This window comes from Schistocerca serialis, chromosome 7 (genome assembly GCF_023864345.2).
Source record: "Schistocerca serialis cubense isolate TAMUIC-IGC-003099 chromosome 7, iqSchSeri2.2, whole genome shotgun sequence".
NCBI lineage: Eukaryota > Metazoa > Arthropoda > Insecta > Orthoptera > Acrididae > Schistocerca > Schistocerca serialis.
Genome location: NC_064644.1, coordinates 374,736,874 through 374,881,052, shown reverse-complemented (window position 1 = coordinate 374,881,052; position 144,179 = coordinate 374,736,874).

Sequence of the window (144,179 nt, the reverse complement as noted above, 5' to 3'; positions counted from 1 at the left end):
TATCACAGAGACCTTGATTAACAGACTCTGTATTAAACCACGTTTTATAGTGGAATTATTTGTCAGTGATATATTGTGTTTTTGATTCTGTAATATGTGAAATATTCAGCCCCTATGTAGAATGAAACTGAATGGCCAATCCTATTACTGATTTAAATTTTGTCTCCGTCATTCCGGGGGCAACGTAGCAAATCATTATGAGTGATTGTCAAAGACTTAACTGTACTGCAGAAAATTTACGTCTTGTGGATATTCTACTATCTATGAGAATTTCCCTTGCTCTAACGTTCTCAAATATGTGAAACTATGTCTGACTCACTTTCGTACTTCTTCCTCTTCGAACTTCTACACAGAAATGTCCTGCATATTTTGTTACCGTAATTTTATAACGAAATACATTTACGGAAAAAACTGCAGCACCAAGAAGGAGTTCTGCGACTTAAACGAAAGCTGATAGGCGTGTTTCTACATCTGAAAGATGACGTCTATTCAAATTTAGCGCCAGCTCCTAGCAGCGCCACTATAAGGATGAAAATTAGGTTTGATTTAAATATATAATGTAACGGTCGTGAGTGTTACCTATCCTTGGGACTGGACGTGGTGAGCTGATGTTAGTCTAGAATGCTTTTAGGGCGACAAAGACGCCATTATCAACACCTCATTAAGTTTGAACGAGGTCTAGTAATAGGGCTACGAGAAGCTGGACGTTGCCCCAGCGAAAATGCAGACAGACTTGGCAGGAATGCACCCACTAGCCACTGTATATGATTACTGGCAGCGGTGATCACGAGAACGTACGGTCGCAAGAAGACCGAGCTTTGGACGGTCACGGTGCACTATCGAGAGAGAGAAAAAAAATGGTGGTGACTATCGAGAGAGAGAAAAAAAATGGTTCAAATGGCTCTGAGCACTATGGGACTTAACATCTGGGGTCATCAGTCCCCTAGAACTCAGAACTACTTAAACCTAACTAACCTAAGGACATCACACACATCCATGCCTGAGGCAGGATTCGAACCTGCGACCGTAGCGGTCGCGCGGTTCCAGACTGAAGCGCCTAGATAGAAGATCATCGCGTTCGGCTTATGGCTCTGTTGCATTGTACTTCCATCTGCAGCAGCAATTTGAGCGGTAGTTGGCACCACAGTGACACAGCTAACTGTTACAAATCGGTTACTTCAAGAACATCTCAGAGCCAGATATCCTGTAGCGTGCATTCCACTACTCCAGATCGACACCGTTTGCGACTTCAGTGGTGTCAAGCGAGAGCTCATTGGAAGGCAGCGTGGAGGTCCATTGTGTTTTCTGTTGAAAGCTGGTTCTGCCTCGGTGCCTGTGATGGCCGTGTGTTAGTTGGGACAGCTGAGGCCCTGCAATCAACCTGTCTGCATGCGAGACTCGCTGGACCTACACCTGGAGTCATGCTTTGGGGTGCAATTTCGTATGACAGTAGGAGCACTCTCGTGGTTATCCCATACACACCGACAAAAAAATTTGCACGTCAATTTGGTAATTCAATCTGTTGTGCTGTCTTTCATGAACAGCATCTCAGGGGTGCTTTTTAAAATGATAACGCTCGCCCAAATACCGATGTTGGAACCCAACATGCTCTACACAGTGTCGACATGTTGCCTTGACCTGTAGATCACCAGATCTGTCTCCAATTGAGAACATATCGGACACCATCGGATGACAGTTGCAGCGTCATCCATAACCAGCATTAACTGTCCGTATAATGACCGACCAAGTGCAACAGGCATGGAACTTCATCCCACAAACTGACATCAAGCACCTGCACAACATAATGCATGCACGATTGCACGCTTGCATTCAACTTTCTGACTGTTACGCCGGTTATTAATCTACCAGTATCCCACATTTCCCATGCGTTATCTCGCGCTTGCATTAACCGGTGATCTTGCAACGTTAATGACTTAAATTTGTTACCTACATAAATGTATTCCCGAAATTTCATTACTCTACTTTAATTTTTTTTTGGTGTTGCGTTTCTTTCCGTCAGTGTAATACTGAGAGTCTTAAAATACGTTCTGTATTTTTTTTGAGTTGCCACTAAATTTTTAGTTATTGAACGATCAGCTTCGAAGCCTAAAGGTTCCACCAAATAATTATAGAAACATGAGCGTTAACATAAATGCTATTCATTTTATTCTAATAATATGAGCATCCGATGCGGACGTTCACCTGAATAAATAATTGATTGCATTCTTTCTCGTGTTTTACACAATATTTGTTAGTAGCTAAGATGTTTAACAAATGAATTATAATGTTTGTAAAACAAAAAATTAATTGATGATTTCAAAATACGCTTGTAATTAAGGAGAGAGTAACGGCTGTAGAGAAATAACTATTACGTCAGTTAGGGCATTTACCGCTGGACAAAGAATGTGATTCGATCCTGCCTTTTCATTAATCTCTCTTTGCGAGACTTTGTAAAGACTTTATGTAAGCAAACATAAAGTAAACTTCAGACTAAACCTCATACAAACTGTTCAAAAATGCTACTTTTGGAATTGACGTTTATATATCTGCTGTACGCCGTCACGATAGGATGTGTTAGCTCTGTTTCCGAAAGCACTTAAAAGTCAACTTTTGCAGCTCTTAAATGGACATCTTTATGTGTCTTGTGATCGTGCTTAGCTGTCTATACAAAGTAAACAGCAGCTTATATGGACTAAGAGCTGCTGTATGGAGCCAAATATATAACTGACTACAGCTGTAATAAATTACGTAGAATTTACAACAGATGCAATATAACTACTATTAGATGCATCGTGCAATCAGTGGACGCGTTCTCAGGAAGCCATTACGTATAATTATGTTTACATTTTGCTAAGCCAAATTCTCCCTAGTGTAGTGCTTGTATTTGAATAATTACACTATGAGATCAAAAGAATCCGGACACCCCAAAAACACACTTTTTCATATTAGGTACATTGTGCTGCCACCTACTGTCAGGTACTCCATATCAGCGACCTCAGTAGTCATTAGCCATCGTGAGAGAACAGAATGGGACGCTCCGCGGAAGTCACGGACTTCGAACGAGGCCAGGTGATTGGGTGTCACTTATGTTATACGTCTGTACGCGAGATTTCCACACTCCTAAACATGCCAAACGACGCCACGCTTGGTGTAAGGAACGTAAACATTGGACGATTGAACAATGGTTCAAATGGCTCTGAGCACTATGCGACTTAACTTCTGAGGTCATCAGTCGCCTAGAACTTAGAACTAATTAAACCTAAGTAACCTAAGGACATCACACACATCCAAGCCCGAGGCAGGATTCGAACCTGTGACCGTAGCGGTCGCTCGGTTCCAGACGATTGAACAATGGGAAAACATTGTGTGGAGTGACGAATGACGGTACACAATGTGGCGATGGCAGGGTGTGGGTATGGCGGTGAACGTCATCTGCCAGCGTGTGTAGTGCCAACAGTAAAATTCAGAGGCGGTGGTGTTATGCTGTGAGCGTGTTTTTCATAGAGGGGGTTGCACCCCTCGTTGTTTTGCGTGGCACTATCACAGCACAGGCTTACATTGATGTTTTAAGCACCTTCTTGCTTCCCACTGTTGAAGAGCAATTCGGGGATTACGATTGCATCTTTCAACACGATCGAGCACCTGTTCATAATGCACGGCCTGTGGCGGAGTGGTTACACTACAATAACATCCCTGTAATGGACTGGCCTGCACAGATTCCTGATTTGAATTCTGTAGAACACCTTTGGGATGTTTTGGAACACCGACTTCGTGACAGGCCTCACTGACTGACATCGGTACCTATCCTCAGTGCAGCGCTCCATGAAAAATGGGCTGCCATTCCCCAAGAAACCTTCCAACACCTGATTGAACGTTTGCCTGCGAGAGTGGAAGGTGTCATCAAGGCTAAGGGTGGGCCAACAACATATTGAATTCCGGCATTACCGATGGAGGGCGCGATGTGTCCGGATACTTTTGATCACGTAGTGCATTTGTTTGGTCATTGCGACTGGTCGTACTTATGTTACTTGTTTCATTACATAATCAGTGAGTGAACCCCAATGCTATGTTCCATCTGCTTAAAGTATTTCGTATTCAGAAATTACAAGAGACAGCTGGTACAAGTTAGAATTAATATGATATAAAATACACTAATAGAACGGATTCGCCTAAATAATAAACAAGTTTCCTGTAGCAAACGTACCAACTGGCTGTGAAAGATGCAACAAAGCTGACTTTAAAAGATAAAATGCCAAATTCATTATTAATAAGTAGAGGCACTACAGTGATCAAAATCTATTGAAAACTACAATCCGTACCTCTATCATTGAGTCCAACCTAAAGAAGTTTTTTTCTATTCCTTTCTTGGGGCCCATCTCCTATCAGATTCAGTGCCTTTCTTCGTATAAACACAACTGTAATGTCGCCTTTTCAACCAATAATCGCTTGAAAAAAAATTTTATTTATAATTTAAAATCGACCTGTTCCCCTTTGAAAAATTCTAGTGTCTATAAGATTAGTTGCGACACCTGGTCTTCTTACTACATAGGACAAACAGAACAGGCCTTTACAGTCAGATACAAAGAACACCATTATAAAAAAGAATGTTAATAGCTCCCAAAATTCGTCTTTTGCGGACGACCTTCTGATTACAGGTCACGAGCCTAAAGCTGTACACTATGTCAACATTTTGCACACTGAGAAGAAAGGGCACAGATTAGATGTTCCTCGAAGAAATAGAAATTTTTTAACATCTTTCTCTAAATGATGGCCTCATTCATAATGAGCAGCTACAATTACGTAATAAAAGCTTCTTCAACGGTATAATGCCGTAACTTGATATTTTATTTCGTGTGACCCTCGTGCAGTTACCGAAATATTTTTTCCTATCAAAGTCGATTCATAATTTTTTTGTTCTTAAAATGGTTTACATTAACTAAATTTCATGTTATACCGTTTTACTGCTCATTGAGTTATTCAGCCCCTTTTGTAATTCTGTAATGGCGTATTCAGCCTTTAAACTGTACTTCTAAGCTCGTATGTAGACAAATTGTTATCATGTCTGTTGCTATCAGATAAAATATTGCCTCCTACTTCATGTATTAAATAATGTTCATCACCATACTCGTCTGTCTCTATTTTGAACGTTAAGTAGCCTGTTTCTATTTCTGGCTACTAGATGGCACTTTTGGTGTAATGTTCACCTGCCCGCAATTGCTAAGGCGGGCGCCTCCGTCTGATGCTACCGCAACTTGACGTGTGTGAGCAGCCCATAGTGGGCTTTCTTCTATTCTTTCTGTTTTAAAATTTTGTGACTAAAGCTTTATCGCTTGATATTTATTTTATACGTGACATGTAAGTACCATGCTTTTCCTTTTTGTACTGCTAGTCAGTACTTACACTTAAATTTTAAAAAAATCCTAAAACTTCGTACTTATGTTATAGGCCAATTTAAATGTTTTATTTCTGATAAAGGCACTTTAAGTAGTGGCCGAAACCTAGGCCAAAAAGACTTAATTTTTGCTACCGAGGCCTGTTATTGCTTTAAGTTTTCTTTGTATCAGTCGCTGAAAACACAGTCATGTTCAAAACTTTGAAAACATTACGTTCATTGAGTGTGACCGAAATTCAAGTTTCATGCAACACAAACACATTTTTAAAATCACATTCAGTTAAATATTGTTTTTTCAAATAATTACTTTAAAGTGAGCTACTGCAAACTTTCATTTATAAGAAATAAATATTCCTAACACTTACAAGCTAAAAAGCCCGTTCACCACAGTGCACATGTGCCGTCTGTGCAGTTCAGTTAATCATATAATTAACTGCTGGGTATTAGTTATGTAAATGTTGCTCAGTCTTGTATGTTTTACATGTCAACATAATCTGTGGGTGTGAATGAAGATAGCTTCAATTACTTAAGCTAATGAGCACCATTTGTCGTGTCTGTGTCCAGCCATTAGTCGTCTCAAAGTTTGGAAGCTATTATGAGTACAATTAGCATCTCTCCTCTAATCACATAAAAATTTTAATTAATGAGTTCAAGTGATGTAGCTTACTTGCAATATTTTTTCATGACGTGCGTCGTGTAATAGCAATAACTGAGAATTTAGAAGTTAGATTACTGTCTGAGTCCCACGCCTCAAAGTCAAATAAATGTTATTCCTAATTAGAAAATGACTAACTAACTGAATCGAGACGGTAGTATAGCAATTGCTACATAATTTTGTTTGACGTCTCCTCTTGGTGGCTAATTTTTTTGTCCTATGTGTTCGTAATTCGTTTAATGGAACTGGTTGAATGTACATCTGAGTGAGAACTGACTCTTTGATCTGAAAATTGCATTTTCGTCAGCGATTTGCGATTTGTCCAAGGCGTCCATCTCATGAGCCAGCGACGCAGGAAGACCCACCTCCATAGGCCTAAGTAAAGTTGTATATATACAGGGTTGCCCAGAAAGTAATGACCCGCATTTTTTCCTTAACAATTCTTTATTTAATGTAATGAAAATTAAACACATGAAAGAATGATGTTCTATCGACACATCCTATTTTTCACATAATCTCCACCCCGTTCTGTGGCCTTCCTTCAGCCCGAAACAAGGGTGTATATGCCCTGTCGGTACCAATCCTTGCCCTGATGGCACATCCAATGCTTCACAGTGTGAATCACTTTCTCATCGTCCTCGACATATTTTCCTCGAATGGCATCCTTTAATGGCCCAAACAAGTGGAAGTCCGAGGGGGCTAGGTCAGGGCGGTAGGGTGCGTGGGGTAACACTGTCCAACCATGTTTTGCGATGTGTGCAGCAGTCCTCAGATTTGTGTGGGGCCGAGCGATATCGTGTCGTGCAGCAAAACATCTCCTGGGTTGCTGTGGCGCCGAAGTTGCCGGAATCGCGTCTTGAGTTTCGTTAATGTGTTGACAAAAATGGTTCAAATGGCTCTGAGCACTATGGGACTCAACTGCTGTGGTCATCACTCCCCTAGAACTTAGACCTACTTAAACCTAACTAAACGAAGGACATCACACACATCCATGCCCGAGGCAGGATTTGAACCTGCGACCGCAGCGGTCGTGCGGTTCCAGACTGTAGCGCGTGGAACCGCTCGGCCGCTCCGGCCGGCAATGTGTTTACACATACTTCGGAATTAATGGTACCGCCTCTTGGAATAACATCAATGAGAACCACACCTTCACAGTTCCAGAACACGGTGATCACGACCTAATGGGCGGAAGCAGTTGCTTTGAATTTTTTCTTATGTGGGGAGTGGGACTGGCGTCATTCCATCGACTGTCGTTTTGTTTCGGGCTCAAAATGATGAACCCAGGTTTCATGATCTGTAGTAATCCGGGACAAGAAGGATTCCCCCTCAGCTTCAAAACATTACAACAAAACAAGACAAATGTTTTTTCAGTGCGATTCGTGATCCACCGTTAGACACCCCGGGACCCATCTTGCACACACGTTTGAGTATCCAAGACTTCGGATAATTGTATCCACGCTTCCTTTGCTGATTGACAGATGTAGCGCCAACTGCCGAGTCGTAATGCGTCTGTCCTCGCGAATGACGACATCAGCTCGCTGCAACACGTCAGGTTTGACAGCCGTGGATGTTCTCCCCGACAGCTGCAAATCGTGCATCTCCGCCGAATCGCCAAGCTCAAAGTGCACGATTTCTAGCTTTATATATAGCAGAAACATTAGAAACATTTTAGTTCCCTTCCACGGTGAAACTCTGAATCACCGCGTTCAGCAACAATTTAAAAACTTCAATCATCGTATCTCCGTCCCCCTCTTCCCAAGTGTTGTAACATAATTGGCAGGCTGACGTTTCCCGTGAAACAAAGTCTAAATTCCTGTGAAAGAACTTGGCGTAGCTATTCTTGGAACCATAACGGCGTTAGTAAACAGAGTCGCGACAAGACTCCTACAGAACTCGCCAAGGCAAATCTCCTGGCCCCACGCCGAGTCACGGACTGCGAACTCGTTTGCATCCAGCGAAATTTCGCGGAAGCCCACACTACCATCATAGCTTATGGGTCGGATTTTTTTCTGATCTGCATTTATCTCGTAGAAATCAGTCTATTATATAACGTTCCCAGGAGTTAGGTAGCCCATTAATCAACATGTCAGATTATTAGCCTTCTCAAAGTTCTGTTTGCTGCAAAACTTCATAGTCAAATTTGTTTGTTCAATCGACAACGTACAGCCACTACAGATGTGTACCCGTCAATCAGTAATTTCAATTAAATCCACTGATACTCGGCTTTCGACGTGCCTCACATTCTGCACATAACATAAAATCCCATGTGTTGAGGCTGTTCACTTATAAATATTATTCCTTAAATGAGCGCGGAACGTTGTCAATTAAGGGTAACACAAATAATATATTATCAACAGCACTCTCACGACTACCTCCTCGTTGTTACCTACATCACTCTTCTTGTAAGCTCGCTACCCAGTTTGCTATTACGATTTGTTAACATTTAAGCATCAGACAGATTGATGAGTAGAGGGTTCTTATCTGTAGATCGCATTTTTGTTCTTAAGAATGACAATGTGCCTCAAAAAAATACAATACAATTGGGTTTCTTGTTTGAAATTGTATATTATTAATTAGATGAAAACTTGAAATGAGAACAGCTGTAAAGTTGAATTTCACTGTCATGTGTGTTTATTTTCCGAACAGCTATTTATTTGTTCGAAATCATACACATCGTATCTCGAGATCATAATTAAATATTTCTTTCTATGTACCCCAATAGTCGACAGGTGAGAATATTAGTCTTCTCAAATTTCGGTTTGCTGCAAAACTTTATAGCCAATCTTGTTTGTTCAATGACTAACGCTGATTCATTACAGTTGTGCACCAATTCATGAGTAATTTCAGTTAAATCCATTGGAACTCGGGCTATTTTTCATAATTAGCACTAGCACGAATTTGAAACTCTTCAAGACGTTATAAATTTTCACGAAAGATTAAATTACCATGAAAATACTCGCGACCTATCCCACTTCTCTCACATACATTGACCGTGCTCTACGAGAACACTTGACGGACTCCCTGCTCCAATACAGCCACGAGATAGAAGTAAAAACGCACATTGTCATTCCGTGGTGACAATTCGCATGCTCGCGATACCCATGCGACAGTTCAGTGATAACCACCGAGGTTCTCCAGAGGTGACTACCTAATGACAGTGCTACATTTCTAGGATGTTGGTACAAAGCAGAGCAGTGACAATGACAAACAAAGCAAAAATTGCGCTATATCTATAACAATAGTTGCTGATGTTAATATTTCATCAGAAAGGAACCCAAGGAATTTGCCGGAGTGAGAAAGAAGTGGCAGACGAAATATTAGCGTTCCTACAAGATGAGTCAGTGGAATATGTGGTGTCGTATACGCTCGACTGTGCGGACAATGACATGAGGAGCACATTGATGACGATAGAAGCTTAACACATGAAAGTGATACTGAAATAGTTGTCAAGCCATGCAGTTCATCATCCTCATTGGAGAGGGAGCCACAAATCTCGTCTCCAGTGAAACGCAGTGAAGGATAATCGTTGTCCAAGGAGCCGGTACTAAGCACATTTACGTACGTGGAAGATCAACCGCGGCATAGTAAGAGAATAATTATGAACAGATTTCAAATAAGTCCGCAGGAATACAACCGCGTACTGCATAAGAAAAGCTACGGATATTCAAGATATTCAAGGGAGGACAAACCACATTTGGCCGTTTCAAGGATGCTTGATACAGTTTAGAGAATATGCATGACTAGAGTTACTACGTCATCGAACTGCGCGCACGCGCACCACAGATTACAGTGATTTCAAGGGAGGCGGTGGATGGTTGCATAACTTTAAACAGTGCCACAGAATTGGAAGACATAAGATAGAAAAATTTTAATTGACTATCCACAGCAAACCGCGGAATTGCCCGAAGATTTGTGGATGAGATAAACAAACGAATTTGTTTTCAACTCCGACCAATTGGGATTTGAAGACGAAAAGCATATGAAAGGAAAACTGGAAATTGGAGGTACCAAGAAAGTTGTATCAAGATCAGCTAGCATCAATGCCTTACGCATTCGTATACAATTATGCCGAGTGTTAATCTGGATGGTAAATTGGCTGGGAAGTTATTTATTGTACTGTGAGAGGTTGGAGGGCGCATGATGTTGCAAGGGCAGCAGAGAATATTTACGTCACAGAAAGCAAGATCGGGAAAATCGACCTAAGAGAAGTACAGTGTTATGAGCACTGCTTCTGTTATTTAGCTGGTGAAAATAACTTGCTTTTGCTTGATTTCTGGTATGCGTATAAAAGTCGACTCCTTTGGAGAAAACTATCTCTTCTGAAGAGTGTGTGACATTGCATTTCATACCACCTGGAGCCACTGGACAAATACGGCCTCTTGATGTTTGTTTTTCCATCCCTATAAAACATATTATCACAAAATCTGCAACTATATCTTACAGGATATCCAGTTTCACGATAAACTCCACGACGGACTATTTCGCATTCGGTTGCATGCCATCGCAGTCAATCAGTTCTCATCACTCCTTTACACCACTTGTAACACCCCCTCGACTACGAATGGGTGGGGTACTTTATACTGACTTCCCGTTTCGTGACCGTTGCTTTTCTTGACCGTGCACCCTGTCCACACCACGTACCTAATAATCCCGCGGCGGTCGTATTGTCCTGCTCCACACTGCTGTTGGCTTGCCTGAAATTATCCATCGAAATATGCAAGCGAATAAGGGGAGCCACTCAACGTTAAAACGCAACACTGTTCGACCTCTGGTATGAACAACTATTTTCTGAGACAATTAAAGGAAAATCGCAGGTTGCACTGTTTACATTCTAATTCAGAAGTGTTATCCCAATTAATGGATGATTAACAGTCCACAAATATCATTTAGACGAGCGTACGCGTAACAGACACGACACGGGTGATTGTTGATGATGCGGAAGCCGAATGATCGAACGAAAGTTCTTACGCTCGTCACACATGCAGATACCTGGTAATAGTCCTCCTTGTCACTGGTAGTGATATAACACTGTTCGTAAAGTTAATTTTTCAGTTCTCAGTTCTCACTTGCACGAGCGTGCGCGTAACCGTCGCGGCGTGGCTGATTGTTGATAATGAGGAAACGCGATGATCGGACGCATGTCCTCACGCTCGCTACAAGACACTGGCACTTGACTGCACTCTTTTGTGGTAACTATTTTTACTATTTCACATTGGTTAATTCTGGGAGACCGAACACGGCGCGGATGTGTCGATGCTGTGCGACAAGCAGCGAGAGGAAACATAAATACGTTATCGACATCACTGCTCATTTTTTCATTACTTCTTGACGCACTTTCCTCTGAATCACTTCCATATTTCATCACTTTACTGTAACAGCACTTGTAGCAACACTTCAACCTGAATACTAAGAAAAAAGCCTCTCACATGCAGAACTACACACTACACAACATAACAGTACTGTGTCCCGCGCTCGACTCACTATAGACGCGGCTGCCCGCAAAGATACTCCACAACTACGCCAGCGATATGACAATACGCTTACATTCCCGCACAAAAAAGTTTTCGAATTGTCGAAGAGAATATCGAAAAATCTAGATAATTCCCTCCTGAAGGGTGTTAAGAAAATGATGTAAGGGGTGGGGGGTATATTGCCCCATCCCACGGGTATATACCGTTGCCACTTTATGGACCAGACATGAGTTACACATAATCATGGAAACACTATGGGACTTACCTTCTGAGGTCACCAGTCCCCCAGACATAGAACTACTTAAACTAACTAACCTAAGAACATCACACACATCCATGCCCGAGGCAGGATTTGAACCTGCGACCGTAGCGGTCGCGCGGTCCCAGACTGTACCGCCTAGAACCGCTCGGCCACCCCGGCCGGCAACAGGTTAATGGTGCTTTCAGTGTTGCCCTAGCGATGTCTATTCAACTTCGCCTTACAAGGGGAGGCCGCCAATTGTGAAATTCAGATTCGATTCATACTGCGCATAATAAAAGCTCATGGCCAGAGGTGTAATGTGGCAAAGCACCAAGATGCACAACTCAGCCGTTATCGAGAAAATCGACAGTTAAAAGAAACCGTTCCGGTGAAATACTCTCTACGATTATTGGTTTTCTACAGCGTCGTGGCGCAGCGGTAAGCGCTCGGGTTCATAATCCGAAGGTCGCTGGATCGAATCTCGTGCCATGCAATTTTTTTATTATTAGTTTTTTTGTAATTCAAATATATATATATATATATATATATATATATATATATATATATATATATATATATATATAAACTATTAATGAATTGCTTATGCATGTTGGTGAAGGCGGATCGCTCTCCAATTGTACCGCCTCCATTTCTCCGTTTTTTTTTTTTAAACGGGGTGTACCAAAGCTCTCCCGTCCGCACTGATTTTCGACGATGTTATAAGTTGTGCTAGGGACCGCATCTACCTTCTTTCGAAGTTAGCAGGCAACTACGCTGTTATGTGGCGGCTCGTTTCGGCCCATTCAACATCTGTCCTTCAAGTGTAACGAGGGAGTAACGGAGTTTATATTTCATACCTGCCACAGCGAATTTGTGTTCGTGGGGTCTCTATTCTAATTCGAACGTTTGTCTGACGCTATACGTATTCGTTTCGGAATATCGTTTCTACGTCTTCTGTTAACTATACGTGGTTAACATTATGAAGACAATTAATAACATTTGTGAAATACAACTTTGTGAAAAACATAATGATGTTCGAAGTCGCCAATTTTTCCACGACAAACGACTTTCAACAACTTATTATATGCATAATTGTTGGAACTGATTGCCGGGAATTATATATATATATATATATATATATATATATATATATATATATATATATTTGAATTACAAAAAACAAAAACTAAAAAAAAAGTTGCATGGTGCGAGATTCGATCCGGCGAATTTTTAAGTGTGAGGTCATCCACATGAGCAGGGGAGAATGGGGAAGCACGGATCACTTAAGTAAATTCAATGCTATGTAGCACGTTTCAATCTGAAAACTTAAAATTTTGCATCAAACGACAGACAGATATATCCTCCTGCCTGCGGTTAAGTCTTAAAAGTCGCACAAGTACTATTCTTTAGCGTACAATCAGCGGAAAAAAAAAACAAAAAAAAACACATTTGCTTGGTACTCCCCCATTCGTGGCGTAATATTGATCGTATATTTGTCCCATATATTTTATATGGGAAATACTGAAATATAATTATTATATACATATATTTTATCCATAGTGTTAAAAATTCTTAAAAAATTAATACAAATTGTAATGATTTTAAGCAAAATACTGAAATAATTGCCTAACCTGCTCACAATATATGTAGATACTAATCGATACTAACATGTTACAAACCAAGAATGTAATGGTTATAATGGTTTAAATACAAATATTAATGAAAATGATAATTAAATGGACACCCTAGCTGCAAACAGGCGTTGATGTACTTCATTAGGGACATGTTAAAAACGTGTGCCCGACCGGTACTCGAACTCGTGATCTCCTGCTTACATGGCAGACGCTCTATCCATCTTTTCTTTTTTTTTTAATTAAGATTTTTTTTTTAGCAGGAACAGGGTAAATTAACAAAAGATCTTTATTGGTACAAACTTAAATACAACAGAAATGCCATCCTTCCGGCGAAAATAACACAAGACATTATACTCGTGCCAGGCGAGCAATTTTTTTGTTTTTATGAACAAGGTGTAGGAAAAAAAGAATAATGATCCTGATGTAAGCAAGAGGTGTGAAGCAATATACAGTGGAGTGAGGGAAAAACCACTGTGTTCTGGTATAGTGCATAAACGAAAGGAGGCGCGTGTCCATGCGTCTACTCCACTGTGGGTTACAATGTATAAAGTAGCGCGAGGAGTCTCAGATGTCAGCAGGGGGGGCGGGAGTGTTGTCAGCGTGGGGCACCATCCAACTGAGCGGGGGTGACGTAAAGATCGCATGTAGGTAATTGGCGAAGAAGGCGAAGAAGGCGCGATAGGGCGGTCGGTATTCGACTTGACTGTGGGCGGTTTGTAAGTACTGCCAGAAATCAAGGCGTGATTTGTCGCCATCATTATACATGTAGGTGATTGTCCATCCCTTGACCCATACAATCGCATGATTTTTGGCGGCGTGGAAATAAGTATTCTCGGGATGGATAAAAGTCCATGGGTCAATCGAGTCCGGCGGAACACGGAGGTAACAGGCAACGAACTGTCGGGCCAGTTTCCAGACGTCACTGGTGGCAGCACAAGTCAGTTGATGGACATCGTCATCCACGAGGTGGCAAATGGAACAAAGTGGAGAGTCCAGTAGTCCGATGGCGTGAAGGCGATGATTTGTGACGAATTTTTCATTTGCGACTTGGTACCATGTTGCCCGGACGTGGGAGGGAAGAAAAGGCTGGTGGATATGACGCCAAACCGAGGGCCACCGCTTGGACGGATGTCTCACTTCTATATTGTTGCTGGATATGGAACGAAGCAGTGGGGTGTAAAAATCTTTAGGTTGAGGAGAACGCGTGGTCGGTACGTGTGTGTGACCGTAACTGAAGTCGACGATGAAATCAGAAATGTGCGCCAGATGGTGCTTGATGTGTCCTACTGGTACTGGTGGTGTTATGGTTGCGGGTACAACATTTTCCAGCAAGCTGCGCGTAAGGGAGGTGCCCCCGTGCCACTGCTTGGACATGTACAAGGACGCCGCTCGCGTGGGAAGGGTGAGCGTGTCGTAGCGGACCTTAAAGAGCGTACCGGCCGTAAGGAAGTATCCGAAGGCAGCCTGGAGGCTGCGTCCAATTGTTGATGGCAGCGGAAGGACCTGTGCGATGTGGACCATCCTGGACGCCACATGTTGATTGAGGTATTGGACACGTTGTAAAGAATCGAGTCGTCGGAGAAGATTTTGTCTCACCGTCGTGCGGATAGTTTGCAGTCCACGCCGAAAATTGATGGCAGCGGAGCGGCGCACGGTGGAGGTAAAAATAATACCAAGGTATCGTAGTTTTTGTACACACGGGAGAGGTGCTAAGTCGGCGTGTGAGAGGCCGCGTCCAATGGACATCGCCGCGGATTTAGCCACATACATGGTACTGCCCGCTGCAGTGCCGTACGTTGATATCAAATCAAGTACCGTGTGTGTTTCACTCCGTGAGCGGATCAAGAAGAGGAGGTCGTCCGCATACGCACGACATTTAAAATTGTGTTGTCGCAAGGTGAGACCAGAAAGGTGGCTAGTCAGACTCCCGATGAGTGGCTCCAGCCTCATGGCATAGAGTAGGGTCGAAAGTGGGCAGCCTTGCCGTACGGAACGCCGGATAGCCACTGGTCCCGCCACACGGCCATTAACCTGAATCAGCGATTCAGCTGTGCCGTACAGGCGCCGGATAACGTCGATAAAGGCTGGTGGAAAACCCATACGGTTCATCACTGAGAAGAGAAAAAGATGCCGCACTTTGTCGAATGCGCTGTCAAAATCAATGGCAACCACTGCGGCGCGGAGTTTGCACGCCGCTGCCAGTGCAATTAAATCGCGACATTCTCCTGTGGCCGTTTGTATATTAACTGAGCCGCCCGGAGTTGTCTGTTCCGGGGATAGAATGCTAGGCAGGACCTTGCGGCATCGCGTTGCCAGTAGGCGTGTAAAAATTTTATAGTCTGCGTTTAGCAAGGTCAGGGGACGGTAATGTGCTGTCGTCACGCCTGGTGTCGGTTTGTGGATGGGTATAATAAGTCCCGTGACGAAGGACGGCGGTACGGCGTTCCCCATCGTCAGCAGTTCGTGGAACATCATTTTCCACCGTGACGCCATTAGTGTGAGGAAAGCGCGATCAAATTCTATCGGCAATCCGTCGACACCAGGTGACTTATTCAGAGCGCCTTTTTTGATGGCATCGTGGACTTCGTCACGCGTAATTGGCTCCATCATCTCGTCCGCTTCGTCGTTGGTGGGGGTGCGAGTTACGTGTGGTAACACAGACTCCTCAGCGTGGTTGTCGGTGGTATCCTCCTGCTACATTGTGCGGTAGTGGTCGACAAATGCACTGACGATTTCGGCCTGGCAAGTGACGTGCTGGCCGTGACAGGTGTTGATCTCGGTGATGAGTTGTTGTCGTCGATGTTTCCTGTCGGAGGCGATATGATGCATGGTGGAATGTTCTTGTTCCGCCGAATCTTGACATCGGGTTCGCACCATAGCCCCCTGCAGTCTACGGCGTGTCAACGTTACAATTTGCGCCTTAATCCTGCTGCGTTCCCTCTGGGTGTCGGGGGTGGGCGGTTGGGCGTCCAGGTCGCGGAGAACGGCGTAGAAATAGTCGGTAGTGTGCCGGCGCCACGCAGCTACTTCCTTTCCATACTGAATCAAAGTACGTCGAATGGCAGGTTTGGCACATTCCAGCCACCAGGTCAAGGTCGTGCAGTATGTAGGTAAGCGGCGTTCACAGGTGGCCCATGTCGCGGTAACACGTTGAAGACATTCGGGATCATTAAGATGGGTGGTGTTTAGCTTCCACGGTGCACGACTACGCCAGACTACTTGCTTGGGGAAGAGAATGTTGCAGATGTAGGCGCAGTGGTCCGAAAAGGCAGGGGCCAAAGTTCTGCACCTTGGACTGCAGGTGTGAGTTCCCGAGAGACGTAAATTCTATCAAGGCGGCTCGCGGAGTGACTCGTCTGGTAAGTATGTCCAGGTGCGTCGCCGTGCTGAACTTCCCAAGTGTCGCGGAGCAACAGATCTCGGACGACAAGACGCAGTTCTTGACAGGTGTTGTAGTAGGGCACTTGATCTTTAGGGTGCAAGACACAATTAAAATCACCCCCAAGCAAGTAATGGTCGCAGCGGCCAAGAAACAAAGGAGCGATTTCTTCTGAATAGAAGAGGGCCCTGTCGCGTCTGCGGGTGGAGCCTGACGGAGCGTAAATGTTGACGATACGCGTCCCCATGACGGTGACGGCCATGCCTCTGGCAGATGGAAGGTACGTGAGATCGGTCACTGGAATGCCTTCTCTGGCGTACATAGCTACGCCGCGTCCCAGGTGGTCACCAGGAGAAGGATAAGTATTATATCCCGCGACGTCTGGAAGTGTGGCCAAGTGTACTTCCTGTAGTAGTGCGATATCGACGTCTGACGCCCATATCATCTCTCACAGCAGTTGAAGTTTCACCGGTGAGCTAATGCTGTTAGTGTTGATCGTTGCTATTCGGTAGGTTTGGAGCCGTACCCCGCCGTGGAGGGGTGCTCCACCGGCGGAGAACGATGAGGGGCGAGGCAACGGCGAGTCGTGCCGTACGCCACCTGACGGCGTTATCAGCGGCGTAACGATGCTTCCATCTGGGGTAACTCTGTCCCCAAAGTATGGTCCGGGTCCTCATCGACGTCCTCACTCCATACCATGGAAGGCGCTGTCGTGGTGATGGTCGCATGTTCCACGTCGGTCGTAGGGGCGGAGGACGTCTCGGCGGCAGTCGCAGCGGTGGAGTCCATTGGTTCAGGAGCACCTGTGCGAGCCAGTAGAGTAAGCATCGACACAGCCACAGTCGGCGTTATGTTGTCGTCATTCGTGTCGTCGTGTAGGTTCTCCGAGGCCTCGTCGGGTCGGACGGCCTCTGCAGCATCAGGGGGAGGTGATCCGTCCGAGACCGTATGGCGCCGCCTCTTGCGCCTCTTAGGTGAACGTTGTTTGCAGGTTCGTCCCTCCGTGTCGGAAGACGGAAGAGAGTCGCGTCGCTCCGAGAGGAAGGCCGTCGCGGGAACGTCAATTGACGGGGCGTCCATATGGTCGTGCGGGTGGGGGTCGGAAGTCGTCGCTGTTGGTAGTGGCGCCGGAGTAGCGTCAGGCTTCGAGCGCGACGTGCCGGCCCCGGTGGTATCCGTAGCAGCTGGAAGGGTCACCGGTACGTGGGCCGACGGGCGGCGGCCGGTGGGAGGAGAAGAGAGCGCCGATGCGTAGGGGACCGGTAAAACCGTCGTCGGAGCCGGAGGTGTCACGGTAGCGGCTGGCAGTTGGGTGATTCGTCGCTGAAGACACTCAGATCTGAGGTGGCCTTCTTTGCCGCACCCGGAACAGGTCTTGGGTTGGCCATCGTATATGACAACCGCGCGGCACCCGCTAATTTGCAGGTAAGATGGCACGTGGCGATGGAGATCGATGGTGAGCCGGCCGAAGTGGCCGTGCGGTTCTAGGCGCTGCAGTCTGGAACCGCGAGACCGCTACGGTCGCAGGTTCGAATCCTGCCTCGGGCATGGATGTGTGTGATGTCCTTAGGTTAGTTAGGTTTAACTAGTTCTAAGTTCTAGGGGACTAATGACCTCAGAAGTTGAGTCCCATAGTGCTCAGAGCCATTTGAACCATTTGAACCATCGATGGTGATCTGCCGTACACCGTTAAGAACGGGGTACGTTTGGAATTGCGCCCAGCGTTCGGCAGTGTGGCCATGTACAGTGCCATATGGGCGGAAAACCGCGATAACGTCTTCCGCCGGGGGCTCGAACGGGAGTTCGAAAACTCGTATGGTGCGCATTCCTAAGCCGGCATGGTCGACGGTGACCGCTCCGACATTGCCGTCGGCGTGGCAAAAGCGTAAGCCATGGTTGGTGTCACGAAGTATTCGTTCACATACCGCGCCATTCACGACTTTGACGTACACCGTACTGCTTAATATGGACAAATGGATGCCCAAGATATCGGAAGCTGGGATCTTAGCAACGTCGCGTAGGAAGCATTCCACTTCCAAGGCCTTTGGTCGTGCGTAGTCGTTGCAGAAGGTGAATCGTAAAGTGGATTTTCTAAAACGGTTGGCCATGGTTCTAGTGCACGTAAGCGACACGTAAGTGACGGCCGCGGAAATGTAAACAACAGCGAGCGCGTGCGCTTCGCAGGCGGAAACAGCAACACGTCCACACTGCACGGCGGCGAAAGCCGGACTGCCTTCGGATTACAAACCCGAGCGCTTACCGCTGCGCCACGACGCTGTGAAGAGTCATCAATCGTAGAGAGTAATTAATCGTAGAGAGTATTTCACCGCAACGGTTTCTTTTAACTGTCGATTTTCTCGTCAACGGCTGAGAAGTGCATCTTGCTGCTTTGCCACATTACACGTCTGGGCATGAGCTTTTATTATGCGCAGTATGAATCGAATCTGAATTTCACAATTGGCGGCCTTCCCTTGTTAGTCTGTTACTACCACAGTAGGCATTACGATGTTCTGTGTGACATAATAAACACATACGCTATTAAGAAGAAAAATATATGGATGTCCACTAAGTTAAATTTAGTTGCTAAGTGAATGGTACAAAACTTAATAGCAATCATTAAGCAGGAGTAGTAAGAAACTTCTAAAAAAATACTTTTGGATCGCACAACCTATATACACTTGACTCTAGTAATCACTAGAACCATATCACTGTGTGGGCCAGAAGAAATATAATATATATAATCTAGGTTTAACAGAAGAAAGTGAAAAGAAAGAGAAAAAATTCGATATAGCAGTAACACATCCTATTTAAACCTCACTCAATTAGAGTGTCGTCATAAAGCCTCATAATAATCAGAAATTAATGTCTGTAACTAAGGACAATAGCAGCTGACGTGTGTACAGTTCCCACATGTCACATAGAAAAAAACAGTCATTAATCTTGCTCACTATGGTATGGTTTAATGTTTTCCACATGGTGTTGGCCCTTGAGGCATGAGGTATGCTGTTGATTACACCCTCAAAATATGTTACAAACTCTTTCCACTTGTTATGTTTCCAGTTTCGCACCTGGTCATCCGATGCATCGTGCCTTGAATTCTGATATCCGTAGCCGTCACCGTCGCCTCTGTGACCACCATGACCACAGAAACCACCATAATGTCTCCTGTCATTATTATTACTCCTATGTAGTCCATTATGTCTCTTATTATCTTTTGAATGGTCATCTGTATTGGGTTCGTTGCTCCCTAAAACTCTTCTATCATCTACTCCTCCTCCCGTACCTCGTGACTCATACAACGGGTTTAATCGTTCTGAGACTAATTTCATTGCCTCTACATCATCTTTAGGGATAGCTAGCAACTTATCCTGAACTCCAGTTGGTAGCTTATGGTCAGGGACACTATTGCTTCTGTCGCCACTGGTTCACCTAAATACAAGCTCCTCTCATAATAATCTCGAAAAAATTTCTCTAAGTTCTGGTCACGCCCTCTCTCAAACCTTCTACCTCTATATAGACTGTTACATACTTCATTTTGCTTCCAAAGAAATGGTTCAAATGACTCTGAGCACTATGGGACTTAACTTCTGTGGTCATCAGTCCCCTAGAACTTAGAACTACTTAAACCGAACTAACCTAAGGACATCACACACATCCATGCCCGAGGCAGGATTCGAACCTGCGACCAGAGCGGTCACGCGGTTCCAGACTGAAGCGCCTTTAACCGCATGGCCACCGCGGCCGGCGCGACTACGGAGCCAGAAGACAACGCAAAGTAAGTTGCGCATCACAACGTTACCTCGCACAACTGAAGCAACGAGAGTAATTAACTGGCAGTGCAGATTTCATTCTATAATTACGTAATTACAAACAGTGACAGTTAAAATTTTTTGTATCATTAAATTACTGTCACGAAACAATATTTACCTTGTCGATCGTACAGTAAAGTAAATTTCACTGTCAGCCACTGCTTACTTAGTAGTCTAAATTTTGTTTCGTGACAGTAATTTAATGATACAAAAAATTTTAACTGTCACTGTTTGTAATTACGTAATTATAGAATGAAATCTGCACTGCCAGTTAATTACTCTCGTTGCTTCAGTTGTGCGAGGTAACGTTGTGATGCGCAACTTACTTTGCGTTGTCTTCTGGCTCCGTAGTCGCGCCGGCCGCGGTGGCCATGCGGTTCTAGGCGCTTCAGTCCGGAACCGCGTGAATGCTACGGTCGCAGGTTCGAATCCTGCCTCGGGCATGGATGTGTGTGGTGTCCTTAGGTTAGTTAGGTTTAATTAGTTCTACGTTCTAGGGGACTTATGACCTCAGATGTTGAGTCCCATAGTGCTCAGAGCCATTTTTTTTCCGTAGTCGCTGCTGTTGCGTAGCGTCGACTCAGTTGAGCCGTCCGGCTGTCAGCACTGCTCCCTCTCTTCCAAGTGTGGTAATATTAGCTGCGTCGCTCCTAGGCGCCGCTCACGTCGTACACGGTGATGGCTGCCAAAAAGTTTTCACTTTTGCCCACAGGTGACACTAGCGTCGCCTACCGTAATGGCTGCGAAATAACTCTTCCTTTTCGCTTATAGGTGCCGCTAGCGTCGTCAAAGCGCACCACCATGGATGAAACTTTGCGGTCACTGTGGCGAGCCACCCTTCATTCGGCGTTCATGGTGAAGGTTAATGGTTTGCTCTGAACATTTCTTGAATGCCGACGATAACCATTTATTGAAGTGTGATACGTAGACTCCATAGAAGGTTGATCTCTGCACCTCTAGGACACACAGTTTCTGTCGCCTCCTCGATGGATATGGTGAGTCAAAAGCAGCTAATATCTTTCCTTTCACAATTAGTAACACAACACTTTCAAATGAGCCATACTAAAGACGGAACGTGTGACATCGCAATTAAGGGGTTCCTTGTCAGACATAAAGTCCCAAAACTGTTGACGGCGATACCTTGATGATCGATTGTTGGCTTCCCAATGCCCAAAACTTGGATGCATGCTGAACTCCGAGGTAACTGATTGAGTGGGGCTGTAACCATAAGTAGTTCCACAACCAGAACTACTGTCTTTATGCCATGTGGATTCTTAAATACTGCCTGAGTGGAAGGTTACATGACCCACTCTGTTTTTGGACCCATAACCAGTGTAGGAAAACAGTGCAGCGACACTGATGCCAGCCTGAGGCGACGGTTGCGCCGCCTGTCCGGACGGAGCCTTGCAAAGGCCAGAAAACAAACATGTTGTTATTTTAATTTTGACATCTGCTGAGGAGGCAGCGCAGCAGAACCGGTTGTATTGTGGGACAGAGTACATCATAGGATAAAGCAGACAGTGCAGTCAAAAAGAACAAAGCAAATACGAGGGAGTGCTCAAAGTAATACCTCTGAATTTTTTACGTGAAAACACTTGAAGCTTTTTAAATAAAACAAACGCGATTAACTTCGATTTTCATCTGTCTCCGAAACTTAAAGAACACCTTCGAAGACTTTGCTTTGATTGCGATGAAGCAGTGCAAGCAGAGACGAGTCTGTGGCCCCTCTCAACGAAGTCAAACATTCTACAGTGACGTTATCAACAAATTTCTTTGGGACAAATGTGTCGTCGCCAGAGTGACAACGTTGAGAAAACAACATGTAGACATGAACAATAAAGAAGTAGGACGTTCGTAACGTTTATTTTATTTAAAAGCTTTAAGAGCATTCACAAGCCATTATATATTAAACGAAACAGAATTTTTTCAGTTATGTGACTGTTAAGAAACAGTTAACGGTTTCATTGTCGAAACGCATCACACTGGAGGCAGTTTGTTTATTTTCTAATAGTATTGTTCACTCATCGACGATGACGATGCAATAATTCTTTCTCTTTCTCTTTTCCGCGCTCAAGTGATCGAGATTTTATATTCGTTTGGGACAGAGACGATTGCACAGGTAGTAACAACTGTGTTACACCCAGTCCATGCGCGTTACGCGGGTAGCTGGCTTCGTAGCAGACGACCCCCCAAGGGCTGCTATGCTCCACACGGCCATGAGAGGGCAACCCCAGCGCTGTCAGAGGTCGCAGGTCCTACGAACTTCTTTCTTACTCTAGCCGTGTGACAGGAAACGGGACTGAGTTTCTCCTGGCAAGCCAGCGCTATGACGTCACCACTGTCCGTGACAGTCTCTACAGGCTGGAACCTCTGACATGGCCTTGTGATGGACGACATGGATCCCATAACTGTGACCATCCATCGGACTCCAAAATAATTTCTCTTGCTATTTACTGAAATCGTGTTGGACTTAAGACTTTGCCTCACTTGTGGCTCGTCGTCTCGGATCCTTGAACAAGTCTACATTTCATACTGGCCATAGTAGTGCGATATTCTTCCTTGACCTCTTTGCACGAGAAGTTGCAACCATCCAACATACTGTAACAGTCTTGGTCGCAATAACATTATTTGTGTTCTTTAGTTATGCAAGAAGTCTTTTTAGTTTCACAAGTGATTCTCATAATCTTACGTAAAGGTAGTTAGGCTCTTTTGTGAAGATAACACAATTTAGCAGAGTTTAATGAACGTTTTAAGCATATTCTACCTCAGTATGCTTTCCTTGTGCTGCCTTAAGCGATTATGTTTCTCGGTTTGAGATGTTTGTTCTTAAAATTCGTTTTCACGTTCGTGTTATGACCCAGATGGATTTAAAATTTTTGAGAACATTGTTCCAGGAAACAGCGACATATTACAGTAGTATTAAAATTATTTAGTAAACATAGTCCTGCTCGTGTATGTTACTGTTTATTTGTGGGTGATCGGTTTCGAAGTACTACAAAGATGATCATCTGATCTACGTTCCTTGGTGGTAATAGGAATCCCTGACTCGTAGAGGCCCGTCCGTGCTGGTGTTGAGAGCAGACGAGCCTCCTCTACATCAGGGATTCTTGTTTGATGCAAATCCCACACCGCACAGTAGTAATTCAGAAGGGCACTTACAAGCCTAGTGTAGGCAGTCACTTTAGTAGACTTGTTGCATTTTCTCATTGCTCTGCCGAAAAATCATAGATTCACTTCAAACGACACCAGCTACGTGATCATTCCCACTTATTCGTACCTATAATCCCTAAGCATTTAATTGAATTTACGGTCTTTAGATTTGTGTGATTTGTCACGTAGCCGAAATTTTGCGAATTTCTTTTGGTGACTTTATACTTTTCATGATTTAGACAGCTGTCACTTTTCACATCATACAGATATCTTATCCAGATCGTTTTGCTATTTGTTTCGTTCATTTGATAACTTTAAAGATAGTAAATGAGGGAATCATCTCCAAACAGTCTAAGAGCGCTGCTCGGATTGCCTCCTACTTTGTTTATGTATATCAGGAACAGCAGAGGCTGTGGGGAACGCCAGATATTACTTCCGGTTTACTCGACGGTTTTCTGTCAATTACTACGGACTACTACTGACAGAAAATCACGAATGCAGTCTCACAACTGAAGTTTGGGCTGGTGGCCATCATGTTCCTTGTCGTAATGTTATCTTGCCTCCGCCGCTGGCCCTTTGGGGGCTCTCATCTCCTCTCGGGATCGCCCGCTTTCTCCTGCCATTTCTGAGTCTGTTGCAATTCCACTTCTTTCTGAGGGATGGCTCAGAGCGACTCAGTCCATCGGGCTGCAGTTCTTATCGGTCTAGTTTGTATCCCACAGATTCTTCTGTGACCAGTGCTTCAGAGCCTCCTGGATTATCTGGCTTTCCAAGAATTGGCCGTGGCTGTTTCTGGGCCACCTGTAACATCTCGTGGGCTCCTGGGTTGTTCCATTGCGGGAGGACCACGTCATTGTGAACTCAGAAGTCTCTTGTCACTGTACCTGGCGCTTGTCTTGGGCCAACTACTGCCGAATAGTTGTGCCGCAGCCTCCTCCTTTTGTCTTGGCATAGGACCTGGCAATCCCCTACTTTTTCCCATCTCGACCTCCTACCGGCTGAATCCTGTAATTCCGTCCTTCCCCTCCTGCCTGGCCCAGCCGTTTCCTGCATCCTGTACACATTCTCAGATTCATGCCACTGTGTTTCATTCCTGTCCACACCGTTTGGTTCATGTATGTAAGCCTTTTTCACACGCACTCGATATGACTAATGTTACTGTGTCTATTTATGGCGATAAATTTCCCCCTATTCGTTCTCTACTGCCTTAGTTTCATCTCCTGTAGCTGTCTTTGCCATCTGAGCACATTTCTTGTCCCTCCCAGGAGCCCCCACACCCGTCACTGCCCTCTAGACATACAGAACGCATATCCCCAGCATGGCCACAGCCCCCTTTCCCCTCCCTTGCTCCCCCTTTCACTACATCTTCCACGTTCATTTCTGCCTTTTGGGCCCAACGGTCCTATGCTCCCATCCTCGAGGTGCAGTATTCTGTCTTTCCGAATGCTTCCTTGCGCTGATCCTCACACGTCCTTATTCGAATGCCTTCACGCTATGTCCAGCCAACTTAGTTCTGTTGGGTTCTTAATATCTGCGGTCTCCTTCCAGAGCGGGTCCTGTCAGATATTGGTGCCTGGCTGCCAGGTGCAGCAGGTTCACCCACGTCAATCTCATGGTGTGCTCCAATATCCTGTCGAAGGATAAGGCTGCAGAATGCTGTTGCCTTTCGTTACAGCCTACCTGGGATACAGCTCCAGCCAGCGACCAATTCCATGGAGGGCCTCTCCACAGCTGGGTCAGCCCACCCTAAATGCCAGTGGGCATCCTACAGCACGCGACATCAAACGGAGCCAGCGTCTATCCCCCTTTGTGGGGGGAGGGGGGGCAGATATGCTGTTTCGTGGGCTTACATCTACTCTGCCAACAACACACATTATATCCAAGTTAAAAGGGCAGCCAGCTCCCTAGCAGCTGGCCCCAACGACTGAAACACTACACACGGCCATCATATGGCAAACTAAGCAACATCGGAGATCGCTGACCACATAAACTTCCTGGCGCTTAGACCAGCGTTCGAGCCCTGGAAGGCCAGTTTAGTTGAGCTTTATGATCCAAGCGCAGATTGCACTCGCGTTTCATGTATCAGGATCTCACTCAGACACAGTGCTACGCCGTCTCCAGTGTCCGTGTTAGCCCCACAATCCGTAACTTACGATGACCAGCCATCGGGCTCCATACTACTTTCTCTTGCTAACTAATGAAATCACACTGGACTTATGCCATACATTCTGAACACTTATTGCGCCTCGTCTCTCTGGTCTTTAAACAAGTGTGTGTTTTGTACTGACTGTGCTAGTCATACTCTAAGTCTTTGTGCTGGAATTTCCAACGATCCAAGATACTATGACATTCTTGGTCTTAATAATGTTATTTGTGTTCTTTAATTATACAAGAAATCTTTTTCGTTTCATAAGTCTTTCACCTCCCCCCATGAACCATGGACCCTGCCGTTCGTGGGGATGCTTACGTGCTTCAGCGACACAGATAGCCGTACCGTAGGTGCAACCACAACAGAGGGGTATCTGTTGAGAGGCCAGACACACGTGTGGTTCCTGAAGAGGGGCAGCAGCGTTTTCAGTGGTCGTAGGGGCAGCAGTCTGGATGACTGACTGATGGCGTTGTAACACTAACCAAAATGGCCTTGCTGTGAGGTACTGCGAACAGCTGAAAGCAACGGGAAACTACAGCCGTAACTTTCCTCTAGGGCATGCAGCTTTACTGTATGGTTAAATGATGATGGCGTCCTCTTGGGTAAAATATTCTGAAGGTAAAATAGTCCTCCATTCGGATCTCCGGTTGGGGACTACTCATGAGGATGTTGTTATCGCCGGCCGGGTGGCCGAGCGGTTCTAGGCGCTACAGTCTGGAACCGCGCGACCGCTACATTCACAGGTTCGAATCCTGCCTCGGGCATGGATGTGTGTGATGTCCTTAAGTTAGTTAGGTTTAAGTAGTTCTAAGTTCTAGGGGACTGATGACCTTAGAAGTTAAGTCCCACAGTGCTCAGGGCCATTTGAACCATTTTCAAGTTGTTCTCAGGAGAAAGAAAACTGGCGTTCTACGGGTCGGAGAGTTCAATGTTAGCTCCCTTAATCGGGCAGGTAGGTTAAAAAATTTAAAAAGGGAAATGGTTAGGTTAAAGTCAGATATAGTGGGAATTAGTGGACTTTGGTAGCAGGAGGAACAAGACTTCTGGTCAGGTGAATAGAGGGTTATAAATACAAAATCAAAAAGGAGTAACGCAGGAGTAAGTTTAATAATGAATAGGAAAATAGGAATGCGGGTAAGCTACTACAAACAGCTTAGTGAACGCATTACTGTGGCCAAGATAGATACGAAGCCCACACCTACCACGTAAGTTCAAGTTTATATGTCAACTAGCTCTGCAGATGACGGAGAGATTGATGAAATGTATGATGAGATAAAAGAAATTATTCAGATAGTGAAGGGAGATGAAAATTTAATAGTCATGGGTGACTGGAACTCGATAGTAGGAAAAGGAAGAGAAGGAAACGTAGTAGGTGAATATGGAATGGGCGTAAGGAATGAAAGAGGAAGCTACCTTGTAGAATTTTGCACATAACATAACTTAATCAACACTTGCTTCAAGAATCATGAAAGAAGGTTGTATACATGGAAGAAGCCTGGAGATACTGGAAGGTTTCAGATGGATTATATAATTGTAAGACAGAGATTTAGGAACCAGGTTTTAAATTGTAAGACATTTCCACGGGGAAATGTGGTCTCTGACCACAATCTATTGGTTATGAACTGTAGATTAAAACTGAAGAAACTGCAAAAAGGTGGGAAGTTAGGGAGATGGGGCCTGGATAAACTGACTAAACAAGAGGTTGTACAGAGTTTCAGGGAGAACATAAGGGAACGATTGACACGAATGGGGGAAAGAAATACAGTAGAAGAAGAACGGGTAGCTTTGAGGGATGAAGTAGTGAAGGCAGCAGAGGATCAAGTAGGTAAAAAGACGAGGACTAGTAGAAATCCTTGGGTAACAGAAGAAATATTGAATTTAATTGATGAAAGGAGAAAATATAAAAATTCAGTAAATGAAGCTGCCAAAAGTTAATACAAACGTCTGAGAAATGAGATCGACAGGAAGTGCAAAATGGTTAACCAGGGATGGCTAGAGGACAAATGTAAGGATGTAGAGGCATATCCCACAAGGGGTAAGATAGATACTGCCTACAGGAAAAATAAAGAGACCTTTGGAGAAAAGAGAACCACTTGTATGAATATCAAGAGATCAGATGGAAACCCAGTTCTAAGCAAAGAAGGGAAAGCAGAAAGGTGGAAGGAGTATATAGAGGGTCTATACAAGGGCGATGTACTTGAGGACAATATTATGGAAATGGAAGAGGTGTAGATGAAGATGAAATGGGAGATATGATAATGCGTGAAGAGTTTGATAGATCACTGAAAGACCTAAGTCGAAACAAGGCCCCGGGAGTAGACAACATACTATTACAACTATTGATAGTCTTGGGAGAGCCAGCCCTGACAAAACTCTACCACCTGGTGAGCAAGATGTATGAGACAGGCGAAATACCCTCACACTTCAAGAAGAATATAATAATTCCAAATACAAAGGAAACATGTGTTGACAAATGTGAAAATTATCGTACTATCAGTTTAATAAGCCACAGCTGCAAAATAATAACACGCATTCTGTACAGAGGAATGGAAAAACTGGTAGAAGCCGACCTCGGGGAAGATCAGTTTGGATTCTGTAGAAATATTGGAAAACATGAGGCAATACTGACCCTACGACTTATCTTAGAAGATAGATTTAGGAAAGGTAAACCTACGTTTCTAGCATTTGTAGACTTAGAAAAAGCTTTTGACAGTGTTGAGTGAAATACTCTTTCAAATTCTGGAGATGGCAGGGGTAAAATACAGGGAGCGAAAGGCTATTTACAATTTGTACAGAAACTAGATGGCAGTTATAAGAGTAGAGGGACATGAAAGGGAAGCAGTGGTTGGGAAGGGAGTGAGACAGGGTTGTAGCCTATCCCCGATGTTATTCAGTCTGTATATTGAGCAAGCAGTAAAGGAAACAAAAGAAAAATTCGGAGTAGGAATTAAAATCCATGTAGAATAAATAAAAACGTTGAGGTTCGCCGATGACATCGTCAGAGACAGCAAAGGACCTGGGAGAGCAGCTGAACGGAATGGACAGCGTGTTGAAAGGAGGATGTAAGATTAACATCATCGAAAGCGAAACTAGGATGATGGAATGTAGTCGAATTAAATCGGGTGATGCTGAGGAAATTAGATTAGGAAATGAGACGCTTAAAGTAGTTAATGAGTTTTGTTATTTGGGGAGCAAAATAACTGATGGAGGTCGAAGTAGAGAGGATATAAAATATAGACTGTCAATGGCAAGGAAAGAGTTTCTGAAGAAGAAAAATTTGTTAACATCGAGTATAGATTTAAGTGTCAGGTAGTCGTTTCTGACAGTATTTGTATGGAGTGTAGACATGTATGGAAGTGAATTGTGGACAAGAAGAGAATAGAAGCTTTCGAAATGTACAGCACAGGATAGAGTAGCATGGAGAGCTGCATCAGACCAGTCTCTGGACTGAAGACCACAACAACAACAAGTATTTCACTACCAGCTGCATCAGACCAGTCTCTGGACTGAAGACCACAACAACAACAAGTATTTCACCACCAGCTTATGTTAAGACAGTTACTGACGTTGAGCCTTATGGTTTTTTTTTCTTTCTTTTTCAAGATAACACAGTTATCTTGTTGAATTCAGTTTGTTATTTAATTATTCCAACCAGTCAAAGTGTTTTTGTGTTCGATAAATAATCAAGACGTAAAGTTACTGAAGTGTTTATGTTTAACGAGTCTTCCTGTCAGGGCTGATTGAGTTTGATAAAAGTTTTGAGCATATTCTGCTTGGGTGTGTTTTCCTTGTGCCATCTTTTGCTGATACTTTAATAATATCTGTCTAATAATGTAATTCCGATTAATCGTGTATTGCGTCTGTACCTTGTACTAGGTTGGTAAATTAGCCAAGCCTCGGAGGGCCATCAAAGCGACGTGCATCCTGTTAGCTGGAGGCTGAGCACTCGTAGGGACAGACTTTGTTGAACTTTAACAGCCTTGCCGCAGGCACACGGCAACTTCCCTGCCCCAAGGTCCAGGCACAGCAGTGGTCTGCCGTTCGTCTGACCATTCTGTGCCGGAGGCCGCGCTGGCGAAACATTGTGACTTTTTCACTAACACTCGACCGGCACCTGAAGGCGGGCCGTGAAAAATAACAGAAACTGTAGGAGGGCTGGGCGCTTCTTTCCACTTTGTCCTGGCGCTGCTTTACACTGTGTCCTATTAAACTTAATTGTCCTCCGGTAGTACTTGCTGGGCACAGGCTAGACGCTGTTCATAAACGAAGAGAGTGACGGGAGGCAATACGGCTCCTTGGGAATCACAACTTCGGGAATATTTGGCCCACTTCTGAAAAAAGACAACGCGACTTTCTGTTGCAGGGCACGGAGGTTGTTCGTCCGACTGCTAAGCATAAAGAGTTGGACACGCAATGTTTGTAGAGTGCTCGAAAAAATAGACAGAGTTCGAGATCTGGTACAGTTTTCCAAGAAAGTACAGCTTTGTTTTGCTCGCATTGGTCTGAATCGCAACAAATATAGCAGTTTCGTTTATAAGCGATGTCTCTGTCTTCCTTTCGCATTTTTATTACAATTAAGTAGGGTTAAAATAAACCTACCTGGAACTTCAGTAAACAGATGAACATCATAACTCTGTTTATTTGGCAAGGACTACACCCACGACTCGTTTGTCAGGACCATTGACTTCCATATCGTTTCCGTAGCGCACAGTTTGTGTCACATCTGTGTCGGAGGGGGGAAGGGGCAACCCACAAATACGGGGTACATTAGATACAGATCAGAGGCATTATTTTAATTTAGCCATAACGTAGTGATACCCCGGATAGTATCCAGTGTTTTTGGCAACGCTCGCAAGCATTACTGTTTCTTACGTTTGTGGTTATAACAATAGTAATAAATTTAAAATCCTGAAGGAACTAAATGATGACCTTCACGAGATTTCGCCAAATGAAAAGAAGATCAACCTGAAATCTACATAAGTCTACATAGACGTTAGGATGGTAGACCGTAGATTAATAGATTAAGACGAGATTTTCATAAACGCTATATAAAAAATCTTTTCTGGTCATCTCCTTTACCGTATTATACCTGAATATTTTCAGTCTGTCTGCTATGTCATAGACAAACTTAACAATGTCTTTCTGTGATGACAGTTTCAGATGCGAGATCAAAAACTTTTCAGGTGTTTTTCCACATCTGTGTGAAAATTTTCCTCTAAAGTTACTTTGAAGTGAGCAAGTTGCGGCTTCGTGTCCAATTATGGTCCAGTTATTATACTAAGAATCCTCCTAAAAATTCGCTTCTGGTATGTTTCACTATTCTGCTGAAGGCCAAATACCTAGAATGGTTAATTTCTTGCTATCTTCACGTCATTCCCCATAACACTCTCCTCCTGACTCTTAAATCCAGGATTCAAATGGCATTTTCGTAGCATTACATCATAGGCGTCCGCAAGGAGAGCCAAGCCCCCCCACCCCCCCCCCCCCCACCACCACCACCACCACCACGAGATTTGGAGTATAGACTTTTTATTCATTACAGAATACGCCTATAACAAATATGGAGTGGATAACCACCAATTCTCTTGGAATAATAACTTTTTGTGCCTCGTATGACTAAATTTTCCTGGTATGACACGTCTTGAAACTGAACAAGTCATTCACATCAAAAATGGCAAGTTTAGTTTCTTGCCCCCCAACTCCCCCTATCTCGCTCTCTCTCCGGAAAAATTTTGTGCGGGACTTCCGAATTACACTGCGAACTTCATTAACGGACAACTCTTCGTCCGGTATATCAGATACATTGAGGATCTGATACATTGTACATTGGTGTGTCTGAATCGGGTGTATAATCCAAACAAAGACTACCCCTTATCTACAGAGAAAGTGAGACGTTGTTTTCTTTGTATAAACTGACGTTCCTTACAGTGGTTGCTCAACACGTACGCTTTCCATCGTTGTTTATTTATTCATTTATGTTAGAAGACAGCTTCGGGTTATTAGGCCCTGCCTTACGTCTAACCAAGTACCAACAGAGATGCTTTTACAGCTACCACTGTGACGTACATTGTGCATCAGATGATAAGGAAAATAATAACAATAATAATGATACGTAACTGCAGTGCCTGTGTTATACCGAATTACAGCGAAATGTTGACGACATATGGAAGTTTCGATCTGGCTGTGGGTCGTGCTAGGATAGCCTAATGCTAAGCCACCGCGATAAGCGGGAAATCCAGATTCGAGTCCCGGGCAGGCAAAATTTTCATTTCCGTCATTCCATCATACAGCTGATGGTTGTCCATATTATGCGATTAGAGTCTGGGGAGTTAGTTGGCCAGTGGAAATGTTTAAGCTCTGAAGAGTGTTCCTGGAGCCACTATGTAGCAATTCTGGAGGTGTAGAGTGTCGCATTGTCCTGCTGGAATTCCCCAAGTCCGTCGGAATGCACAATGGACATGAATGGATACAGGTGATCGGACAGGATACTTCATACGTGTCACCTGTCAGAGTCGTATTTATTCGTATGAGCGGTTCTATATCGATACAATTTGAAACGAGACTCGTCCGACAAGGCAACATGTTTCCAATCATCAACAGTCCAATGTCGGTGTTGAAGGGCCCAGGCGAGGTGTAAAGCTTTGTGTTGTGCAGTCATCAAGGGTACCCGAGTAGGCCTTCGGCTCCGAAAGCCCATATCGTTGATGTTTCGTTGAATGGTTCGCACACTGACACATGCTGATGGTCCAGCACTGAAATCTGCGGCAATTTGGGGAAGGGTTGCACTTCTGTCACGTTGAACGATCCTCTTCAAACGTCGTTGGTGCAGTTCTTGCAGGATCTTTTTCTGGCCGCAGCGATGTCGGAGATTTGATTTTTTGCCGGATCCCAGATCACGGTACACTCTTGAAATGGTTGTACGGGAAAATCCCCACTTCATCGCTACCTCGAAGATGCTGTGTCCCACCACTCGTGCGCCGACTATAACACCACTTTGAAACTCACTTAAATCTTGATTACCTGCCATTGTAACAGCAGTAACCGATCCAACAACTGCGCCAGACATTTGTTGTCTTATCTAGGCGCTGCTGACCGCAGCGCCGTGTTCTGTCTCATTACATATCCTCATAAATCCATGGACCCTGTATGCCAGCAGGGGACTGTTCAAACTGGTGGAGGCTCTGTAATGGTGTGGGGCGTGTACATCTGGAATGATATGGGACCGCTCATACGTATAAATACGACTCTGACAGGTGACACGTATGAAGTATCGTGTCTGATCAGCTGCATCCATTCATGTTCATTGTGCATTCCGACGGACTTGGGCAAGTTCAGCAGGACAATGCGACACCCTACACTTCCAGAATTGCTACAGAGTGGCTCCAGGAACTTTCTTCAGAGCTTAAACCTTTCCGCTGATCACCAGACTCCCCAGATTTCAACATTACTGAGCGCATTTGGATGACTTCCAACGTGCTGTTCAGAAGAGATCTCCACAGCGCTGTAGGATTCATGGTCTCCGTTCCCTGCAGGACTACTTTATACATTAGCCGAATCCTTCTGCGTGCTCGCGGGAGCCCTATACGATATTAGGCAGGTATACCAGTTTCTTTTGCTCTTCAGTGTATTTGCAGCGTGATATTGCTTGATAAAAGACAGTTTTTGCTATCGCCTCTAGAATATATATCATTACGTTGGACTATGTATCCTAGTGATCTAATCAATTCTGTGTTCACTGATGTGAACGGTTTCGACCTCAATGGCGCTCTAAGACTCATTTTGGAGAGGTTTGATTTCTTATTCTGGCTCGCTATCAAGATCTTCTTTCTTGAAATAGAGAAGCGAAGATTTCCAACAGATTTATTTGAAAAATTATAACCTTCTTGTTTACATTCGTAGTGGATACTTACTAAATTCATTGTATCAAGATACCCTCCTCTGCTAAGGCAAAAGTTGGCCTTAACGTAGATTCCCAACTGAGAGAATTACTTAGATATTTGTATTGTGCGAGGAGCTTTTCTTAACCTTCAGAAGAGTGCTCGCGGCAACAATGCTGAGTGTTAACATCTGCCGCCCACACCAACGAATGATCTTCATGTCGTTCTGCAACAGTGAGCGGGTCAGTGCCAAGCTTTCTATGTGGTCAATCTACGCTAGGCAGGCGATGCAATTAGTCCATGCTAGTGTGGGCCAAGCAGTTATTATAGAAGTAATAAATGTGTGCCTCGCATGTCTTTCTTTTTAAATGCAGTATTGTGGAAAGGGCATTTGCTAATGTTTTGTTGAAGTTTAGAAAACCGAATGTTTTGAGTAATATTTTCTATGATTACTTGACTTAAAGTATCCTGCAAATTAAAGTAGTTCAGATTTTCCATAAGTTCTGTTCACCGCTTGCGTGAGATACTTAGTGCCATGTGAGGTATTAAATTTTTCTATGTTCAGGGCGAGCAAATATACTTTTCAACTATGTTGTTGATGTCATGGTCTTCAGTCCGAAAGCTAGTTTGATGCAGCTTTCCATGCTGGCCTAACCAGAGCAAGCATCTTCATCTCTGTACAACGGTTGTAATCTACATCCTTGTGAATCTGATTAACGTATTCATGCCTTGGTCTTCTCTACAATTTTTACCCTTGCCCACTTCCTTCATTATTAAACTCTCAATTCCTTGACTCCTCAAGAGGTTTCCTTTTAACCTATCCATGAATTTCTTTTTTTCCATAATTCTGTTTAGTATCTCTTCATTAGTTACATGATCTACCCATTTATTCTTTAGTATTCTTCCGCTGACACATATTTCAAAAGTATCTGTTCTCTTACTCTCTGGAACATTTATCGACCACGTGTCTCTTCTTACAAGACTACGATGGAGACGAATAACTTCATCAAAGACTGCCCAATACTTGTACTGATATTAAATGTTAATAAATTCCACTTTTCCAGAAATGATTTTGTTTCTGTTGCCCGTCTGCATTTTACATCCTCTTTACATCGAAGATCGTCAGTTATTTTCTGACAAATAACAAAACTCATCTAATTCAGGGTGCGGTGCTTAAATCCTGACAAACGAAACTTTTTTTTAAAAAAAGCTAATTTATTAAATCAAAATACAAATGATAATGAAAATCCTTTTACATAAAGGGTGTTACAAAAAGGTAAGGCCAAACTTTCAGGAGACATTCCTCACACACAAATAAAGAAAATATGTTATGTGGACATGTGTCCGGAAACGCTTACTTTCCCTGTTAGAGCTCATTTTATTACTTCTCTTCAAATCACATTAATCATGGAGTGGAAACACACGGCAACAGAACGTACCAGCGTGACTTCAAACACTTCGTTACAGGAAATGTTCAAAATGTCCTCCGTTAGCGAGGATACATGCATCCACCCTCCGTCGCATGGAATCCCTGATGCGCTGATGCAGCCCTGGAGAATGGCGTATTGTATCATAGTCGTCCACAATACGAGCACGAAGAGTCTACATTTGGTACCGGGGTTGCGTAGACAAGAGCTTTCAAATGCCCCCATAAATGAAAGTCAAGAGGGTTGAAGTCAGGAGAGCGTGGAGGCCATGGAATTGGTCCGCCTCTACCAATCCATCGGTCACCGAATCTGTTGTTGAGAAGCGTACGAACACTTCGACTGAAATGTGCAGGAGCTCCATCGTGCATGAACCACATGTTGTGTCGTACTTGTAAAGGCACATGTTCTAGCAGCACAGGTAGAGTATCCCGTATGAAATCATCATAACGTGCTCCGTTGAGCGTAGGTCGAAGAACATGGGACCCAATCAAGACATCACCAACAATGCCTGCCCAAACCTTCACAGAAAATCTGTGTTGATGACGTGATTGCACAATTGCGTGCGGATTCGCGTCAGCCCACACATGTTGATTGTGAAAATTTACAATTAGATCACGTTGGAATGAAGCCTCATCCGTAAAGAGAATATTTGCTCTGAAATGAGGATTGACACATTGTGTCACAGAAGTGTACTCGTGGAGGCCAGTTAGCTGCTGATAGTGCCTGCACGCGCTGTACATGGTACGGAAACAACTGGTTCTCCCGTAGCACTCTCCATACAGTGACGTGGTCAACGTTACCTTGTACAGCAGCAACTTCTCTGACGCTGACATTAGGGTTATCGTCAACTGCACGGAGGATTATGTCGTTCATTGCAGTTGTCCTCGTCGTTCTAGGTCCTCTCCAGTCGCGAGTCATAGGCTGGAATGTTCCGTGCTCCCTAAGACGCCGACCAATTGCTTCGAACGTCTTCCTGTCCGGACACCTTCGTTCTGGAAATCTGTCTCGATACAAACATAGCGCCACGGCTCTTGCCCCGTGCTAATCCATACATCAAATGGGCATCTGCTAACTCCGCATTTGTAAACACTGTACTGACTGAAAAACCACGTTCGTGATGAACACTTTTGCTGCTTCGACAGCAGTGCGTAGAGATGCGGCATTATGGTGCCTCGTCTTATTGGTAACGCTTTCGACTACGCTCTAGTCGAGAGAGTTCTAATTTAGGCTATTTCAAGGCCAGAACTCCTTTGACCAGAACATGTAAATGTTATCCGAGAACCAGTTTCGGACTAAATGGCTCGTATGAGCCGGTGCACCGTCCTGTTAAAGACATGTTGCATCCCCGAGGCCACAGATTCTATCCACGGTTTCACGACATTCGCCAGACTTGCAGATAAACTTCTTTTGTGACAGTTTGTCCCTTTTCAAAGAAATCTGGCGGAATCATATCACCCTCACTGGACACAACACCTAGGACGTGAGCCCCAGACTTCTCCGAAGTGTTATACTTGGCCACAGTATCATAAACAGAGAATCGAACTATTTCAGTGGGCGAACGCCCAGCGCGAAGACTTTCGATAATCGTGGCTCTTCTCGACCATTTTGAAGTTCTGACTGTTTACTAGTTGTCTCTGGCTTTCAAGTACGACTATCGCGACTTCCGGCGGAACTACGATATGGCGGGAAATTCAAATTGATATTTGTCCGGCTTTAAGCGCCGCACCATGTAGTTCTAGTGTCTCATTCCCTACTCTGATTCCATCAGCATCGCTTGATTTAATTGGTCTACATTTCATTACTCTTGTTTTCGCTCTTTTTATAATATATCTTCAAGACGCTATCAATTCCGCTCTGCCAGGTCCTTTGCCGTGTCTGACAGATTTAGAATGTCATCCGCAAACCTCAGAGTTTGCATTTCTTCTCTCTGACATTTAATTCCCTTTCCAAATTTTCCCCCGGTTTCCTTTATTGTTTGCTCAATTCACAGATTGAATAACATTAGTGGCAGGCCACAGCCCTGTGTCACTCTCTTCTCAATATCCTTCGACTCTTCTAATTGCAGTCTGCTTTTTGTACAAGTTGTAAATAACGTAACTGGCCAATAATTGATTCTATAAGCGGAACTGAATATTGGAACACTATCAGACTTTGAACATGGAACCTTGCCAGGTGCTGCTTGTTTGTGTGATGTATAAGCAGACAGAATATGCTTAGATTTTACCACATTGAACGTTATATTATTTCTCAAAAAGCAGAGCTTACGGCTAGTTATTATCTTACTGCAACTGGCGTTGTTTCAGCATATCGAGCTGAGATGTCTGCAAGTGGACTGAAGATTACATGTAATACTTTTGTAATATCTCTTTATATTCGATGAATTATTCTGATACAATTCTACCCTTGAATGACGTTTACTAATTTTCTATCTTCATACTCGCAGAATCCATGCGCAAAGTACTTTCTTACAATAGCTATGCCATGAGCGCATAATTATTCTTTGTAACACTCTCTCTGGTGGTTGTTAGAAAAAAGCTTCCGTGATTGTCTTCGTGCCGATTAGCCTGAGCATTGTTTGAAGAATTGTAATCTGAATATTGATATTTATGACAAAAGATAAATGATACGAATTTGTACGACTAAAAGGGAAATATATATATATTGCTCCTTCATACAAAAGGTGTGTAACAATTTACATCATTTGACATTTGAGAATTAATGATATTCATCGATATATTGCATAGTTGTTAATCAGAAGGGAACTTCCGAAAGACTGGATACGAACCTGCATTTAATAATCTAAGAGCTCCATTACTTCTTCGGAAGGTTACACTTCATCAAAGCCAAATATCCGCTTGCTCTGAGGTTTCCCGACTGATTGTACAACGCTTCCAAAAATACGAGGCATTTTATCTGTACGGATTAGCAGACTGCCGCAAAGCACGAGCCTGCAGAGAAGAAGAATCATCGCCTGATTTCATTCTAACAAGTAAAATTTCTGAATCATTTTGAGTGACTGAGTTATGACTGTGTTTCCTATTATGAATGATTGATTGCTCGAACGAATTGAGAACTACGTAATTACATAGATACGAGGAAAAATTACACTTTTATACTATTTTCAAGCTATCCATCTGAGCGACCTGAATATCCTTGTCGGATACGTGGAAAATATATGTGGTAAATAAGAACTTTAGGTGGTGGTGAGTGAACACAGTAAACTACCTTCGTGAAGAAACTATCCGCGATTAGATTGTTCTCCACTAAACTGTAATTAATTTTCTGTTTCCCGAGGTGTAATACTGTGCTGCCGAGTAAAAAAGGACCCGCCACAATATCTCTGTTCCTCGCAACGAGTGAGATGGTGCAGAGTTTCGCGAACTGGACTCGCGTTAGTGAGGACGACGGTTCAGATTCCCGTTCAGCCATCCGGCCTTAGATATTTCGAGGCTCCCCTAAATTTCTACAGACAATTGCCGGGTTGTTTCTTCGAAAAGGATACGGCCTATTTTCTTCTCTAACCTTTTGTAAACTGAGTTTTGTGTTGTACTCCGTCTCTAATGACAGCGCTGTCGACGGCATGCTAAACTCTGACTTCATTTGTTTTCTTGTCTATCCTCGGATTATATTTTGGAACTGTCAAGGATATCCAAGTTAACAAAATTTAAATTATCGCAGATCAGCTGTAGTTAGCTACAGACTGGTCTAAAGACAATCTACCTAATGAAGGTTTATAAAAGTTTGTTTTACAATATGTGTGACAGGAATTAGTATAATCAGTCAAGACTACTGGCGAGATTTCAGAACTGGGTCGGTTAAGCCTGAATTATAGATAGGGGTTTGCTAGCGTATAATGCAAACAGACAAAAGCGAGTAAATTTCAAAACAATTTTGATTTTTTTGAAAATCGAAGCCAAACCTCTCATTGATCTATTCGTGTGGCTCATATTTAATAACAGAGAACTTCATTTTATCCTCACTAAAATATTTCTAAAATTTATTTTTTCGCGTAAATGATGCATTGCACTGTTTTGTGACAATGAAAGTTTCGATTCTCAACAGAAAAGGGGGTAAAAATCATCCGTATTTTGCACTGAAATATGAAACAAAATAAAAAATGAAGTGCTGCTTGTTCACAAAATGCAATAAGAGAGTGAAAAACTTTAAATATAGTCTTCCTGAATATAAACCGCATGTAAAAGTAAATAAAGCGTTGTTTGATAACCAAACGCCCAGTCTATTAGACAATTATCTTGACGGAGTTTTTATACCAGTGTAATATATTTGTGTATAATAAAATATTAGCATCACGCCGCATGTAAGATTGAATTTTGCGGATGAATTATGAGGGACCACTAATCGGCAGAGAAACAGAATCCGAAAAAAAAACAGTAATAAACAGTGTGGCTGTAGATCTGTGATAAAAATACGCCTGTTATTTTCTTGTTATTGAGGAAACCATTTCATTCTAATACAAATTCACTAGTAATTAATTTTAATATCTCTTTTCCAGTTTGCATAGGTTCTTAACTGATATGAAAGTTTTATTTGACGCGCTAGGCGCAGAGGTTTATGTCATTCTATTGTGTTGTGGATATCAGTCTTGATCACGCATGAGACTTTTGTCACTGGTAAACCTCGTACGTGATATTTGTGGTATGTGCATTCAAAAAAAATCGACCTCCCCGCCTCTCTACTTCCCGCAAATCATGGTGCACTTTAAAATTTTATTATGCTCTTTTCCGGAGGGAAGGAAACTCTTTGAAGGGAATGCTTTATCTTTGTCGATGGAATCATTTTAATTAGTAGAAAACTGATGCAGTTTGGATATAATAAGCAACTGACACGGAAGTGTCATAAGTGACTTATTAGTGGTTTCTTCATTCACCTCTGCCTTTCTTGTGTTGTGACCTGATATTTCTGAGTGTTTCGTATCGAGGAATTTAACGTCTTACCTGTGTTTACATTCCGCGCTGACCAGTTGCAGCTGTAGCGGCGCATCGAAAGCTAAGTACTAGTTAATTGTTTGTGTATAGTGGTTTATTTAGGAACTTTAGTAGTCTTCAACCGGTGTTCTTGGTGTCTTCTGGTGAAATAATTTCAGAAGAAATTTTTGGAAACTGCTTTCAGTTTCGTTACTGTGTCATTAGACGTTTGATTTTATTTCTGTGTAAGACTTTTGTTATATTCTCATTTGTTGTTGATTAATACTGTCAATAATAGTAGTTACTTCCCTTGTAGAGCAAGTTTAAGATTATTGTAATCAGTTATTTAACATCTTCTTATTGTAGTAGCGGAACTTAGATATAGCAGTTTTCTTGTTTCAATAACTGTAAAATTTTACCATGAGCGAGAAGTGTGAGCTTTGCCGTAGGTTCGTGAGTAGTGGAGTAGTGGATTGCGGTGGGGGACTTGTTCGAAGTATTTTCACTGGGGGGGGAGGGGGGGGGGGGAGAGTGCAGTGGGGAAGCCAGTGGGCATTCTGGTGAGATCCTCTCCTCGAACTGCAGGTTACGTAGCAAGAGTAAGTTGATAGAGGAGCAGGAGCGTAAGATATGTGCCCTTCAGGTGCAGTTGAAAAACGCACAGGAGGAGCTAGATAGGATGAGGAGGGAGAAGGGGGTTGGGGAAAGGGAGCTGGCTGTTGGCAAGAGATCTGCTAGGAGAAGGAGATTTTCAGATAGTTTTACTATTGGTGTTTGCACTAGATATGACCAACTGTCAGAGTCTAGTCGAGAGGAATCTCTTGTAGCTGTGGATGTAGGAAGTATGCAGCAGACCTCAGTAGTTAGGGTGGCTAGGACAGTTGCAAAGTCTAAGAGAAAGAAGAAGGTTCTGCTGTTAGGTAGTTCTCATGGTAGAGGTGTAGGCCAGAAGTTGCAGGAAGTGTTGGGGAGTGAGTACCAGGTCACCAGCATTGTGAAGCCTAATGCAGGATTGGCTCAGGGGACTGTTAACATAGGGGGGTTTTATGTAGGGATTTTACTAAAGAGGATCAAGTAGTGATTGTGGGTGGGGCTGGTAATAGTATTGACAGGGATGTGGAGTATGACATAGATGGTGACCTGGAAAAGATAGCCACTCAGACTGGCAACACGAATGTGCATTTCGTGGAACTGTTTCAGCGTCACGATCGGCCTCATCTTAATACAGCCGTCAGGCGTAATAACATGAGACTTGGGGTGCGCTGGTGACAGAAGGCATGAGTCACATTTCAGTGGTGTCGGTGGAGTCTATCAGCAGGACGGGTTTCACTATACATGGCCTGCACCTCAACAGGTATGGAAAGGGGAGGTTGGCAAAGCTTATAGGTGAAAGTATAGGTGGGGGTGGTTGGATCACTCATGGGAAAATTCCTGTAGTAGTGGGTGTTTTTAGATTGAAGTCAGTTGATAGGTATTCCTGCTTAAGGGAAGTCTCTCTAACAAAGAAACCACTTTCGACAAAGCTTAGGTATCCGATTAATGAGAGAATTAGTATATTTCATCAAAATATACAAGGTATTAGAGATAAAGTTAGTGAACTGCTTATAGATATTGACTCTGAAATTGTTGGTATATCTGAACACTTCTTAAATAAGGAGATAATTCAGAGGCTTCCTTTACCAGGATACAGGTTGGCTGGTAGCTTTTCCAGGAGCTCTTTGCGGTGTGGGGGAGTAGCCACGTATGTGAAAAACTGTATCCCATTTGAGTCAATTTATGTTTCAAAGTACTGCACTGAAAAGGTGTTTGAATGTTGTGTAGGTGTGGTTAAATTTATTGGAGCTAAACTTCTAACTGTTGTTATTTATATAACCCCAGACTCCGATTTCACAACATTTTTGCTAAAGCTAGAGGAGGTTCTTGGTTCACTTTATAGGAAATACAAAAAGTTAGTTATATATGGTGACTTCAATATTAATTGTATAAGTGATTGTGCAAGGAAAAGGATGCTGGTAGACCTCCTTAATTCATATAATCTTATGCAAACCGTATTCTTTCCAACGAGAGTGCAAGGGAACAGTAGAACAACCATAGACAACATTTTTGTTCATTCCTCATTAGTAGGAGGGCATTCTGTTAGCGAAAACGTGAGTGGCCTTTCAGATCTGATGCACAAATTTTAACTCTAAAAGATTTTTGTGCTGCAACACATGTTAAATATAGTTATCAGCTTTTTAGGAAAGCTGATCCAGTTGTTGTAGAGACCTTTGCGAACCTTATCAACGAACAAGAGTGGCAAGATGTTTATAGTGCTGATACAGTAGACGATAAATGTAATGCTTTCCTCAAGAGTTTTCTCGTGCTCTTTGAAAGTTGCTTTCCGTTAGAACGTTCAAAACAGGGTGCTAGCACATACAGGCAGCCTGGGTGGCTGACTAGAGGGATAAGAATATCCTGTAGAACAAAGTGGCAATTATATCAAAACGTTAGAAATAGTCAAAATCTAAATGCAGCAGGCCATTACAAACAGTATTGTAAGGTGCTTAAAAAAGTTATTAGGAAGGCAAAAAGTATGAGGTATGCAGATAGAATAGCTAAGTCTCAGGATAAAATTAAAACCATATGGTCAGTTGTAAAGGAAGTGGCTGGTCTGCAGAGACAGGTCGAGGATATAGAATCACTGCGTAGTGGGAATGTCCGTGTTACTGATAAGTCACATATGTGTACAGTATTTAATAATCACTTTCTGAAAATAGCAGGTGAACTAAATAGAAACCTAGTCCCAACAGGGAATCATATAGCGCTCGTAGAAAAAAAGTGTTCCGAGACTGTTACCTGAAATGCTCCTCCATGATACTGACAAGAGGGAGATTGAGTTAACAATTAAATCACTAAAGACCAAGAACTCTCATGGATATGACGGGGTATCTAGCAGAATACTGAAGTATTGTTCTATGTATGTTAGCCCAGTACTTCGTCATATCTGTAACTTTTCCTTTAGGAGTGGTCCGTTTCCTGACCGATTAAAGTACTCGGTAGTGAAGCCACTTTATAAAAAGGGAGACAGGGATAATGTTGACAATTATAGACCTATTTCTATGCCATCGGTGTTTGCTAAAGTTATCGAGAGGGTTGTATATACAAGGTTACTGCAGCATTTAAATTCACATAATTTGCTGTGAAACGTACAGTTTGATTTTAGAAATGGTTTAACAACTGAAAATGCTATATTCTCTTTTCTCTGTGAGGTTTTGGACGGATTAAATAAAAGGTTGCGAACGCTATGTGTTTCCTTTGATTTAACAAAGGCTTTTGACTGTATTGACCACAAAATATTACTGCAGAAGTTGGACCATTATGGAGTAAGGGGAGTAACTTACAATTGGTTCGCCTCTTACTTTAAGAACAGAATGCAGAAGGTAATTCTCCGCAATACTGAGAGTGGTAGTGATGTTCAGTCCCGATGTGGCACTGTTAATTAGGGCGTTTCCCAAGGGTCGGTGCTGGGGCCACTGCTGTTTCTTATTTATATAAATGATATGCCTTCTAATATTACAGGTGATTCAAAAATATTTCTGTTTGCTGATGACACCAGCTTGGTAGTGAAGGACCTTGTGTGTAATATTGAAACAGTATCAAATAATGTAGTTCATGAAATAAGTTCGTGGCTTGTGGAAAATAATTTGATGCTAAATCACAGTAAGACTCAGTTTTTACGGTTTATAACTCACACTTCAACAAGAACCGATATTTTGATCAGACAGAATGGGCATATTATAAGCGAGACGGAACAGTGCAAGTTCCTAGGCGTTCGGATAGATAGTAAGCTGTTGTGGAAAGCCCATGTTCAGGATGTTGTTCAGAAACTAAATGCTGCTTTATTTACCATTAGAACAGTATCTGAAATAAGTGACAGATCAACACGAAAAGTAGTCTACTTCACATATTTTCATACGCTTATGTCATATGGTATTATTTTTGGGGGTAATTCTTCTGATTCAAAAAGGGTATTTTTGGCTCAAAAACGGGCTGTTCGAGCTATGTGTGGTGTAAGTTCGAGAACTTCTTGTCGACCCCTATTCAATAGTCTGGGAATTATGACATTGCCCTCACAGTATATATTTTCTTTAATGTCATTTGTTGTTAGCAATATTAGCTTATTTCCAAGAGTTAGCAGCTTTCACTCAGTTAATACTAGGCAGAAATCAAATCTGCATGTGGAATGCACTTCCTTGACTCTTGTGCAGAAAGAAGTGCAGTATTCTGCTGCATCCATTTTCAATAAGCTACCACAAGAACTCAAAAATCTCAGCAGTAGCCCAAACACTTTTAAGTCTAAACTGAAGAGTTTCCTCATGGCTCACTCCTTCAATTCTGTCGACGAGCTCCTGGAATAGATGAAAAATTAAGCAAATTCAAGTGTTACATTGTTGATTTTCTTTATTTAAACTTACGAATTGTCGCCTGAATATGTTACTTATATTTCATTTTATCTGTTTCTACTAACGTGTTATAATTTCATGTATTGACTCGTTCCGTGACCATGGAGACTTCTCCTTATTTGGTCCCTCGGAACAATAAATAAATAAATAAATAAAGTTCTTATCTAGTTGCGCTATAGAAGTCTCACTACAAAATCTCCGCAGAAGCACGTTGGTCAGGACTTCGCACAGTGCCATAGAAGATCTTCCTCAGGCAATGCTTTGACAGCTAGCGACGCCGTTGGCATGACTTAATGTTTCATAGGACAACGAAGGGCGCTTTTGTCGCTCTTTGGGAGCAGACGGCTGTTCATTATGGAGAGTCTTCCACATTATATCGACTGAAATTGCCTCCTGTGTGGAGGGAGCGCTATGGAAAGGAAGAGAAGTGGCCACACACGGAGTCAGAATCAGGCACTGTTGTGACGTTACGCAGTTATTCAACGTGATTGAGACTCGCAAACATTCACAGAGTTTCCGTTGTCGCCATTTCGTGAAAAGTTTTCATTCTCGGCGGAATGTCGCGAAGTGCCCATTAGTTAATTTGCAGTGAAATTGGGTTACATAGGCTAAAGCGTGAAGATCAGTGAAATTTGTTCTCTTCTTAACTATGCAGGGGAATAGTCATCAGCCTTACGCAGCGAGTGCAAGGTACAATCTTTCTTATATGATCTCCACTGTCTCTGACATGCGAAGGTTTATTTACTTCGGTTACCATCACTCTACTATTTCGTATGAGTATATACTCTGGGGCAACTTTGTGCTCTCAACAAGACTATTTTTTTATCCCAGAAAATGATGGTTGGACTTATTAGAGATATCAGTTTGCGAATTTTATGTGAGCCGTTGTTCAGGCGTCTCGAAATTTTGACTATGTTATGCCTTTAGGGGAAGGTGGTGTAAAGTACCACATCGGAAAGAAGGGCAATTGCATATTCTATGCTCTGAATAGTGCTACAGCCTGCCGAGAAGTCGTCATACCCACCATCAATATGATCAGTGAGTTTGCAGGGGAAGCTTGTTCCGTCGTTTTTCCTCTTTCAAAAATGGTTCAAATGGCTCTGAGCACTATGGGACTCAACTTCTGGGGTCATCAGTCCCCTAGAACTTAGAACTACTTAAACCTAACTAACCTAAGGACATCACACACATCCATGCCCGAGGCAGGATTCGAACCCGCGACCGTAGCGGTCTCGCGGTTCCAGACTATAGCGCCTAGAACCGCACGGCCACTCTGGCCGGCTTTCCTATTTCCAGTTGACTTATGCAAGGTAACATTTACTAGGAGTGTCCAATAAGTAACACTACACATTTTTTCTCGGCAATTTCGACTGAAAAAATGCTGACTTTGGTGTGGGACATCGTCGAATATTACCGTTCAGTCGCTATAGTTTCATGAAACAAAAAGGTAAGCTACCCGGTAACTAAACAACTTTCACACACCATCTTTCATTCTGGAGTGCAGATTACAAGACGAGGGAAGCTGACTGGATGAATGTCGACGTGACGACTTGAAGTGACGATGTCGGCTATCTTGAAGGCCACTTCGCAGATGCTAGCTGTTGTGGTGGCGGATGCCGAGAAGCCCACTTTCGTACACTTGTTGAAACTGTGTGACGGTTCTCGTGATCCTGATATTCCTTCACTAGTTGTTATTGGTTAGTCGTCGTCAGTGTTGTATTCCTTCTGATATCAGGACATGGTACTGTGGGGCTGTGGGTGGAATAATTGTTAGGAAAAGTAGTGTAGAATGTAATATAGAAAAGATGCATTTCCCGGCCGATTAGCAACATATGTGGGGCGGCGGGTGGAATAATTGTTATTATAAAATGTTCCTATTATTTATTTAACGTTGTTTGCCGTTCTCAACACTGGCTCTCTAACTACAATATTAGCAACCAGAAAGTGATTAGCAAAACGTGAAGCCTGTAATTAGAATTCATAGTGCCCGCTTCATCTGAGAAATACACTTATAGCTACAGCTTATAGCTCTGAGGAATTAGGAGATTGTCTGGGATTCATAATCAAAAACGATTCTCTCTAAAATCTTCACTATATTCTGAAAGTCACAGACCAAAAAAGAATCCACACAATCCAACTACTAGAGCAGTTCAGAGTCTAATGCGCTGATGCAACTATAACTGTTCAAATTAAAGGTTTAAGTGAATGCTCGCCATAATTTGATGATAATGTTCATCAAACGCCACGCTAAATAATGGTAGAATGTCTGTCCCGCGGCGGCACGTGAAAATACGACATACGCAAACTGAAGATAGATCATTAAAGTCATCCCAGAATTAACACTTCACTCGAAAACGATTTCATGGTTACGCGTATCCCAAGTAACTTATTACGGCATCCGAGGCTCTTTATAGCAATGATACCGATGCGACGCGACTCCCGGCACAGATGGTGCGCTAATCAGCGTCTGGAGAGAACTGGGACCTTTTTTCCTCGCGCAGCGTTCTTGTATATAAAGCCGCGGTGCGGACGGCTAAGGGAACGCCTGATCAAATCGGCTCTCCCGACTAGCCGCTGGCCTAGTAATGTACCACTTTAAGTTATCGAATAAATCATTGATTCCTATGCTGATGGCCAATGAAGCTCTCAATTTAATGTGCAATCAGCACACAGGTAAGTAATCATAATAAAAGTCTGACGTGGCTAAGTCAAATATTTTGGGCGAGAGAACTAATTTAATTGCACTACACGCAGTAGACGAGCTCTGAACTTGCCCTTTGGAGATACGCTATCGCTGTAGTTTTATAGTTATTCATTTGAAACTTCTTATATCTTTATTTATAGCGGATCTCCCTTCTACTTAAATTTAAACATCCTAGCTTTATTTATTCGCCTAGTTAATCTACCTTGCTTCCTTAATTTTTAAGACAAAAACCAGAAAATCATGAATTTCAACTAAAATTTTAATTTGTGAGATCCAGAATACTGTTTCTACTAAATTATTATGCAAAAGGAATCTAAATATAAATTTTTAAGTTTCTAGCTCTTTTCTGTTGCGCCAATGATTTTTACAGATAAACATCCAAATTTCTAAAATGGTTAAAGTTATTGAACTGATATTCAATACATATTGATTTAGTATTACTCCTGACATGCTAGAAACGTTTCAGGTTATTTACTTGATTTTTGAAGTATTGCGCAACATTTATGACGTCAGAGCTAGTTACAGTGGACTGGCTGGCACACAATGGAAAGACTGATGTGAATTTTATACGGCGTGAGTAGGCTGCTTCCCTACAGTACTTGTCAATTTTCTTTGCGAGAAGATGCCACAAATTAATATCTCTAAAATCTGTCGTAAAACAGGGTTCGTAGTAGAACTAGATATTTCTTAGTATCTTTTTATCTTTAACTTTGATGCGCTAATCAATGAATAAAGACGATAATCTTTGAGAAAGTCCTTTCCAAATTAGTTTTACACTCTTTTAGGTAAGTTCAATACACGTGAAGAGTTATATTGCGAAGTATTATAAAGTCAATGTTCATTAATGCTGGCTGTCAAATATCATGTGTTAATTTTAATGTGTTAATTTTTCGTTCGATTTTACTAAAAAAATTGACGGTCGTTGATCAGGGCTGCGTAATATTATTCTTAACATAACTATAAATTTCCTTATCCTTATCACTTACGAAATACTGTGATAACACAATAGATTATGTAACTTTATAAATCTTTTTCTCTACAGCCATTCAATACTTATGGCTTCAAAAATACTTAATTAGGTCTAATTTAATGCAGGCTCCTTCAATTTATGACCACATAAATGATGAGTCCTTATTACCATCAAAAACACGACATTCACATGTGAAAATGTCTTCACACTGACTTCGTTTACAATTACTCATTACCTAGTAATAGCTCGTTAGTTGAAAAAGAATATTGTTTATGGCATACTGAACAGAATAAGAAGCGTGTCTCAATAACACTTTGCGTAGTGGGTATTATGTAGAGACATATTAGAGCATAATTGTTTACAAATAAAATCAGAAGAGACTAATCACTGTATTGTTTGCCACGGCGGCCATTGGTTGCGGATTAAAACTAACAAGTGGCCCCCAATATATATAGGGCCAACATTGAGAAACGAAAGAAAAAATTATCGTCATGATGACACTTGCAAAATTATAGACACAAGTAAAGAAACGTACATAACGTTGGTAACACCAGTCTATACTTAAGTATAAAGGGAACTGTCGTTTCCAAAAATCTAAAGCATTTTTAAATTTTGACACCATATTCCAATAAATATTCGGACGGACATGAGCTATATATTTTTAAAACAATAATTTTCGAGAAAGAAAATGTTGTTGTGTGCTGTGAAAGAATGCAGTTTCCTTTTCTCCCTCGCAATCGGTTTAACTACAACAGCAGGGCATTTAAACCATTAGACATGTTATTTGTTCCAAATATATTATTTCTCGATATTTATCATTTTTAAGAAAAAGTTTATACACATCAGTGTACTGTATTTGTTCTTCCTCCCCGTTAGTTTTAACAGAAACCTGTTTATTAGTTGATTGATATATATGACTTATCGGCTTGTAACACTATCACGCATTTTGATTCGTCAGAAACTTTGAAATGCTACTCATCCGCAGATGAAAGTATGTGAAATGTCATTGAAGCTACTATCTTCGCAGTTGCAGCAGCTGGAGAGCTCTCTCTCTCTCTCTCTCTCTCTCTCTCTCTCTTTCTCTCTCTCTCTCTCATATCCCGTAATCCAGTGATCTAAACCGATTTAACAATTCTGTTTAAGTGACCCAAGGTTCCATTTGCCTCAGCAATGAAGAAGTTCCAAGGTCGGATATCAAATACGCTTGTATTTATTTACGATCGGAGTGTTTATCAGAGTATTGTGTAAAAGATCTGTAGTAAAATCGTCAAGAAAATTTCAAGATCTTTGGTAGAAACTTCTTCTCTTTGTATTGTAATATAAATGAATAATATAGTAATATAAATGAGTTCCATACCTGCAAAGTGGGCAAAGTCTCAGCGAGAGCCGAAATTTGCGTCCTGACGCAATTCCCAGGGATAACCCAGATTACTACGTGTATCCAGTTCTCATACAATTTTATAAATTACGAGGCATTGCCGGATTCTCTAGTATAAATATGAAATTCACAAAACCTGTCAAGATTAAATAATAAAATGATTGCTCAAATGGTAGTACTTAAAAATTAGGCGTAAAGCAAAAGATCAGGGGCGAAGCCATAAAAGCAATAGAAAGCGAAAATGGGAGTGTACTCTGGGATGCAGAAAGGATCAGGATTAGATGAAAAACTGATTCAACACATTATTGAATTGCAAGGAGGTAATAGAGGATGAACAGGAAATAAAAGATTCACCAGAACCTGCAGAGGAACAACCACCTATTACCTAAGCAGAGACTAAGAATGTCTCGAAGCTGACGAAAGGAGGCAAACAGACCGGCCACATGAATTGACAGTAGACATGATCAATGCAGCAGGCATCCCACGGAATACAATGGCTACAGCGAACTCTGGGAGTCATTTGCATGGAAAATAAAGTTCCAGATCACTGGCAGAATGGGATTATGATACCAGTGTTCAAAAAAGAAAGTTGTAGAAAGTGTTTTAATTACAGAAGAATCACGCTGTTATCACACTAAAACACTGGAACAGGTTACTGAGGAAAGATAAACTCGTTGTTAGAAATCCAGTTCGAAGAGGAGGAACATTGTTTTTAAGAGCAGCAGCAGAACAACAGATCTCATATTTTGACTGAGACAGTTAATGGAAAGGTATGTAGAAAACGGTAAAGATATCATAATCGTATTATTGCATTTGGAAACAGCCTATGGCTGTGTGCCCAGGTGTAAGATCTTGGAGTGTTCAGAAAAACTAATCGTTCCAAGTTCCCTTATAACGAAGGTGTAAATGGTGTATAACGGCTATATATTGATAATGGCAGACCGGAATGGTTCGGGAAAGAGAGAAAGGTGCAACAGGTAGTGCACTTTCCCCATAAACCTTTTTTATGCTTATGGATGTGATCAAAAAGAAAATTAAGGATGTAGGTAATGGTGATCTAAATGTTTCAGTCTTTGCTGATGATGTAGCTTTTTGGAAGAAGCAGAACTAGAGGTACAGGAAAAATTAGTGTACATCGAAAAAGTTCAAAGAAGTGCATCACGTTTTGTATCATCGCGAAACAGGTGAGAGAGTGTCACTGAATTGAAACAGGATTTGGGATAGATGTCATTAAAACAAAGGCGTTTTTCGTTGCGGAGGGATCTTCTCACGAAATTCCAGTCACCAACTTTTTCCTCCGAATGCAAAAATATGTTGTTGACACCGACCTACATAGGGAGAAACGATCACCTCATAAAATAAGGGAAATCAGAGCCCCTACGGAAAGATATAGGTGTTTGTTCTTTTCGTGCGCTATATGAAATTGGAATAATAGAGGAATTTGAACGTGGTTCGATTAACCCTCTGCCAGATACTTAAATGTGATTTTCAGAGTATCCAGGTAGTTGTAGATGTAGAGTGACCAGCTGACAGTAAACAAGATGAAAACTGTAGTAATCATTATGAACAGGATAGATGCCCAGGTCAACCTGATGCTAAATGCAGAGAAAATCGAATGTGTGGAAGCTTTTAAATACCTGGAAAGTACACTATCAAGAAATGGAACTGCCAAACCAGGACTACAAAACAGAGTAACAAAGCTATCCAATTTTTTTCGGCAAATGCAGAATTTTGTATGGGACAAGGGAGTTCCAATGAGAGCCAAACAGACCATATTTAAATCGTATAAGCAGGCGACTGTGCTGTGTTATTAATAAGGCAGATTTGAGAAGGTCACAAACACGCGAAACGAAGTTTCTGCGGTTCAGCCACGCAGAAGACTAGAAAACACAAAATTAAGATTGAATACATCAAAGGAGAGATGCAAGTGCATCTATCAATGACTGAGAAACAGAGTACAAGAGTACAAGTGCTCAAGTGTTTGGGCATGTGATGAGAATGAAGGATAACCGCCTGCCACAACAATACTTGGATAGAAGTCTGCAGAGGAAAAGAATTAGACGACCCAGCAGAAGATGGCTGGACCAGATACAGGAAGATCTGAAAAACAGAAAATAAAACTAAGAAACAATATCAAGACAAATAGTATATCAACCCAGAGAAAACTGGTGGCAAATTGTTCATAACCACAATATCGGGCTCATTGCAAGGATATAAGATGATCATGATGAAGATAAGCTATTTAAAATAGAGGATAAACCAAGAAACGTATAAAGGGCGATCAAAAAGTTTCTGTTCTATGTCCATTCAGTCCATAATCGGCATGCCAGTCGGGTAAAATCGCGTTGACCGTTGAGCCAATCATCACACCAACGTACCATGTTGAAGATACCTGTTTGGTAAATCACTGTGTCCTACAGCGTTAAGTAATCCAAGACTGCCTGCTGGACATCCTAGTCCGACAGAAATATCGACCTTTCAAGGCCTTTTTTATGGGGCCGAAGAGATCAGGACTATAATGCGAGTGCTCGAGTGTCTCCCATTTGAGTTGGCGTAACTTCTGCATTACGATATTCGCGAAATGTGGACGTGCGTTCCCAGTGGTGGCACCAGCTTATATCGCCTGCAACAATGCGCTCAAGGAACATGTTGTCTGTAACATTGAAATGTATCGGGTCCTTCAGGCAAACGGACATCTGGTTTGCTTTTTGTTCCGGATTCAAAGCTCGTGGTATCCACTGGATGCAGACCTTACGGTACACTGGATTTGCATTTGGGAGGACGGCGGTTCAAATCCGCGTTCGGCCATTATGGTTTAGATTTTCTGTGATTTCCATAGATCGCTTCAGGCAAATGACAAGGAGGTTCCTTTGAAACGGCGCAGCCGATATCCTTCCCCATCCTTCTCTAATCTGAGCTGCTGCTCCTTCTCTAATAACATCATTATCCATGGGACATTAAACCTCAATCTTCTCCTCCTCCTCCTCCTCACGGTAGGCCAACCCCATGCTGCGTAATGTGTTGCAAGCTATCAGAGCTGATGTCTACATCATTTACTAACACATGAATGGTTATGTGCCAGTACACCCTAACTGGGTTATCAACTGCCCACTTCTTGCCTTTAATTGATGAGACTGGCCTCCCAGGTCGATCGGCGTCTTGTGTCGAATCGTGACCACCATGGAACTTGGCGCACCGTCCCAAAATGGTGATTTTCAACAAATATGCTGTCCCATACACATTTTTCATTCTCCAGTGGATGTCCACCAATGTTTGTCCTTCGCCAGCCAAGAAATGAATAACAGTACGTTGGTCCTATTTGGACACATTTGATAATAATGTTGCCATAGTTCACGTTTCTGCATTTACTCCACACAGTGGAAAAAATGGTTCAAATGGCTCTGAGCACTATGGGACTTAACTTCTGAGGTCATCAGTCCCCTAGAACTTAGAACTACTTAAACCTAACCAACGTAAGAACATCACACACATCCATGCCCGAGGCAGGATTCGAACCTGCGATCGTAGCAGTCGCATGGTTCCGAACTGAAGCGCCTAGAACCGCTCGGTCACCCCGGCCGGCACACAGTGGAAAGACATGAATGCAACACTAATCTCTTGCCTACCTGTCGGTGCTTATATGCCCACATCAAAGTCGCACTACTTTCCCCAGATGCCGCAGCAATGCTCTCAAACGGAAAATTTTTGATCGCTCCTTATAATTTCTGTATTTCTGAACAAATGAAAACGTAATATCAGTGCTTTAACATGATATTAAAATTGTTGTTAATCACCTAAGGTTTTCCATCGTGACTGTCGACCACCGTCCTGCAAATATGGTTTGCAATGTCGATGTCAAAGTACGAGAGCAATTGACCACACGGAAGACAAGTCTGTGTCGACAGCCTTCTGTGTAGAAAACATTCAGGATTAGGATTTTCGAGTGATTCGGCATACTAATTACACGAAAACATTAAATTTGCGCTATTTGAAGTACACCATAAAAATAATAAAATAATAATTCTGAGTGAACTGGCGTTGTTTATTGAGTATTAGCTTGGAAGAATATTCTGTTTTACTAAAAATTTCGATTTCCTTCAGAACACTGCATCAAACAGTCGTTAAGTGCAGCATGCAACTCTTCCATATTCTGGTTACTATCTTAAACACAATGTTTTTGTGTAGTAATCTACTCACGGAAAATTGTCATATTTTAAGATTGGGTGAGCTCCATAAATCGCGTTTCAAACCGGCGTCCCGTCTGACCAATGTAATATTCGCCACAGTCATTGCAGCTACGTTTATATACTCCCGAAATAAGAAGATTGAACTTATTTTTATTTCCATGGAAGACAAAGGACACGTTATGATTCTAAATAAATAGAAGACGTTTGTCAGCGGCAGGTCAGCTATCTGACTGGCTACAAATGCGTTCTTGTTTGTAGTATGCGATGTACAAGACTATACATGCAGGTTTTCAACAATTGTGTTCCGATTTCGCACCAAATAGTTTTTAAATATGACACATATTTCTTCGAAGCAAATGCGTTTTAAAATAGCCACAGGCCGAAATGGACGCTAATGTAACTTTAATAGAAGGTGCAATAAACTTCAACTTGTATAAATAAACTTACAGCCTATTATGAAACATTTAAGATTTTTTTAATAACGTCTCATCGCAAATTCCGGTTACTGCATTTTTTTACGAAATAATATCCGTATAAATCCCATTAACTTCATATACCGACTGTTACGTATGAACGTAGTCGGTATGACGCAGATGGTAAAAATATATCGCCTTCGTTCCTTCGCAGCGTACTAGAAGGAAACTTCGAGCTTCATACAATGTCCATAAAGCTTTCAATTCTTGACTGAGATTTTCTCGTGTTTCCCCACAATTTAAATACTCAGAAATTGTTTCAGATTTATCAAAGATCTTTGATGGCGACTACCAGAAGTTGATTCATTGCCAAAAATAAGATTCTATACTACAGGAGGACAACGATCCGACGAACCGCTGCTGGCAAAAGAAGGAAGGTGTCCAAAAATGGCTCAAAGGGCTCTGAGCACTATGGGACTTAACTGCTGAGGTCATCAGTCCCCTAGAACTCAGAACTACCTAAACCTAACTAACCGAGCACATCACACACATCCATGCCCGAGACAGGATTCAAACCTGCGACCGTAGCAGTCGCGCGGTTCCAGACTGTAGCGGCTAGAACCGATCGGCCACTAAGGCCGGCTGAAGGTGTGCAGTTACTGGATTGGTCCTCACAGATGCCTGATTCTAATCCAAGTGTATAAGAAGTTCCGAGGGAAAAAGATCTTCACTATGAAACATCTGTCAACGCAAATTCGAAGCATTTGAAAGTCTTTTCCACGTGAATACGCGGAAAACTTGGTTTCAAGCATGGCTCGGAGATGCCAAACAGTTATAGACGCTGCGGGTGACGGGACGTATTATTAAATGTAACTGCATTCTTCTTTTGCTCATAAATGGTGAATGTATGTCTTTTAGTTTCTTGTCAAATACATTTTTCTACTGATTAACTAGACAACGGTCTTATTTAATACACCATATTTTCTGCAATAGGCGCAATATCCGTAAATACTCGGAAGTAGTTAGCAGATTACCCGGAAAGGCGCTACCACTGCCATTGTTTGATACTGCCGATTTTCCTTCTGTGCGGAATAGGACTGAAGTTTCGCCCTTGATGGTCGTCTACAGTACTGCTTTTTTTTTTTCCTGTGACCTTTCTTCTTTTCGAACAGAAAGTAGTCTTAATAACACGATCTCACAGTGTATGCGTCGACAGATTTTGTTCCACGCTTAAAACTCCAGTTACTATATTACCAAGGAAGAATGAAAAATAGGACAACCAGACAACAATAAAAATCAGGCGATACGAGAATTTGCTCTGCACTGGGGACACAGACAACATTGAAGACTACGACGCATTTGGTTTCCGCGGTAACTATCACTTTCTGACCATCAGAAAGACTACGTCATAGAACGATGTTCTTTGAGTTGTTGCGGGATATTTCAGAGAGCGATGCTTATCGCAAGGCGGTGAAACCGCTGTTGAGGCACGTCTCCGGTAATCTGGAGACGTTGATTGTAGAGAAGTTTTTGTTGAGTGACAGGGAGAACGAGAGTCGGAGACGCGGCCACGGGGAGTTCGCTGCCCGGATGTCCCTGCAGAGCGCCGACGTGCCGTGTCAGCGCGCGCTCCACGTGTCGGAGGACGCGTCGCTGCTGGTCCGAGTGGCGGCCGCCGCTTACCACGGCTCCACAGGGACGGGGGCTCAGGGGCGCCTCGCACCTCCCTGGCCGCTGGCGCGAGGTCCGCCTACGGGGTGACGCAGTTCCGGCGCCCGCTGTGACGAACTACTGCGTACGTCAGTTGTTATCTCCGATTTATGTCTTCTTCTCCCGTCGATTTTGACAGGCGCTGAACCACGTGTATTTTAAATGTTTATTGCCGATTTCTGTAGGCGACAGTGTAATGTGTGTGTTATTTTACTTTTCGGAAGACGTAGTGTTACCAGAAGATAACATCATTTAGAAGGAAAGTTAACAAAGATAAACATCTGCTTCTTCCGGATAATCTAGGAACTAGTTTCGAATAGTCGCAGAAGTAACACACCTACTGAAGAAAACACGCTTTCCAGTCACGTCAATGTGACCATCTGTCAAACGCCTGAACAATCACCTTTCGGTGAGCGTGCCGCTACGAGACGTACAGGAAGAGTCAGTGAGGTTATGGAATGTACCGACAGGGAAATGGAGCCATGTCGTCTCCAGTGCTGTGGACAGCTGCTCTATGTTTCTCGGTTGAGGATTTATAGCGTGAACAGCCCGATCGAGGTGGTCCCACAGATTCTCGATTGGGTTTATATACGAGGACTTCGGTGGCCAGGGCAGTACGGTAAACTCATCCTGGTGCTGTTAGAAACTCAGACGCAGGCTGTGAGTTGTGTGTACATCGCGTTGTCCTGTTGGTCAATGCTGCGTTTAGGGCTGGACGTAGTCCCCGAGATTATATGCACACTTGCGTTGATCCTTAGTCCCTTCCAGAATGACGGGAATGCCCTCGTGCGTGGACCTTTCCTAGGATTCACCGAGCGAGGTGGCACAGTAGTTAGCATACTGTACTCGCATTCAGGAGGACAACTGTTCAAACCCGGGACCGGCCATCCAGATTTGCCAAAATCGTTCCACGCAAAATCAGGATAGTTCCTGATAGTTCCCTGATGCATTCTGAGCTTGTGCTCCGTCTTTAATGGCCTCGATGACGATGGAACATTAAACCCAATCTTCCTTCCTTCTCTCCTTCTGACGATTCGTGCAGGGTTTTTGCTTTCAAGCCGTACGCCCCAATGGCCAGCAGTCGCATGGAGCATAAATCGTGATTCACCTGAAAAGACCACCCGTCGCCACTCGCTGGACGTCCAGTTTCGGTACTGGCGTGCGAATTCCAGCCTTCGTCACCGATGAACAGAAGTCAGCATGGGTGCATGAAATAGGCACCTGCTGCAGGGGCTCATATTCAGCAATGTTCACTGAATAGTCGTTGAGGAGACGCTGATGGTAGCCTACTGGTTCACCTGCGCGGTCAGTTGCTCAACATTTTCACGTTCGTTCGCCTGCACACATCTTCATAGCCGTCGTCTGCCCTGTCATCTGTGGCCCATTGTGCAACGCAGCTGCCTTGGCGCCGGTTTTGGATAGCAGCGCCATCTAACCGTGTACGGTATACTTTAACCAAGGTGGCACACGAACAGTTTACTAACTTAAAAGTTTCGGAAACGCTTCCACACTTGGCCCGAAAGTCAATGATCATGCCCTTTTGGACTACGGGTAAATCTCTCCGTTTCTACAGCCACCTGCCGCCTGTTAGTGGTTATTACACACAGATGAACATAGGCGGTGGTCACATTAATGTGACTGGACCGTGTATATATATTAAATGAAATTTTGTGTAATATTATTTCGTAAGCAAACTTCTATTTTCAATGAGGCGGTATTCAAATGGTTCAAATGGCTCTGAGCACTATGGGACTCAACATCTTAGGTCATAAGTCCCCTAGAACTTAGAGCTACTTAAACCTAACTAACCTAAGGACATCACACACACCCATGCCCGAGGCAGGATTCGAACCTGCGACCGTAGCAGTCCCGCGGTTCCGGACTGCAGCGCCAGAACCGCTAGACCAACGCGGCCGGCAGAGGCGGTATTAAGTGATATATTGTGTACATCTACATCTACATGATTTTTATTCATACAGCTATTTTCAGACAGTTTCTCGAAATTTCCAGTACCCCATAGGAAAAGTGAAAGCCTACATTTCCCTTGCGGGCTCCGATTTCTGATGTTTATTACGACGATTATTTCTCCCATGTTGGAAGTCAAGAAAATATTTTGGCATTGCGATGGGAAACGCTTTTAATGAATGCCACTATACCTCTTTTATCCGTGGCGCTCTCGCTCCTGTTTCGTGATAACACAAAACGGGCTGCTCTTTTTTTGATCTTTTTCGATGTTGACCATCAGTCCGATCTAATAAGGTTTCCATAGCGTGCAGCAGTTCCCCAGAAGTAGGGTAGGCAGTCTTCTTAGCAGATTTGTTGTAGTTTCTAAATATTCTGCAAATAAAACGCAGTCCGTGGTTCGCTTTCCGCAAAACATTTTTTTATGTGATGGTTCCAGTTTTTTCTGAATCTGTAGCATTATCCGAGGAGGCAGTCTGGTTGGGAGTTAACTGCACATCTAAGTTTTCTGTGAGTGAAACGGTGGGACCGAATATCGCATCTTAAATTATACATCTGCTCTATACCGTGCCATTCAGATATAGTATAGGCTATTTCATTATAAAGCCGCGTATCGTACCACAGGTAACACGATGACGTTTATTGAGATCAGTTCCGTCTTTGGTTCACCGTTTTATGTTATCAGTCAAAATCACCCGATGTCAACCGTTACCCCATATTTTGCACATTTTTCCTTAAAAAATGGTTTTAGCGTCTGGCGGTCGGATTTTTATTTTGTGGTTAAAGGCCAGACTACTGGTCCAAATATCCAAAGATTGATACCCAATTAGTTTTACGATTTTTGTCTGTCATATATCACTTCTCCCACATGTGTCGATGTCTGTTAATATGAAAAGTAGCAAGCTACAGCGTGGTTCGGGATCCACATAAAAGTATAGGTCATCATTCAATCATGAGGGTAAGGTAAGGCCAAATCACCTCCATTGTAACCATGCCTCGAGAGTCCCTGTGGTGTTTAGATCAGACTTCAGTTTGGTGGGGTCTTTACTGTTTATAAAAATATTTATGATTTGTAGATATTCATCTTGTCTACATTTTAGTATCATATACATCTATGTAACATATGTCCATGTGTTGTAATCGGTTTCGAACAGCTGCTAAACTTTGACAAATTTCCCTACTAACCTAAGAGAATAATATTTGTTACGATATGTTTTTGATGTGTAACGTATACCACTTATGTAATAAGAACTGGCTGCACGTTGTACACACCAAATGCCTGTACAATAAACATAATAAATATATTTACTCCCTTAGGCCCCTACAACAAGGACGGACACCAACCACTCGTCAGTGCCACATTGCAACCGCACTGTGGGTAAGAAGTTCCAGTAGACAACTATGATGGGAGCGTGCAGTAGTCACCGGAGAAAGGAAGAAAGGCATGGCGCAACGTCCCGATGACATCACGGAACGCCAACTCAGAATCTTTCAAGGATGGGGAAGGAAATCGGCCATGCCCTTTCAAAGGAACCATCCCGGGACTGCCTGTAGCGCTTTAGGGAAATCAAGGAAAACCTAAATGTGGATGGCCGGATGCGGATATGAACCATCGTCCTTCCGAATGCCACTCCAGTGTGCTTGACCACTACGCCACCTCGCCGGTGGCCTCTGGACCGCAAATGTCAAGCTAGTTGCACCATGGCGGCCACCTACAATATCTTCTAGACAGACGTCGTTGGACGCCCGGTAATCCCCGGAAGCGTACTTAACGAGCAGAAGTCACGTGTTGAGCGCTGATATACTCTGATCGTTTACTCCACGGCTTGGATGACTTGTTAACGCTCTGAGCGGACTTTTACGTGCACACTACGAACTGTCCGGAGACTTTTTAGACAAGCGTCACTTTGATGTATGTAATCTAACTGTGTGAACTTTGTCTAATAAACGATATGTGATTCACACTGTAACAGTCTCGTTGTGTTATTGAGGTATACACGAAAAATAGTCATTCTAAAGTTTGAGTACCCAAATATCAAAACAATAGTACATTAATATTCCATTCCTGATGAGGAAAATCATGATCACCTTGAGAATTGCAGAGATCCAATGTTTATGAATTTTTATAAACTGAACCAGTTTTTGATCGCGAATTTATTTACTTCAGTTACCTGTTCCAGTTATCACCAGATTTATCAGTCTTCTTACGACCATCATGAATTTCTACTAAGTAAATAAAGAAGAGGGGTCAATTCTCGTGTGCCATTCCACTCGTCAGCTTTGAGCAATGACGTCACACCTAAGGCAGAGACGCTACATAGATGCAATCTTTGAAAGCAACTGATTATATTCGTAAACAAACGAATGTAGTATACGATAAAATTACAAACACAGTTCACATAATTAATTACTTGGCCACAAATTATACCGACAAGAATTAAAGGCAACAAAAAGAAATAAGAACGGAAAAAGAGAAATATACATGACTTAAATAAATTATTAAATTATACCGACAAGAATTAAAGATAATGAAAAGAAATAAGAACGGAAAAAGAGAAGTATACATGTCTGAAATAAATTATTATCGTAATTTATGGGGATAAGAAAAGCACAGAGAACTTTTAAATCCAGTACAGTACAGCGCATGGTGAAGTCAAAATATTATGAATTAGCCTTAACTTTTCATACTAATTGTTAAATCTAACGGGACGAGTACACAAGTAACGAAAATTGACAAAACTTAGGGTCTAACAAATACTGAAATCGGTAACTGGTACTGACCAATGGAGCCCAACCGTTCCACGGTTCATTGTTTGGATCGTTTTAACAACAAGTGTGTGCACTAAAGTGTTACAGAATTTCCACATATGGTACTATGAAAAAGAAAATTTTGGAAGCTGTACCTAAAATATTTATTAGTTTTTCGTAGTAGTTCTGAGATCAATAATAAATCTAGATATCCAACAAAAACATAGTCCATAGATTTACTGCAAAAATATTCAAAACTATAAACCATCCGAAAGTTAGAACCGATAACTAGAATTGACCTCCTATATAGGTCAATTATAGTTACGGATTCCAGCGATTCGATGCTTCATTAATTAGATCGTCTTTTCAGCACGTGTGTGCACTAAAATGTAGGATAATACGCTACTAGCCATTAAAATTGCTACACCAAGAAGAAATGCAGATGATAAACGGCTATTCATTGGACAAATATATTATACTAGAACTGACATGTGATTACATTTTCACGCAATCTGGGTGCATACATCCTGAGAAATCAGTACCCAGAACAGTCACCTCTGGCCGTAATAACGGCATTGATACACCTGGGCATTGAGTCAAACAGAGCTTGGATGGGGTGTATAGGTACGGCTGCCCATGCAGCTTCGAGACGATACCACAGTTCACCAAGAGTAGTGACTGGCGTATTGTGACGAGCCAGTTCCTCGGCCACCATTGACCAGACGTTTTCAATTGGTGAGAGATCTGGAGAATGTGCTGGCCAGGGCAGCAGTCGAACATTTTCTGTATCCAGAAAGGCCCGTACGGGACCTGCAACATGCGGTCGTGTATGATCCTGCTGAAATGTAGGGTTTCGCAGGGTCGAATGAAGGGTAGAGCCACGGGTCGTAACACATCTGAAATGTAACGTCTATTGTTCAAAGTGGCGTCAATGTGAACAAGAGGTGACCGAGACGTGTAACCAATGGCACCCCATACCATCACGCCGGTATGGCGATGACGAATACACGCTTCCAATGTGCGTTCACCGCGATGTCGCCAAACACGGATGCGACCATCATGCTGCTATAAATAGAACCTGGATTCAACCGAAAAAATGACGTTTTGCCATTCGTGCAACCAGGTTCGTCGTTGAGTACACCATTGCAAGCGCTCCTGTCTGTGATGCAGCGTCAAGGATAACCGCAGCCATGGTCTCCGAGCTGATAGTCCATGCTGCCTGAAACTTGACTCAGGGATCGAGAATTGGCTGCACGATCCGTTACAACCATGTGGATAAGATGTCTGTCATCTCGACTGCTAGTGATACGAGGTCGTTAGGATCCAGCACGGCGTTCCGTATTACTCTCCTGAACCCACCGATTCCATATTCTGCTAACAGTCATTGGATCTCGACCAACGCGAGAAGAAATGTCGGGATACGATAAAGCGCAATCGCGATAGGCTACAATCCGACCTTTATCAAAGTCGAGAACATGGATGGTACGCATTTCCCCTCCTTACACGAGGCATTACAACAACGTTTCACCAGGCAACGCCTGTCAACTGCTGTTTGTGTATGAGAAATCGATTGGAAACTTTCCTCGTGGCAGCACGTTGTAGGTGTCGCCACCGGCGCCAACCTTGTATGAATGCTCTGAAAAGCTAATCATTTGCATATCACAGCATCTTCTTCCTGTCGGTTAAATTTCGCGTCTGTAGCACGTCATCTTCGTGGTGTAGCAATTTTAATGGCCAGAGGTGCATGATCTCTGCATTCGGAATTGCTCTCTCAACTATAGCAAATAGGTTACTAATATTGGGATCGGTAACTAGAATTGGTCGACTTAGAATGTCAATTATAATTCCCGTTTCCAATTTTTGTTATACTTCGCAGCTGTTTTAGAGAGCTGTTTCAAATGTAAAAATGGTATTACATTTCAGTGCATACAACTGCAAAAACAATTTGCTTATGAATCATGTAGCAGTTGGAAGCTATAACTGGAATTTACCTACATATGTTAATTCTAGTTATCGATTCCAGTACTCTATTTTTGTAGATATTCCTTTATCATGTAATGGCTTTTGTTTTAGAATTTAATGAGTCGGTTTGTCCACACTTTATCCTATTGTTTCGTATTTGTTGTCATTCATTTAATCTTCCAGTTTTTCTGATACATTTTTGCTTCTCCCCATCCAAAACTCCCACTTTCTTGTGCTTCCCCCGTTAGGTTCAATAATTAATGTAAAATTAACGCTATTTTATAACAGTATGACTTCGCCATGCGCTGTACTGTAATACAATTTAAAGCTACTCTGTGATTTTCTAGTCGCATAAATTACGAGAATACTTCTTACCACATATGAAAACCTGTTTTCAATTCTTGTTCTTAATTATATTCGTTATCTTCAGTTCGTTTCGATATAATGCATGACATGCTACATTCGTTTGTTTAAGAGTATGATCAGTTGCTTTCATAGATTGCCCTTACGTAGCATCTTTGCCTTAGTTATGACGTCATTTCTCAAAGCCGACGAGTGGAATCGGACACTGGAATGTATCCAATAAGTTCTCTCTCCCTTATACAGGGTATTCAAGCAGGAATGGTCAATAGTCAGGATATGACAGGAACGATAATTCGATAAGTCTAGGCTCTAAAGTGCATACCTTAAGAGCTCTGAACACTTTACCTTCTGTACCGATACGCGGTACAAAATATTAAATCGTGCAACGACAAGTCGGACACAAAACAAAGTAAAATGAAAATTGTAATACCCTGAAAATGCTCATGCAGTTTGCTGTCATAACGGTAATCTGTAATGAAACGAAATAATAATGGTACAAACAGAATTTATCAGATAACTGTATAGAATTTATGTAGTAATGTAATTGTTCTTTTACTCGCTGGCGCAAGAAACCTAAAACACCAGCGTTACTACACACTCTCTGTTCTAGTCTTGAAGATAACCCAATCTACGGCGGCCATTTCGTATTGTAAGTCGTGAATTTTAAATAATATATTGTAATTTAAGCTAATTTTGCATTTTCTTTCATGTGTATAGTGAGCTTCATGCAGAAGGAAAGATAAGGTTTACTTTCAAGTTTTGCATTACACTGGATAAACAACAAAACGGCCGAACAATCGACCATTCTCCTCAGACATCTTGCGTAGGAATAAAGGTATTTGGAAATTTGTGGTAAGATCTTATGGGACCAAACTGCTGAGGTCATCGGTCCATAAGCTTACATACTACTTAATCTAACTTAAACTAACCTACGCCAAGGATAACACACACACCCATGCCCGAGGCAGGACACGAACCTCAGACAGGGGGAGCCACGCGGATCGTGACAAGGTGCTCGAGGCTGTGCGGTTACCCCGCGCGGGGTGGGGATAATTTCATTATAATTTCGTTGCGTTAGATCATCAACGGACGCTTTAAAATACTCGCATCATAGTTAGTAAAGAAAAGAAAGTGAATACTTCAATTTATTTCTTATTAAAGCAATAACTAAGAACATTCAGTTCAGTACGAACATTGGCCCCTTCTCGGCAAAACAAAGATTGTTCCGTTTAAAAAAGGAAATATTTTCTTTAATTCAAAGGTTACTTTTAATTAAATTTCGCTATGGTAAAGATATCTTTCAGCAATATCTGTGATAACACGAAATATAATCCCTGAGGTTACGTTTACGTTTTTTGACACTATTAACGCTGAACGTAAACACAAATTACATCAAATTCTAAAAGCGCCTCACGCAATCATATATTAAAAAGGCGGTGAGTCGCTTGCTGTTATTCTCGTGTCCGCTCCGCCAAATAAGTGCTCTATTCACGCTCTTGCCGGGCGTAAATATCAATAAAGTTAGGCGTTAAGTTTTCTTACACTTTTTTCGGCACATTCGTTGAGTACACCGTAAGAATACTTGAGACAGTGTCCAGACCTGGGCGGTAGCGGTACACTTCGGTACTGTGAAATCAACCTCTTCTAGCAGACTTTTTGGCTTGTAATGATCATTCCTATAAAAATCCTCATATATTTATCATTCCTGCTAGGTCACTCTTTTTTTTTTTTTTTTACAAAAAATACGTAGGAGCAATCACGCCGGGTATGTTCGATGTATTAAGAACGCTACAACACTAATAATCAAATGATAAGACATTGAAATTACTGCTCGAAATAACGTACTGTAATTATGAATGAAAAATCGATGTTGTTATTTTAGTGGCAATGGAACAGTCATAAAAAAGTAGTGAATGGCAGATATGTCCATCTATGTCTATACTACGCAAGAGCGTTATGGTGTGCGGTGGAGGATTGTTTGTGTATCACCGTCACTGCCTCCCTTTCCTATCCCAGTCGCAGGAGAAACGACTGTCGTTTAAGTCCCTGCGTGCTCCCGAGTCTCTCTAATTTTACCTTCATGGTTTTTTTATAGATACACATAGGAGGAAACAATATAATGACTGACACTTGTAGGAAAGTTCGATGAAGGTATTTTAACGCTAAACTACACCATTCTGTACAGTGCCTCTCTTACAACATCTGCCACTGGAGTTGGCTGAGCATCCTCTTGGCACATCTGCGCTTACTAAACGAGCGCTTCTCTTCTTTGGATTTTTTGTATTTCTTGTATCAGTCCTTTCTGGTGCGGGTCCTGCAGTGACAAGCAGTATCCAAGTATCAACCGTACAGGGATTTCGTAAGCTAATTCCTTCGTGGGTGGTCTGCACTCTTGAGGATTTTTGCAATGATTCTCACTCTGACATTTGTGTTTTCTCTGAGTAGCATTATTCCGTTGCTTTGGTTGAAATCTCTCGCTGTGCATGCTCCTGAATCATATCTCCTGATCTCACTGCTTCCAGTGCTTGTTCAGCAATCGTGTAATCATACGGCAACGGGTATTTTTCCCTATTTGTGCGCAATGTGATATGATTCTTTTGTTGAGTATTAATTGCCAATCCCTGCAGCTAACGTCGATCCACTGCAGGTATTCCTGCAAATCTCTACAATTATCTAAGGCAGCGACTTCTCCATATACAGAGTGTTAGGGATAAACTGTAGATATTTTTATCGGTGACAGTGAGGGCAGTACACCGAAAAACAGTGTATCAGTACTTATTTCATTTGCAGAATAGAAATTACAGCTATTAGTAGCAGTACGTTTTTAGATGGTCAGTACCTCCAAGTACACGTGGCAAGAGGGGGCAATTAATGTTCCTGTTCTTCTGGGCAGCAAGTTAGGTGTAGAAATGTGGACGCGTAGACGCAAAAGGGTTAATCTTCATCAAAAGGCGTATAGCACTTTAGTGGTGCAATTACGACGATGCAGAAAACTTCAAGTAGCAGCCGGCCCGTGTGGCCGAGCAGTTCTAGGCACCTCAGTCTGGAACCGCGCGACCGCTACGCTCGCAGGTTCGAATCGTGCCTCGAGGATGGATGTGTGTGATATCCTTAGGTTGGTTAGGTTTAAGTAGTTCTAAGTTCTAGGGGACTGATGACCTCAGATGTTAAGTCCCATTGTCCTCAGAGACATTTGAATCATTTTTTTTTTAAGTAGTAAATTACGTGACGTGTGTGTGGAAGGCTGTTAGATGCAGAGAATACCAACCAACACACAAAATGTGTTACAAATTAAGGTACCAACGAGCTCAGTATCTACTCTTGTACTTGTAACACCCAGTATGCAAAGAGCGATAAAAAAATGTCCGTTCGAAGGCCAACTGTCCAGACTTGGTATGTCAGTCAGGCAAAATCGCCGTGAGCACTGAGATAATCATCCGACCAACGCACCACGTTGAAGGTGCTGATTTACTAAACAGGAATCGTCTACACTTCAAGACCTTTTATAAGGAACCAAAGGCGTGATGATCACGTAGGAAGAGATCACGAACATAGGGAAGGTGTTCAAGTCTCCCTCGCTTGAGTTGGCGTAACTTCTGCGTTACGACATTACGATAAGGAAAATTGCGTTATCGTGAACTTGGCACACCACTCCACAAGGGCGGAATTCGACAGATATGCAGTCCCACACACATTCTTCGTTCTTTGATGGATGTCTACCAGTATGTGCCCTTCGGTAGTCATGAAAAGAATAACAGAACTTTTGGGCTTGTTTGGACGCATTCGGTAACATCGTTTCCACATTTCTGGTTTCCACAATTGATGCACGCATGCTAGAAAGAGACGAATGCTATACTATTCCCTTGTCTACGTGTCGGTGCTTATATACCTGCATAGGAGTCCCGCAATGTTGCATATGCGCTGCAGCAACACCTTCAAAGGGAAACTTTTTGACTGCCACGTATAAAACAGCATCATCCGTGAAATGCCTAACCAGCGACAGTCAGATCCCAGTATGTTTTTTGTTTATTTATTTGCAACATGCTCCATTACAATATTTGTAACACTACACGTATACACTGTGTGTGTGTGTGTGTGTGTGTGTGTGTGTGTGTGTTGTTAGCTGTCTTCTTCTGTAACGGTTGAACAGGATGTTGTAGCAAAAATATGAACTGAAAGAAAGCTCCCTAACCGCTCTCTCAATCATCTAAATCAGATATCTGAATGAAGAGAGTCCTTTCGAAGCAATGGAACGTATGCAGGGAATCACGGAAGTCACACATATGCTGTAAACGCAGGCGTCTGTAAGCTTCTAGCATGTATCTGCTCCTAACACAAACATACAATAAACCAGTGCAACAGACAAAGTGGTAATATTACGCCATGATGTCGGTCGTGAGCCTCGGCGTATCTTGTCTTTTTAATGCCTGATGCTTGCGGCGCCCTCCCCTCTCTCCCCCTTTTTTTTAGCATACAACGACAATATAAAATGTCATTTACACCCAGCTGACTAACACTTTCAATCAGTTATGCACTGAGGTGTTCAAGTCTAGCTTGGTCTGGTGGTTGTTTGTTATACACTCCTGGAAATTGAAATAAGAACACCGTGAATTCATTGTCCCAGGAAGGGGAAACTTTATTGACACATTCCTGGGGTCAGATACATCACATGATCACACTGACAGAACCACAGGCACATAGACACAGGCAACAGAGCATGCACAATGTCGGCACTAGTACAGTGTATATCCACCTTTCGCAGCAGTGCAGGCTGCTATTCTCCCATGGAGACGATCGTAGAGATGCTGGATGTAGTCCTGTGGAACGGCTTGCCATGCCATTTCCACCTGGCGCCTCAGTTGGACCAGCGTTCGTGCTGGACGTGCAGACCGCGTGAGACGACGCTTCATCCAGTCCCAAACATACTCAATGGGGGACAGATCCGGAGATCTTGCTGGCCAGGGTAGTTGACTTACACCTTCTAGAGCACGTTGGGTGGCACGGGATACATGCGGACGTGCATTGTCCTGTTGGAACAGCAAGTTCCCTTGCCGGTCTAGGAATGGTAGAACGATGGGTTCGATGACGCTTTGGGTGTACCGTGCACTATTCAGTGTCCCCTCGACGATCACCAGTGGTGTACGGCCAGTGTAGGAGATCGCTCCCCACACCATGATGCCGGGTGTTGGCCCTGTGTGCCTCCGTCGTATGCAGTCCTGACTGTGGCGCTCACCTGCACGGCGCCAAACACGCATACGACCATCATTGGCACCAAGGCAGAAGCGACTCTCATCGCTGAAGACGACACGTCTCCATTCGTCCCTCCATTCACGCCTGTCGCGACACCACTGGACGCGGGCTGCACGATGTTGGGGCGTGAGCGGAAGACGGCCTAACGGTGTGCGGGACCGTAGCCCAGCTTCATGGAGACGGTTGCGAATGGTCCTTGCCGATACCCCAGGAGCAACAGTGTCCCTAATTTGCTGGGAAGTGGCGGTGCGGTCCCCTACGGCACTGCGTAGGATCCTACGGTCTTGGCGTGCATCCGTGCGTCGCTGCGGTCCGGTCCCAGGTCGACGGGCACGTGCACCTTCCGCCGACCACTGGCGACAACATCGATGTACTGTGGAGACCTCACGCCCCACGTGTTGAGCAATTCGGCGGTCCGTCCACCCGGCCTCCCGCATGCCCACTATACGCCCTCGCTCAAAGTCCGTCAACTGCACATACGGTTCACGTCCACGCTGTCGCGGCATGCTACCAGTGTTAAAGACTGCGATGGAGCTCCGTATGCCACGGCAAATTGGCTGACACTGACGGCGGCGGTGCACAAATGCTGCGCAGCTAGCGCCATTCGACGGCCAACACCGCGTTTCCTGGTGTGTCCGCTGTGCCGTGCGTGTGATCATTGCTTGTACAGCCCTCTCGCAGTGTCCGGAGCAAGTATGGTGGGTCTGACACACCGGTGTCAATGTGTTCTTTTTTCCATTTCCAGGAGTGTATATATTGTGAAATACAATGGTCCCATAATACTCCCTTGTGGCACTTCTTTAAAAAAATTTATCTGCCTTCATTTCCCTATCTGTGTCTGCTTTCTTCCTATCGGTTGCTGCTTTCTCTCTCTCAGCGTCTGCCTTTTTTGCTGTTGGCTTCTGCTTCTTGTCCGTCGGCATTTGCCTTTTTCCTATCGGTTTTCACTTTTTCCACCATCATTCTACCCCACTTCAGCATATCCCCCATCCCTTCAAACACTGACTGACTGGACTTCACGTTAATTTCGCTTCCGTTTGACTATTTATTGTTACTTTCTTTACGATCCATATCGTTCTCTTGCGTTCGAGGTGCGGTTAAAAAAATGGGTCTGAGCACTATGGGACTTAACAGCTGTGGTCATCAGTCCCCTAGAACGTAGAACTACTTAAACCTAACTAACCTAAGGACATCACACACATCCATGCCCGAGGCAGGATTCGAACCTGCGACCGTAGCAGTCGCACGGTTCCGGACTGCGCGCCTAGAACCGCGAGACCATCGCGGCCGGCGATGTGCGGTTCCTTTCACGACTGGTTCCTCCGCGGGAGGTTCTGCAAAACTACACCCGTATTCTAACGGAGTCTCATCCCATGTGTTCTTTCTCGCTTCACGAAATCGAGCCTTGTTGGCACGGTCCATCATTCGATTAACACTAAACTGGCTTTTCGCTTACTAAATTCCTACCGCCAAACATTATAATCCGCAAACAAAGAGAAAAAGAAATAATCTAATCATATATGAAGTCTTCACACACGAATATTTATTCATCACACGTGGCGTAAAACAATATAACGTCTTCAGACACCCCCAAAATGCACAGACTATTGTAGGTAATAAACCTGTCACTGCCGAATGGAAAATTACCCTTAAGTAAAGCGCAGAGTGGTCGCTATAACTCTACTCACTAAACTGTGTTTCATGATGCCGTTCTGATTGACCCTAGGGAGACAAACTAAGGGAAAGGGTCTGGATCAGGGACCACCTGTAACGTTATGGTCTTTGTGTGTGTGGTGCTTCAAGGTTCATGTGAACCGTCTGGGCTTAGGCAGTAGTAATTGCAAGATGCCTGCCACACTTGCAGTCAAAACACAATTAATTCCACCAGTTATTCGACTCCCTGTCCATTTAGAACACCACAGAATGACCCTATCAGTGATAACCACTCATGCTGTTCAGTGAAGATGCAGGTGATGTTCAATCATCAGTAAACAACCCCACAAAATTCATTAAAAAAGCACGAAACAGGTACTTTTCTTGGTGAATAAAAAAATGTTTCAGATAATGGCACCCGCTTTACACAAGAACGCCGACACAGCGAAGACATAATTCAAACATATAGAGCGTACGATGGTATTTATTTAGAGAAAACGGTGGTTGTAGGACAAGAAACGTTTGTATTTGTTAATGATAATTAAATGGAGACCCTAGCTGCAAACAGGTGTTGATATACTTCATTGGGAACATGTTGAAAATGTGTGACCCGACCGGGTCTCAAACCCGAGATCTCCCGCTTACATGGCAGACGCTCTATCCATCTGAGCCAACGAGGGCACAGAGGATAGTGCGCCTGCAGGGTTTTATCCCTTGCACGCTCCCGAACTCGTACAGGACTTGGTAGATTAATCTGCCACGAGTAATGAGTATGATTGGCAAACATCTACTAGGCATACTGCGAATGTAGTGGTGTGTCCATGTTGGGTGTGTGGGTCTCACGGGGAGCGTGCAAGGGGTAAATCCCTGCAGGCACACTATCCTCTGTGCCGTCGGTGGCTCAGATGGATAGAGCGTCTGCCATGTAAGCAGGAGATCATGGGTTCGAGTCCCGGTCGGGGCACACATTTTCAACATGTCCCCAATGAAGTATATCAACGCCTGTGTGCAGGTAGGGTGTCCATCTAATTATCATTTCATTCTAGCAAAGCTGCATCGTCATTAACGGTAACTGTTCTTTGGGGAACAGATACTACCGTCATATATATATATATATATGTTAATCTTTAATTTATTGACTCAAAAATAACATGATTCACAGTTCAAGGAAAATTATAGTGACAATTCATCATGTCATGGATGAAGAAATTACTACGCATGGATTTACAAACAGATAGAAATTACCCATTCATGAGATAAAATTCCAATATATATTGACTATACCGAATAAATGGTGAAGGCATCTACATGCTTCATGGAAAACCGCTCAACAACCCAAGGACCTCTCAAAATCTGAGCAGCTCGCAACTGCAATAACACTGGAGAAGATCGATTCATGATTCGAGTAAAGGAAATTCACCATAAAAATGAAACTCGCGGCATGGAATAAAAACGCAAATTGTTAGTTACTCAGAACAATAGCAGCGCAAATGCTAACCGCGATACTTCAAAAACAACAGCGAAAGGAGCGTCAGGCGTGGCCAGACACCTCGCAATATATTCCGTGACGAGACGCCCCCAGACGGTGAGCATCACACCTGGAAGCCAACTCGGTTTCACTGTCCTCTACTATGTTCCTAATCGCTCCTCAACGCTACCGGCGGAAGGGAGGAAACCTATGTTAAGCCACCATGACAACAGAGAATTTCTTCTCACACAAAAAACCGCAAGGGAAGACAGCAGAATTTTCTCCAAAAGCGTTTGTTGCATTTCTGTGAGCTAACTAGAAGTGGTACTGGACTGGATTTCACCCCGATTGGCTGAAAATTCGTCTGGGCGGAGAATCCAGCTCGTTCCCACGCTGTGCGTAAATAATATGGCGATGGTTCCTTCTCTTTGTATGCTTCTAGGAAAAGCCAACGGCATTTCTGGCTACCTTCCCTCCCCCCCCCCCCCCCCCAAGGCACCATTTGTTTCTCGCACAGCTCAGAGAGGGCATCTTAGGTACCCTGACCTGGGAGCATCTTTGCCTCCGCCAGTCTTCTCATGCGACGCTAGTGTCATTGGAGGAATTCAAGGAAACGTCCGAAAATACGCTCCTCGGGCACCCACACCTTGTAAGTTTGCAGCTGTCTTTTCTCACCGCGTTACAGAAATGGAGAATGTAATGTGCTCAATACTCTAGACTCTACAAATCGTGTTCCTCCATCCGGAAAATTTCCGATAATGCAACAGCAATAACTATTTATGGTTGCGTAGCGACGTGTGACTAACCAGTTACATCACAATAGTGAGAGTGTCAATGTGATTAACCAGTTACTTCACAACAGTAACAATGACAAACGATACTCCTGCTTGTAGACTGCCACGTAATAGTTACTACAATTATTTCAATTAAAATATTTGCGAGTTTATGTCGATATTAAATCAATAAAAACTATTTTCTTTGGCTGTACTTATGTAAAAGCAATGTCTTAAAAAAATACATGTAACACATTGATGTTTCACCGATCTTTGTTCTCTGACAATATTTGTTCCCTCTGTGAAAAATACAACACTATATTGTCTTTTTCTTCTTGATCTGGCATCGAGATGATACTGATGTAAGCTGCTCTAGTTGAAGCTTTTTCTCAATAATAATTGAAATATTGCGCTTCAAACTTGTTTTTATTCTGTAAAACAAAAAACGTCTCAGTTCTCCTGTTTTAATTAAACCATTCAGATTAATTCCTGGTTTTTTAAGTTAATGGGGAAGTAGCTTGATAGGTGACACAATGACTGAGTGTCTTAAGCATTCCATTGTTAGTTATTTTATTATGAAAAAGTCAAGCTTGTGTCTTAATGTGAAGTCTAACTAACTTTTCGCAAAATAATTTTAACTTTGACTACTTCTGTGGTCATTTGGAACAAAGCGCACAATTAGCCATTAATGAGATTTGGACCTGAAGCTAATTTTCATTCAGTGATTAAGATAACTGAATATATTTTCGTCTGAAGTAAAAATAAAATTTCATGTCCCCATGAGAATAGTTCGACTCCGATTTTTTTGTCGTCTTTGGAGTGGATCCATTTCTTTGATATCTTATGATAGCTTATAACCTGGGAGAGTAATCAGTTTAAAAGAAAGGATTCGCTTCAATGCCTTTTCAACCCCTCCTCTTCCTTTTCTTCTGCTCAAGCAATCCTACTTCATGATGTCATCATCATCATGGAACACATCAAGCGTGAACAGAAGCAGAGCATCCATGTTAATACTCATGTGGTTAACAGTAGTAGAGTAAGGCTGATTCCTACGCCACTCTCCATTGCTGCCAAAATTATTCAAGATGGCTACTGTCCCCCCACCTCCTCTCCTTGGAGGTAGATGTACAATGTTACATGATGTTACCATTCCTACTCTTCCTCTCTCCCTAGCTTCCCCTGCTATTACCCACCTCCCCCCCCCCCTGCAACTTCCTTACCCCTCCCCCACTTGGAGATTGGTGGGCAAAAAAGATGCAGTCTGTGCTGAGCCTCTGGAAAGGAAGGACATTTTGTAGTGACTTTATTTACTTCAAATTATTTTTGAGGGTGTTATCCTACTGCTGGGTTGTCCTACAACTGATTCCACATACTACTGAACCTGCCCCCATTTTACACAGCCCCTCGCCCCCACTTTTATCCAGATGTGCGTGTGTATGTTCGCCTTGTAGTTTAAAGACCGACTGCTCTAGTCGAGAATACCGCCACCAGAAGTGCTCAGCCCCGTGGAGTGGCCATGCGGTTTGAGGCGCCATGTCACGGATTGTGCAGCTTCTCCCGCCAGAGGCTCGAGTCCTCCCTTAGGCATGGGTGTGTGTGTGTTGTTCTTAGGATAAGTTAATCATAGAATGAAGGCTTTTACGGCAGGTGTTGTCATCACTAAACACTTCCAGGCTGAGATGCCGCCCTCCATACATAAGACTCTCCACTGACGTTTCACCTTCGACCGCAGAAGGCATCCTCTGAGGACAATGGGCGAACTGGGACGAGAGCGCGAGTGAGCGCCGTATATATAAGCCATCCACAGGGCGCCGCTGTCAATCACGTGACGTCGGCTGTGCTATGACCTCTGATATTGCCAACTTTCTCAATTGAAATTAATCGATTGTCACGCTGTTGCTGCAATGTTGACATCCATATCTTATCCAGCTTAATGCCTTCATATTTTCTATTAAAATTATTGCAGTGTTTGGCAGTCTCAATGACCTCTCTGTACGTTCGTGCGTAATAATGCGACGTCTTTGCTGTGACGGTTGTCTCACTAAACTTTATTTTATGACCATCTTCCTGAAACACATGTTCCGCTACAGCTGATTTATCAATATGTCCGAGGCGCCAGTTCCTTTTATGTTCACCCAGACGGGTGTTGGCGCTTCTTTTTGTTGTGCTTATATAGACCTTTCCACAACTGCACGGAATTTTATAGACACCTGGTGTAGCTAGAGGATGTCGTTTATCTTTTGCGGATCTTAAACATTCTTTTATTTTCGTGGTGAGTCTGAAAATAGTTTCTACATCGTACATGCTTAAAATTTTTCCAATTTACTGACGAATGGTAAGAACACTTTCCCCTTGGGTTGGTGTCGATCCTCGTCCGTCCTGGTTGTCAGTCTATGGCGTAGTGCACGATCTGTCTCTCTGTTGGAATGCCCATTCTTATTGAAGGTCGCTCTAAGATGTTCAATCTCATCGTCTAAGTGAACTTGTTCACATATTTTATGCACCCTGTCTATTAATGTTTTAATCACCCCTCTTTTATGTCTTGGGTGGTGGTTACAATCTTTCTGCAGATAACGATCAGTGTGTATGTCTTTTCTGAAAGCCTTATGACCCAATGATCCGTCCTGTCGTTTGATTATAGTCACATCTACGAAGTTCAGGTGACTATCGATTTCCTTTTCCCTAGTGAATTGAATTCTTGGATTAATACTATTCAGATGTAACAGGAAGGCATCCAGTTCCTCTTCCCCACGGCTCCATACAACAAATGTATCGTCTACATCACGATACCATCTGGCTGGTCTTTTTCTAGCTGCTTGCGGCGCCCTCTGGATGGCTTATATATACGGCCCTCACTCCCGCTCTCGTCGCAGTTCGCCAATTGTTCTCGGAGGATGCCTTCCCCAGTCGAAGACGAAACGTCGGAGAAGAGTCTTATGTATGGACCATGGCATCTCAGCCCGGGAGTGTTAAGTGATGATTAGGATAAGTTAGTTTGAGTAGTGTGTAAGACTAGGGACTGATGACGTCAGCAGTTCTGTCCCTTAAGAATTCACACACATTTGAACATTTTTTATAAGTGCTCAAACTATCCTACAGCCTCCCCCACTCACACCCACTTTTGGCCACCCGTGTCCCCATTGTAAATTGGGGAAATAAGGCTGGAGTGGAAGGTACTGCCTTCATTTTTGACAGGAAATGTGAACAACTGACGACCAGTTGGGGTTGGACAGAGAGGAATTTAAAAGTGTATTACCAGTAAGGATACAAGTGAAGACTGCGTCAATAGCCTCCTATATGAGGTATGGAAGGAAGTGAAGATGGATGAGCGAAGAGGGAATACTTTTCAGCAAATATTGGTTATGTAGACAGATTCACAACTCATAGAGACTACTGCATATGCTGGAGCTGTTTGTGTTTTTCGAAATAGCCAGTCGATCCACAGTGCAGGATACGACTTCGTTCTATTCCACTATTCCATATGGCATGAGCCAGAGGTGCTCCCGTTGGTGTATAGGGCTCAACTGAAAACAAACTAAACGGGTTTTTCTCCCTTTTGCGATCATGTGTATGTATGTTTTCACATTGCTGTGTGCTCTAGTCCACAATACCACTCGAAATCGAAGGGGACCTGTCCTGCAGCCACTGTGCCTTCTACCGATCTACAAGTTATAGCTGCTGAGGAACTTGTATTCAGACACATGTTAAGAGGGGATATGGCAGAAAATTATCACATAAATGTAGAAAGAGTAGTCTCCTACCGATCTAAAAGTGAAATAGCTGCTGAGGAAGTTGTACACACAAACATACAAACAAAATAAGAAAGGACAGGACAACAACTATCCCTGAAGTGTAGGAAGAGTTCTCTCCCACCGATCTACATGACAAATAATTGCTCAGGAACTTGTACACAGATACATGGTAAGAAGGGATAGAACAGCAAACTACCACTGAAGTGTAGGGAGAATTGCCACCGACTGATCTACAAGTGTATAACTGCAAAGGAACTGCCACACACATACATGGTTAGGAGGAAAAGGCCAGGAAACTATCGCCAAAGTGTAGGAAGGCCAATACATATTAACACAACTGATATAAAAATCTTTCAATGCTCTAATTACACTGTTGTAAAAAAAACACCATTCATAAACAATGAGTCACAATACAACACACACACTGGAAACTGAGGAAAACTATTGTAATATCACACCTACCGCAGGAACCGACCCACAAGATCTCACCAGTATACAGTACCAGATGCTGAATGTATGCTCACTTCGATGTGTGGATAGGGACTTATCATTCTTACCTCCTTTCCTACCTCTCTCTGCCATCCCTCTCCTCCTCCTGTAGGTAGAGATACCAGTTTTCCAGGCCTGTCCTACCCTCTCCCGATGGTACACAAACGGATCCATCTGCTGGCAATGATATACTAATTTCGGTCTGTAGAAACCAGTCACGGATGGACAAAAGACTCGAGAACATGACACTTCATGCAAGCCATTAAACGTATTTCTCGGGAAGACTAACCCCATGGAACAATAGCGAAGTATGTGACTATTCGTCATGGATGAAGAACTGAATAGTTAACAGCAGAATGCTTTCAAACGATCTAGATGTGCTGACACTGTCCGAAAGTGATCCTTGGCTAATTAAGAAATATAGGTCTTACGTAGGAAAAATTATGAAATAATACATCCAGCGTAAATGAAATACACACGACATTTATACTAGTCATCTCACAATTCGCCAATCCACTCCCTCTGCCCCGACAGGTGATGGACAGCCTCTGCCAGTGCATGTAGTTAAAACCCCTCGTCACCTCCATATATTCCAATTCTTCAGGTAAACTATCTGAAGGCTGGCTGGTAGAGGTTACAAATGATCCACTGTACTGAATAACTAGTGTTTGATTGTGTGGACACGTGTGTGTGTGAGTGTGTGTGTGTGTGTGTGTGTGTGTGTGTGTGTGTGTGTGTGTGTGTGTGTGTGTGCGCGCGCGCGCGTACGTTTGTTCTTGTACACAGTGGACTGATGAGATGCCTGCTGCATAGATGGTGGAGGAACAGACGGTGGAGCCGGCCGGAGTGGCCGAGCGGTTCTAGGCTCTTCAGTCTGGAACCGCGCGGCCGCTACAGTCTCAGGTTCGAACCCTGCCTCGGGCATGGATGTGTGTGATGTCCTTAGGTTAGTTAGGTTTAAGTAGTTCTAAGTTCTAGGGGACTGATGACCTCAGAAGTTAAGTCCCATAGTGCACAGAGCCATTGAACCATTTGAACAGACGGTGGAGGAATTGTACACAGAACACTTGCTCCTCACGGAGTCACACACCACGAGTCTGCCTGAAGTGTTGCCCTTCTTAGCAGTGCAACTACTGTAATGTTAGCCCACCTGGTTGGCTGTACGGTCTAACGCAGTGCTTTCCGGGCGGTAAGGAGCGCAGGTTCCCGGCCCGAATCCGCCCGGCGGATTTGTGTCGAGATCCGGTGAGCCTGCCAGTCTGTGGATGGTTTTAGGCGCTTTTCCATCTGCCTCAGCAAACGTGGGCTGATTCCCCTCATTCCGCCTCAGCTACACAATGTCGGCGATTGCTGTGCAAACAAGTTCTGCACGTACGCGTATACCACCATTACTCTACCACGCAAACATAGGTGTTACACTCGTCTGGTGTGAGACGTTCCCTGGGGGGTCCACCGGGGGCCGAACCGCACAATAACCCTGGGTTCGGTGTGGGGCGGCGGAGGGGTGAAATGGACTGCGGTAGTCGTCGTGGGGTTGCGGACCACTGCGGCTGCGGCAGGGACGGAGCCTCTCCGTCGTTTCTAGGTCCCCAGATAACATAACACAACACAACTGTAATGTTGGTTCATTTATTTAAAAAAAGCTTCTGAATAAACAAGAACACTCGTTTTCTGCATGAAGTATTACCTCTGTGTATTCTCCAGGTGGGATTTTTCTGTTTTCTACAACGAAGTATTGCACCGGTAGATCTCACATCACATTTTGCAAAGGGTGTTAGTCTTACACTTTTAAAATGAATACTGTGATGGCAACAGTGCAAATATTGGATATAGTTTTAAAATCAATGAAATCTTCATAAATAAGTGTAAACTAACACTCGCAGTATGAACTTATGCTTGTTTCATTGATTATTCAACTGAGATCATTGGATCTTGAGTTGAATGTACTACAAAAAGAAAAACAGGTAACATCATCCAACAGTCCTTAAACAAACATTCAGCTAGCGAGTTCCAAGCACTATGGTAAATAGAAGACTCCTCAATAACATAATGCTGGTAGGGCCAAACAACAACACGATAATCAATATTGAGTGAACATGCCAGAATGCATAGATGCGATTTTCTTGTGAGTAGTACCAGTTTGTCGTATGAGGAGAGAGACATAATCGTCTTACAAGCGAGTAACTATCAAAAAAGAAAAATAGAAATGACTATGATATGCTAAAAGTGCATTCTTCCCTAGGTTCTACAGGAAGAAAAAACGCTGTAATAACATCACAAAACTATCGAAAAAAGGACCTCCCACCAGAGAAGTGCGTATGTTTTACCTTGATGTGTAGATAAAGACTAAGCAACTTACAACTCGTCTTACCGCCCCCCTACCTCCCTGTCCTCCCCTCCCCCCTCCCCTCCTTAGTCAGGGATTCTGGTTTCCCCGACCTCTTCTACCCTGTCACTGATGGCACACAAAGAGCCCCACCCACGGCTGGTGCTGTGCTTTTATTAGCGTTGGGTTGACAATGATGTACTGTTCCCAGTCTGCAGCTGGACTCACCTGTACATAATGGTTATGCTTTCCCAGGCCTCTTCTGTCCTATTGCTGATGGTACACACAGATCCATCTGTTGGTGATTATCTACTATGGTCGGTGTCAGGTTGACACTGATATACTGTTTCAGGTCTGCAGAAATCAAACGCATTTCTAGGAAATTCTGAACTCTGTAAGAGTAGCAAACCTCCTGACTAATCGTCACGAAATGTCCAACAGCATCCTATGGCCATCACCTAATTCTGGTGGTGGGAAGAGGCAAAGCTCGCTGGAGGGGCAGATACTGTGACAGGATGGGGCCAGTGATCGGACACTATTCAATGCACTGGCGCGACCACCAAAAATGGCTCTGAGCACTATGGGACTTAACTGCTGAGGTCATCAGTCCCCTAGAACTTAGAACTACTTAAACCTAACTAACCTAAGGACATTACACACATCCATGCCCGAGGCAGGATTCGAACCTGCGACCGTAGCGGTCACGCGGTTCCAGACTGAAGCGCCTAGAACCGCTCGGTCACACCAGCCGGCTCGCGACCACCCCTTTGCCGCTGATCGCTTCCAGCAGTCTCCCGTAGACAACACTCAAAATTCGAGTGTGTGGAAGTCATGTAAATAAACTTCATTCATGTGGGTATTACATACATTTCAGATACATGAATATCAATACAGGACAGCAGCTTACATGGAATCCTTTCACATGTTACAATGAAACATCCACTTTTATATCCAATAACAAGCTACAATTCGCATCCCTCTCTCCTTGTTATTAGCATGTCATTTTGAAAGTTGGACGTCTGTGATTGTGTTGAGTACACACACGAAATCTGATCTGAGATATTATTATCGTGAGCATGCAGTAGTCGAGGAGAGTCGGATATGGTCGGACGCAGGGTACGCTGGAGAGAAGTCGCGCAAACTGGTCTTCATATGACTGCAGTGATAGTAGTAGTTGTTTTAAGTAACCTTAGTCGATCTGAGATATGTGCGGCTTTCTATGCAATACTTCTGTAATTTTGTAACACAACAATGATTATAAAGTGAATGCAAATCTTACATCTTTCTTTCAATTTCACAGCTTTTATAGTATCATATATTTAACTAACTGAAGTACTAATTTATAAGATGGTAGAAGCGAGCACCCATGTGGATCTCCATGATGCTTATAAGCACAGAATGAAAATAAATATTCTCGTGCCTAATCCAAACCAGCTTTTTCAATCAAAATCATTTCTGTTCGTAGCAGATGTTCACAAAGAGCCACTCTTTGGCTTGGTAAATTACTTTCACATCACAGACGGTAAGTTAACTCGAGAACTTCGAGAAAGCTGGCCGTTTTGGCAGAGTGGTTCTAGGCGCTTCAGTCCGGAACCCCGCTGCAACTACGGTCGCAGGTTCGAATCGTGCCTCGGGCATGGATGCGTATGATGTCCTTAGGTTAGTTAGGTTGGTTCAAATGGCTCTGAGCACTATGGGACTTAACTTCTGAGGTCATCAGTCTCCTAGAACTTAGTACTACTTAAACCTATCTAAGCTAAGGACATCACACACACCCATGCCCGAGGCAGGATTCGAACCTGCGACCGTAACGGTCGCGCGGTTCCAGACTGAAGCGCCTAGAACCGCTCGGCCATCCCGGCCGTTAGTTAAGTATAAGTAGTAGTAAGTCTAGGGGACTGATGACCTCAGATGTGGCTCATAGTGCTCAGAGCCATTTGAACCATTTGAACTTCGAGAAGGCAGCTACTTAGCATTTTTTTACTGGGTTTGTGATACTGTGGTGCTGCAAGGTCATTTCAACGAAGTACAACATCTCCATACATGAAATTATAAATTTGGGTTTCTGTCTTGCTTATTAGACAAGTATTAAATATTGTTAGGAGGGTTCAAGTTGGATTCAGTAATACACGAGGTAACCAGTTGACAATACTGAAGTATTGCAAATATTAAATGAAACATTACTTTGCGCTTTATAAGTATGAGTGTGTCTAGAACCATAACTGAGTAAAGTCAGACTGCATTTTTTTGTTGATTTGGATCTTATTCATTTTTGAAGGGTGCGTTACTTTGGTGTGGGACTGTGTGACCACAAAGATTATAAATTATAACCATTCACTACACTGACTCTATACAATCTTTCGCCTTTTCGAGGTCTCACCGTCCTTCAACCACTTTGTATAGATGCTCAAGACACTAGTATGCCAACAGTTGATCAGCTTCACTATTTTGGAGACAACAGTTTGCAGCGCTAGGCGATAATGTGTCCTTTTTTGAAGTAACAGGGCCGTTCCCCTTTTGCAAAATGCCAAATGGCATTAAATCTAGCGGTGGGCAGTGGTCATAATACTTTGTTTCATCAGTGTAACACCTTTCCACCGAGTTTCAACAGAGGCTGCTTCCAGGGAAATCTGAAACGCATTATTCTTATGCCACTTCTACTGTGTGCTTGTGACTCCTTCAGATTAAGCTTATCCATTAATCAGCATGAACTCGCAAATACTCTGTTGCAATGTCTGCTCTTACCCCTCTTCTTCTCTGATCTGACAGTACAGTATGCCTACGTGAAATTATTAAGCGCTGTTATTATGACACAAGAGTGCACCGCTGGCAAACCAGCGATTATATTGCCACGTAGAAGAAGGTGAAATTAGATGAATAAAGAACACTTACTTCACATAACGAAGGTTTATTCAGCACGTGCACATACAAGAGCGCAGAACGAACTGCCTCCGGCCAGAACACATACAGTATATATACAGCTACAGAACATTGCAGTACAATGCTTCTTGACATTTGTGGATACTTCTAGAATGTACTCGAACCGAATATAGAAATTAAAATTATACAGTGCAGGTGTGTTTTGTACTCACGACCCTTCTTGCTACAGGTTAGTATCATAACCACTCCACCACCGAGCTACTCAGCTTCTCAGCTTCTTTTGCGACTTTGCTCCCTCCTTAAGCGAACAGCGTCTCAGTGTTACGTCGTCCTAGTCCGGGTACGAGTCATCGGTCCTGCATACTCCGACTCCCGATGACTGATTCTCGCCCTGGCGGTGATCTTCTTAGAACTTATTTTGCCGCTACGCTCTTCGTCACCTTTCCGCTTGTTGTCTGTCGCTGGAGCTTCGAATTTACCCCGGGTTGCAGGATCTTTATAGGGTTTCATTCGAAGGATGTGGACCATATCTCTAATCTTTCGTCGCTTTGTGTCGGGGTCGAAATCTTCAACTTCATAAGTAACATCAGACAACTGTCTTGCCGGCCGCGGTGGTCTAGCGGTTCTAGGCGCTCAGTCCGGAACCGCGCGACTGCTGCAGTCGCAGGTTCGAATCCTGCCTCGGGCATGGATGTGTGTGATGTCCTTAGGTTAGTTAGGTTTAAGTAGTTCTAAGTTCTAGGGGACTGATGACCTCAGATGTTAAGTCCCATAGTGCTCAGAGCCATTTGAACCATTTGAACAACTGTCTTACAACCTTATTAGGTCCAAAGTAGCGCCTGAGGAGCTTCTCAGAGGGACCAACCTTCCGAATAGGAGTGAAGATCCAGACGAGGTCACCAGGCTGTTAGACAACAGGGCGGTGACTCGCGTCATACCTTCGGCGATCGTTTTCTTGAGCCTGTAGCGTTCAGAGCGAGCTAACTGCCGAGCTTCCTCAGCTCTGGTTAACACCTGGCCGATGTAGTCGTCGTCCACATCATCAGATTGTAACAGAAACAGAGTGTTCGTCATCATAGTCACCTCACACCCATGCACCAGGAAAAATGGTGTAACTCCTGTGTTGTCTTGTTTGGTGGTGTTGTAGGCAAACGTCACGAAAGGTAGCACCTCATCCCAGTTGTTTTGCTAACGTTGACGAACATTGATAGCATGTCAGCCAAGGTCTTATTGAGGCGTTCAGTAAGCCCATTAGTTTGCGGATGGTAGGCAGTCGTCATGTGTTGAGTAATGTTGCACCGACGGTTTATCTTTGACACAAGATTCGGTTGAAAAACTTTCCATCAGTTCGTAATTAACGACCTTGGGACACCGTGTTTTAATACAATGTCTTCCACGTTTAATTTGGGTACCTCGGATGCTTCGGCTGTATTCACTGCTTTTGTAATGGCATAGTGTGTCAGATATTAAGGGCAAACAATAAACCATCTATTGCCACTAGTAGACGCTGGAAATCGTCCGAGGAAGTCAATCCCAACAAGCTGCAAAGGCCTTTCGGCTGGTGGAATTGGTATGAGTCGGCCAGGCGGTTTCTGAGGAACTGTCTTTCTCCTCTGGCACTCTCGACAGTGCGACACGTAGTGACGGACACTCCTAAATAAACCAGGCCAGAAAAATCTCTTGCGGATTCTATCGTATGTGTCAGTAAATCCTAAATGTCTGGCCTAAGGTGTGTCATGGAATTTCTGCAGAACATTTAAGCGCATATGTTTAGGAATCACTGGTATCCACCTCTTTCCAAAGGGATCAAAGTTTTTCTTGCAAAGTAATCCATTAACTACCTTGAATTGTCCTTTCACATGCTCTGACCGATTTAAGGGTCCGCCTCCGGAAGATGAGTGGTCAGCGCGACAATGTCAATCCTAAGGGCCCAGGTTAGATTCCTGGCTGGGTCGGAGATTTTCTCCGCCCAGGGACTGGGTGCTATGTCGTCCTAATTGTGGTGTCACCGCCAGACATCACACTTGCTAGGTGGTAGCCTTTAAATCGGCCGCGGTCCATTAGTATACGTCGGACCCGCGTGTCGCCACTGTCAGTGATTGCAGACCGAGCGCCACCACACGGCAGGTCTAGAGAGACTTCCGAGCACTCGCCCCAGTTGTACAGCCGACTTTTCTAGGAAGGGTTCACTAACAAATACGCTCTCATTTGCCGAGACGATAGTTAACATAGCCTTCAGCTACGTCATTTGCTACGACCTAGCAAGGCGCCATTACCAGTTTATATTATAATAATGTCTAAACAAGAGCGAAGTTCTCCAATTGTGGATTAAAGTTAAGTATTCCAAGAACTACGTTCTTTTCTTTATAGGATAATTACTTTACCTTGTTCCAGACCTCACGCCAATCTGCGTGAGCTTAAAAGCGTGCATTTCGGCCTCCTCTAGCAACACGGTGTTGGCTCTTCTGCCAACACTTCACTAATCATCATCATTTCGTCCCCATCGACGTGCAAGACGCCGAAGTGACGCCAAATCGAAAGTCACCCGGCGAACGGTCCATCCGACTAGACATTGGTGCATCGTGCAAGAGTAATATCAGACGACGATAACCTGCCCCATGAACTGAGCCACCTACGCAAGGTTTTCAGGAATAACGGCTACAGCGCCCATCAAGTTAAAGAAGTGATTTCTGGGAAATATCAGAATAAGACCACCGATGAAGAGCAGGAAAAGAAGCTTGCTTTGCTGCCATTCTGTGACTCTGTGTCGGGCAAGATAAGCCGCCTGTTGAAAAGACACAAGAACAAATCAATCTTCAGGCCTTCAACGAAAATCCGTCAGTTACTGAGACCAGTTAAAGATGCAGTGGGTCTCAGAACACCTGGAGTCTACGAAATACCTTGTGAGAGTGGCCAGAAGTACATCGGACAAACAGTGCGCACTGTGGAACAACGCAGGAAAGAACATGAGAGGTATTATCGCCTACGCTATCCAGAAAAATCTGCGTCAGCTGAGCATGCGTTAGAAAACGGTCACCACATAAAATTTGACGATTCCTCCGTCGTGGCTCGCATTAACGGCTTCTGGGACAGTTTAATAAAAGAAGCTATTGAAATAAAAATTACCGCAAACACCCTGAATAGAGACGGTGGCTTGCAGCTCAGCGCTCCGTGGGATCCAGCGATCGCGCGGTTGAAGAGGGCACATCGAACGCCGACTCAACACATGCCCATATAGGCAATGTCACGGGCACCAGTGACGTCACAGCGGGCAGCTAGCGTATATAACGGCGCACCAACAGCCCACTGGTAGTCATACCACTTGATAATGGCCAAGCAGTGCTTGGCCGAAAGCTCGCGTAGTTTTAAGCAATTGACGCGGTTGGAAACCCGAGAACATTTTATTCAATACTACATAACTTTAGGTGATGAGCACGTAGGTGTGCAGCCAAAGTTCAGATAAGAAAGTCTCAATTGCAAGCTAGCTAAAGCGATGGTTATCGGCTGTCTGCTCTTCATGAATTGAGCGAAAGTCGAGCGGCGCTCGTAGAGCTGCACATCGTCGGCTAGAGGACGCTGTCGTCGGCGAAGATCTTCCGCTCTATGCTGTGGCATCGAAACTATCTATACTACACAATGAGCATGCTGAACCGTTTGGATGAGGAGATATGTTTCTCCGATGGCTACATTTCATGTTTGTGGCGTCAGTTAACCGCCATAATGTCCATACATGGCGATCATAAAATTGTCATGTCGTACGAGAACACATTCGGGACAGTCCAGAGGCTAATGTGTGGCGTTGGTTAACGTGTGATCGTGTGACTGGTCGATTTTTATGCTTTGAAAGCAATTTTAGTCGATATGTTTACTTAGACATTTGGTTAATTATGCCATTCTCCAACTGCTGGATATGCATGAGATTATCATCTTTCAGCAAGATGACGCTTCCTCTCATTGCGATGAAGAAATTCGCCATTTTGTTAATGGAACCTTCCCCAACAGGTGGATCGGAAGAGACAGGCCATACCATAGCCCCCGAGATCACTTAACATTACCGCCTCAGATTTCTTTCCTTGGGGTTATGTGGAAGATACTGTGTACATAACTGCCATTCCTGATTTTGTGTAACGCATCAGAGACGTCACTGGCACAATCACACGAGACATGTTGCAGAATGCGTTGCAAGAGATTGAACGCTGGCTTGATATTTTGCTTGTTACCACGGCTGCACATGTTGAAGTGACTTAAATTTTGGTGTGTATTACCTGCATTACATGTTTATGTAAGGTTCAAAACTTTGCGAGCTGAGTCATATGTGATATAACACATGTTTCTTTTACTGTATCCAGTAGAGTATTCCATTGTTATGTTATAAGAGTAAATATGTATCGACACAATATTCCTAGCTATTCACAGAACATTTTGCAAACAGTATTCACACGTACCACACAGTATACCTGCGAAACTGTAATCGTTATTCGACACTTGGTTCAGGAGATGTGTCGTCATTAACAATGAGATTCGTGGAATGCTATCTCTTGCTGAAAAGGTGTGCAAATTACCCACACTGTACTCATCCGGTGTTTGATAATAAAAGCGTTTAGCGACTACCTACAAACTTTAAACACAATTTCAAATCTTTTCCAAACTTTCTTCTCACATACAAGCTTAATGTCAAATATTTGACAGAATAATTCATTAGTAGAGTGATCAGATTTTTAAAGCTGTTTTATACATGGGGGTTAGATTCTTTAAAGTATCGGGAGTTTGCTGGTTAAACATATTCCCCACATAATTAGTATTGTGCTTCTAAAAAAGCTCACTATATCATAAGTGGTGATAGTTTCACGTACATGGTTTACTCTACGAAGTCTGACGGGGCAAACCCTTATTAATACGCTTGATAAGATCGTCCACCTCCGTAGCTTAGTGGCCTAAGTCGGTGGCTACCATGTGGAGGAACCTAGTTCGATGCCCAGTACTACCAAGGATGTCTTCTTGGTGGGAGGACTGGCACAGGCTGTACCTAGCCTCGTGATGCCCATTCAGAAGCTACTTGACTGAGTAGTAGCGGCTCCAAGGTCTGCCATGTTAACTACGTGCCCCTCCATACCACATCCACATGATGTGGAACGGAGTAGGGTGGCATGGCGGCCAGTCGACATCCCTTCGGCTTCCAGGGCCTGACGAGGACATCGTTAAGAAGAAGGCATCTCAATGCGATAACTGAATTCTGAGGCCATCATTCAACAGGCAATCACTCTATGACTATTGACCGCAGTAAATTTTTATATTGGTGTAATTAAAGTCAATTTTTTATACGCCATCCATAGTCAGTTGAGTCGGAAATCTTATATGGTAATTAAAGCAGAGAAACGAGTTCCCTTTAAAAAAAAATGCTTGATCGTGTAATACTGGCGACGTTTTCTTCGTTGCTGTTTTTTTATTTCAGCCTATCTACTTTCCGTCAACTACTCTGACGGAAAAAAATCACAGTACCAAAAAATGATTAATGTTGAGTAATGAAATTTCGGGAATACATTCGTCCAGGCAAAGTATACATTACAATATCACAGTTTAATGTAAGCTCGAGATAAGCCATTCCAAATGTGAAATGCTGGTACATTAACCACCAGTGTAACCGCCAGAATGTTAAATGAAAGCATGCGTTCATGCATGCATGATATTGTACAGGTGCTGGATGTCAATTTGTGAAATGTTCGGTCAATAAAGAGACAGTTAATGCTGGTTGCGGATGACGCGAGACTTGTCCGATGATGACTCGCTTGTGCTCGGTTGCAGACAGCGGTAATCGAGCAGGCCAAGTCTGCGTGTTGACACTCTGTAGAGGATGTTGCGTTACAACAGCGGTATGTGGACGAGCGTTATCCGGGTGGTAAACATCCTCTGGAATGCTGTTAATGAATGGCAGAAGAACAGGTCGAGTCACCAGATCGATGCACAGTTTTGCAACCACGAATCGCAACCCACACCATAACTGCAGGTGTACGCCTGGTGTGTTTAGCACGCAAAAACGTTTAGTGCACGTCCTCAATTTGCCTCCTTCTAACCAACACACGATCATCACTGGCACCGAGGCAAAACCGCCTCTCATTAGAAAACACAACAGACCTCCACCCTGCCCTCCAATGAGCTCTCACTTGGCACTACTGACGTCGCAAATAGTGTAGGTCTGTGGTAGTGGACTGCACGCTACAGGACGTCTATCTCTCAGCAATTCTTAAACTAACCGATTTGCAACAGTTCGTTGTGTCACTGTCGTGTCAACTGCTGCTGAAATTGCTGCTGCAGATGCTGTGCGCTGCGCCAGAACCGTACTCCGAACATGATGGTCTTCCCTCTCGATAGTGGCACGTGGCCGTTAGAAAAAAAAATGGTTCAAATGGCTCTGAGCACTATGGGACTTAACTGCTCAGGTCATCAGTCCCCTAGATCTTAGAACTACTTAAACCTAACTAACCTAAGGACATCACACACATCCATGCCCGAGGCACGATTCGAACCTGCGACCGTAGCGCCTAGAACTGCTCGGCCACTCCGGCCGGCGGCCATTAGAAGCCCAGTCTTCTTGCGACTGTACATTATCGTGACCGCCGCTGCCAGCAGTTATATACAGTGGCTACATTCCCGCCAAGTCTTTCAGCAGTATCGCAGATGGAACGTCAAGCTTCTCGTAGCCCTATTGCACGACCCCATCCACAATCAGTGAGATGTTGATAATGGCGTCTTTGTCGTCTTAAAGGCATTCCTGACTAACATCAACTCATCACGACCAATCTCAAAGGTTACTAACGCTTGCGACCGTTACAGCGAGTATTTAAAGCAAAGTTGATTTGCATCGTCATAATGTGAGTGGTGAGAAATTTGACAGACATGATCTAAAACGCCTGTAAAATGAATCCATGGTTACGGAAACATATAACTCCAAAATTATAACACCTCTGTGAAGCAACCCACATCTGCAAGAGTACTGTGGAGTGGTTGCCGTCGCTGCAAAAACGGCTCAGCTAAAAAATGGTTCAAATGGCTCTGAGCACTATGCGACTTAACTTCTGAGGTTATCACTCACCTAGAACTTAGGACTAATTAAACCTAACTAACCTAAGGACATCACACACATCCATGCCCGAGGCACGATTCGAATCTGCGACCGTAGCGGTCGCTCGGCTCCAGACTGTAGCGCCTAGAACCGCATGGCCACTCCGGCCGGCATGGCTCAGCACAGCGTCTTTGTGAATTCGGTGAACCTATATGAGAGGTGCGTATCAGCCGACTCTTCATCATCAAACCAGCTATACTCCTGTGCATCACTGCTAACCTATAAGTAACACTGCGGGAAAAACAAAGCAGAGACAGAACAGAGCAGTATTGAATTAAAGCCAGAGTGTGAAAGGTAACGTGGACACCACTGTTGTCAATATTAATACCGTGAAAGAATGGAACAACAAACAGGACATACAGCGTATGCCGCTGACATTTATACTGTTGAGCATATATTTTCAGTGCACTGCTGATACAAAGATAAATGCGCGTAACAAATCAAACGAAACGTAATTATTATGTAACTTTACAGCCATAAAGAATCCAATTTTCAGTTGTGTGTATTCATTTTCCAAAGCTTCTTAACTATTACTGCCGTAAATTTCGATCACGGTGCCCTTTTGTCAATTTTGACTCTGTTGGTACATAAAACAATTTTTTCCTGGTCAGTGATTACTTGCAATAGAGGTTTAATACAATCTGTGCCATTCATATCTATTTGTACCCTGTAGCAAATTTTTATCTTTTTTTTCCAAGCAGACAGCAGCACGTGAATGTAATGCTGACCTTATTTCCATTTTACTAACACGCCTATAGGTAACTTTAATTTATTCACGTAGCAAATCACGAACGATTTCTCTTTTTGAGGAAAAAGGAGCGACAAAGAAAAGGTTTTTAACTTTATCCATTAGTTTGCGGCGTTTATTCTGTAAGATCCTAAGTATTGATTATGGGGAATTCATTATTTGTCCAGGCATCACAATAGCAGCCAACAGTGATAACTCATTTGAATAAAGACAGAAGTCTTGCCGCTTTATAATAATAACGAGACTGCAGTAATTTCTAGACTAGTTTCTCTGCCTCCTCACTGCCTCTCCTGCAGTGAGCAGCCGTCCACTCGAAGTCCCCATCCAGAACTTCGCGCAAGTTCATTTGCATTTCAGATTGCAGCCGCTTCTCACCAGAGACGACGTAGAATTTATAAAAGTAATGAAAATTACTTACTGGAAAGATATTTCCTACAGACTAAGGACTTAATTGCTCAACAATAAGTTGAAGCTACCAATACATCTATAATAATAATAAATCTCTAAGACTGTCGTGTCTGTGTTCGAACACGCTTCTCCAAACACTCCTACACCAATTCTCACGGGGTTTTCACAGCCAACTTGAGCATAGTTTGAGGCATCGTATATGTTTTATTTCATGAAAATCGCATCATGGAAAAAAAGATGTCGAAAGTTTATCTATGCTAATATTACAAGTGTGACAGTAACTCTCTGCTACATGCTCACGACTAAACCGCTGAACCGATTTCGATGAAAATTAGTGTGGAGCTATCTTGACCCCCGAGGAAGGGCAGAGGCTACTTTCTAAATTGTGTAGTACAAGATACTTATTAATTTGAAGAATATTACGCCAATCAGACAAAAATATTTACCCTTTGAAAAAGCTATTTCATCTTTCTTTAAGGATGTTAATTGTTCATTTATTTTACACACTCATGATTTTGGCTTTATTGCCATTCTCAAGTGCATGCTGAACCGAAAATTAATAAGGCGTAAATATCACTCACAGTGCGGGGAATAAGAACAAGAAGTTATTGCACGTTAAAATATGTCTGATTGTATGTGACATGTCACTGACGAATTTTTTTTTTCTTTATTGTTATTTTGATACCTGACACAGGTAGGCCGGCAGCGGCAAACTTCGCCGCTCTTCGGCCAAAGACACAGAAAAACAAAACAAAACGGTGGATAAAAGACAGAAGACACAAAAAGTAAAAGACATGTAGCTGTTCACAGGCGTAGTGAATTAAAAACGTTCAGCACTCGTATATGAACATAGCCGACAGAAATGACACACGTGAACGATGGAGCACAAACGATGAAACATTGAATCACTACCTCGAAGGTACACATGAACACTGGCGACGATCTCCGGCACGCGAATGTTCACTGGTCGTGTACGAGTCCGGGGACCTGCCAGAGGGGAAAAGGTGGGGGAGGAGGGAGAGCGGGAGGGTGTAGATGCCAATGGCAAAGGAGAGGGGAGGGGTGGAAAGAAGGTAGGGGGTAGGGGGAAGCCTATGGGGAGAGGAGGAAGGGAGGATGGGAGGAGGGAGAGAAGGGAGAGAGGGTGCCCTTGGAGAAAACATAGGGGGTGGAAGGGGAGGATCAAAGTTGGTAGGAGGGGTAGATGGAGGGGATGAGGGAATCATCAGGGAGGCGTAACTGGCGGAAGCCACCTTGCGCGAGGGTATGGAGAGTGGAGAGATGGACATCAGGTGGGACGTGGGAATACAGGCACAGCAGTGGACGAGGGTGGAAAAGGATGGGAGAGACAAGTGGGTGAGAGGGATCAAGTTTGTGGGAGGTGTAGAGGATCCTTTGACGAAAAAATATATTTCAGGTCTTATATACCAGTCGTCATATTACAGGATATGAGTTCATATCGAAGATTCATATTATGGCTGTGGCAGTGAAATACTGATAAAACGCAGCAAGACGTATTCAGGAGCCAATGTATTGTTGTGACCTACATTCGTTACTTCTGTTCATCAGATGACGTTAACATATGTCAAAATAGTGTAAGAGACAGTAATAAAGCAGCATCACTGCGTGAGCGACGTTATCTTTGCATTACTGGAGGTATCACAAGGAAGGAGAAGGTGGATATTTGTTTAGCTTAATGCTTAATATGTTCTTTCAATTCATGTTCATAACAGCCTCTTATAGGGATATATTGTACAACTCCGGATTCAGTCTAAATATAACAATTTTAATGCACAATAAAATTTTGATCTCGAAATGATCGCATAGCTGCGATATTATAAAATACACTACTGGCCATTAAAATTGCTACACCAAGAAAAAATGCAGATGATAAGTAGGTATTCATTGGACAAATATATTATACTAGAACTGACATGTGATTACATTTTCATGCAATTACGGTGCATAGATCCTGAGAAATCAGTACCCAGAACAATTACCTCTGGCCGTAATAACGGCCTCGATACGCCTGGGCATTGAGTCAAACAGAGCTTGGGGTGGCGTGTACAGGTACAGCTGCTCATGCAGCTTCAACATGATACCACAGTTCATCAAGAGTAGTGACTGGTATATTGTGACGAGCCAGTTGCTCAGCCAACATTGAGCAGACGTTTTCAATTGGTGAGAGATCTGGAGAATGTGCTGGCCAGGGCAGCAGTCGAACATTTTCTGTATCCAGGAAGGCCCGTACTGGACCTGCAACATGCGGTCGTGCATTATCCTGCTGAAATGTAGGGTTTCGCAGGGATCGAATGAAGGGTAGAGCCACGGGCCGTAACACATCTGAAATGTAACGTCCACTGTTCAAAGTGCCGTGAATGCGAACAAGAGGTGACCGAGACGCGTAACCAATGGCACCTCATACCATCACGATGGTTGATACGACAGTATGGCGATGACGAATACACGCTACAAATGTGCGTTCACTGCGATGTCGCCAAACACGGATGCGACTATCATGATGCTGCAAACAGAACCTGGATACATCCGAAAAAATGACGTTTTGCCATTCGTGCACCCAGGTTCGTCGTTGAGTACACCATCTCAGGCGCTCCTGTCAGTGATGCAGCGTCAAGGGTAACCGCAGCCATAGTCTCCGAGCTGATAGTCCATGCTGCTGCGAATGTCGTCGACCTGTTCGTGCAGATGGTTGTTGTCTTGCAAACGTCCCCATCTGTTGACTCAGGGATCTAGACGTGGCTGCACGTGCCGTTACAGCCATGCGGATAAGATGCCTGTCATCTCGACTGCTAGTCATACGAGGCCGTTGGGATCCAGGACGGCTTTCCGTATTACCCTCCTGAACCCACCGATTCCATATTCTGCTAACAGTCATTGGATCTCGACCAACGCGAGCAGCAATGTCGCGATACGATAAACCGCAATCGCGATAGACTACAATCCGACCTTTATCAAAGTCGGAAACGTGATGGTACGCATTTCTCCTCCTTACACGAGGCATCACAACAACGTTTCACCGGGCAACGCCGGCCAACTGCTGTCTGTGTATGAGAAATCGGTTGGAAGCTTTCCTCATGTCAGCACGTTGTAGGTGTCACCACCGGCGTCAACCCTGTGTGAATGCTCTGAAAAGCTAATCATTTGCATATTACAGCATCTTCTTCCTGTTGGTTAAATTTCGCGTCTGTAGCACGTCATCTTCGTGGTGTAGCAATTTTAATGGCCAGTAGTGCACTGGTTCTTGGAGACTTACATGTTACACTTTTGCAGCAACGTTCATGACTCTTGTGAAATGGGATGATTGCCATAAAGCTCAGAAACTGAAAGATCGTGGATTAGAACTGCTCAATGACATTTTCTACACATTCCTAAAATACGACAGTCCCTACTATAGAACACAACTGTCGAACAGAGAGAGAATGATGGAGAGGGTGAGTGAGTGGCTCCCACTACTTATACGAATTCCTGAACCAAAGATAATATGTTCTACGTATGTTTCCAAGATGGTACATCAATATGTACCTAAGCCATACATTTCAATATATACATAATTATGTAGTTGTATCACTTTTTAAAGCATGTGAAGATTTCAACCAAACATACGACGTGCTACATACAATTTCGAAGTGACATACCTATATATTCTGTTTCAGATAATGAAATTGGAATTGGAGTAAAAGGCGGGATGAGTGGGGGAGGGGGCCAGGAGGAAATGGTACATTGATATAATACCCTATCTGCTTGACTAAGTATCGCAATATTATATAAATATCAATTCATTTTCGCATTGATTTTTTCTTAATACTTCCACGAAGAGGGCATCTGAAGCACACTCTGTTTGTTCCATAAGGAAGAAGACACATCGGTATACTACACTACATACAAGATCATATACTGCAGTATTACATTACTAATCATTATTGTTTCAATTTCACATTGAGTTAGTACTGAAAATGCTAATATGTTAAGAATAGAGGCACGTTTAATACGTTCCAGAAGCATTTTAAATTCCTAGAATTACATGTGAATGCATTCATTTTACAAATGATAAATAAGAAAGATATTAAAATTATTTGCAGGTTATTGAAAAATTAATAACAATATTAGCAGGTATTTAGGAAACATCCATGAATTATGGAGTAGATGTACAAGCTTTAGAGTGTGGAGGGGTGAAGAGCAAGCAGGTGAGTCACAATGGTTAACTGTGTAATGTACTTAACCACACACAGAGCAACCACACTTATACATCTCTATTAAATTACGTATTCTGTAGACCCAGTGCGGCTAAAAAATAGCACTGTAATATAATATGCAGAAATGGGGGTTATACACATTCATAAAATGTCGTACTAATTTAAGAATCATATTATGGGAAATACAATACACATATTGTCGTGATGATGTCTAAAGCATACACAATTTGTGCAATAAACACATTAAATTCCTAAAATTCGCTATAAATACGTTAATTTTATAGAAGATAAGTAAGAGATGTATTAAAATCATCATAAATGATTAAAAGTTTCTGAATTCATGAGAAAATTAATAACACTGTTGAAACGGCCTGTCGGTCACATATTAGCGTTATGGAGACAGAGTAGTCTTAGCTTTCCCTATATGGCCCTGCTAGATTCCAACAAGTTCAATGGTGCTATTATTTAGATATTATGGATGTTAAACTCCAAAATAGCCCAGTGATAAAGGTAACTAACTATGAACATATTGAACGGGGCCATACCGGGGAGAGGGGGGGGGGGAGAGAGACGGCAAGGAGGCAGGGTGGTTAACTGTGTAATATATACTTAACTACACACAGTGACTTCCACACTTATAGATATCCGTTAAACTACATATTACTTTAGAGCCAATGTAATTGCAAAATATAGAACTGTAGTACATTATGTAAAGAGAGGAGGGGGGGGGGGGGGAGGGAGCTTCGTTGAAACTGAACTAAGAGTATTGAGACTGCACAGCACGTTAGTTAAGTTAAGGGGCTTGTCAGGAAGGATTTTTCGATTTATAACCCGCTATTATCGAATTTATGAAAGAAAAAGGGTGGCAGAAATGGAAATTATAACATCTAGAATGAATTGCAGACTTGGCATTTTAAATGAACTTGGCTGCACTGTCCACAGGAAAACACTGCATGGTGATAAATAACTTATTTCTGATTTGATGGACAACCATTTAAAATGAAAATCGTGTTGTAGAAGGAACAAATTCTGACAAAAACGCAAACCAGTTCAGTAATTTTTGAGAACGTTTCTCGTGAACAAACAACGGTCCAGCTGAAAGTACTTTAAACATTGATTACAAAACAGTCTCGACCGCTTTCTCATGAAGTTACAACACCCACTCCGTTCACTGCAACCACGTACCATCCTGGTATGAGGGTTGGAGATGGTCAAATACTGGCTGAAACCGATTGTTATTGAAATTTATTTTTTGCCCTCGAGACTGTTTAGTGATACATTTTTAAGTACAGCGTTTTTCAAAAAGAATATAAATATTACAAAGTGTTATTTTGACCAAACTACCAATCACTGCTCCTCGCCTCGGCTATTGCAGAAACGAATGCATAGTCTAGTTTATATTAATAGCAGCTAGATGTCAGTTGTCTGATTTGCTTGGTAACCGTCATGTGTTTAAAATAGCTACTCCGCAGCAGAAATATTTTTTTCTCAAGTTTGCGAAGTGCAATTCCACGATTACAGTGCAAAGACGTTTCAGGATGAGGTATCAAATTGATCCTCCGAATGGTTGGAACATCCGCAGATGGTATCGACAATTTCTAGATACAGGATGTACACGTAATGGAAAGAGTCCTGGCCGCCCTCGTGTTCCTGAAAAAAATGTTGCACGAATCCAAACTGCTTTCCAACGTAGTAGTCCTTCAAAATCAACTCGTCGTGCCAGTCGGGAGTTGCAACTGCCTGCAACAACAATTTGGCGTGTTTTGAGACGTCGGTTGGTTATGAAGCCATACAAGTTATAGTTGTTACAAGCTCTGTGTCCTGATGAAAAACGGAAACGTGTGGCATTTTGTAACGAGATTCTTGATGCTATTGACAATGATAACACGTTCGGACAACGCATCGTGTTCAGCGATGAAGCGACTTTCCATGTTAGTGGTCAGGTAAACAAATACAGTGTTCGAATTTGGGGCCTACAAAACCCACATGCAGCCACTCAACATGTACGAGATTCGCCCAAAGTCAATGTGTTTTGTGCGATATCCCGATCATCTGTTTATGGCCAATTCTTCTTTGATGGAAACACGATTAGCGATCAGCAATATCTCGTTATGTTACAAAACTGGTTGTTTCCGAGGCTGCGCGAAGACGACTTCATTTTCCAACAAGACGGAGCACCCCCTAACTGGAGTCGGCAAGTGCGTGAACATTTGAATGAAACTCTACCGAACCGTTGGATTGGTATTCAAGGAGCTGGCGACTTAGCATGTCTCAGCTGGGCTCCACGGTCACCGGCTTTGACACCCTCTGACTTCTTCCTGTGGAGTTTCATTAAACATAACGTTTATGTACCACCACTCCCACAGAACCTGGAAGGTTGAAGAACCGGATCTGTACTGCCATAACATCAGTGACGAAGGACATGCTTGCCCGAGTATGGGAGGAATTTGAGTATCGATGTGATATTGTTCGTGTCGCTGATGGAGGACATATTGAACATTTGTAAACTGAACTTGAGAGGTTCGTAAATATGTGTGTAAAGTTTCATATTCGTATGTCTTAAAGTTTAATAAATATAAGTATTCGAAATGCTTATATTCTTTTTTAAATACCCTGCACAATCCAGTTGCCGCCGGCCGGAGTGGCCGAGCGTTTCTAGGGGCTACAGTCTGGAACCGCGCGACCGCTACGGTCGCAGGTTCGAATCCTGCCTCGGGCATGGATGTGTGTGATGTCCTTAGGTTAGTTAGGTTTAATTAGTTCTAAGTTCTAGGGGACTTATGACCTCAGCAGTTGAGTCCCATAGTGCTCAGAGCCATTTGAATTTTGAATCCAGTTGCCAAAGCTCAATGGAGTTAAAGAAAAAGCGAGATTTGAAGAATATATTGTGGCTTTGAAACAATTACAGGGATAATTTTCTAAACGTTTTGAGACATTGTCAGTATTATATCTGCTTTAGAATTGTTTTCGAGACAGTTTACCGTTTCAGTTGCATGCGCCTCTGTGCATGTGCAGATAGAACTGATTGATCTGCTTTGTAATTTCCATTTTGAAGACAAATCCTTTTACGTTAAAACTGCCCTGGTCATCTACGTTGTTTTCCTCAGAAAGAGTTTCTGCGTCCCCATAATGACTATGCACACATGGTAAATTATTTCAGTCAACGTACATGTGTGAAAGGCTTTTTTTCGATAATGAAACTAATTAATTCAAGATAGTGTAGCAACATGACTGTGAAAATCTTCGAAAATGTCTCTACCCGTCCTAACGCTGACCACATAAAAGTTATATTACATCTTCAGTGTGCTAAAGGTACTGAAATAATACCGAAATGTTTTGCTTGTAATTTGTGATCTATGTTGCTGAGAAACATGAATTATGAAACCAAGTCACATGCAGTGAGACTGCAATGGCATCTAAATGCAGTGCATTCGCCGTTTACCGCTCTTCCCCCTCCACTTGCTCAGATATTGTGGAGCAGTGGTGGGTGAAGTGTGAGGCGAGGCTGAGCTTTACAACATGCATGCCAGGGCATAGCTCAATTTTTGGCCACCCATGCCTTAGAATCACGGTACAAGGCGAAGAAGAAGAAGGAGGAAAAGAAGAAGAAAGAGTAAACCTAATTTTATAAGATTAAAATGGCAGTGAAACGCTTTGTTTGCATTTGCATCAAGGCTAGCCTTAAATATGAAAGTGTGATTCCTGCAGAGGAGCAGCCGCCTTTTCAATAGATGCAAGGCCAACAGTCTTGATGATTGAGTGATCTGGTCTTGTCCTAGCAAACAAAAATGTCCTTGCTATATTGGTACTGCAAATGGCTGAAAGTAAGGGAAAATCACGGATGTGATATTTCCTGAGGACGTGCAGCTCTGATGTATGGCTTAATGATGGTGGCACTCTCATGGGTAAATTATTCTCGAGGTGAAAGTCTCCCATTTGCATCTCCAGGTGAAGGCAATTTGGGGAAGATACGTGTTCTATGAGCGAGAGAGTCAAACATTAGCTCATTTTGTCGGGTAGCTATCGTCGATTATTTAAAACAGTAAAGCCAAAGGTTTGATCCAGATATACACTGCGGTGACAAAAATCATGAGATACCTCCAAATATCGCGCCAGACCTCCTTTTACCCGGCGTAATGCAGCAACTTGAAGTGGCATAGAGTCAACAAGTCGTTGAAAGTTCGCTGCTGAAATATTGGGCCATAATTACAAAGGAGTTGCCAGTCAGGACTACCTTCCTGCATTATGTCCCATAAATGTTCGATGGGATTCATATCGGGGTGCCCAAATCTCTCGCTCTAATTGTCCAGAATGTTCTTCAAACTAATTGCAAACTACTGTGACCCGATGACATGTCGCATTGTCATCATAGATTTGTCTCTGGAGAGGGTACGCCCCGAGCAAAGCACAATTTCTTATTTTTCTTATTACTCTCCAGACATGTTTCGCTGAAGTTACAGCACCCTGAGTGAGTCTTATGTTATCTTCTTGTTACCATATCCTGTGAATTTCTTGGATTTTATGTAATTCAATGTAGCTGTTTTGTTTCACACTTCGTCATTTTTTGCTGGTTTCCCCATCATCTTCACTGTGAAGGTCTGCACTAAGTAACTTTTCGTGTCATCCATACATATACCATCATTGTTTGGTAACATGGAGTCCATAAATGGCTACAAATTGTCGCCAAACGAGCGGTTGGACCAGAGGACGCAGTCGATTCCATGTAAAAACAGCCCACATCATTACTGAGCCACCACAAACTTGCACAGTGCCTTGTTGACAACTTGGTCCATGGCTTCGTGGGGTCTGCGCCAAACTTGAGCCCTATCATTAGCTCTTGTCAACTGAAATCCCCGGTTTTCTTGTCATCCAGGGTCCAACCGATATGGTCATCAACCTAAGACAAGCGCTGTAAGCGATGTCGTGCTATTAGCAAAGGCATTCGCGTCGGTCGTCCGCTGCTGTAGCCCATTAACGCCAAATTTCGCCGCATTGTCCTAACGGATAGGTTCGTTGTACATCCCACATTGATTGCTGCGGTTATTTCACACAATGTTGCTTGTCTGTTAGCATTGACATCTCCACGCAAACGCCACTGTTCTCGGTCGTTAAGTGAAGACCATCAGCCGCTGCGCTGTCCGTGCTGGGAAGTATCTCATGAAATTTCGTATTCTCGGCACACTCTTTGTATTGAATTCCCTAACGATTTCCGAAATGGAATGGCCCATGCATCTATCTCCAACTACCACTCCGCGTTCAAAGTCTATTAATTCCCGTCATGGGTCCATAATCACTTCGGAAACCTTTCCACATGAATCACCTGAATACAAATGGCAGCTCCGCCAATGCACTGCCCTTTATACTTCGTGTACGTGATACTATCGCCATCTGCATATTTGCGTATTACTGTTCCATAACTTTTGTCACCTCACTGTAGAGGGAAGAAGTGAAATGTGGTGGAAAGAAGAACGAGACTTCTGAGCCAATTAATGCAAAGTTATCAACACAAAATCAAATAAGGGTAACGCAGGAGGAGGTCAAATGAATAATACAGGGTGATTCAAAAAGAATACCACAACTTTAGGAATTTAAAACTCTGCAACGACAAAAGGCAGAGCTAAGCACTATCTGTCGGCGAATTAAGGGAGCTATAAAGTTTCATTTAGTTGTACATTTGTTCGCTTGAGGCGCTGTTGACTAGGTGTCAGCGTCAGTTGATGCTAAGATGGCGACCGCTCAACAGAAAGCTTTTTGTGTTATTGAGTACGGCAGAAGTGAATCGACGACAGTTGTTCAGCGTGCATTTCGAACGAAGTATGGTGTTAAACCTCCTGATAGGTGGTGTATTAAACGTTGGTATAAACAGTTTACAGAGAATGGGTGTTTGTGCAAAGGGAAAAGTTCTGGACGGCCGAGAACGAGTGATGAAAATGTAGCACGCATCCAGCAAGCATTTGTTCGCAGCCCAGGAAAATCGACTCGCAGAGCTAGCAGAGAGCTGCAAATTCCACAATCAACTGTATGGAGAGTCCTACGAAAAAGGTTAGTTATGAAACCTGAACGTCAACTACCCGAGGCGATGGATCGGCCGCCAGGCAGCCCGTGACAGAGCACTTCATCACTGGCCTCCAAGAAGCCCTGATCTTACCCCCTGCGATTTTTTCTTATGGGGGTATGTTAAGGATATGGTGTTTCGGCCACCTCTCCCAGTCACCATTGATGATTTGAAACGAGAAATAACAGCAGCTATCCAAACTGTTACGCCTGATATGCTACAGAGAGTGTGGAACGAGTTGGAGTATCAGGTTGATATTGCTCGTGTGCCTAAAGGGGGCCATATTGAACATCTCTGAACTTGTTTTTGAGTGAAAAAAACCTTTTTAAATACTCTTTGTAATGATGTATAACAGAAGGTTATATTATGTTTCCTTCATTAAATACGCATTTTTAAATTTGTGGTATTCTTTTTGAATCACCCTGTAAGATAAGAATGTGTACAGCATAACGAACCCATTACCATAACCAAGATAGATAAAAACATTGATATCCACAGCATTAGTACTTGTTTATATGCCTAATAGCTCTGCAGATGAAGAGGTTTAAAGAATGTATGATGAGTTAAAGGAATTATTCGGATTTTTAATGTGTACGAAAATTTACTGTTGATGTGGGCCTGGAATGCTATAATATGAAAAGGAAGACAAGTAAAAATAGCAGGGAAATGTGGACTTTGGGTAAAAGAATGAAAGGGCAAACCACCTGGTGTAATTCTGCAAGGAGTACAGTTTGATCATTGCTACGAAAGTTGGTGCAAATGGTTCAAATGGCTCTGAGCACTATGGGACTCAACATCTTAGGTCATAAGTCCCCTAGAACTTAGAACTACTTAAACCTAACCAACCTAAGGACATCACACACACCCATGCCCGAGGCAGGATTCGAACCTGCGACCGCAGCAGTCCCGCGGTTCCGGACTGCAGCGCCAGAACCGCACGGCCACCGCGGCCGGCTACGAAAGTTGTATACGTGGAAGACTCCTGAAGACATTTGAAGCTTTCAGGAAGATTAAAAAATGGTACCAAATAGATTATGAAATCAGATTTAAAACTGCAAAATATTTCCAGTGGTCGATGCTTAATCTGAGCATAATTTATTGATTATGAGCTGCAAATTAAACTGCAGTAGGTAGGAAATGAAGCAGAACGTAAGGGAGATGGGACCTTTCTAAGTTAAAAGAGCCATAGGTTGTTGAGAATTTGAAAGCCAGCATTATGTAACAATTTAATCAAGCAGGGGAAAGGAAGAAAATAAAGACGAATGGGTAGCCTTCAGAGGTGAAATATTGAAGATATCGGAACATCAAATAAACAAATAGACATGGCCTAGTAGAAATACTTGAATAACGTACACATTGAATTTAGTCGATGAAACGAGAAAATATAAAAATGCAGCAAATGAAGCAGGTAAAAGGAAAAACAGAAGCTTAAAAAATAAAATTGAAAGAAGGTGAAAAAGGCAAAATAGATATGTACGAGGACACGAGGTCTGTTTGGCTGTTACTACGGAGTTTCTGGCTGCCGCATTCGAGCAGCAAGTCGTTTCTGTTGTTAAAATATTGTCCGATAACTGAAACTGAATTCTAAGAACGAATCTCTTTGATTTTGTGCTCAAGGTCGTAAACGCCCCAGGAACCAAGTGTGATTGCTCTTGGGAGCAATAGTTCTGGAGTTATTAGGGTTTTATCGAAATTTGATTGAACTTGAGATCAGCTCCGGATTAAGGCCGTCAACATTAAATTCGGTGTGAAGCACTAGCTAGACTTTATACTCATGAAGATGGTGCCGAGGCATATTTTGAGTTATTCGGGTTTGTTTCCGTCTCTGATCGTATGATTGCAATTTATCTAGTATCTGTTTTGCTCGGTGGTCAGAATTATTAATGCCATTCTGCCAGGCTGCTCAGATGAGGAGGCTGTACCAAATTTCTGATTCTACGGGCCAATGACACCGGGATTAGGAATTTTTGAAGCGTCTGATACAAGCTGTAAAACAGAATTTTGTCAGAAAAAAATCTAACGGTTACTGGTTTGCACTGAGGAGAGAGCAGTTGATCTCCTTCTTACCTCCTCGGTCCTTATCTAGCATACGTGTTACATCCAAATTGAATGTTTTTCTAGTTCAGATACCAAACTAATCTCGTTGTGCCTGTCTGTAGCATACACTTTGCAACAGGAGCTTTCCGTGCATCGGCTGTTTGCGTTTATGCACGTTCCCATTCGATGGCATCATCTGTCTAAAAGAAAAACTGTTTATCGCTGTTCAGTATGTCTTCGAGAAATAAAGGTAATTACTGACAGCCTGTAGTAAATTTGGACTAGAATATGTTTAGAGTATGTTTTAATACGCTAGATTATTTCATCACAACAAACCACTTGAAGCTTTACATTTTTCTTTTGTACTACTCCCATCGGATACAAATAAGATGTGTTAAACGGTGTATAATAATGATACCGCATAACAGCAAGACACTGTGTGGCATAGATTCAATACTGCAAAAGCAATTATGTTAATAACATTAAAACTTTATCTTTTAAGCGCATATCGATTTTGTCTTTTTATATAATCAATAATTTGTTCTTCCTCGCTCCACTGATATCAAACTGTTGACCACACATCGTGTAAGCGGCTTCATCTGGGTAGTAATCATCATTCTTGTTAAACTGTCTTTCAAGGAAAATATTTATACAATCATTTATTATGTTCCTACAAAGATATTAATTCAATATATTTATAATTAACGGCCGTATAAAAAGTTGGTACCGTTTGAAACGATCATGAAGTCCGTGCAAAGTCCGAGAGATGGCACCACTGGCGCGTATCGAGGTAATTTTTAGTTAGTACCAATTTTGTGAAGAACGCACACCAAGTTCTAGCCATATTTGTCCATTTCTTTGTGTTTGGCATTCGTGTGAATCAAGGAAGTCGAGTAATTGACAAAAAATGGACGGAAAAGAATTTCGTGTGGACATTAAACTTTACTTTATGAGAGGCAAAACGCCTCAGGAGACTACAGAAAAGCTTGATAAACATTACTGTGACTCTGCACCTTCGATTAGAACAGTTTATAAGTGGTTTCAAAATTTTCGGAGTGGCAGTATGGGCACAAGTGATGCTGAACGTTCTGGACACCCTGTGGAGGTTACGACTCCAGATATTGATAAAATCCATGATATGGTGATGGATGACAGAATAGTTAAAGTGCGTGAGATTGCTAGTGCTGTGGGCATCTCGAATAAACGGGCACATAATATTTTGCATAAACATTTGGACATGAGAAAGCTATTCACAAGATGGGTTCCGTGATTGCTCACGCTTGAACAAACACGGAATCGTGTGAAGTGTTGCAAGGATGGTTTTCAGCTATTCAGGGAGAATCCGCAGGACTTAAAGCGTCATTTCGTCACTGTGGATGAATCATGGATACATTACGATACTCCTGAGACCAAACAACAATCTAAACAATGGGTTACCAAGGGAGAAGACCAGTCCTTCGGCCAGAAAGGTTATGGCGACTGTCTTTTGGGATTCACAATGGATAATCCTCATCGACTATCTGGAAAAGGGTAAAACTGTTACAGGTGCATGTTATTCATCGTTATTGGACCGTTTGAAAACCGAGCTGCAAGAAAAACGCCGGCGATTAGACTGCAAAAAAAGTCCTTTTCCATCACTACAATGCACCAGCAGACACCTCAGCAGTTGTGGTCACATAATTAAGGGAAATAGGATTCCATCTATTTTCACGTCCCCCCTATTCTCCAGACTTGGCTACCTCGGACTACTAGTTGTTCCCCAATTTGAAGAAATGGCTGGCGGGACAAAGATTTTATTCAAACGAGGTGGTGATTGAAAAAAAAAAAAGGTTTACCCCAAACACGTAAGTAGTTTTTATTTTTGCACGGACTTTTCAAACACCCCTCGTATTTTCTGTTATTTCAAAAAAAGTCAGCCTTCATTCAAAACGAAGTCCGTTTGCATAATAGTTAATATTTCAATATTTAAGAATGTAAATAACTCACGCTTACAGGAGCCAAAATTGCACATCGGCCTGATTAAAAACTCATAAAGACACGGAAAAACGTTATTAAAAGTCAGCTTAAAGTAAGTATCTCAGATAGATATTAATTCTTTGTACTATCGCCCTTGAAGCGTTATTTCTCGATGTGATACTTTCTAAAGATGAATACTTTACGTAAATTTTTACTCTTTTTAGTCTCAATCTATGAAGATCAGTTATAAGGTTATTGTGAAATGTATGCAAGAATATACGCTTCACTGCAATTTATTTTGCGATATAGTACTGGAACTACATTCGACAACGACGTAGATTTTCACATTCAATTGGCATTGTTAGGTATTTATGTTTGTTTCTAGCATAAATAGCATTCACTCGGAATATATTCTAAAATTTTAAAACTTTTGTTACTGACACCAGGTTTCTAAGTTTAATGTTGTTATTTAATTTTTATTTCATTTGACCCAGAATGATGTACATTAAGCTGACAAAAGTCATGGCATAGCGATATGCTGTAATGTCAACGCCAATATTTTGTCTCACCGGCGTACGCAACAGTGTTCGAGATTTATGAAGTGATGAATATTTTTCCAGAAATGACTTTCAAACCTATTGTGAAAACTGGTAAAGAAAAGACTTATTATATTGTGAAATGTAAATAATTTCCAACAATAATATGTTTCATTATTTTTATAAACAGTTTTCTACAAAGAATAATGATATAACAAAAGATAATACCATTAAAAGAATGTATTGGCATTGCATTGTCTGTGAAATTTGTTTTCGTTCTATTCTTCTCTATGATGTATGATGCAGCTGAGATCAAAGATTAAGCTGAGTTCTGTACTTTTAAATATTGTAAAAAAATAATCGTGTTGTGTGAGGTATAAGCGATCTAAAATATAACGTGCAATTTACTAGATGGAATTCTAGTGTACTTTTACTTGCAACTAGATAACATACTATTAATGTTTTAAGTTTTGTGTCCGCAGCAAACAGGAAAGCGGCCATTAGCGCCTGGTATGGCGATGCTGCATTATTGATAACTGGTGAATAATATTGATATTGTGAACAGTCAGAACAGAGTAGGATTATGACATTTAATCGAGTATAAAGTAAAAGGGTGATGTTATTGATTTTCTATGAAAACTTATGTTGGTAAGAATGCCCAGTCCAGAATGTGTTTTGTCTGCCGCCATTACGTGAGCGTATGGAGCGGCAATTTCAGACTGCGAAAACAATCAAACATTAATTCTCTCGATCGATATTACAATACTTGAACTCCGAGGACAAGAACCCACAGGAATTTATTATTTTTCAGTACTAACACGGGAAATAACATTCAGTAGAACAATCTTAGACTTAACGTAAATGAAATAACTTTTGTGGCTGATGCGTAAAATTAATTTTTCTCAGAGTAATTTATCAGTGTCTTTAAAAAAATATTTATGACACCAGTGTTGTTAAGGGAAAAGGTTGTGGTGTGATATATTAATTATTTGGTGCATACATTTTAATGACACTTACTGAATTAATGAAACAGCATTTCAATATTTATTTGTAATGATAAGTTATGACAAAATAATTCATTATAGTCGGGCTCAGTAGCACATAAATTAGAATTATCAGAGATTGTTTATTTTTTTAAATTATACTGTTATTCTTGCTGCTACATTTTCATATGTTTTATAATAACACGTACACACCACCACAAAAACTTTAAACAATCAGAACAAAACCCATCACAATGCACGTATACTGATGGAGTTAGTATCGCGTACACATGGTATAAAAGGGTAGTGCACTGGTGTAGCTGTCATTTGTGTTCAGATGATTCATGTGAAAAGGTTTCCGACATGATTATGGCCGCAAGACGAGGATTAACAGAGTCTGAACGCGGAATGATAGTAGAAGCTAGACACATGAGACATTCCATTTCGAGAATCGTTTGGGAATGCAATATTCCAAGACCCACAGTGTCCAGAATGTGCCGAGGATACCAACTTTCAGGCATTACCTCTCACCGCGGACAACGCAGTGGCCGATGGCCTTCATTAACGACAGAGAGCAGCAGCGTTTTGACCAGTAGCGTCTCTACATCTACATCTACATTTATACTCCGCAAGCCACCCAAATGTGTGTGGCGGAGGGCATTTTACGTGCCACTGTCATTACCTCCCTTTCCTGTTCCAGTCGCGTATGGTTCACGGGAAGAACGACTGTCTGAAAGCCTCCGTGCGCGCTCTAATCTCTCTAATTTTACATTCGTGATCTCCTCGGGAGGTATAAGTAGGGGGAAGCAATATATTCGATACCTCATCCAGAAACGCACCCTCTCGAAACCTGGCGAGCAATCTACACCGCGATGCAGAGCGCCTCTCTTGCAGAGTCTGCCACTTGAGTTTATTAAACATCTCCGTAACGCTATCACGGTTACCAAATAACCCTGTGATGAAACGCGCCGCTCTTCTTTGGATCTTCTCTATCTCCTCCGTCAAACCGATCTGGTACGGATCCCACACTGATGAGCAATACTCAAGTATAGGTCGAACGAGAGTTTTGTAAGCCACCTCCTTTGTTGATGGACTACATTTTCTAAGCACTCTTCCAATGAATCTCAACCTGGTACCCGCCTTACCAACAATTAATTTTATATGATCATTCCACTTCAAATCGTTCCGCACGCATGCTCCCAGATATTTTACAGAAGTAACTGCTACCAGTGTTTGTTCCGCTATCATATAATCATACAATAAAGGATCCTTCTTTCTATGTATTGGCAATACATTACATTTGTCTATGTTAAGGGACAGTTGCCACTCCCTGCACCAAGTGCCTATCCGCTGCAGATCTTCCTGCATTTCGCTACAATTTACTAATGCTGCAACTTCTCTGTATACTACAGCATCATCCGCGAAAAGCCGCATGGAACTTCCGACACTATCTACTAGGTCATTTATATATATTGTGAAAAGCAATGGTCCCATAACACTCCCCTGTGGCACGCCAGAGATTACTTTAACGTCTGTAGACGTAGTCTCTCCTGGTAGTGTGCGGGTCGTGCGCCAGCGTCTGAATAAAATTAAGAAATTATTATATTATTCTATATCAGAATGATTATGTCTGTGATTTTGCCTGATAATGATTCAACTCAATTGTCTATCACTAGCCTAGCCCTTGGCAGTATGCAGCGCGCTAAACATGGGTCAAGGCGTTGACACGGCTTCGCCGCTTAATCTCTCGCTGTGCGAATATCACTGAGCATGCGTCAGCTCCCTCCACTGATCCGCCAGACCGCAGCCAGGACGTTATTTCTTTTGTTAACGTCTTGGAGCATTGTTAACTGGCTGACTGCTGTTGTGTTGCTTACGTCTTGTGTTTCTTGCGTACGTAAATATTGTGGTGGTGGTGAACAAATTATTGGCAACGGCAAACCATGCCCTAACCTAACAGTATCAACGTGCGTAAAAGCTGAAAGTGGTTCTACTGGACAGGGATCTGCGAGCATTTTCGTAAGGAGTTGTATGAGTCACCAGACCGGTTTTGCCGCCGTTGTGCGACGAACGGATTTTATTGTTGGACTTGTCTGTTATTTGCTACAAAGAAAAGTATTTGGAATAAGCAAGAGTATTCCGATTTAAATCTTAAATGAAGAAACATAATGAGTCTGAAATTCACCTTCGTACTTTTTAACACACAGCAGATTTATTGCATGCCCTGTTAAATTTGACGTTCTTTTGAGTTCTCAACGAAGGATAGGAGCAGAAGTGCAAACTGAGAAAGAAAAAAACAACAGGGAAATGATGAACAGATTAATTAATGCAGTTTGCCATTTCGCGAAACAAGAACTACCCTTTCGAGACCTCGATGAAACTTCAGAATGTGCGAACAAAGGAAATTGCATGGAATTTCTTCTTGCAAATACCATGTTTGATCCCGTGTTGATACAAGATTAGTAACGTCTACAGTTTCCTACTGCACATAGGCATTCATTCAGAACCATTTAATAAACGCAGTAGCTGATGTTTTGACAGATGAAATTAAGAATACAGATTTTGTGGCTATTGCCCTTGATGAAACACCAGATGTAACCAACAAATTACACTTATTAACTGTATTCCGTTACTATTCAGTTTCACAGAAAAAAGCAGTGGAACGATTTCTTCGGTTTCGCGATGTGAGAGCTGACAGAAGTGCAACAACTCTTTTTAATCATGTCGATGAAATAATGGGACAATATAACTGTGGGGATAAGCTAATTGCCTGTATCTATGATGGAGCTGCTGTCATGAGTAGCCACCTCAATGGACTCCAAAATAAATTTCTGGAAAAGTATCCTATGGCTCTGTTTACGCACTGCTATGCTCATGTAATGAACCTGGTACTTCAGCAATCATCAGAATTGTCAAGGACCTCAAAGTATTTTTTCCTGGTCTTAAATCACTGCCTACATTTTTTCGTTATTCTTCTAAGAGGTTATGAGCTTTCAACATTCATGTCCAGAAAACTAACATCGTAGTCCAATACCCAATAGAATTTGATGGAATTTATGACTAGACTTGTAAAAGAGTCTATGAGAACAGAGGTGCATTGATAGTGTTCTTTGAATATGTTCATGAAAGTGGAAATCTCGACCACCCAGTCAATGTACCAGCGCGCAGCAGCTTGAGTCCGCCAGAATACACGGAAGTTGTTGGTTACTTACAGGCCACTGTGTAACTGAATATTATCGTTGTTGTTTTGCGTCATAGTTAGTGAATTATCAGTTAATTTATTACAACTGTGAATATTTCAAAATCAGTTATTTTGGTCCATAAAAAACTCAAGTGGGAAAACTATAATTTTGAAAACGGATACACATTTCTGCATAAATCTTGCGTTAAAACTATTAAAAAATCAGCTAAGAACGTTACAGCCTCAAGGAAAACTTTCCTACACTCAGAAAAAATTCCGGTCTGTAACTGTTAAGTACGGTTCGTTTGCTTTTCTATTCAAGCGTCTCCCGGTTCAGATTTTTCAGCATCTCCGCATATTACATATGCGTCCGATTATTTCAGCAATGGCGTCAAGAAGCTCGACGTTGAGCGTTGGAAGTCTGTCGAAACACACACTCATACACACACACACACACACACACACACACACACACACACACACACACACACACACACACACACACACACATCCACACGTAGAAAGATAGAGAGAGGTATTCGAAGATGATACGCTAATCGCAAATAAGCATCCGTTTCTATTTAACCTATTGCTTAGTTGCATTTAACATGTTTTACACATGTCTGCTGAGAATACGCTACAGTCGTCATAAAACCATATACTCAACAAATATATAACTGCAATTTTTTCCAGTTCGTTCAGCGAAATATGAATATCTTTTCCCTCTCTCTCTCTCTGTTTGACGCCCTATTTCTCCTTTTGTTTTTGGCGTCGAAAAAGCCTGAAGATCCTTTCTTTTTCAAATAATACACCCCCTTTCAGCGTCAATGACCTATGTTTTGTACTCTTTAGTAGCCATTTTTCAGATAATCTGCGGTACATTACCAAAGTCTTTTCTATGAATGACGTTTTGTGTCACATGACTGCCGAAAAAGCTCTCACAGATGACTGTAATCCTAGCAGTTGTATTTCATTCTATCCATGTGAAATACGCTGCGCAAAAGCATGCTTTCGGACCCAGCAGCTCAAAGGAATACAACGTTTTTTTCCCGTCTTTCTCCTTCAGAGCTGGAGTTACAGCGAAAATCAGTGCGAGTGGAGAATAAGGGGAGCGTCGTGCTTTGAGCCTAACGTATACGGGAGATTTTCCGCCCAATACCAAAGCCAGTCGTCGACCGCCTCCCGTTCCTAAATCACTGCCAGCTACGAGCTGTGTTTTTGGTGACGCACATACAGCCCGGGCGTGGCCTTCTTTCCGGTGAGCACAAATAACAAGAGTAATAGAAATCCCTCGGAAATCCTTCATAGGAACCATTGGTCTCTGTGCTGTTTAGCTAACGCCAACACACTGACAGGTTACCAAAGGTGACGAATATGACCATGTTTTTGTCATGTATTTATATTTCGCTCTCTGGAACCCATTAGTGGATAGTAAATTTATACCTACGACAAATGATGTCACGTAGCTTGCTTATTAGACATGAAGTAACAGTTGAATTTTGTTGTTCCATTACATTTTTGTTTTATGTGTATTTCTACGCATCAGTGTGGCGCATTCTAATAGATTCAGACCTGAAAAATCTTCATGTATATTTGACTAGCGAACCGACAATGCTTCGTATTTCCTAAATATGCATGGGAATTGGATATACGTCCCAATCTCCTTCTTCCACCCCCCCCCCCCCCCCCCCCACACACACAACCTTCTCTCTCTCTCTCTCTCTCTCTCTCTCTCTCTCTCTCTATATATATATATATATATATATATATATATATATATATATATATATATATATATATCCTCCCCTCTGCCGTTGCCCATATCCACCTCCTCTACTTATATCTGCCCATCACCTTCCAGAATCATAATGGATAGCGCTTGAGAAATTTTTATACGATTTGCTTCAAAATGTTGCCTATGATCTTCATCAGTCTCGTTTACTCGACGATCATGTAACTGGCTTGCGTTACGCGTACGCCGACCGATATTTTGACGCCTCACTAGTGGCATTTTTTTCAAAGAAATAAATCACGAAATGAAATCAATTGGATATTTGCAACATTGCAAATTTCCACGAACTCACATCGTTTCAGTCTTTGCAACACACCAAAAAATGGCTCTGGGCACTATGGGACTTAACTGCTGTGATCATCAGTCCCCTAGAACTTAGAACTGCTTAAACCTAACTAACCTAAGGACATCACACACATCCATGCCCGAGGCAGGATTCGAACCTGCGACCGTAGCGGTCACGCGGCTCCCTGCCGCCGTTGGATAAGCAGCTGCAGCAGCAAGTCGTATACTCCTAGCTCACTCATTTGTTACATAGTTTAATTCTTAATTTCTTTGCTTGTTTTTGGTACTTGCATTGTTTAATTCATAAATTTCGGGCGTATTATAGTATTTGAGAGTTGTAGCATCGCGTTTTAGTGCCTGAATAGTGTAAATTCGCGTAGTCTCCTTCCGCCGCCGAGCAGTGTCAGCAGTGCGCAAGTAGCAGCATTACTGCATTTACTAGGCAATCTTGTATTTTAATAACCGTTTAAATTTTGTCGATTTGTTTGCGCTCTCTGTAGATTAGTTCAGATGTTCTTTGCAAAACAATTTTTAGCATGGATAGGGACTGCAACTGCTGTGTTCGGATGCAGGCTGAGTTGGCATCCCTTCGTTCCCAGCTTCAGGCAGTGTTGGCTTCGGTCACACAGCTTGAGGCTGTTGCCAATGGGCATCACTGTGAGGGTCTGGATGGGGGTTTATTGGGGACGGCCAGCTCGTCCCACGCATCCCCCGATCGGACTACGACTGTGGTTGCCCGGGATACTGCCCGCATTGAGGCTGATCCCTCACCTGTGGTAGAGTGGGAGGTCGTCTCAAGGTGTGGCAGGGGGCGAAAGACATTCCGGAGGGCTGAACGGAAGGCCTCTCCAGTTTGTCTGACGAACCGGTTTCAGGCTCTGTCTCAGGCTGATACTGATCTTCGGCCTGACATGGCTGCTTGTCCTGTTCCAGAGGTTGCCCCTCAGTCTGCAAGATCCGGGCGGTCGCAGAGGGTGGGCTTACTGGTAGTTGGGAGCTCCAACGTCAGGCGCGTAATGGGGCCCCTTAGGGAAATGGCAGCAAGAGAGGAGAAGAAAACCAATGTGCACTCCGTGTGCATACCGGGGGGAGTCATTCCAGATGTGGAAAGGGTCCTTCCGGATGCCATGAAGGGTACAGGGTGCACCCTGTCGGCACCAATGATGTGTGTCGCTATGGATCAGAGGAAATCCTCTCTGGCTTCCGGCGGCTATCTGATTTGGTGAAGACTGCCAGTCTCGTTAGCGGGATGAAAGCAGAGCTCACCATCTGCAGCATCGTCGACAGGACTGACTGCAGACCTTTGGTACAGAGCCGAGTGGAGGGTCTGAATCAGAGGCTGAGACGGTTCTGCGACCGTGTGGGCTGCAGATTCCTCGACTTGCGCCATAGGGTGGTGGGGTTTCGGGTTCCGCTGGATAGGTCAGGAGTCCACTACACGCAACAAGCGGCTACACGGGTAGCAGGGGTTGTGTGGCGTGGGCTGGGCGGTTATTTAGGTTAGATGGCCTTGGACAAGTACAGAAAGGGCAACAGCCTCAACAGGTGTGGGGCAAAGTCAGGACATGCGGGGACCAAGCAGCAATCGGTATTGTAATTGTCAACTGTCGAAGCTGCGTTGGTAAAGTACCAGAACTTCAAGCGCTGATAGAAAGCACCGAAGCTGAAATCGTTATAGGTACAGAAAGCTGGCTTAAGCCAGAGATAAATTCTGCCGAAATTTTTACAAAGGTACAGACGGCGTTTAGAAAGGATAGATTGCATGCAACCGGTGGTGGAGTGTTCGTCGCTGTTAGTAGTAGTTTATCCTGTAGTGAAGTAGAAGTGGATAGTTCCTGTGAATTATTATGGGTGGAGGTTACACTCAACAACCGATCTAGGTTAATAATTGGCTCCTTTTACCGACCTCCCGACTCAGCAGCATTAGTGGCAGAACAACTGAGAGAAAATTTGGAATACATTTCACATAAATTTTCTCAGCATGTTATAGTCTTAGGTGGAGATTTCAATTTACCAGATATAGACTGGGACCCTCAGATGTTTAGGACGGGTGGTAGGGACAGAGCATCGAGTGACATTATACTGAGTGCACTATCCGAAAATTACCTCGAGCAATTAAACAGAGAACCGACTCGTGGAGATAACATCTTGGACCTACTGATAACAAACAGACCCGAACTTTTCGACTCTTTAAGTGCAGAACAGGGAATCAGTGATCATAAGGCCGTTGCAGCATCCCTGAATATGGAAGAATAGGAATATAAAAAAAGGGAGGAAGGTTTATCTGTATAGCAAGAAGGCAGATTTCAGACTACCTAACAGATCAAAACGAAAATTTCTGTTCCGACACTGACAATATTGAGTGTTTATGGAAAAAGTTCAAGGCAATCGTAAAATACGTTTTAGACAGGTACGTGCCGAGTAAAACTGTGAGGGACGGGAAAAACCCACCGTGGTACAACAACAAAGTTAGGAAACTACTGCGAAAGCAAAGAGAGCTTCACTCCAAGTTTAAACGCAGCCAAAACCTCTCAGACAAACAGAAGCTAAACGATGTCAAAGTTAGCGTAAGGAGGGCTATGCGTGAAGCGTTCAGTGAATTCGAAAGTAAAATTCTATGTACCGACTTGACAGAAAATCCTAGGAAGTTCTGGTCTTACGTTAAATCAGTAAGTGGCTCGAAACAGCATATCCAGACACTCCGGGATGATGATGGCATTGAAACAGAGGATGACACGCGTAAAGCTGAAATACTAAACACCTTTTTCCAAAGCTGTTTCACAGAGGAAGACCGCACTGCAGTTCCTTCTCTAAATCCTCGCACAAACGAGAAAATGGCTGACATCGAAATAAGTGTCCAAGGAATAGAAAAGCAGCTGGAATCACTCAATAGAGGAAAGTCCACTGGACATGACGGGATACCAATTCGATTCTACACAGAGTACGCGAAAGAACTTGCCCCCCTTCTAACAGCCGTGTACCGCAAGTCTCTAGAGGAACGGAGGGTTCCAAATGATTGGAAAAGAGCACAGGTAGTCCCAGTCTTCAAGAAGGGTCGTCGAGCAGATGCGCAAAACTATAGACCTATATCTCTGACGTCGATCTGTTGTAGAATTTTAGAACATGATTTTTGCTCGAGTATCATGTCGTTTTTGGAAACCCAGAATCTACTATCTAGGAATCAACATGGATTCCGGAAACAGCGATCGTGTGAGACCCAACTCGCTTTATTTGTTCATGAGACCCAGAAAATATTAGATACAGGCTCCCAGGTAGATGCTATTTTTCTTGACTTCCGGAAGGCGTTCGATACAGTTCCGCACTGTTGCCTGATAAACAAAGTAAGAGCCTACGGAATATCAGACCAGCTGTGTGGCTGGATTGAAGAGTTTTTAGCAAAGAGAACACAGCATGTTGTTATCAATGGAGAGACGTCTACAGACGTTAAGGTAACCTCTGGCATGCCACAGGGGAGTGTTATGGGACCATTGCTTTTCACAATATATATAAATGACCTAGTAGATAGTGTCGGAAGTTCCATGCGGCTTTTCGCGGATGATGCTGTAGTATACAGAGAAGTTGCAGCATTAGAAAATTGTAGCGAAATGCAGGAAGATCTGCAGCGGATAGGCACTTGGTACAGGGAGTGGCAACTGTCCCTTAACATAGACAAATGTAATGTATTGCGAATACATTGATCATATAAAATTAATTGTTGGTAAGGCGGGTACCAGGTTGAGATTCATTGGGAGAGTGCTTAGAAAATGTAGTCCATCAACAAAGGAGGTGGCTTACAAAACACTCGTTCGACCAATAATAGAGTATTGCTCATCAGTGTGCGATCCGCACCAGATCGGTTTGACGGAGGAGATAGAGAAGATCCAAAGAAGAGTGGCGCGTTTCGTCACAGGGTTATTTGGTAACCGTGATAGCGTTGCGGAGATGGTTAGCAGACTCAAGTGGCAGACTCTGCAAGAGAGGCGCTCTGCATTGCGGTGTAGATTGCTCGCCAGGTTTCGAGAGGGTGCGTTTCTTCATGAGGTATAGAATATATTGCTTCCCCCTACTTATACCTCCCGAGGAGATCACGAATGTAAAATTAGAGAGATTAGAGCGCGCACGGAGGCTTTCAGACAGTCGTTCTTCCCGCGAACCATACGCGACTGGAATAGGAAAGGGAGGTAATGACAGTGGCACGTAAAGGGCCCTCCGCCACACACCGTTGGGTGGCTTGCGGAGTATAAATGTAGATGTAGATGTAGACTGTAGCGCCACTCGGCCGGCAACACACCAAAGGTATGATAATCACCGATAACATACTGGTACTGAAATATCGCTTTCAATTTTATTCTGTTTCGAAAAATATCAATGTTCAATGCGGAATTTGCTATTGTTACGAAAACATGTGACAGCAGAACTGTCAGACCGTTCGTCACATTTCTTTCACCAGGTTTTCATACAAAAATAACGTCCAGTTTTTCGGTGAATTTTTCAGAAAGTTTCTTTCATACAAACCTTGTCCTCACAATTACAAAAAAAAAGAAAAAAAAACAGTTGGTCGAGCCGTTCTCAAGTGATGATCTTTCGTACATGTGGCATCTGATTTTTATTTATATAATGGTTCAAATGGCTCTGAGCACTATGGGACTTAACATCTTAGGTCATCTGTCCCCTAGAACTTAGAACTACTTAAACCTAAGTAACCTAAGGACATCACACACATCCATGCCCGAGGCAGGATTCGAACCTGCGACCGTAGCAGCCCCCCGGTTGCGGACTGCAGCGCCTAGAACCGCACAACCACCACGGCCGGCCTTTTATTTATATACACTCCTGGAAATTGAAATAAGAACACCGTGAATTCATTGTCCCAGGAAGGGGAAACTTTATTGACACATTCCTGGGGTCAGATACATCACATGATAACACTGATAGAACCACAGGCACATAGACACAGGCAACAGAGCATGCACAATGTCGGCACTAGTACAGTGTATATCCACCTTTCGCAGCAATGCAGGCTGCTATTCTCCCATGGAGACGATCGTAGAGATGCTGGATGTAGTCCTGTGGAACGGCTTGCCATACCATTTCCACCTGGCGCCTCAGTTGGACCAGCGTTCGTGCTGGACGTGCAGACCGCCTGAGACGACGCTTCATCCAGTCCCAAACATGCCCAATGGGGGACAGATCCGGAGATCTTGCTGGCCAGGGTAGTTGACTTACACCTTCTAGAGCACGTTGGGTGGCACGGGATACATGCGGACGTGCATTGTCCTGTTGGAACAGCAAGTTCCCTTGCCGGTCTAGGAATGGTAGAACGATGGGTTCGATGACGGTTTGGATGTACCGTGCACTATTCAGTGTCCCCTCGACGATCACCAGTGGTGTACGGCCAGTGTAGGAGATCGCTCCCCACACCATGATGCCGGGTGTTGGCCCTGTGTGCCTCGGTCGTATGCAGTCCTGATTGTGGCGCTCACCTGCACGGCGCCAAACACGCATACGACCATCATTGGCACCAAGGCAGAAGCGACTCTCATCGCTGATGACGACACGTCTCCATTCGTCCCTCCATTCACGCCTGTCGCGACACCACTGGAGGCGGGCTGCACGATGTTGGGGCGTGAGCGGAAGACGGCCTAACGGTGTGCGGGACCGTAGCCCAGCTACATGGAGACGGTTGCGAATGGTCCTCGACGATACCCCAGGAGCAACAGTGTCCCTAATTTGCTGGGAAGTGGCGGTGCGGTCCCCTACGGCACTGCGTAGGATCCTACGGTCTTGGCGTGCATCCGTGCGTCGCTGCGGTCCGGTCCCAGGTCGACGGGCACGTGCACCTTCCGCCGACCACTGGCGACAACATCGATGTACTGTGGAGACCTCACGCCCCACGTGTTGAGCAATTCGGCGGTACGTCCACCCGGCCTCCCGCATGCCCACTATACGCCCTCGCTCAAAGTCCGTCAACTGCACATACGGTTCACGTCCACGCTGTCGCGGCATGCTACCAGTGTTAAAGACTGCGATGGAGCTCCGTATGCCACGGCAAACTGGCTGACACTGACGGCGGCGGTGCACAAATGCTGCGCAGCTAGCGCCATTCGACGGCCAACACCGCGGTTCCTGGTGTGTCCGCTGTGCCGTGCGTGTGATCATTGCTTATACAGCCCTATCGCAGTGTCCGGAGCAAGTATGGTGGGTCTGACACACCGGTGTCAATGTGTTCTTTTTTCCATTTCCAGGAGTGTAGATGTGTGCACTTTTATGATACCTTAATATGAATCATTTTTATTTACACATTTAATTTCCTCAAGAAATGCGCATCAATCACTGCACAAGGGATCAATAAACGCTATTATGGTTTTCAAATTCGCAGAGACAGTAATTATTTTAGTTTCATGCTTAATGAACAGAACTTGGGACCTCCTTGTTTGATGACTGTTCCTCACGGAACAGTGCTGGTTGGTAATCTCTCTTGACGGTTCTGATGAATAACCAGTTTTTCATATATGGCATTGGCTCAAATATTTTCCAAGTTGCTAAGAGGAGACTTAACTTTTTTTCATTTTTCGCTAATTGAAATTGGAACTTGTGTGTCGAACAATAACAGAGCAGAACAAAATCATTGCACATTTTTCTTACGTTTCTGTTATGAGTCCTTGCTAGGCGAAAGTATGTTATATCTGATACACATCTTATTTAGAGTCATTTTAAAATGTTCAAATATGTGTGAAATTCTATGGGACTGAACTTCTAAGGTCATCAGTCCCTAAGCTTACATACTACGTAACCTAAAATATCCTAAGGACAAACACACACACCCATGCCCGAGGGAGGACTCGAACCTCCTCCGGGACCAGCCGCACAGTCCATGACTGCGGCGCCTTGAGACCTCTCGGCTAATCCCGCGCGGCAGAGTCATTTTAAAACACTCCTGTCTCCAGTTTTTTTCCATTTTGAAACATATACAAACGACTTTCTACAAACATGCCGCAAAACGTCCTTCACGCTTAAATCACTGTCCTATATCCTTTTCCTCTCTGATTGTTACAAGCACAGACGCCGACTCCATGGGGCCTGAGGGGGCCTGAGCCCGCTCAAAAATTCGTTTGGGAGTCGGAGCCCCCCCAATAATTTAAGAAGATTATTAGTTATATTATGCTTTGTAAAATCACAAAATTATGTTGGAATTTTTTATCTTCCTTGTTTGACGATGGTTACCTATTAAAATGCATTTAGTAATGAGTTAAAACAAATAATTATTTCGGTAGTAAGCAGGTTAACTGAAAACGAGTGCTGTGTGAATCATGATAGTGTTACGGTGCTGCGGGCACACAGAATTTGTACCGGTGCGCGAACCTTCGGGTAAAGTCGGGCGCCGGCGGGCCAGCGCTGCGGCCGCGGCGACATCAAAAGGACTGGAGCAGAAGCGCCTCGAACCCTCCGCCTCTCGTCGCCTTGAGGCTTAGAGACGCTGTATAAAGCCCACCCTGCAGTCGCAGTCATTCAGTGTGGATAGTTTCGTTCAGTGCATGCTGCAGACATGTTTAGTGTGCAAATTTTAGTGTCTAGTGGACTATTTTATACGAATATATTTTATTCGTTTACTTTCTCAATGTATTGTGAATTAAGTTTGCAATGGATGAACTTGTTACCAAAAAGGCGCGCCTGGAAATTGATGATACTACAAGTCTACCTCCAACAATTATTGTGTCGTCAATTGCTTCATCGTCTTCAGGGGAGAAGCGTTCACAGCCGAAACCTGGACAATCCGGTAAGGGAAGATCATTTCAGAAGTCTTGGCTGATCAAATATGCGTGGCTAGAATATGAAGCATCTACCGAAAACGTTTTTTGTAAAACCTGCAAAGAGACAGATGCTAAAAATCTATTCCAATTTTCTTAAAAAAAGATGTATTTACTTCAATAGGGTTTTCTAACTGGAAAAAGGCTTTGGAAAAATTCAGTCTTCATAAAACACGTTTACGCATAAAGAAGGTGTTCTGAAACTAAATTGTATCACTGACTGAAGTGTGGCCTCCCAATTGAATGAACAGTTAGATAGTGATATGAAGAAAGGCCGTTTAGCTCTTGAGACAGTTTTTACTACCATGCAGTTTTTATGCTGACAAGGACTAGCAATTAGAGGGCACGAAGATGTAAACTCAATTTTTTTCAATTGTTGGTGCTCCGAAAGAATGACACAAATGAGTTTAAAGATTGGTTAGGGCGTTCGGTGCATAAGTGGACGTCCCACGATATTCAAAATGAGATCATTGATCTACTAGGAAAGTCTGTGTTGAGAAAGGTATTGGCTTGAGTCAAGGAGACTGAACATTTTTCTATTACAGTTGACGAAACAAGTGATTCTTGGATTCATGAACAAGTGTCATTTTGTATTCGTACTGTCGATGATTCCTTAACCATCAACGAAAACTTGATTGGCTTATACGAGACCCCAACACTGAATCACAAACTTTGTTTAGCATTTTAAAAGACGTTTTTGCTCGTTTTGATTTGTCAGTGGATAACTTAAGACGACAGTGGTATGATGGTTCCTCGAATATAGTAGATAAGTTCAAAGGACTAAAAAAGTTAGTTTTGGATATACAACCAAAAGCACGTTATGTGCACCGCACTGCTCACAGCTTAGACTTGGCAGTTGTTGGCAGTCTCCACCATCTTACGCCTATGAGGGATATTATGACTTTAGCCAAGGACTTAATAAACACCTTAAGGTAATCCAACAAAAGGATGGGACTTTTCAGAAGCATACGCTGTGAGAGCGCCAACGACCAAGCTAGTCTACGACCCCTTTGCCGGACTCGATGGACTCTGCGAGCTTCTAGTATTCTGAGAATATTGAAAAACTTCGAAGAACTGCTAGAGTTTTCTGAAACACTTTCTGCAGAGGACAAAACAGAGGCAGGTTACAAATGTTACAATTCAAGACTTATTTCTTTTTAAGTTTTTATTGCCGTGCAATGAACACAGTGGAGGATGTCGATGAAAAAATTCAATGCCCTCATCTAAGTGTTGCTGATCTAGAAAAAATATATGAGAGCTTGATTCGTATATTGAATGGAAGGATTGATAGTTTTGAACACTTTTGGGAATTGTGTTTAAAAGAAAAACCTTGACAAGTTGATGATCCTTCGCTTCCTCGGAATCGAAGTATACCAAAGAAATATGAAAACAACGAAGCCAGCTCACCACACACTTCCAAAACCCCAAAGGAATACAACAAATCTATTTACATTAAAGTTTGTGAAGCATTGCAATCTTGCATTACTGAGTGGTTTGCTTCAACTGGACTCACACAGGACATTGAAGCTGAACAAGAGTGCTTGCTTTTAGTAAACACAGGTGAAACGAATTTGGAAAAATCAACTGATTTTTTCAAAAATGACCTAGAGATTGAGAGACTGCGCTTACACTTGAACATGTTAGCCGATAAAGCTAACAAAAAACAACTGGTCTTAAAAAACATGCTTGATGTAAGAAAGCACTTTACACAAAGCCTGCAGATGGAGAAATGTTGTGTGAAGTAGTGAAGTGCATTAAGATTCTCCATTTAGTTCCAATCGCGACAGCAACAGCAGAACGGTTATTTAGTGCCCTTAGACGTCTGAAGTCATATCTCCGATCAACAATGGGACAGAAGCGATTGAACAACTGGGCTGTTCTTCACGCCCACCGAGATGTTTTGGATGAATTGGATATCCGACCAGTCATCAACGACTTCATATTTAGTAATCCAGCCAAATGGTCGACATTTGCACCTTTCTAAAGACACTCTAGCCCTAATAATGGCATTTAGAGCAATATTAAAAATCGCTTTATAGTAGAGATTAAATACATACCTAATGTTAAATTTTCAGTTTCGAAATATTAGTACTAGTTTAGTACTGTATTACTATATTTCTATAGCACTGTATTAGTTATTTTCAAATAAATATTTTAGGGTGTAAGCCCAATTAAAACCCGCTACTTTCATACTTTTTGATTGAAGGTATTAGGCACACTGTTTTAACTTTATTAACTGTATTAAAGCATTAACTTTGACATTTTTTTTTTATTTATTGAACCCTGAGACTTATTCAAAGTAAGCTTAAATTAGCTATTTCACTTATTAATCAAAGTGCTATTACTGTGCAACAGCAATATTTTATGTTTTATTCTTTTAATGATAGTTTAGGATTTATTTAAATATAATTTCAGTCTTTTTATAGCTATATATTCACTGCTCTGTAATAGACTATAAGCATGATTTTTACTGTAAATTAAATTAGCTTTTTATGAAAATACCGTGCATGCTTTTTTGTTCCTTTTTTCAAAGTCAAAAAATGAGTCAGGCTTGTCGAGTTTCCCGGAGTGTCGAGTTATCGAGAGCCCAGTTTTCGGGGTTCTAATGTTGATCATATGACTCTAAAATGATTAAAAAAGCTTTAAAACTCACTATTTTTCATCTAAAATTTAGAAAATTTGGCGGGTCAAGACCCCCAGTATGCCCCCCCCCCCCTAATATTTTTTATAAGTCGGCGCCCCTGGTTACAAGCAAACCTACAAGAGCGAGGAGTAAATACCTCATTTTGGTACAGATATGGCTTTATTTTTATTGTTTTTTATGTTGATACATGGGTCACGGTAACAACAATCATATATCATTTGAATTACGGAATAGTTAAACCGAAACAGCTTGTTAAAATAGTCGTGTTTTGTGCACTTAACGCAAAGAAATCAACTGGAATATCGGATATCAATGAATGAATCAACAGGAATACCGAATATTAAAGAATGTCTATTTTTAATAGTTTATCCCGACCTCAAAAGAACAAAACTCCCGGTGTACTCAGGGACTCTAAATTCTCTGCAGCTCCAGCCTAGCTTAGAATGGCGGAAAGTTATATGCAGGGAAGAAAGATGCTTTGTCAATCGAAAGCATTGGTTCAAATGGCTCTGAGCACTATGGGACTTAAACATCTGAGGTCGTCAGTCCCCTAGAACTTAGAACTACTTAAACCTAACTAACCTAAGGACATCACACACATCCATGCCCGAGGCAGGATTCGAACCTGCGACCGTAGCGCCTAGAACTGCTCGGCCACCCCGGCCGCCTCGAAAGCATTCCTCGTTACATTAATTCTGCTTTTCAGTGAGTTATGTCCACATCAACAACAAGCGTGCACAAAGGAAACTAAGCACACGTGAACTGAGAACTGCTACATGACAAATATATTATGGAAACGTGAGTGTAACATTTTTTATAACATCAGCCAGCGGTAATCAATCACGCGGAAGTGTCGCCAGCCGCCATCGGAAAGCTTAAACACTTCAGCACCTTTACTGGGTCAGGAAGGAAGCCACCTCGACACTCTTAAGAGAGACTGCGAGTAGCTCAGTAGAAAAAGGTCAGAACAGTGCGGCCCGAACCGCCATTGTTACTCTCATAATATTACATAAGAGACACTGTGTGTGACACAACAACTTCTAGCAGGAGTTTCACGAAGCACTAAAGACCTAACAGATATGTTACAGGAACTGCAGACGGCTGATGACTCGGGAAGCGCAGAATCAATTCGGTCACTACGAATGACGTCACAGAGCAGAGAATAGCCTCAGCGACATAAATTCTCCACCCCCAGTACCTTTTGGCAGTCGATCATTAGGATCTAAGGCGTCCAGGTCCTTCGTACTCGATTCTGTGGTTATTTCATTGCAATATCGTTTGTGTGACATTGTACTAGTAGTGGTCTTGCATTTGCTGCCCTACGAGATGATCAGCAACGACTGATTTAGTCCAGCATGCAGCACTGACGTCAGCACAGCAGCCAGCGCTGATGGATTGTCGAAGTCTACCAGCATGACTCCGGTTCAGGACTGAAGTTGCCCTAACCTCCAGTGTCACATGGATCTGGAGGCCTACCATACTGATGGACCAGGTTCAGCATTCAGCATGACTACACAGCATTAGACATCACGGTCCACCTGAGAGGAAAACGCGGACAGTGATCTGGATGAGATTGGGTACTCTGTAAAAAGGCATGTGTATCAAAGCATACACATCGTGGTTACTGCACCTCCAAGTACAGCTACCGACGGGGAGTACCTACCTCGCCAGCAGGTGGCAAAACCGCCGCATCTGGATGTCATCGACTTCCCCTCCGAGCTGATGCAACGTCCTCTGCAACCGTCAGTCCGCTATTAGATTCAGAGGATTACTCTCCGGATTACGTAGCCGACAGTCGACGCAGAAGAAGCAGCAGCGACTTGTATTTTCAATAATAAATGGAGTAATTTTTAATATTGTTTTATTGCGTCTAACGATGCCGCACAGGTGCTCGGTCTGCATGCTGTCGAATTGGTAGGGGTTTTCACCCCGGCAGAGAGCGGCCCCTACAGCACGAAAGTCGTAATCTTTAGAGATATTTACTGAAGGAAATGTAATTAAAGAAAGGCTTGAAATTAATTCACGTTATTAATCAAGATCTAAGTGTGGAAGCCCACAAACAAGGGACACATATGTCCCCCACCGGATCCGGAAAAACTGAGTCAGCATCCCCCTATAATGAGTGAGATGTTGAGCTCAGAAGGAGGATGAGGTGTTAGTATTGTACAATGCATAGCTTGGGGGTACGTTTTTCTAGAAAAGGATAAAAGAAGGAAAAAAACATAGTGTGAAGGTGTTATGTGAAATGTTGGATGTTTTATAATCATTATTATTATTTATTTGTATTACTTTTTTTACCAAACCCCTACTCTTTTTTATTTAAGTAATCCTTTAATGTATAAAATGTATTGCATAACAGGTACTTTTTGCTGCCTTTTTAAATAAGTGTGCTTTTGCCATTTCTTTTATCTCTTTTGGCAATATATTGCACAGTTTTATTCCTCGGTAGAAAATGCTGTTTTGAGTTTTATGTTTCTCTTTTCTTAGCAAATGTAAGTTGAGTCTCGCTCTTGTTCCATGGTCACGAACAGAACTGTTTGTGCAGTAATTACCAATGTTATTCTTGATGTGTACAACAGACTGGTAAATGTAGTCACACGGAGCAGATAAAAATCTCCAACGTTTTGAACTGATTTTTACAATGATTTCGATTACTATTTTTGGTTATGGTCCTTATGGCTCTTTTCTGGAGTTTGAAAATTGTGGTCATATTTTGTGCATTTATTCCCCCAAAAAAGAATGCAATACCTAATAAATGAGTGTACATATGAATAACATGTAGCTAAAAGACACTGCATGTTACACACAGATGATAGGATTCTAAGGGCATAACATGATAATGACATTCTGTTTGCAAGAACTTTTGTGTGTTCACACCACTCCAATTGAGAATCAATATTCAGTCCTAGGAATTTTGCATTTGTTACAGAGTCTATAGAGGTGCCACCTACAGTTAATTTAATATTTTCATTTTCCCTCTTCAAACTGAAATCTATGGCATTAGTTTTTTATGTTCAATGTTACTTTATTGTTTATTGACCAATTGGAAACTGCTTTGAGATCTTCATTTGCTTTCTCTGCAAGGAGTTCTCACTGGCTGTAATATTGCCGTCAGCGAAGAGAATTTTTTCACAATGAGTGACTCTATGGGAAAGTCATTTATGCATATCAGGAATAGTATTGGTCCTAATATACTACCTTGCGGAACCCCTATAAAACGTATTTTCGTTCTGATAAGTGTTTTATTAAATGTTTGGATCTATTTGGAGTATGTGTTATCTCTACTGTTTGTACCCTATCTGCTAGGTATGATTGAAACCATTGATTAGCTACCCCTCTTATTCCTAATGCTTCTAATTTATTTAATAGAATCTTGTGGTCACTTGTATCAAAGGCCTTAGAAAGATCCAAAAATATACCTGTGACACACTCATCTATGTCAAGAACATCCAGTACAGCCTTTGTGAATTCTACTATGGCTGACTCCATATTTTTGCCACTTCTGAAACCAAACTTTGATTTGCTTAAGGGATTGTATTTATTCTGGTAATTCATTAATCTGACTTTCATAATTGCTTCTATTATTTTTGAGGATGGTGACAGTAGGGAAATGGGCCAGTAATTTTCTATGTCTTCTGCATTACCTTTCTTAAGCAAGGGTACAACTCTTGCCTGTTTTAACTGCTCTGCAAATGTCCCTGATGTGAACGATTTATTTATTATATTTGTTAAGGAGCCTTGTATAATATCTATGCATCGTTTTAGTACATACATCGGTACTTCATCTAAGCCTAATGAAACTTTACTTTTTAGATTTTGAATAGTTTTATTGACTCCGTTCTCTGTGGTTGGAAGTAACATCATTGTATTTAGTGCAACATTATTTACAGGTGTTACATTTGTTTTGGCGAATTTTTCCTGTGACGTCTCTGCAATACTTGAAAAATGTTCATTTACTTAGTTTGCTAAGTGTTGTGAATCATTTATTACCTTATCCCCCTCCCTTAGCACTACGCTATTCTGCATTTCTTTGCCTCTCTTCATTTCCTTTTTTATAACATCCCAGACTGCTTTGCTTTTATTCTCTGCATTATATATTATTTTGCCATTAAATGACTTTTTTACGGCAATCAGCACCTTCCCGTAGATATTTTGTATCTATGATAGAAATTTAAGAATTCTGGATCACTGCGACTCTTTTTCATGGAATTAATACCTGCTGTTATCCATCTGTTTTTGTAAGATGTTGGTACAGACATGCATACAAAGTTCAGTTTAAATGATGAGGAGAATTTAGAGAATTTCATATTCACATTGGTTTTCTTCTGCACTTCATCCCAGTTTTGTTTTGCTGGTTCCTTTGAAAAATCTTTTATTTCGATTTCTGATAGATGTCGTTTGTAGGCTTGTAGTTTAGGGAATGATTCGACATCTGACTTTACTGTTGTTATTTGATACAGATGGTCTGATAGTCCGAGATCTTTTACAGCTACATCACATTTTTCCCTTTCCATACTTGTGGCCACATGGTGAATTACTGATGCAGTCGTTGTAGTAACCCTTGTTGCGCTATTGACCAATATATACATGCCAAAACTTTGAAGGATATTTATGAGGATGCTGCTGAACTCATTTATGATATTGGTGTTGATGTTAATGTCTCCACACAGAAATATTTTGACCTTTGTACTTGAGACTTTATCTAGAACTTCTGTTAATTTATTGAAAAAAGTGTCCACACTACCACTGGGAGATGTATACACAGACAAAATGATTAATTTCTTGGATATATCAAGCCCTGTTAATTCAATAGCTGATATTTCAAAGTGTTTGTCTTCACTTACTGTGCTAAGGCCATGTACTGATTTGAACTGTGTTCCTTTTCTTATATAAATGCATGATCCTCCACCCCTTGAAGTAGTTCTTCAGTAAGAGTATGACCATTTATATAATGATAATACTACATGTTGGATTTCAGTGTCTCTACACCAGTTCTCAGTAATACAAACTACTGTGCAGTTCAAAGAATGGAGCTCAACTTCTAATAATTGTATTTTTTTATTGATTGCAGGTTTTGATGGAGGATTGTTAAGTCCGTCAAATGCCCCGGTATGTGCGATATTTGAAGTGTTAAAATCTATCTTGTAAGTGATTGTTTCAATTTTTTTAAGCTGCTGGAGATACTCTTTAGGTAGGGGAACTTGTTGCCTGGATTTATCCTTAAAAAACTCCACAGATTACACCAGCATGCCTCCCTCCAGAGTCCAAATTCCTATTCATGCCTCACCCCCGCTTTATTTTCCCCACAAACTCTAACAAAATTGGAACGGTTCACCGAATGTATTGGAATAGCACCTCAGTGTTGAACCAAACTGGCGACCCTACCAGGTTTTCAGACAAGACCCGTGTTATATTCGATGCTTCGATCCCATTCCAGTACATTTGAGGAACCTCTCGAATGCCGTTTGAGTTAGGAGGATTACCAAGTGGGCTGAGGCGTGAATGGGAGTTTGGATTGAGGAGGGGGGTGTGCAAACCCAGCGCTCCAGAGTGGCGTAGTGGTCACCACACCTGTCTAGTGAGCAGAGGCCTGAGTTCGAATGCTGGCCTTGGTATAAATTTTCGTTTGACGCTTCAGTTTGCACACAAAGATAAAAGGTCAAACATCGCGTACAATGAAAACTCATCTGAAAATCATGTAATATAAAATTACTCCAACGTAACGCTAGCAAGTCACACTGTCACTATCAGTCCTGAATACTGTAGTTAAAAAAAAAAACTTAGGTAATACACACAGCAGGTTGGGTATTGCAGTCGTCCAAAACCCGAAGAAACTGCGCCATGGGCAAGCGTTGAGCGTCGCAAACAGTAAAAACGGAAGCATGTTGCTCCGCGTCCACATGGGCCATGTGCATTCCGATCCTATCCACTTCGCCACCAGAATAGCTGGCAGCATTCTGCCTTCAAAGAATATATATATATATATATATATATATATATATATATATAATGTTTTACTACGCAACCAGAGATATGAGTCCACTAGAAGACGAAACCAGTGAATAGATAGTCTTCGAGCCATGCTAGTGACTCCCAATTTGTTGAGATTCCAGTGCATTTTTTAAGAGACGACACTAAGATTCAGTGCACTCGTCTGTGAAGTGGGATGGCTGACCGAAGGGAACGACAACAGCAACATCATTCACAGATCAAGATCAATTATAACAATTATATTAAATACAACTATACAGCAAAATATGTGAAGCAATTTCCGTTTTTAATTACAAAAAAAGCAAACTACTTACTAAGCCAGTAAAAACAACAGAACGAATTATTATTAAAACACCTCCTTCGAGGTTCTATTCTTCTTGTTTACACTAGTAGAAAACTATAATTACGGCTTGGGAGAAATTTCAGGAAGTCGCTACTACTAAGGGAGACAGGTTAGAATAATCCGGTCTGGAAATTAAAAGCCATTGTAGCAAAAGAAATAGTCGAGAGAGCAGGATGTTCCATTCCCGACTGTGCTTAAAGTATCAGTGCATTCACACACATGAGCTCACGATGTAACAAAAGTACTAAGAGCTTAATCGTCCTGATTACTTAAGGCAATTTACACAATTAGTTGCATAGGCAGCTCCAAACAGAATTTCACGAAATTCAAAATTATTGAGCTCATTTCACTATAAAACGTCAGTCATGGCCGTTATTGCAACTGTTAGTCATAAGCTCACTCGAGAGCTTCAGAACTAGTTGATTTCAGCCGTAAGCTCAAGCTAAGGTAGCATTCTTTCTTATTTTCCTCTTTTGGGTAGCAGCTGGAAACAAATCCAAATTGCTGGTACAGTCCAAGTATAAATAACCGCTTTGCGGCCAGAAACACACTAATTGTGGACAAATTAACGACTGTGAGCACTCACGCAAATCACCAAAGTCAAGCTTTATTAAAAGCAGTGAAGGGAAGGCCAGAAAGTAGCTCTAGTACACTACAAGGCACCAAAATTCCGCAATGTAAAACAGAGTCTAGGACTGTTCACCAATGCGTAATAACAGGAACCGGTAGCGCGCAACTCGTGGAGAATTGCAACAAATGCAAGGAGGTCCAGGTGATCACTCGTATGCTTTCTTCCCAGAACGTAAGTTGCCAGATATAAATGGCGGGCGCGCCTCAAATGCCCGATGTGTTGCTTGCGTTCAACCCACACCGGCAGGCCATACCACGCCTCTGCCCCATCAGGAACACAGCTTCCCAAAGCCACTGCTACACCAGTGCCTCGTTGGTATCAATTCCGCCTCAAACCATGGGACTGATGATCTCGCCGTTTAGTCCCATAATCCCCCTCAATCAATCAATCAATCCGCCTCACACCAGGGTTCCTGTTAGCCCCTGCTGTTTGGAGCTCTCTCCCCCGACTGACATGCTGGAAACGCTCTCGTCCCGCCGGTGCCGCAGAGCCGCACTCCAACCACAGTCTAACATAACAGTCGCGACACTCAACTGCTGCAAAAGTTGTTACCGTTTGACAGATGGAGCGACACTAGCTCCCCAAGCGGCGAGTAATGTGAACGTCAGACGCGTCGTACGCATTATGTTTGTTTTGCATTCATTTTCTACGTTATTTACGAAATACTTGAGTTATTTTCTTGCCTTCTAGGGTTTGTGTAGTATCAGAAAGTATATATGTTTCTAAACATGATTCTAAAACACGCTCAAATATGGACAAAAACCATGAATCGAGTGGCAACCTACAACACATTCGTGAAGAATCACTTGTGACGTTGGATAGAATTGCAGCTTACCAAGTTGATATCAAAAGAATATAAACTAATAGATTCACACGTAAGAAGCACAGACTTGTACATCTATATGCAAAAGCGATCGACAGCTCATTTATCGTTCTGTAGGCCTACTATATTTGCCATTGTCGCCTGTTGCTACAATTACGACCGTCATCTTTATATTATTCTAAGTGGGACAAGCAACTGCCAAATAGTGGGAAAAACATGTTGAAAACATTATAATCAAAATGGTTCAAATGGCTCTGAGCACTATGGGACTTAACTTCTGTGGTCATCAGTCCCATAGAACTTAGAACTACTTAAACCTAATTAACCTAAGGACATCACACACATCCATGCCCGAGGCAGGATTCGACCGTAGCAGTCGCGCGGTCCCGGACTGAGCTCCTTAACGGCGAAACATTATAATCACCTGATTACATTACATTTCATGCAAAACCAAATATTTGAATAATTTTCAAACAATCTGTCAGTGAACAAGCTGCTAGCAAAATAATGTCATCGCACGAAGGAAGCAAGGAAAATTAAGTGACTAACAACAGAAGTGAATGAAATGCATACCAAATATTATGCTTTTGTAAGAGACGAATAACTGCACTTAATCTAACCACTTCATGGTCAAAGCAGGTCTGTGTTGACGATTCACAAGAATCTGGCACTGATACATGGGGAGTTGAACTGGTTGCTTCTGTGTCATAAAACTGTTTCACAGCTTTAGATAGATTGTCGAATCTTTGTGGCAGTTTCCTCTTCATCGTCAGTTGACGTGGCTTTGGGATGTCAAACAGTGTGGGTACTGCATTCCACATGAGTTTATTAATGTCTGCGTTCATGAACTGGTTTTGTTCGAAATGTAGCGAACAAAACCTAATATTATTATAGAGGTAAACTGGGTCTTTTTTCATAGGCGCTTCTCATCTGCTATTAATTAGCCGTTTTCTGCTCCTAAAACGAAACATTAATCATTAATACACATGTGTGGTGTCACCGCCAGACACCACACTTGCTAGGTGGTAGCCTTTTAAATCGGCCGCGGTCCGCTAGTATACGACGGACCCGCGTGTCGCCACTGTCAGTAATTGCAGACCGAGCGCCGCCACACGGCAGGTCTAGAGAGACTTAGTAGCACTCGCCCAGTTGTACAGCCGACTTTGCTAGGAAAGGTTCACTGACAATTACGCTCTCATTTGCCGAGACGATAGTTAGCATAGCCTTCAGCTAAGTCAATTGCTACGACCTAGCAAGGCGCCATTTATCCTTTGCTATGTATCTAATGAAGCATGTACAGTAAAAAGACCAATGTTCACCAATTGTGGATTAAAGTTAAGTATTCCAGCAGCTACGTACTTTTCTTTATAGCATTCATTACGTATCCCGTTTCAGACCTCACGCCAGCCGGCGTGAGTTTAAGTGCGTGCCTTTCGGTTACCCGTCACTGTGGACTGGCTGTCTTGTCAGTCTGTGGGGCGGCGGATAAGTTTTGTAAAAAGAAATCAAATCTGATTGCTGGATAAATGCTTGCATGTTGAATCAGTTTCTGACTTTTAGAATGTTGTTAATGCTGTCTTTCGCCGTTCTCAACACTGGCTCTCTATTTACTTTTTGGCACCCAGAAAGTGATTTAATAAAACATGGAACCAGTAATTAGAGATCCTAGTGCCCACTTCATTTGAGATACCATTATAGCTGCAGCTTATAGCTCTGAGGAATTAGGAGATTGTCCGGGATTTCTAATCAAAAACGGTTTTCCAAAATAGTTGAGTATATTCTGAAATTCACTGATAAAAAACACAAGTATCCCTACAACCTAACTAACAGAGCAGTTCAGAGTCTAATGCGCTGATGCAACTATAAGTGTCCAAATTAAATGTTAAAAAGAATGCTCGCCATAATTTGATGAAAATATTTCATCAAACGCCACGCTAAATATTTGGTAGAATGTCTGTCCCGCGACGGTACTTGAAAATACGACAATACGCAAACTGAAGCTAGATAATGAAAATCATCCCAGAATTAACACTTCACTTGGAATGTTTTCATGGTTCCGCGTATCTCTAGTAACTTAATATGGCACCCGAGGCTGTATGTAGCAGTGACACTGATGCGACGCGGCTCCCGACACAGATGGCGTGTCATTCAGCGTCTGGGGAGAACTGGGGCCTTCCTTCCTCACGCAGCGTTCTTATATATAAAGCCGCGGTGCGGACGGCTAAGGGAACGCCTGATCAAATCGGCTCTCTCGAATAGCCGCTGGGCTAGTAACGCACCACTTCAAGTTACATAATAATTTATAGCTTCTTTTGCTGATGGCCGATGAAGCTCTTACTTTAAACGTGCATTCAGCACGCAGGTAAGTATTGATAATAAAATTTTGACGTGGCTAAGTTAAATATTTTGGGCGAGAGAATTAATTAAATTACACTGCACGCAGTAGATGAGCTCTGAACTGGCCCTTTTGAGATCCGCTATCGCTATAATTTTATAGGTATTCAAAAGAAACTTTACACATCTTCATAGTCATAGCGGACCTCCAACCTATTTAAATCTAAACATCCTAGCCTTATTTATTAGCCTACTTAATCTATCTTGCTTCCTTCAGTTTTGAGATGAAAACCAGAAAATCATGAATTTCCACTAAAGTCTTAATTTGTGAAATCCAAAGTACTATTTTTATTAAATCATTATGAAAGATGAATCTAAATATAAATTTTGAAGTCTCTAGCTCTTTTCTGTTGCGCCAATGATTTTTTTAGAAAAACGTCCAAATTTCGAAAATGGCTGCAGTTATCGAACTGATATTTAACGCACATTAATTTAGTATTATTCCTGACATGCTAGAAAAGTTTTAGGTCATTTGCTTGATTTTTAAGGTATTGCGCAACATTTATGACGTCAGAGCTAGTTACAGCAGACTGGCTGGCACACAATGGAAACTGATGTGAATTTACTACAGCGTGAGTAGGCTGCTTCCCTACATCACCCTCTACTTAAATTTTTTGTTTATGAATGTTAATGAATGAAAAAAAATTTAATTACAAAAAGGGAAGCAAGAGTACAGTTTAACTCCCTATGAAAAATCAAAATTGAAATATAAACATGTAGAAACATTAAAGAAAACTGAATGCCTACATTAATTATTTAAATTGTGGGCATGTTCACTGCCTTTTAAACAATGTCATTACTCAAAATTTTTAGGCAAAGTCAATGAAATATTTTGGCATACCTATTGCCTTAGACAGATAAACACATACAAATTGAAAAATTATGAAAATCTTACATCCATTAAATACATTTTTACATACACAAATTCAAAGAAAATAACATGATACATAAACAGATGATTATCTCTTAGCAGTCTTTTCTAAACCTGAAAGAAAAGTTCACAAATAATTTTTACACACGTGGTTGTAGCCGCTTTGGCTGGCGTCCTACACTTCCATTCACAAGGGTAGAGGAGGGGAAGTTGCTATGGTGTGCGTCCTTCACGTTCTCTCTAAATTACATGGGGGAAAGGGGAGGGGTCACTGTGAGTTGTGTCCAAGTCACTCCACGCTTTCACGCAGCTACCAGGCTGCCATTATCTGGTTTGTCCTGTAGAACAAACAAAAAGAGTGCCTCAGACTCTGTTCACTTAATATCTATGGGTGGGTCACAATGAAATGGGGATATATCCATTTTATCCTTCAATATTTTGCTGGAACAAAGTTAACAGAGCTTTTTCAGTATTACTTTCGCTGTTACTTAACTGTCATAAAATCGTTAAACAAATGGCTCAAAACGCCTTTAGTCATTTACTGGAGAAAATTTATGCTCCTAAGGCATACAATCATAAATCATATTTAACATCAATTTATTATTTCTGGGCCGGAACACTGAACCAATGCTCGGTACATTCCTGATACATTTGTATTTTAAGCACTTAACTGACTCATCTTTGATTACCTTATTCTTAGAGATAGTATGAGTATGACTAGTGGTTGTTTTCTCAGCTTCTTAGTACATGTGAGTAACTTTTGGTAATAGTACAGTTGTGAGTGTTCAAAATACACTACGTTTAGTTGACTACTAAATCCATTTATTGGTCCTCTGCTGTTGTCAGTTCCACATCTGCAATTAGGTACTTACTTACTTTGAAGTGTATTTATGCTGAGCTAAAATAATGTTTCACTTCTGTCAGTATGTTATCTATTCATTTTGCTAGTGTATGTACTTATTTAACACTCACTCTATTAATATTTAAAGCAAAGGATAGCACATTTATTTCATATTCATAGTGTATTGCAGCTGATTAATTTGCTCACGTGGCAATCCATTTCCACTCGATCGGACTCTGAAACCTCAGGTAGTCTCTCTCAGACCTACCACTAAAGTGCATCAAGTAATTATGGACGAGCGTAATGCTAAATTCCTTAAACCTATAGGACACCATGAGCTGCTCTGTCTCATCTAACATAAGGGTACCTATGGTCGCATTCACGCCTCCAACTCATAACCTCAATACGTGTAGGTGTATCCTGTCACACACTACACTAAAATAATGGCCAGCTCCAACCTTATAAATACTTCATGGACGTGTCCTTCACGTCTCAACCACAAACACTGCTCAATTCTATTACACTGCCTTTCCTTGCTACACCAGGTGAGTTTAATCTTACAACTTATCTGCATATTTTTCCTAACACTAAGCAATCTCTTTCTTACTATTTATTAGTTAGCTCTAATGCATACACTAGGTTTCACTACCACTTCAGATCCTGCTTGTACAAGAATTCATACATCTTTTTAAATTACTGTTGGTGGACCATTTCCAGTAAAACAACACTTTGTACTTATTATATTACCATCGTACTATACATAATTGTTACTCAAATACATTTGTATCTTAATTACGTCATACTTCTCTATTGTTTGTCACTATTAGGTTTGTCACATTAGGTATTTTTCTTCACTAATCGGTAGATAGAATGGTTACATAACTCATGGCTTGATAGCCATGACAGAAAATTTTCATGTCTGGAAAGAAGAGGTCGAAATTTTTGTGGATAGGAAAGATGAAGAATGAGTGAGACCTGAAAGGGAAAGAAGATCTCACACAGCTGGGACTGCACAGCTGCCACACTGTGTAGAGGTTACAGAACAACCTCCTCCCTACAGCATTCATTGGTTTAATGCTGTAAAGAAGAGTTAGAAATTTTTTTGAGGACAGGAAAGAGGAAGAATGAGTCAGACCTGAAAGGGAAAGAAGATCTCACACAGCTGGGACTGCACAGCTGCCACACTGTGTAGAGGTTACAGAACAACCTCCTCCCTACAGCATTCATTGGTTTAATGCTGTATTGATAGTCATAACGGAAAATTTTAGTATTTGGAAGAAGAGGTCGAAATTTTTGAGGACAGGAAAGAGGAAGAATGAGTGAGATCTGAAATGGGAAAGAAGATCCCACACAGCTGGGACTGCACAGCTGCCACACTGTGTAGAGGTTACAGAACAACCTCCTCCCTACAGCATTCATTGGCTACCTATGAATCTGCCAGGTCGATCTGAAAATACCTTATGATGCCTTTTTAGAACCTGTCTCAGTTCCTCCTTCTGATTGGCTGAAATCTTATCGATTTCCTGCAATTTAGCTTCTATTTTGTCTAAAATAATTGCTTCTTCTTCTTCTTCTTCTTCTTCTTCTTCTTCTGTGTTTAGCTTACTTGTACCAAGATTAACATCCTCGTCCCAATACTTCCTATTTTTCAGAACTCGTATAGGCAGCTCCCAAGTTTCATTATCAGTTACTACATGTTTATCACTAAAAGGTACTATAATTACTCCGGTTATTGGCAAGACCATTCTTAACTGGCTTTTTTCAAAGTCAACAACACTCTGATATTTTGAAAAGAAATCTATGCCAATTAAGACCTCAATACTGAGATTGTTTACAATTAAACATGGATGATCAATTAAATTACCATTAATGTTAAAGGGTAGTAAAGCTTCTTGCTTTACCGTTTTTGAAACCTTGCCAGTAGCACCAATTATTCTTAGTCCTGATACCCTCATTACTGTAAGCTTGTCTTTACCAGGTAATGCATCAAAGAAGGACTGAGATATTGCACTCACCTCACTTCCACTGTCTAAGAGACAACGTACATTGATACCCAACATATTCACTATTATTATAGGGTGGCTTATTCTAGGTTGTACAGGTGGTTCCTCAAATTCATCTAGTAGTTCCTTTTGGATTTGTCTCCAACTAAAGTGATCGACATCTGTCTTCATTACATTTAGGTCACAGTGTGTAGGGGTTTCCTGAATTACATTTTCAGCTGCCTTTTCCAGTCGGTCTATTAATTTCAAATCGAAACACCGCACGACTTCATTACATTTAATTTTCTGAACATGACCCAAATTACTGTAGTCTGAGCGATTCTGCGCCTCCAGACCGGGCATAATACTAGTTACAGCTAAACCACTTTCACCATTATCGTCGGTTTCCTTCTCAAGTGACAACTGGTCACAGCTACTGGGTTCATCGACCCCAACAGGCTACCCTCTACATTCTCACTTACCTCCTGTCCTAAATCTATTAGTACATTATCAACATCCTGCACAGGCACTTTAGATAAGAGCACATTATCTTCATCGTAAATATAAGCATGAATTTCTTCTGCTTCTTCACCTGACAACTCAATATTTTGTAGCTCTTCCCTATCATTACACAGCTGCGCCTTCTCTTTCTCTTCCCACTTAGAAAGCGTCTCTAACACGGTATCTATCAAATACTGTGAGTGATCTAATATTTCTGTTGTATCCTTAGATGCTACCGACACTTCATCCACATGTTCAGTTTGAGTATTCTGATCTGTCTTACCAATTCCCTTAACTACTGGCTTAGGAAAAGTAACCGCCTGGTGAGCGCCAGTGTCCTCATAGACGGGAACTAGTTTTCCTGCCTCGGCCTACTACTGTTTCCTTTAGTTTCATTATAGTTGACTGGCACAGCATTACTTTCCGTACTGTTGTTTACATGCATATTTCTGTTTGGAACAAAATTATTATCCTTTGGATGCCATTGTTGGTTCTGATAATTATTTCCCCAATTCCTACCTCTCTCACCTACTGTTCTGATATTTACATTGCCATTTTGCTCGTTCCTAAAATTACTATTATTGTTATTGGCATTTCTGTTATTACGTGCTTGCTCCTCGTTGGCAGCAACACGTTCTACACGTTCCAAATATTCAATGAAACGATCAAGATTGTCTCTAGGGGCTGATATAATTCTCGTTTGCCAATACCATGGCAGTTTGGCTTCAAGACCTAGTATAATCATTTCTGGTTTTAGCTTTTCCGCCAAATGTGACAAACGTGAAATCCATGACCTAGCAAACTCTTTAATTGATTCCTTGCCTGCATTGAAACGTTTCCCACTCCAAAATTCTCTCAACACTTCATTTTGCTTATTGCTAGACCAATACTCATTAATGAAAGCTGTTTTAAACTCCGCTAATGTTTTACACTTCAACATAACATCAGCTGACCAACGCATGGCGTCACCTGCTAAATGGCTTCTAATAAATGAGATTTTCTCTCGCTCAGACCAAGTTGGTGGAATCACATCTTCAAAATCGTTCCAGAAATCTAGCGGATGGATATTTTTATCTGGATCGAGCCGCAAGAACTGCCGACACCCGAAAAAAGTGGCGTTTGCAGCTACAACGTGTTGTACATTACCATTACCAGAAGTTACTGAAGCTACTTTACTCTCAATGTTAGCAATGTTAGTACTAATATTTTCTACTTTCATTTCAACATTATCTACTCTTTGTACAATATGAGTAGTATCAGTTTTGATTGCATCTACGTCTGCTTGACATATGTTTACTTTTATATTAACATCTTTAAACCTATCTGAGCACAGTGCAGATTCCGCCTCGATCTTTTCTGTTAACTTGTGCTCCAGCTTCGCATCTTCCATTTGGAAGTCTTTGCGAACCTCAGCAACTTCGGATTTAACTGTTTTATACATTTCAGAAAACTGTTGAGCAACCTTTTTCTTAATATCTTCATGATTGTAATCAATTTTATAATTCAAACTGTCTAGATCCTCTTTCAACTTATTGCAACCAGCCTTGAAGGTATCGTCCATTACCTCCAATCGTTTATTAAAATTTGTTTGGCTGGCCACAATTTCAGACTTTAATTCAGCTGTCATTTGTGCATTACTGGCTGACATTTTTGCATTACTGGCAGCTATTGCTTGTAATATAACATTTAGATCAACAGCCCCAGCATCTTTGGGTTGCTCACTAGCTGGCTTTTTATCACACTCAGGTGACGAAAAACTAGCTCCAACACCAGAATCATCAAAACTAAATGAAACTTCTGATTGATTAGTCATATCTAACTGCTCCTTCTTAAACTCTAGCATCTCTGATGACTGTTTCATTTTTAATTCATCAGAGAAACTATCATCCAATAAATTTACAATTTCTAATTTCTGCTTTACTACAGGGGTTTCTATTATTGAATCATTGCCCCATTTTACACTACTGTCAGGAGACAATACTTCATTTTTCACTTTAACATTACTACTTTCATGCATGTTTATACTTGAAACGTTGTCTGGATTTACAGTTCCCTCAACAGACATAGGTTATGATATAAGTTTAACCTCAGTTTCTTTTGGCGGTTCCATCGCCGACAGTCTTTTAGTGCAGGTTAGTAAAATTTTTAACAGCTTTTCACTTAACTTAGTTACTTCTGCACGAGGTATGGCGTTGCCGGCGCGGCGTACCAGGATTCCTGATGCGACGTGGCACGTTGAACTGCAGATGGCTCTCCGACGGCTGTTGTGTGTTTGCGTGGCCCGCAATTGCAGGCGCTGCGCCGGCTGCTCCAGCGGACGACTGCGGTGCGGCGAGACTGGCTTCTCGCGATGCCGGCAGCACCGCTAGACTCAGTGCCAGCTCCGTCAATCCAGATGTGTTGTTAATCCAATTGCGTCGTCCACATGCACATGTAACACTTTCACTGTTCTATTACTCAGCTGCGTGTCGCATTCCACTCGCGAATCCGAATAGTTAACAATCACTTTCACTTAGTTGATTTCCCGGCCGATGCACCATATGTGGGGCGGCGGATAAGTTTTGTAAAAAGAAATCAAATCTGATTGCTGGATAAATGCTTGCATGTTGAATCAGTTTCTGGCTTTTAGAATGTTGTTAATGCTGTCTTTCGCCGTTCTCAACACTGGCTCTCTATTTACTTTTTGGCACCCAGAAAGTGATTTAATAAAACATGGAACCAGTAATTAGAGATCCTAGTGCCCACTTCATTTGAGATACCATTATAGCTGCAGCTTATAGCTCTGAGGAATTAGGAGATTGTCCGGGATTTCTAATCAAAAACGGTTTTCCAAAATAGTTGAGTATATTCTGAAATTCACTGATAAAAAACACAAGTATCCCTACAACCTAACTAACAGAGCAGTTCAGAGTCTAATGCACTGATGCAACTATAAATGTCCGAATTAAATGTTAAAAAGAATGCTCGCCATAATTTGATGAAAATATTTCATCAAACGCCACGCTAAATATTTGGTAGAATGTCTGTCCCGCGACGGTACTTGAAAATACGACAATACGCAAACTGAAGCTAGATAATGAAAATCATCCCAGAATTAACACTTCACTTGGAATGTTTTCATGGTTCCGCGTATCTCTAGTAACTTAATACGGCACCCGAGGCTGTATGTAGCAGTGACACTGATGCGACGCGGCTCCCGACACAGATGGCGTGTCATTCAGCGTCTGGGGAGAACTGGGGCTTTCCTTCCTCACGCAGCGTTCTTATATATAAAGCCGCGGTGCGGACGGCTAAGGGAACGCCTGATCAAATCAGCTCTCTCGAATAGCCGCTGGGCTAGGAACGCACCACTTCAAGTTACATAATAATTTATAGCTTCTTTTGCTGATGGCCGATGAAGCTCTTACTTTAAACGTGCATTCAGCACGCAGGTAAGTATTGATAATAAAATTTTGACGTGGCTAAGTTAAATATTTTGGGCGAGAGAATTAATTAAATTACACTGCACGCAGTAGATGAGCTCTGAACTGGTCCTTTTGAGATCCGCTATCGCTATAATTTTATAGGTATTCAAAAGAAACTTTACACATCTTCATAGTCATAGCGGACCTCCAACCTATTTAAATCTAAACATCCTAGCCTTATTTATTAGCCTACTTAATCTATCTTGCTTCCTTCAGTTTTGAGATGAAAACCAGAAAATCATGAATTTCCACTAAAGTCTTAATTTGTGAAATCCAAAGTACTATTTTTATTAAATCATTATGAAAGATGAATCTAAATATAAATTTTGAAGTCTCTAGCTCTTTTCTGTTGCGCCAATGATTTTTTTAGAAAAACGTCCAAATTTCGAAAATGGCTGAAGTTATCGAACTGATATTTAACACACATTAATTTAGTATTATTCCTGACATGCTAGAAAAGTTTTAGGTCATTTGCTTGATTTTTAAGGTATTGCGCAACATTTATGACGTCAGAGCTAGTTACAGCAGACTGGCTGGCACACAATGGAAACTGATGTGAATTTACTACAGCGTGAGTAGGCTGCTTCCCTACAAGTCCACAACAACATGTAGTTTACAAGTGAATCCTGATGATACAGTTTAGTAACATGATGGTATATACCTCTCAGGATCCTTAGGAAACCTAAAATCGAGGTGAAATGTCGCGACTGTTATGTTAGATTGTGACTCCGGCGAAGACGCACACGCGACCGCGCAATCGACAGGTGAAAGCGAGCCACACAGTTCACTCGTGTAGCAATAAATCATATGAAAAGCGTTTCAAATTATCCTCCAACATTTTCAACAATAAAGCAACGAGTGCCTGAACGCGGAACTCTCAAAGATGTTCCATGTGCAACACTTTGTAGAACTGCAACCACAGATTAAATCATGAAAAATGTCCACTGTGTAGAATTGGACGTTCAGCGATTAGAATTTCAGGAAATGACTGACACCTTTGGCGTATCAGGTAAAATTAGCGTAGGACATTTTACACGAAGAATAGACGATGAGAAATAATTTCTCAGTTCTGCCTGGAGCATTGGAAAATAATCCAACCGTTTTTGAGCGCAGAATTGTTGTTGTAGACGAAATGTGAATCTGTTTCTACATGGTAGGAATATAAATGAAAGAAATGAGTCGCAGCTGGTGACTCTTAATGAAAATAAGGAGGAGAAGATTACATTCGGAGGAGAGGCTATCGATACTGTTTCATAATGTGCTTTTCTTCCCAACGTCGTAGATTTTCTTAACACTACCACCTTCCTTCGACACAGCTCTCATAACCCTTATTGAACAAAGCAATTCTTCTCGCGGCTGTTTGGTTTTCTTCATACATCACAGGCCGCTCGGACAAGGGCTATTGACACACGAGGCTTTCTTAGATCGTTATGCTTGCTTTAGTCACGAAGACCAGCGGCTAGTTCGTCATATCTGATAACTCACGGTAAATCATCAATTGGACAAACCCAGCTACAATAAAATACGTGAGCAGAGTTAAGGAAATATCCGCAGATACTCGCATCTGCGACCTCTGTTGCACGGAAAATGTTTGAACACCACATAACGTTCTGGCAGTGCGCTCTGCACTTCATTTGTAAGGAATAACACGGAAATAAACGTCTAAAGCGGAGCTTACAACTGGATGCCATGAAATGAATCGGTGACGGAATCCATTCTGGCCACTAAACAACTACTCTGCCTGAATGCAAGTACGCTGTTGTCTTCATTCATCTCCGCGAGACTTCCCTTTCCGTCTTGCCCCTTTCTCATACCTCTGGCAAAGGCAGAGACGGCGCTCCCCATTTTTCCTTTGCACTTCACTGCCGAGCTTACGTGAGAAGACGAGAAAAATACGTAAGGCGCGTCCCGCTGTAAAAATAACGACACAAACGCGCGGTGTATTTACCAAGCAGCCTTTGCCGCAGCTGTATTAAAGGGATTTGGGATTTTGCAGACGAAATACTACCACCGCCCACAGCCAGACACCTGCGGTCGCAGTCTACTGTGTTTTATTTGAACTGGCACCGAAACGCGCCTCAGAAAAATACTTCACTCTGCATAACGAAAGAAGAAACTGTGAGCAAACAAAACAGACAGTTTAGCTACGCCGACACACAAAGAAATGAAAATATCCAGAGTGCAGTACGTACATTTTCACGAATCGCCTTTTAACGAGCATTTTAGGCACACAGGATGTTTCTGAATCCGTCTTATAAATTCGTAAGACACGTAGAAAGTGCTGGGTAGACAATGGATTGAAAATAAATCCATTCTTGAAAATTCACTAATAGTCTGAAAAAAGGTAATTCAGATAACCAAAGAAACGCTGATAACATATTAGTTTTGAAAGATCGTACAAATTCTATCAGAAACGGACAGGAACTATATTGGAACATTTTCCTTCTGCAACTGAAATTAATGAAAATTTTGAACAAAAGAATTTTGACATATGAATCGCGACAGTGACTGCTCAGATTTGTAAACAGCAGGTCTACAGGTAACATAAATATTACACTTCTCTGTAAAATTTAAGGGCGAGACAGATAAAGTAAAAAAACGTTCGAATTTCTCTAAGCACTATGGGACTTAAACATCTGAGGTCATCAGTCCACTAGACTTAGAACTACTTAAACCTAACTAACCTAAGGACATCACACACATCCATGCCCGAGGCACGATTCGAACCTGCGACCATAGCAGCAACGCGGTTTCGAACTGAAGCACCTAGAAACGCTCGGCCACAGCGGCCGGCCACAGATAAAGCGCCCGGGTTCCCGGGTTCGATTCCCAGCGGGGTCAGGGATTTTCTCTGCTTCGTAATGACTGGGTGTTGCGTGATGTCCTTAGGTTAGATAGGTTTAAGTAGCTCTAAGTTCTAGGGGACTGATGATCAGAAATGTTAAGTCCCATAGTGCTCAGAGCCATTTGAACCACTTTTGAACAGATAAAGTAACATGACGCATTAGTTACTACGTGGAAATGAGTGAAAGTTGCAAGATGGCAACCCATATGGGCCGTGCACTGCGAGTGCGAGGCCCACGTCAATCGCCAATTTGCATTTTTTAATAATTACGTAGGGCAGTAATGACAAGTCGCAGCACTGACGTGAACAAATTTTCGGTTCATCTGCGGCGGGGCGGGTTAGGGACGCTTCGTTCGTCGTAAATGTTTGATCACTGTCTCTCGTCGTACTGTGCACTACGAAAGTTCCAGCTACCTCAGTACGGCATCTGATCACCAGCCCGTTTTTCTGCATACGTAGATACTGTCCACACGAAGTTTAAAAAGCCGGCCAGCGTGACCGAGCGGTTCTAGGCGCTTCAGTCTGGAACCGCGCCACCGCTACGGTCCCAGGTTCGAATTCTGCCTCGGGCATGTATGTATGTGATGTCCTTAGGTTAGTTAGGTTTAAGTTATTCTAAGTTCTAGGGGACTGATGACCTCAGATAAGTCCCATAGTGCTCAGAGCCATTTTTTTAAGTTAAAAGCAGCGTTGAAGAAAAACACCGTCAATACTTACGTTTCCAAAGTCCGCGTAAACTCTGGTAGCAAGCTATCCTGTAATATCTTATAACAAATTTCGGATGGAGGGCAATTGCTTCCTCTCTTTAGAAAAATGGCAAAATTCTGCAACGATTTCTTTTATTTCTTTAGGTTCAAAATTAAACATTTGCTATCAGCCCGAATTTAATTAACGAATAACATCTCTGTTGCCATCTCACAGTTCATGCAACCCAGTATAGACGCAAGGCAGCCAGAAATGTACGTAAGTCCAACCCAAAGTGTTACGCGATCTACAGTCAATACTCTGCTACAATATATGAGTTTCACGTTCGGTCTTTTCAGTGGATTTCTATTAACAGAAACTGCTCGCCGAATATTCCATAGACGAATAAGAAACATACCACGCGGAATTTTACAAGGCCGAAAGTTCACACGCGTTCATCTCTCTACCAAGTCACTTCACCAAGCTCAAAATTTTCAAGATCTGTCCGTAAATGCAACTGTTTTCACGGCGATACAATCCGGACGCGATAAACCAGTAACTTCTTCATTTTACTCATAATGTAGACGGACAAGTCCAGCCGCGCGGGATTACCCGAGCGGTCGGAGGCACTGCAGTCATGGACTGTGCGGCTGGTCCCGGCGGAGGTTCAAATCCCCCCTCGGGCATAGGTTTGTGTGTGTTTGTCCTTAGCATAATTTAGGTTAAGTTGTGTGTAAGCTTAGGGACTGATGACCTTACCAGTTAAGTCTCATAAGATTTCACACACATTTGAACATTTTGGACACGTCCAACATGACCTGCACATACGATAGTTAGCCAGTGACTCCTCTCACTGCCGTTTCTTCCAGGGCCTATACACAAAACGAGACCAGTTACGACACACACAGCTGAGACACGGAAACCCGAGTTCGATTTCAGGCGGGTCAGGGATTTTCACCTGCCTTGAGATGAATGGGTGTTTTTGCGTCGTCATCATCATCGCTCATCCCCATTACGGTCGGAGGAAGGCGATGGCAAACCACCTCCACTAGGACCTTGCCTAGTACGGCGGTGCGGGTCTACCGCAAAATTCCCCTACGCTCTGTGAAGGATTATGGGACTTCATCATCATCATCTTGTTCAGTAACGAAATGCTTTCAAGTAGGAATAGCACGTGTATGTTCTTTTAACTGATGACGGTGATGTGTTGTTCGACGTCGTCATACAGGGTGATTCAAAAATGACCGGTATATTTGAAACGGCAATAAGAACTAAACGAGCAGCGATAGAAATACACCGTTTGTTGCAATATGCTTGGGACAACAGTACATTTTCAGGCAGACAAACTTTCGAAATTACAGTAGTTACAATTTTCAACAACAGATGGCGCTGCGGTCTGGGAAACACTATAGTACGATATTTTCCACATATCCACCATGCGTAACAACAATATGGCGTAGTCTCTGAATGAAATTACCCGATGAAATTACCCGAAACCTTTGA